This window comes from Tamandua tetradactyla, chromosome 4, assembly GCF_023851605.1.
Source record: "Tamandua tetradactyla isolate mTamTet1 chromosome 4, mTamTet1.pri, whole genome shotgun sequence".
Taxonomy (NCBI): domain Eukaryota; kingdom Metazoa; phylum Chordata; class Mammalia; order Pilosa; family Myrmecophagidae; genus Tamandua; species Tamandua tetradactyla.
Window position 1 is genome coordinate 71,192,258 of NC_135330.1, and position 112,963 is coordinate 71,305,220.

Genomic DNA, 112,963 nt, shown 5'->3' on the forward strand with positions numbered 1-112,963 from the left:
TTCTTTATTTCTGGTGTGTTTAAAAATAGGTCTGGAGATGACTCTTTGCAGCTGAATCCCACACATATGATATTTCTTTCCACGGCAGGAATTTAAGGGAAACAGATGACTGGAAATGCCTTACCTTGATTTCATTCATTGTCTTCCAGGGCCTGGAGTTGGCAAATGGTGCCCATGGGAGAAGGCAAGTCCAGTGACCCATGATCAGGACCTCAAATCCTGAGTGACAGGCACCAGGGTTTCTCTGAGCAAGGCCAGCCCTAGACAACACCATATGTGGCCCCTTCTGTTCTCTTCTCCTCCTCATTCCCTTGGCAACCTTGCTCAACCTGCCCTCTTCCTATTTCCCACTGCATGGCATAGCATAGTGCTTCCCAAATTTGGCTCATCTTCACTGGCACTTGGGGTGTGTGTGAAGAGCCACAATTGCTGCTCCCTGCCCCTGAAGAGTGATTCCGGGCCCAGAAATCTACTCTTACATTATGCCTTTGGTGATTCTGAAGAGCATCCTCAATTGACAAACTCTGATACAGTGCAATGAGCAAGGACCTCAGAGTCAGACAAAGCTGTGCTCAAGTTTGGCTTCTACCTCTGTAACCTGGGGTCTTTACTTAGCTTCTCTGAGTCTCGATTTCCCATTTGTAAAATATGAAAATTGAATAAAATAAGATCCTAGAGCCATAATTGACACATGATAAGGACTCATGAAATATTCCCATCAAGCCCTGTACCACAATAAGGTATCACTAATGAAAAGATGTTGTGCCAGAGAGATTATAGTTTTAAGGGGAAGGGACAGCATTAACTAAGGACTAATTCTCTAGCACAGAATCTCAATGGAGTTGTTTTGGCGGAGACTAGATAGGTTTTCCTAATCCTGCAAATTATACTTGCAGGATTTTCTATTTCAATAGAAATTTAAAAAAAAAACCTTTACCTCATCCTTCTCCCTTTCTTGCCAATAACCCTTTACCTCCCCTCCTTTTCAAAATCAGGTTGGGCTGATTCTATCACTCTAAAACTAATGGCAAATCTTAGCTTATATTTATGACAATGACAGCCTTTGGCAGAGAGGGTGGTTGGTTAAGTATGTTTCCTTACAGCATGATCACAGTGTGGGCTTTAGAGGATACTTACCCAGTTTTGTTGGCTTGCTGCAGATATGATCTGATGCAGTGGTGAACTACAAATCATTGATACTGGCTTTGGCAGGCTTGTCTTTTGACCTAACTGTGCTCCACATCCTTCAAATTCACAACGCTGCACCCATGGGTTGAAGCCTCAGGTAAAGGTGGTTCTTGGGTGAAGGAGAGGGTGGCCCTTTATTGGTGTAAATGCTAAAAAGGTTTTTCCAGACACTAAGTACCAATGAAAATAGTTCTATCTACCATGGTGCTCAGCAGGTAGTACGTAGTCAACAAAATTTGCCACTCCCTGATTTTATATTTTTGTGTACCCAATTTTTCTATGAGAGCCTTAGAAATCTAGTTCTTGGTTGAGGGAGAGGAATGGAGGAAAGGAGGCAAAATGATGGATTAAATACTATTTTGTAGATCAGCTTTTGTATTTCTGCTACATCGAGTGACAGTATGGCTTAATGAGAGAGAATGGTCTTTGGGGTTTGACGGACTTGGTTTCCAATCTTGCTTCCACCATGCTGTTAGTCATAATAAGCCAAACTTTCAGTGGCTTGACACAGTGAAGGTTTCTTTTACCCGAGTCATAGTCCAGTGCAGGTGGCAAAGTGCAGGGTGAAGGTTTCTCTGCTCCATGTCTTCATTTGGGGACCTGGGCTCCTCCCGTCCTCATCACATGCCTTCATGCTGCCTTGGGTCATCCAGATAGGGTTGGGAAAGAGGAGTGGAGGACACCTGCAGGAGGTTTTTATGGGCCTGAAGTGGCAAAAATCTCTTCTGCCCGCATTTCATTGCCCACATCTCCACATAGTCCCAACTAACTGCAAGAGTGCTAAGAACTATAGAAAGAAAAGGAGAGAATGAGTACTGATGGACAGGATCTGTAACAACTATTCATCAGCTGGATTGCACTTGGGCAACTGACTTTAACTCTTTTGGCCTTAGTTTCTTCATCTGTACAATGGGGAAAAATGTGAATTTAGTGGAACTGTTGTGAGACTTAAAGAAGATAATATACTTGACATAACCAGTGTTCCCTTCCGCTTTTAAATATGCAGATGAGCATCTTTTCCTTCCTCTAGACAGTCCCAAATATGAACCAGAAGTTGGCCCTCAGCAAACTTTCTATTTAGTTAGGGAAACTGGAATCAACATGCACAGCTCCCTGTCCTCTGGAGAGGTGGTGGACTCAATTTGAGTGATTCCCTCAAAGTGAAACTGCAAAAAGGTCTCTGACCTTGGGGGAGAGCCTTTCAGGTCTTTTCACAAAATGTGGCAAGGGTTTGTTGGAGTATCATCTTAATAGTAGGGTACATCTGTGTCTAGTTTGCTAGCTGCTGGAATGTAACACACCAGAGACAGATTGGCTTTTTTTTTGTGTGTGTGTGTGTGTGTTTATACAAAGATGTTTTAACAGGGGAACAGCTTACATTTTAAAAAGGGAAAAAGCAAAATTGTATAAACAATTTGCTCATACAGCTACATTAAAAAAACCCACATGCATATTTAAAAAGCCCTCATAGAATAAAAAAGACTGAATGGAAGTACGTTAAGATGTGAACAGCAATGGCGGTGTGAGACTGGGGAGTAGGCACTGGAGATCTTTCTAGTTTTCTGGGTTTATTCCAGACTGTGCTTAATGAACAGGAACTCCTTTATTGTATATTCAATTTTTAAAAATTTTGCTTCAAGAACCATCCACATTTTTTCATATGAATTTCATCTTCTCCCCCCTCCCATTTTTGGGAAAATATTATTTTTTTATGCAAGTGACAGACACCATGTTGTTTCACTCTTAAATACTTCCATAAACAGCTTTAAAAAAAAATGAAGAGTTATGTTTCCTTACATAACCACAATATAATTAACACTTCTTAACAAAATTAACAGCAATTCCTTAATATCATCTAATAACCAGTCCATATTCAGAGTTCCTCAACTGTCTCAAAAACATCTTTTTCCACTTTTGTTTGAAATGGGATCCAAAAAAAGTACATTCATTGTATATACTTTTGTTTCTGTTTTTTCGGTTTGTTTGTTTGCATGGGCAGGCACCAGGAATCACACTGGGTCTCCGGCATGGCAGGCGAGAACTCTGCCACTGAGTCCCTGTTGCCTGCCCTGTTTCCGTTTGTTTTTATTTTTATTTGCAAACAGTACAATTCGGGGCGGGGGCGGCATGCATGCGGGTGCAGTTCCAGGAGGTTTTTTTTTTTGTTTTTTTTTATAGCTCAGATGCAGCTTCATTCAGTGTTTTAAGATAATTACATTACAATTAGGTAGTATTGTGCTGTCCATTTTTGAGTTTTTGTATCTAGTCCTGTTGCACAGTCTGTATCCCTTCAGCTCCAATTATCCATTATCTTACCCTGTTTCTAACTCCTGCTGGTCTCTGTTACCAATGACATATTCCAAGTTTATTCTTGAATGTCGGTTCACATCAGTGGGATCATACAGTATTTGTCCTTTAGTTTTTGGCTAGACTCACTCAGCATAATGTTCTCTAGGTCCATCCATGTTATTACATGCTTCATAAGTTTATCCTGTCTTAAAGCTGCATAATATTCCATCGTATGTATATACCACAGTTTGTTTAGCCACTCGTCTATTGATGGACATTTTGGCTGTTTCCATCTCTTTGCAATTGTAAATAATGCTGCTATAAACATTGGTGTGCAAATGTCCGTTTGTGTCTTTGCCCTTAAGTCCTTTGAGTAGATACCTAGCAATGGTATTGCTGGGTCGTATGGCAATTCTATATTCAGTTTTTTGAGGAACCGGCAAACTGCCTTCCACAGTGGTTGCACCATTTGACATTCCCACCAACAGTGGATAAGTGTGCCTCTTTCTCCGCATCCTCTCCAGCACTTGTCATTTTCTGTTTTGTTGATAATGGCCATTCTGGTGGGTGTGAATGATATCTCATTGTGGTTTTGATTTGCATTTCTCTAATGGCCAGGAACGTTGAGCATCTCTTCATGTGCCTTTTGGTCATTTGTATTTCCTCTTCTGAGAGGTGTCTGTTCAAGTCTTTTTCCCATTTTGTAATTGGGTTGGCTGTCTTTTTGTTGTTGAGTTGAACAATCTCTTTATAAATTCTGGATACTAGACCTTTATCTGATATGTCATTTCCAAATATTGTCTCCCATTGTGTAGGCTGTCTTTCTACATTCTTGATGAAGTTCTTTGATGCACAAAAGTGTTTAATTTTGAGGAGCTCCCATTTATTTATTTCTTTCTTCAGTGCTCTTGCTTTAGGTTTAAGGTCCATAAAACCGCCTCCAATTGTAAGTTTCATAAGATATCTCCCTACATTTTCCTCTAACTGTTTTATGGTCTTAGACCTAATGTTTAGATCTTTGATCCATTTTGAGTTAACTTTTGTATAGGGTGTGAGATACGGGTCTTCTTTCAGACAGATTGGCTTTTAATAAAGAGGGATTTATTTCATTAGTTCTTCAGAGGAAAGGCAGAAAACTTTCAACTGAGGTTCTTTCTTACATGGAAAGGCACAGGGTGATCTCTGCTGGCCTTCTCTCCAGGCCCCTGGGTTCCAACAACTTTACCTGGGGTTTCTTTCTGCATCTCCGAAGGCCTGGGCTGAGCTGCGAGTGCTGAGATGAGGTATGCTGAGCCGCTTGGGCTGTGCTACAATGAGCTCTCTCATTTAAGCACCAGCCAATTAAATCAAACATCATTCATTACAGCAGGCATGCCTCTTAACCGACTGCAGATGTAATGAGCAACAGATGAGGTTCCGTACCATTGGTTCATGTCCACAGCAACAGAACTAGGTGCCTTCACCTGGCCAAGTTGACAACCGAATCTAACTACCACATGTCCACCCCTTATCAACTTGGAAACTACATGCATCACCTTAAACAATATTAAGGTGCAAAAAATTCTGTTCTGGCTGTGGACCTATGAATCTCAAAACAAGTTATCTGGAATCTCAAAACAAGTTGTATGCAAAGAAGGGACAGTTACAGGATCCATAGGGAGAAATTGAAAGGAAAACCTGTAGAGCAAACACCATTGGATTTCAAAGTCTGAAAGTCATTCATACTTCAGCTTTAGAAAGTGGCTGTACCACCCTTTCCAAGGGCCTATGCAGTGGCCTGCCTCTTTCCAACTAGGCTCCCTTCTCTCCAGGCATCGGGGCCACCCCTGGGCTCTCTGCCATTTCCAGGGCACACACTCACCCCCTCCATGTGGTGGCAGCCAGGCTCTCCCCAGTCCCCAAGGAGCATGCTATACCTTTTCCAAGGCCTGAGGCTGCACAACTCTTCCACTGCAATGAGATGGGAGACTCATCATCTGCCCTCAGGGCAAACTCACCCTCTCCATGTATATGGGTGGATCCACTCTCCTGGCCGAAGTTTCTTGGCTTCAGACCTGAGCTTCCATGGTTCTTACTCTGCAAACTCCAATTTGTCCCTTTTATGTCCCCCTTTGTCCAGATCGGCAGTGGTTCCATTTACACCAACAGTCTCTTCAAGCACTCCAGGATTTCTCCATCATTCTCTTCACAGTTCCTCCAAAATCTTCCCTTAGCCATCAAAAAAAACTGTTCCAATATATCTGGTATTTGCAACCACAGCAGCACCCTACTCCTGGTACCAAGTCTGTTCTAGTTTGCTAACTGCCAGAATGCAACACACCAAAGATGGGTTGGCTTTTAATAAAAGGGGATTTATTTTGTTAGTTCTTCAGAGGAAAGGCAAGTAACTTTCAACTGAGGTTCTTTCTTACATGGGAAGGCACAAGGTAATCTCTGCTGGCCTTCTCTCCAGGCTTCTGTGTACCAACAACTTTCCCCAGGGTGATTTCTTTCTGTATCTCCAAAGGCCTGGGCTGGGCTGCGAGTGCTGAGATGAGGTATGCTGAGCTACTTGGGCTGTGCTATGTTGAGCTCTCTCATTTAAGCACCAGCCAATTAAATCAAACATCATTCATTACAGCAGGCACGCCTCTTAGCCGACTACAGAAAGTAATGAGCAACAGATGAGGTTCACATACCGTTGGCTCATGTCCACAGCAACAGAACTAGGTGCCTTCACCTGGCCAAGATGACAACTGAATCTAACTACCACAATCTGTTTTCTAGTTACCTGGAAGAAAGTATTAGAAGAAAGTGACTTCTAATGGCAGCCACCAGCATTTATACTAAAATAAGGAAAAACTTTCTGATGAATCTAGTAGATTGATGGACAGATGTTGAAAGAATCTTTCCTTGTCTTGAAATAGTTAAGAAAAGGTGAGTTTCTAACTTTGGGTCAGAAGAATGGGCTTTTGGGGCCACTTTTCTCTTTCCTATCCTTTCTTGGGCTGGCTCTTTTCTCCCTCCTTTAGGAAATGAGATGCCTAAGGCTCTATGCCACATTTGACTTCCCCTAGAGCTATCTTCTGAGGCCTTCTTTTTAGGGCCATCCAGACCTCCTAGATTCCCTGGCCAGGCTCCAGAACTCTGCTTACTTGAACAATCAAGTCCAATAAGAGATTAGTAGAGAAGGTTCAGTATAGGAGATGCAAGAGAGAGAAGAATAGTGGAGTGCTGACACAGGCAGTGAAATGTAAATAAAATGCCTCTGTGAAGATGTGTAATGCCCTGGGTCCCCTGATCTCCAGCATGAACACTGTAGGGTGGTTTGGATGCTTGGAGCTGAGTCAGGGCCCAGAGACAGTAGAGGAGTAAAAGGGGAAGGCTTCATGGCCAGATGCTTTTTCTCTTTCTGACTTCTGTACAGACAGGGACACAAAACCAGACTGTGCTTCCTCTGAAAGACTTCCAGCTGTGTTCCTCCCCAAACCCCAACTAGAGGCCACTCTACTTTTAAATTTCTCTTGGGAAGTAGATGCCAAAATTTCCCTAAGTCTTCCCATTAGGGAAGGCTCTGATTTTCAGTAAATTCAGGTTCACATATTTTTCCATATTCATTTGTATTTGGCTTACATAAATTAGCACCCCACCAAGGCCTTGACTCTGAATCAAACCAAGCCAGGGAATAAATGCAAATATGTTCAAGCTTTTGTGCCCCTGGAAAATAAGGAAGGGAAGGCAGCTTCAGCCTCAGAGAGGACAGCAGTCCTGACTACTAGCAAAGAGATCCCGTCTTCCTACAGTTCCTCCTCACCCAGGGCAGCCTGAGAAGTCTATCGTGGGTTCTTTGTTTCCTGGACCGGGGAGTTTCACCCTCTAAGTCTATGTATTGGGGTTCCAGGGAGGAGATTAGATTCACATCATGAGTGTGTTTGGTGGGACATGAGCTGGAGTGAGGAAGAGACCCTCAGGTCTGAGAATAATGATGAGAAAAGAGTAAGGGAATTGGAGGAAAGAGTGTGGGAAAGAATATGGGAGAAAGGAAATGATGCTGGGGGCAGGAGTGGGATCAGCCATGGAAGGAGGGAGAGAGAGTATGACTGGAGAATGAGGCAGCCATGGGGAGGGGCAATTGGTGGGTGCGCCATTACATGCTGGAGTGAAGAATGGAGAGTGGGTATGGTTATCTAGGATGTTAATGATCAGAGTTCTTCAAGAGTGTGTGGCCAAAAGGCACATGAAAAGATGCTCACTTCCCTGGCTATTAGGGAAATGCAAATCAAAACCACAATGAGATACCATCTCACACCCATCAGAATGGCCATTATCAATAAAACAGAAAATGACAAGAGCTGGAGAGGATGTGGAGAAAGAGGCACACTTATCTACTGTTGGTGGGAATGTCAGATGATACAACTGCTGTGGAAGGCAGTTTGGTGGTTCCTCCGGAAGCTAAGTATAGAATTGCCATATGATCTTGCAATACCATTGCTAGGTATCTACTCAGAGGACATAAGGGCAAGGCCACAAATGGACATTTGCACACCAATGTTTATAGCAGCATTATTTATAATTGTGAAGAGATGGAAACAGCCCAAATGTCCATCAACAGATGAGTGTCTAAACAAGCTGTGGTATATACATACGATGGAATATTATGCAGCTGTAAGACAGAATAAAGTTATGAAGTATGTAACAACATGGATGAACCTTAAGGACATTATGCTGAGTGAGATTAGCCACAAACAAAAGGACAAATACTGTATGGTGTCACTGATATGAACTAACATTAATGAATGAACTTGGATAATTTCAGTTAAGAACAGAGGTCATCAGGAGATTGAAATAGGGTAGAGATTGGGTAATTGGAACTGAAGGGATACAGATTGTACAATGGGATTGATGGTAAAAATTCTGAAATGGATAGCACAATACTGCCTAACTGGAATACAATAATGTTAGACCACTGAATGAAGCTGAATGTGAGAATGATAGAGGGAGGAGGCCTGGGGGCACAAATGAAATCAGAAGGAAAGACAGACAATAAAGACTGAGATGGTATATGAGCATTCAGGTTCAGAACCCTTCCCTTTTATCCCTCCTTCACAAACCCTGGGGGCTATAACGCTCAAAATTTCAAAAGATAGTCTTTCCTAGGAATTTTAACACAAAATGCACAAGTTATATTAGTTTACTAACTATATATTTTTGTCCTACACTGGCAATCTTTTTAACATCTGGAAGATGAGATATAAATAGGCCATGTTCATCCATTATATACACAGCAAATTAAAACCAAATGCACAAACATAGGGACAATGGTTAATCTTGTCTCATTATAAACACACTGGCATAGAACTCTTTGCATTTCCTTCTGCCTCCTCCCCCAGGTCAGTACATAAAATGTGTGCTATTCTGAGAAGTGGTTTGACCATTCCAAAGAACCCCATAATATTTCATAAGAATTTTAACAAAAAGATAATTACAAAATGTGTCATTTTACTATCTCTATTTTAAACATATGTTAGGCACTTTCAGCAAATCTGGGAAGATGAGATATTTCAAAAAGCACTTAGCATTGTCTACTATAAAGAAAGTAGTGAGGAATAAAATGCAAACACAGAACAACAGTTATAATACAAAAATGTCTTCTAACTATGACCAGTCTGGCATAGAACCTTCTTCTCTTCCCCTTCTCAGCCTTTTGCTCCTTGTCCTCTAGCCCACAGAGCAAGCCTGCATGTGTGTCCCTTCCCGTGTCGCTTCCGGGGGCAGTCTAGATTCCATTTCAAAGTCATTTCCAGAACACATTTCTATGATTTTTTCCCTAAAAAATGGGCGTTATAAGGCGTGATTTTCTATCTCTACTTTATGATACATCAGCAACCTCTTTACATCTAGAAAGCCTAATAAATGTGGCAAAAGTTTTAAAAGGTTGGGGAGAAAGTTGAGAGAAGCTTCTACATATGATATACACAGACCTTCTAAAACAGCCATTGATCTCCCAAAGGGCAAGGATAAGGGGCAGGCAAGGGCTCCGGCCGCTGAGAGGCTCGGGAAATTACACTCGCAGGGGGATGTACACTCTAGGCTGAGGATTTTTCTTGTGGTTTGGTGATTTTTTTTCTTTATTTTCTTCTTTTTTTCCTCAGAAGGGGATAGGAAAGGAAAAAAATCGCCCCTTATTTGCTTGGCAGAAAGAAACACCTGGGTGCCAGAAAGGGACACCAGCAGGAACAAGAGCCCAGGGCTGTCCAGAGAGGAGAGCCCCTGGGGAAGGTCAGCTAGTCTGTCTATGGGCAAGGAGGGACTGAAAACCATTAGCAGAGGCTCTCCATGTCCTAAACCTCCCACCAGTGAGACGAGCGGTGCTGGAAGGAGTGTGGGAGGAGGGGACCCATGGACGGCCGGAATCCTTGGCCAGAATTGTGCCTGGATGCAGGGGGATGACTAGGGACAACCGCTGGCCATGAGAACAAGCATTCATGGAGCTCCTTATGTGTGCCATCATGCCCCACACCTGTGCTAGGCCTGGGGACCAGAACCCAATGAGGCATGGCCTTTCCCCTAAAGGAGTGACAGGCTATATCAATGCAAATAGTTACTTTGGTCCTTTCTTATCAACATCGTCCTCACAGATACCCTTTCTGCCCCTGCCCAGTCACACAGATGTCCTTAGGGACTCTCACTGTTGTCCCAAAGTGACTGTTCTGACAGTCAACCTAAGTAGTCTTGGAGTACAAAGCTGGTGGATTAAAAATATTCTGACATGCTTCTTGGCAGGTTATTCCCATATCGCTGATTATTCAGATCCCATAATCTGATTGTACCGATGCCCTGTGTCTTCTCCAGCCCATGTTCTTCCCCTCAAATCTAGCCCTGATGCTATGGGATGTCTGGTGGCTGAACCTGGGATCCTCTCTGGGTCCTGGCTTCCTCCTCTTTGGAGTCCATATCAGAAGAAACAGACTTTAACATAAGAGAGTTGTTGTCTCTTGGGCCTGGCTATAAAGCTGTGTCTTCTCAGCCTATGACAACTCAGATTTATCCCCAGCCCGACTTCAGTTGTCAACAGCCTGAGTTAAATTCTCCATCCCCAGATGCTTGGGAATTTTCAGAATTGGTCTGCAGGCTGCTAGTTGATAGTAGAGCTCATAGATTCCTTGGACTTCAGGATCCAACGTAAAGGTGCTATTTGCTTTGTCATTGCAGAGGGGTAAATGGAGGGGGCAGGCCTCATTGATCCTGATTTGCTCCACCCACAGTCCCCCATCCATCTCTGAAGTTTTGGCCTGAGTGAGGTCTGAGACTGGCTTCTCTGGGTACAGAAACCTGAAATCGCTGGTCTCACCCTTGGACCCAGCAGGTCAAAAGAAACTTGTTATGGTGAGGCAATGACTGTAGAACAGAAACAAGTGGCATTAGTCTCAAGTAGTCAGAGACGGAAAGGAAGCTGTGGACATCTTTGAGACCCCACAGCTGCCTATGTTTTGTGCTGTGCTCCAGTACGCTGGTACTCACTGAAGTAGGACCTTGGGAAATTCCCTTCTCCTCTCTGGGCTTCAACTTCCTCATGTGTAAAGTGTGTCTAGAAATATTCACATCCCTTCCAGTCTAATAGGCTATGGTTCTAAGTGTCTAAGTAACCTCTCACCCAGAAGTTGAAGAGTTTGAAGATGTGGGGAAAGGGTGGGGGAGGAAGGGACTAACTAATGTCCAGTGGGAGTCCTTGTGAGATTAGTTTGCTGAAAGGGGAGGAGAGGGGAGAGTGCGAAAATAAGGAAGAGTATGGAAAGGGAGATAAGAAGAGGGAAAGTGTGAAAGATAGATCTGTGGTGGCCACCACAATTACCTCAGCCCAAATGAGGCTGCTACAGTGTGGTCTTGGCCACTTCTTATCAAGAGGTGGATTCTAATTTCTCTGCCTTTAAATCTGGGCTGGACTCAATGCTCAAAAGTATCTCCATCTTGATAGCTTTTGTGGTCACCCACTGCGGTAGTTAGATTCAGTTGTCAACTTGGCCAGGTGAAGGCACCTAGTCTGTTGCTGTGGACATGAGCCAATGTGAACCTCATCTGTTTGGCTGATCACATCTGCAGTCGGCTAGGAGGCATGCCTGCTGCAATGAAGGACATTTGACTTAATTGGCTGGTGCTTAAATGAGAGAGCACAACGTAGCACAGCCTAAGCAGCTCAGCATTCCTCATCTCAGCACTCACAGCTTAGCCCAGGCCTTTGGAGATGCAGAAAGGAATCACCCCGACGAAAGTTGTTGGAACCCAGGGGCCTGGAGCGAAGACCAGCAGAGATTACCCTGAGCCTTCCCACATAAGAAAGAACCTCAGATGAAAGTTAGCTTCTTTTCCTCTGAAGAACTAATGAAAAGTTCTCTTTTATTAAAAGCCAATCTGTTTCTGGTGTGTTGCATTCCAGCAGCTAGCAAACTACAACACCCACCCAGTGCCCAGCAGAGCTCCCAGTACATGGCAAACGCACAGCCACCATTTGTTGAACAAAATAATTTATTCACAAAGTGTCCATTAAAATGTGCATAGTTTTGAATTTCTTAGAATAAGCCTTCCATTAAGATGCAGGTAATGTTTTTGAATTGCCTTTGTGTCCTGCTTTTGGATCTTTGATGTGTTACTGCTTTTTAATTTTTTTTTTAAAGAAGGAGCACAAACTAAAAAATTAAAATTTTTCTGCTTGTGTCATCTTCTGAGACAGTGTTACTTGAAAGCTTCTTTTTCAATTCTGAAATATACAGAAAAGAGCTCTCATAAAACTGCCTTACTGAAATATAAATTACATCAACATTACTTAAAAAAAAATACAGAAACAAAACCAAAGAGACTACCTATTCCCACTTATGTACACAAAAACTTTGTTTTTATGGATATTTCTGTATGTGATACATCATATAGACTTCTGAAAATATTGTTTCTAGCACAATTCTATACTTGTAAATTAATTCATAATGTGAACTGGGGCAAAGTTCTTTTTTTTTTTTTAAAGTACACTGTATACTGCAAATCATGTGAAATAAATGTTTTAAGTGGTGCAACTTCTTGCCATTTTTAATCATTACTGTGGTGAGCTTCTTTCTCCTAAAAGGATAGATCAGTGGCAGGGCACTGAAGCCACTCCAGGGGCTTCCTCATTGTATATGTGAGAGAGAGAGATTGGTTTGTCATTTGATTTATCCCACCTATCTACCTTTGAAAGGGGCTGGAATAAACTACTCTTTGGGGTTAAAAAAAAAAATCTGGACTGGTCTTATGACTTGTTTGTACCCAATAAAATGTGATAAAAGGCTGGTAGCTTTTGAAGTTTGGTAAAAAATTGGTCATTTGGAGACACTAAATATGAGGCCAGTGTACACCAGCATGTCGGAGAAACCACGCCTAGGTATTTAATATAGACAATTCCAGCCATTGCCCGTGCTGGCACCGGATGGGTGAATGAAGCTGCCTCGGTCTGTCCAGACCAGCCCGAACCCCAGCCAAGCGTGACACATCCACATCTGTGTCTCAGTTGAGACTACGAAGCACAGAAGGACCCAGCTGAACTCTGCCCCAATTCCTAATGAATTTCTGAGATGGTCAAAATGGTTTTTGTTTTAGTCACAAAGATTTGAGGTAGTTTGTTATGATGCATTAGATTCTGGTATACGGTAGTCGGAGAGTTTTAAGAAAATAAGCTCCCTAACCTGAAATAGTAATGAAAACCCTATAAAGATGTATGAACAAGATTTCAGAGTCCTGGGAACTTTCAGGGTTGATTTAGGAGCGAACTTTTAATTTTTCCCATTGAGAGACTTTACAAAAACCCTTCCATCTACTATAGGTCACCATATTATATTTTTCAAATATGCTTTACTATTTAAAAAAAATGGCTAGAATGGCTAAAATGAAAAGAAGGAAATATATTAATTGTTCATACCTGTGGTGACCCTCAGCTGCTGGGGCTGGGCTGCTGTCCCCCACGCCCCCACTTTCTTTAGTTCCACCTCCTTTAGTGCTTGGCCCAACCCACGAGCTCCCTGTCTTCCGGATGTGGGATGGACTGTTGTCCTGTTTCATCTCAGATCTCCCCACCTGTCCTTCCCTTGTCCCCGCCACCGCTGCCCCCGTTCAGAGCTCAGCGTCTCTGACTGGGATTTGTACTTCCTGGAGGATTCCTTGCCCATCTCCTCTGCCCTCTGGAGGCAGAGAGATCCCACTGCCATCGGGCCCTGGCCTTCAGGGGTTCCCAGAGCCCCAGCCATCCGCACAGCACCCCAGATTCCCCAAGATCCAGCTGCCTGATTGTCAGCCCCGTGTCCCTCCTCTCCTCTTGTCCTCTGACCAGCAATACCAAAATAACTGTCATTGCCCTGAACGCACCGTGGTGTTTCAAGGCTTTGCACAAGTTCTTTTTTGTGGCCTGGTACTCTCTCCCATACTTTCTTCCCTGGAAATAGCCCTATTCATCCTTCAAAACAGTGTTCCTTTCTGAAGCATTTTCTGACCCACAACTCCTTTCCCATGCCCCAGAATCTCTCTTCTGAATGGACCCTGTTCCCTAAACATGCACCTCTCGTTGTGTCTGTCACTCGAGGTGGTAATCGTTACTCACACACCTGTCCTGTCCTTGTCACTGGCTCTGTCTCCCAATGGCACCCAGGGCTGGCACCCAGTAGGTGCTACATGAAAGGTGTCATACTGGAGTTGCCCCTTCTCCCATACCTTGTCCAGAGGCTCCACCTGAGGACTTGCTTACCAGGCCATTTCTCTCTTTCTCAGTGCCTGGGGCCGTTGTTTCCGCGTCTGTTTCATCTGGCGAAGTTCTCTCCCCAGGAAGACTATGGAAGGGTGGGAGTGTGGGATGGGAAAAGGAGCACTGACTATTTTACCAGCACATTTGCACCATCACCTCCCACGTTTGGTAAGGCCTTTAAATGTTCTGAACTTCAGTTTGCTAATCTGCAAAATGGAGAGCTGTGAGAATCAGTAGAAAGCAAATGCATTAAAAAATTTTATGAATAGCCAAGAATATACAAATGTTTTCATTGCATTTTCTTCTTCAAGACTAATATTTACTTATAGTTCCCTCTGTGGAAATTATAATATCAAAGGAATGCGATGTCATCTTTATTCCCCACCTTGAGTTCATGGGAAAACTGCTCAAGTGTAAACCAATATTCTTTTCATATAGATTATGGTGGCAAAGGCAGGTTTATTTACTTTGGTTGGATTGTAGGATGTGTGGATAAAGCTGTTTAAAAATGAGCAGAGAAAATGTGGAGAAAGAGATATACCTATTCCCTGTTGGGAGAGAAGCTGAGAGGGGCAGCCCCTCTGGAGGGCAGTGTGGTGGCTCCACAGGAGGCTAGGGGTGGGGTTGCCATATGATCCTGAGACCCCATTGCTAAGTATATACCTGGAGGAACTGAGAGCGGGGACACAAATGGTCATTTGCACACTGATGTTTATGGAGGTGGTATTTGTGATTTGCAGTGGATGGAGGTGACCTAAGGGTACAATGGCTGAGGGAAGGCAGAGGGAGCTATGGTATAAACGTATAATGAACTACTGAGTGGCTGCAAGAAGGAATGAAGCTGCGAGGCATGCAACTAGGTGAATGAACCTTAAGAACTATATATTGAATGAAATGGCAGAAACAAAAAGGTAAATATTATCATGCTTCAATCATATGGACTAACTATTATGCACAAACTCGGAAGTTGAGTGCATGGGTTATCAGGTTGGGGCCTATTGTAAAGGGTCTTAGATTGTAATCTCTTATAGCAGTCACATATAATCAGGAGTTGTAACTGTTATTTCTAAAATTTGAGATACTGAGCTATTTGTGTATAACCTGGTCATTCCCTGAAACTTCAGGTCTGTATATGGCACCTGAGATGCTTAGTGAGAGCACTGAAGCCACAAAAGTCAGCATTATCCCATACAGCAACAGTTTAAAAAGTTGAAAAAGTGATCAGACTTCAACTAGAAATGTGAATGAAGCTGATTTGGATAGGACTACGGTAGAGCAGAATCCAGGGTAAAAGATGATATGGTCCATATTTAAAAATTTCACTTCTGTGTGAGGTCAAAGGAAAGGATGTATATTTGGTGCAAAATTTCTATTTTGGGTAGCATATTATCTAATTTTACTTATATGATCAGATTATTTGAACACCATAATTACACAGAATCTTGAATAGGGTGTGAGATCCTGTGGGGGTGTATAGGTTAGTGTGATGCCATAATATATCCCAGAATAATTTGGGCAGAGAATAAAAAAGTATTTGCACAGTCTCCTTGGGGGCCTGGGGAGAAAGGGGGAAATATTCAACTTCCCTATCTGGGGAATACTTGATATTATTGTAAGCAGTGGGGACGACCAATTCCATAGGCCGAGCCCTTGATCTTGGAGTCCACCCTTATGAAACCCTCCTACAAAGGAAGAGCTAAGCCTACTTATAATTATGTCTAAGAGTCACCCCCAGAGCACCCCTTTTGTTGCAGATGGGGTCCTTTTCACTAAGCTAACGTGGCAGGTGAATTCACTGCCCTCCCGCCTACGTGGGACATGACTCCCAGAGGTATAAATCTCCCTGGCAAAGTGGGACAGGACTCCCCAGATGAGCAGGGATCTGAGATCATGGGCTTGAGAAAGACTTTCTGACCAAAATGGGGAAGAAAAATGGGGCAAAATAAAGTTTCAGTGGCTGAGAGATTTCAAACAGGGTCAAGAGATTGTCCTGGAGGTTATTCTTATGCATTATACAGATCCCTTTTTAATTCATGGTGTATTGGAGTGGCTGGGGGGAAGAACCAGACCCTATTGAGCGGTGTCCAGTTGCCTTGATTTTTGAAGACAATTACAACTATGTAGCTTTTACAAAGTGACCATATGATTGTGAAAACCTTGTGTCTGATGCTCCTTTTATCCAGGATATGGCAGATGAGTAAAAAGAACAATAAGGATAAAAGGGGGGATAAAAAAAATTGTGTAGATTGAAATACTAGTGGTCAATGAGAGGGAGGGGTAGTGGGTATGGGACGTAAGGTTTTTTTCTTTTTCTGAAGAAATGTTCTAAATGTTCTAAAAATGGTCATGTTGAGGAAGACACAACTGTGTGATGGTATTGTGAGCCATTAGCTGTATACCAGGTATGGACTATATACGTGTACAGATTTCTTGACAAAAAATATAGATATACAAGAAAGAGTAAACCAATAATTTTGTCTCCCAGCAGGCCCCCCTATCTTCTCAAAAGCCCTGGGCTAATGATTCTAAGGTTGTTTTTCCTCCCAGAGCCAATTCGTATCTAACCTTTGGCATGTTCCTGCCTTTTCTATTCTAATAACTTGTCTCACTACAATAATTCTCTTAGGAGCAGGAGCCATGGCAGAAGAGATGGTGGGTACATGTGGGTCCCTCTTCCTTTTCAGCTGAGACCCCTCCTAATGCCCCATTTCTACCACTAACAGGGGAGCCGCCACCTAACACCCTCGAATTAGTCTGTGGCATTCCCCGAAAGTGGCTATAGGATTTAACAGTGGATGTCCCCAAAAGAAGCATGCTGCATTCTAGCTCAGAATCTTCTTCCTGACATGGGAATTATGAATTTGTTGGATCCACCAAAAAAAGAAATTTCCTGGCAATTTGGTGTGGAGAAACCATACTGATTATGGCTTTCAAAGGATTAATTAGTGGCTGAGGGAGGCCTGGACTCTGTCAGGAGTGTCCATGGTGGGAACAGGGAGGTCTGTTTGTAACTGCAGCGTGGATCACCCACCAGAGCCTGCAGACAGAAGCCTGGGAGCCAGACCCAGCTTAAGGGTGGTTGGAAGCTCTTTAGATAAGGCAGCTGAGGACTTTGAGCTCACTCAAGTTCAAAAACCAAGAGAAATGGCTCTTTACCAGGAGCCTCCCCATCTCCCCACATCTTCCTTTGCTCTGTCCAGTAAATAGCTGGTATTTTGGGGCTCATCTCTGTAGATTCCTGGGTCATGGTGGTGAACACAGATGTCTTGGGTTCCTGTGGTGTCCCTGTCTCCTTGGGTGGTCCACATTGACGACCCCCATGCCTGATGCAGGGCTTTACCCACAGAGGTGGGCTGGAGGCTCGCTCTTCTGCCAAGGTCCCACTGTGTGACTCATGCAAGTTACTTTCTCTGAGCCTCAGTGTCCTCATTTATGAACTGGGGATATCACAATCAACCAGAGTTTCTTCTGATAGTTTATCTAAAATGTTTGTCATTTACAATTCGACTTTTCTTCTTAGATGTCACTCTTGTCCATACATAATCATTCTTGTTTGAACTTAAAAGTGGAAAGATAAGGAAAAGATATGTCTGAACATAAAAGTGAAAGCACAGGGAAAGGATATATCCACGATAATAGGCTCAATTCAGAGATGTTAAAATGTGAACAAAATACATCGACACCATGGACCTATCAGCTTGCTGAAGAAATGGAACTGTTCCCCACTCTTGAAGTCCTTGTGCCTTCATCCTTGACCCCCTCCCCCTCCTTTCCTTCCTAGACAGAACTGCTGCCCTAATTTTGTGTTTACCATTGTGCAGCCTATTTGATATGGGCTTTGAACTGTTCTATAAGTGACATTGTCGTGTATTCCGTGACTTTTTTTAAAATTTTTATTTTATAATATACATACAAAACAAAGAAAGAATAAAGCAGTAATTTTCAAAGCACTCTTCAACAAGTAGTTACAGCAGAGATCCCAGAGTTTGTTATGGGCTACCATACCATCATCTCAGAATTTTCATTCTAGCTGCTCCAGAACATTGGAGGCCAGAAAGAATTAATATTTTTTATCATCACATTTAACTTTTTTGTGTGTGTGTGAAAATATATATACAAAAAAAGCAATAAATTTCAAAGCATATCACCACATTAGTCATAGAACAGATTTCAGAGTTTGGTATGGGTTACAATTCCAGAATTTTAGGTTTTTATTTGTAGCTGCTCTAAGATATGGAGACTAAAAGAAATATCAATATAATGATTCAACAATCATACTCGTTTATTAAACCCTGCCTTCTCTGTATAACTCCACCATCACCTTTGATCTTTCTATCCCACACTTTAGGGTGTTTGGACTATGCCTATTCTAAGTTCTTCATGTTGGATGGGGCTGTCTATAATACGGGGTAGGGAGATGGGTCTGATATTCTGGACAGGTTGGGCCCTCTAAGTGTCAGGACTTATCTTGTCTAGGGACCTGTCTGGAAGTTGTAGGTTTCTGGAAAGTTACCCTAGTGCACGGAACCTTTGTAGAATCTTACATATTGCCCTAGATATCCTTTAGGGTTGGCTGGAATGGTTTGGGTTGGGTTTGGCAGGTTATGCTAGGCAGCAATGTCTAATTAAAGCTTGTAACCTCCAGAGTAGCCTCTTGACTCTATTTGAACTCTCTCAACCACTGATACATTCTTTGTTACACTTCTTTTCCCCCTTTGGTCAGGATGGCATTGTTGATCCCAGGGCACCAGGGCCAGACGCATCCCTGGGAGTCATCTCCCATGCTGCCAGGGAGACATTCACCCCTGGATGTCAAGTCCCAAGTAGTGGGGAGGGCAATGATTTCACTTGCATAGTTGGGCTTGGAGAGAGAAAGGCCACATCTGAACAACAAAAGCCGTCCTCCAGAAGTAACTCTTAGGCATACCTATTGGTAGGTTAAGCTTCTCTGCTACATACACAAGCTTCCCAAGAGCAAGCTGTGACTTGTTTTTTTGTAACAACGTAGGGGATTCACTTTTTCAAAGCAACATTATTGTATTCATCTATGTTAAAGCTGCTATTCATTTCTTACTGTGTATAATCTCACTTTCACATCCTGTTGCATCAATTCTATTGGAGATTTGGGTTGTTTTCCACTATTTTGCTATATAACATTTTGCTACGATAAACATTCTTGTAGTTGTTTCCTACATGTGTGAGTGACAGTTTCTTCAGAATAGATACATAGGAGTGGAATTTCTAGTGTTCCCTGTTCTAATTGTAACAAATTCCACTGCGCCCTCTGTCTCCTTGGATGCAACAAGCTCTGTTACATCCCCTTTCTCATTGGATGCATACCATCCCCCCCCCCCATCTTGCTGTTGCTTTGTTATTGACCTTTATGGACTTCAGATGGAACAGAAGTTTGTAAAAAGGTGGGAGCTAGTGTGGTGGTGAAGCTTCCTAGCCCACAGTCTAATTTTCAGCCACAGTCTTGTGAGATCAAACCAGAAATAAGTTGGCAACATGGAGTCTTCTGGAGTGATCCATACAGCTCTTCCAAGCATGGGTGAGGTGGGCTTCCCCTTCCCTGGACATAGCTGCAGTATAGTTGACATCACAATCCACTGTGAGATTGCAGGACACAGCAAATCAGAACACAACATGCCATGCTGAGATCATCTAATTCTTTATTTAAATTGCATTAACGAAAACTGGATAGGCTCTCTGGTGATACTCCCCTGAACCCTTGTCCTCTTTGAAACTATTTAATGGGTTTCAAAAGCCACTGACTCTATTGTCTCAGACATATGCCACCAGTAACCACCCCATGGTCACACTCTGCTATCTCCAGGATGACCCTGTGCTGCTCCTCTCCACTGTCTTGGACACAGTGTCCTCATCTCTACTGCAGGCCGAGGCTGGTGATTTAGTAGAAAGGCTGACTTGGACACATCTCAGAAGAGCTGATCTTATGTAGTCTCTTGCTCATGGAGCCTGAACTAGCTGTGGATATGCCCCTCCTGGATTTTTGAGAAGACTTGGACTCCTTTCCCGTGGGTTGCACCTGATGCCCTTGTGAGTGGCAGAGTGCCTGCTGCCCCCACGACCTTTCTCCTTTTTATTTTCCCTGGTGGATCTGCGTCTGGACAAGGACCGGCACGATGATTTTGGGCCAATGCTGTGTTCCCTTGTCTTGCAATGACTTTCACTGCCCTCAGGGGCTCTGTCCTTTTCCCTTCATTCCCTTCTTTCCTTCCAGTCTTCAGCATTGGTCTGGGAGACTCACTGGCTTGCCTCCTGCCCAATCCTGTGGCCTTCACTCACCAAGATGGAGACAGGCGGTTCCGCTGCTGAGTGTGGAGCTGTTTCTCCAACAGCCTTGCTGGGAGATGATTGTTCTGGTCATCTCCACACTCATGCTGCTCACTGGAGAGAGCGTGGCCCACACCACTCTGCTGGAAGTAAACGCTGAGGTCTTGCTTCCAGCTCCTACCACGGCCCCCTAAGTGCTCTTCAAGGACACGCTGACAACACCTCAATGGCCACGTTGCTCTTGCTTCCTCTTGTGCCCTCGGAGGCTGCTCCCGCTGTTGCTGCGTTGATGTGTTCAACGTCAACCTGCTGACGTTGATGCTGTCATACCCCACACGCCTACTGCGCTGCCCTTCCCTGCCGCGTCTTCCCCTTTGGCAGGCAGCGCGGCTTTGGGGGTGGACATGTCAGGCCTGGTAGATTCATTCTATTTGATCCCTTCCACCCTGGCAAAAGCAGCAGAGGCCCCAGACACCTCACAGACTGTGTGGAGGCTCCTGATGCTGACTTGGTCTTCATTCCTTTCTCCGTGAAAATCTTCAGATGCTGTGCCCACCCTGTCATCTTCCTTACACACAGGCTTGCAGATCAGGTCTCCAGTGGGAATGGCATGGCCACTGCTGTCACTGTCCACTAGTGGCTGCAGGAGGCAGGTTTTGCTTTTCTGGGGTACACAACTGTTCCAAACTGGCACATTCCTCTCATTCTTTTGTCTATTGCTACCCAGTTTTCCCATGCCCATTTATTGAAAAGACTATTCTGTCCCAGTTGAGTAGATTTAAGGGCCTTGGTGAAGGTTAATTGACCATAGATTAGATGGCTTCTCTCTGAACTGTCTATTTGGTTCTGTTGGTCAATATTTCGATCTTTGTGCCAGTACCATGCTGAAGTCATTATAAGCTTCAAAGTCAGAAAGCATTAATCCTCCCACTTTGATTTTTTTAATGTATATTTTTAGCAATTCAAGGTCTCTTTCCCTCCAAATAAATTTGATAACTAGCTTTTCCAAGTCTTCAAAGTAGGCGGTTGGAATTTTGATTGGTTTGCATTGAATCTGTAATCAATTTGGGTAGAATTGTCATCTTAATGTCCTTCCTGTCCATGAGAACAGACTCTCTTTCCACCTGTTTAGATCTTTGATTTAGCAATGTTTCGTAGTTTCCAGTGCACATGTTAAGCTTATTCCTAAGCTTTTTCCTTGTCTCCTCAGGCCGTTACTTGTATATAGAAACAATAATGATTTTTTGTACGCCACTATCATGCCACTTTGTTGAAATTGGTCATTAGTCAAGCAGTTTAGTCTTAGATTTGTCAGGATTTTCCAAATATAGTATAATATCATCTATAAATAATGAAAGTTACACTACTTTCTTTCCAATTAGGATGATTTTTATTCTTTTTTCCTGCCTGATCACTCTAGCTACAACTTCCAGTAATATTTTGAATAATAGTGTTGACAATGGGACATTCTTGAAGTTCTTAGGCCCACCCCCTTGACCCTCTCCCCCACCTTTCTTTTCTAGAGAGAACCATTGTCCTGAATTTTGTGTTTACTGTTCCCACATTTTTGCCTACAGTTTTGCCAAAGAGGTGCCTTGTAGGTCTATTTGATATACTGAACTGTTCTGTTGAATTGTTCCATACATAGTCTATTCTATGACTTGTTTTTTATAATATTATAGGATTCATTTTGGGATTTCATCTTTGCTATTCATCTGTGATAAATATGTATAACTATTTATTTTTCACTATTACACAATAATCTCACTATTCAGATTCCATATCCCATTGTATCAGTTTGGTTGGTGGAAATTTGGACTGTTTAATTGTTTTGCTGTTGTTCCACTTTTTTGCTATTAAACACTCCTCTTTTTTTTATTTTTACCAGTATTGAAATACATTGCATTTAATTTCATCTGAAATCAACCTGAAATATATTGGACAAATCAATTTTTTAAACTTTTTTATTGTATAATATAACATATATACAAAGCAAAGAAAGAAAAAAGCAATAGTTTTCAAAGCACTCTTCAACAAGTAGTTACAAGACTGATGCCAAAGTTTGTCATGCTACCATACATTCCTTTGCTTTCTAGCTGCTCCAGAATATAGGAAGCTAGAAGCAATAAATGTTTTTTTATTATCTCAGTCAACTTTTTTTTTCTTTTTTGTGAAAATTGAAAATAACACATATATAAATAAATTTCAAAGCACAACACAACAATTAGTTGTAGAACAGATTTCAGAGTTTGGTATGGGTTACAAATCCAGAATTTTAGGTTTTTATTTGTAGCTGCTCTAAGATACTGGAGACTAAAAGAAGTATCAGTATAATGATTCAACAATCATACTTGTTTATTAAACTCTGCCTTCTCTGTATAACTCCACCATCACCTTTGATCTTTCTATCCCACACTTTAGGGTGTTTGGACTATGCCTATTCTAAGTTCTTCATGTTGGATGGGGCTGTCTATAATACGGGGTAGGGAGATGGGTCTGATATTCTGGACAGGTTGGGCCCTCTAAGTGTCAGGACTTATCTTGTCCAGGTACCTGTCTGGAAGTTGTAGGTTTCTGGAAAGTTACCCTAGTGCACGGAACCTTTGTAGAATCTTACATATTGCCCTAGATATCCTTTAGGGTTGGCTGGAATGGTTTGGGTTGGGTTTGGCAGGTTATGCTAGGCAGCAATGTCTAATTAAAGCTTGTAACCTCCAGAGTAGCCTCTTGACTCTATTTGAACTCTCTCAACCACTGATACATTCTTTGTTACACTTCTTTTCCCCCTTTGGTCAGGATGGCATTGTTGATCCCAGGGCACCAGGGCCAGACGCATCCCTGGGAGTCATCTCCCATGCTGCCAGGGAGACATTCACCCCTGGATGTCAAGTCCCAAGTAGTGGGGAGGGCAATGATTTCACTTGCATAGTTGGGCTTGGAGAGAGAAAGGCCACATCTGAACAACAAAAGCCGTCCTCCAGAAGTAACTCTTAGGCATACCTATAGGTAGGCTAAGCTTCTCTGCTACATACACAAGCTTCCCAAGAGCAAACTGTGACTTGTTTTTTTGTAACAACATACAGGATTCACTTTTTCAAAGCAACATTATTGTATTCATCTATGTTAAATACGTGTAGCTGCTATTCATTTCTCACTGTGTATAATCTCACTTTCACATCCTGTTGCATCAATTCTATGGGAGATTTGGGTTGTTTTCCACTATTTTGTTATATAACATTTTGCTACAATAAACATTCTTGTAGTTGTTTCCTACAACATGTGGGAGTGAGTTTCTTCAGAATAGATACATAGGAGTGGAATTTCTAGTGTTCCCTGTTCTAATTGTAACAAATTCCACTGCACCCTCTGTCTCTTTGGATGCAACAAACTCTACTTCAGGAGCCTTGAGGAGCAAAACCCAGAACTGGGTTGGCAACCTGCCCTCTGGAGTGCTCCCTGCAGCTCTGCAGAGCACAGGTGAGGTGGCCTCCCCTTGCCTGGACACAGCTGCAGCACAGTGCTATCACAATCCACAGTGAGGTGGCTGCTAGGCTGCAGGACATGGAAAATCAGACACAGCATACCATTCTGAGATTCTATAACTTTTAATTTATTTTTAATTAAATGATGAAAAACTGGAAAAGGCTCTCCAGGGATACTCCCCTGGAGTATTGTTTCACGTGTCACAGCCCCAGATACCTCAGAGGCCATGTGGAGGCTCCTGATGCTGCCCTGCTCCTGCCCCCCTTGTTGTGGTCAGGCGTAGATGGGGTGCCCACCTTGTCCTCATGCGTACCCCGGGGCTTGTGTAGCACATCTCCCGTGGGTCTAACGTGGCGACTGTTACTATCCACTGGTCATTTCAGGAGAGAAATTAAGTTCTTTCCAGTAGCCAAGAAGGTCTTCCTGGGCATCTAGAGGGGGCACAGCTGCAGGTAGCAGGAACGGCCAGGGGCAAACTTCAGGTGCAGCTGCTGTTTCTCCCAATTATATATGGATGTTCTCATAACTTTCAAGGACTGGAGTCTGGTGAGTTCTAAGGTGTTAGCCTTGTGGCCTTTCCCCCTGGTGGTCTGGCCGTCGCAGCTGGTGACAGGTCGGGCCAGCAGCATGACGTCGGGGAGGAAGCTGGCGGAGGTGATGCCCAGGATCACCACTTTGGCACTCTTGTGCACATCAGTCACCTCTTGGTGATCTGAGTGAAGTCACTCTCAAAGTTGGGGGCATACTTAAAAATGTCACACTCCCCTTGTTCAATGCTGGTATTGAACACGCAGACTGCAGGGCCACTCTGCGTGGTGTAGTTGGTAGGCACGTGGTCACGGCTCATGGCCGGCTAGTGTAGCAAAGCAGCACCGGCAAGGCAGGTCGCCGGGTCTCCCTTTCCCCCGTTGGCTGAGGGGGGATCAGCAGCGCACCTGTCACGGAGGTGGCTCCCCAGCAGGTCTCTCAACACTCTCCACCTCACAGCGCCCGCTCTATACCTCAGAGCCTCCCAAAGGGCAGGGTGGGGTGTGGGCACAGAGGTGGGGGAGTGGGCGCAGAGGTGGGGTGTGGGCACAGAGTATTACCGGGGCACAGGATGCTGTAGGGACTCTGAACCTAGAAGCAAAATCTCTTCGTGGTTGTAGAGGTGGAGACTGGGCTCCCAACAGGTCCACTGCAGTCCTGGCGAGAGAAGTAACCACTCAGCCTGCAGCCCCTGCGCAGCCCCATTTATACTCTGTTGCCCTTTGGAGCTGTCACTGTCACACAGCCTTTTTCCTTGTATGCCCAGCTGTCCCCTCAGGGCAGGAACACTGTCCTCCCCACCCCCCCAAATAGCCCATTGATTCCACAGAGGGTTGGCTCACCCTGCTAGGGATGATTGCAAGGTGATGTCCAAATGGAAAGTTTTGTGCAGGTGATTTTTTATTGTCCCCCAAATGTAAAAGATTTCAGCAATTAAACAAGGCTACAGGAATGCAAGATGATAGGACAAATTCAAACCATTGAAGCTCATGGTTTAATTTTCTTTCTTTCTTTTTTTTTTGTAGGCTGTATGGCAGGGTCACATTTCATTATTTTTCCATGTGAGTATCCCAGTATTGCAGCACCATTTGTTGAATTTTCATTTATTTGTTTATTGTTTGTTTTGCTTGTTTATTTTTGGGGAAGTGCATGGATAGGGAATCAAGCCCAGGTCTCCCACATGGCAGGCGAGAATTCTACCAGTGAACTACCTTTGCACCCCACATGGTTTAATTTTATTAAATAATCCAGAATTGGCAGGCTTGACCTTTAGCCTGGCCTTCCATATAATCTTAATGATGATCTCTAATAATAATAAAAGTTGTATCTCCGAGGCACCATGCTATATCCTTTCCTATCATCAGATAATAATGAAGCTGGCACCGTTGTCACTGTCCAGGTTGTGCCACTCGCCTCCCCTGGAGAACTACCAGGTGGTGGGGGCAGCATTTGAACCCAGGCCCAGCTGACACTACAGCCCCTGTTCTAAACTGCACGGTACTTGGCCTCACAAAGACAACTTGGGCCATGCAAATGCTTTCAAACTAAACTGATTAAAAGCCTTCAAGAAAGCCAGCAAGACTTATTATGGGAAGTCACATAATTAACGCGGTGTGTGCATGTTATGGAGAACCCAGGACATCCCCTTCAAACACACTCCGCAGTGGCCGGGCTGAATCCGGGATTAGATTTTACATGTGGCCAGCTGCTTTCCTCATTCTATTACATTTGCACAATTTGTGTGTGCTGGGGGCTAGTTATTCTCTCTTCACATTCCAGTTTTCAGTGAAATGGGGGGACACTGGCAATGTATGCTTAAATTCCAGTCACTACCAAAGACCCTCTTATGCTAACTTCCCGCCAAGCCGTAGTGGCTTGGGAACCATTTACATCTGTGGGCACCATATGCCCATTCCCCCCTGCACTGTTATAACTCCCACAGGGTAAACGATTTTGGAACAGTTACTTGAAAGTTCTGAGAATTAACTGCTCCCAAGTCTCATTCCCATCAGCTTGATGTTATGCCTAGAATTCCACTTTAGAGATTCATTTTTTGAGGATAAATACTATTTCTCAAAATACACATACCTGTTCATGAGCAGATGAATGAATAAACAAAATGTGGAATATCCATAGAATGGAATATTATTCAACCATGAAAAGGAATGAAGTAATAATGCATACTGCAAAGTGGATGACCCTTGAAACCATAATGCTAAGTGAGAGAAGACAGCCACAGAAGACCACATATCTTATGGTCAATTTATATGAAATAGGCAGAATAGACAACTCTGTAAAGACAGAAGACTAGTCATTGCTGGCGGCTGCAGGGAGGGTGATAAAACGTGTGACCGCTCATGGTTATGGGGTTTTCATTTGGAGGGTCATGAAAATATTCTGGAACTAAAGTGTGGTGATGGTTGCACCAGGTTGTAAATTTATTTCATGCACTGAGTGGTACAATTTAAAATTATTTAAATGATAAATTCAATGTTATGTGTATGTGTCACACACACACACACACACAAAATGCACATACCTGCTCAGAAACATTACAGTTGAAAACCATGGTTCTGTAAGGTGGGGACAGTAACAGCTGCCGTGAGGAGTCAATGACGCATGTAAGGTACTTACAGTGCCTGACTTGATAAATATTAGCTGTATTAGCATTAATCACCAACACTCCTTTTAAATCTGTGTGACTTTGCTCCTGAGAGTATTTTAAATTACTCCTCCTTTAACCTTTTTACCAGTTTTGTTCACACACCATACAATCCATCCTAAGTGTACAACCAATGGCCCTTGGTATAATCACATAGTTATGCATTCACCACCACAGTGAATAATGTAAACATTCTCGTTTCTTCCAAAAAAAAATCCCCTACTTCTTTACCACCCTCTTGTTGAGGTTGGGCTTTGTAATAGTTCCTTTATTACGATTTTTGAAACCTCACTATATAGTTCAAATGGATTTTAATAAAAATTTGATTACAAATATGTTCTTTACCTCTACTTTTAGCATGTATCAAGAACATCAGAACATCTAGGAAGGAGATATTTCAGAAACGCACTGAGCATTGTCAACTATACAGAAAATAGGAATAAAATGCAGACATAGGACTACAGTTATAATATGAAGTATCTTCTAAATATGACCAGTCTGGCATAGAACCTTCTTCTCTTCCCCTTCTCAGCCTTTTGCTTCTTGTCCTCTAGCCCACAGAGCAAGCCTGCATGTGTGTCCCTTCCCGTGTCGCTTCCGGGGGCGGTCTAGATTCCATTTCAAAGTCATTCCCAGAACACATTTCTATGATTTTTTTTTCCCCTAACAAATGGGCATTACAAGACATGTTATGTGATTTTTCTATCTTTACTTTATCATACATTGGCAACTAATAAACGTGGCAGAAGTTTCAAAAAGCTGAGAAGAAAGTCAAGAGAAGTTTTTCCATATGCTTTACACAGGCCTTCTATAAACGGCCAGTAAATCTTCCAAAGAGCAGGTGGCACCTTCTACCATTCCTCTCCGCCACCGCCACGCAGGCTCTGGGGAAGGCGGAGGGCCCGCCTGCTGGCCGCCCCCCGCCCCCCGCCCCCCGCGCCCCCAGGGCTGCGCCGGCCCCGGGCCGCCCAGGCTGTGTTGGTCCCGCCCAGGCTGTGTCGGGCGGGCCCGCAGGTGGCGGCTGTGCGCAGGTCTGGCCTGAGCAGGGGCCGAGCTCGAGCCCGCAGCCCCGCCTGCCGGGCCCCGCGTCCCTCCCGCCCCGCCGCGCCGCCCCCGCCCCGGGCTGGACCGCCCCGGCTCGGAGAGGCCGCCGCCGCCGGCAGGACCCCACACGGGGAGGGGCAGGGTGCCCCCGGCCTCCGCCCTGCACCCGCCTGGGCCGCCACGGGGAGGGACCCCCCGGTGCCTCCCGGTCCCCAGCTCCCCCGCCGGCCCGGGCGGGGCAGGAGGCCTCGCTGGGCTTCCCCCGGCCCGCCCCGTAGTGGCTCCCGGAGAGGAAGCAGCCAATAGCTATTAGCAGAGGCAGCTTCAACCGAGAAGTGATGGAAACATTGGCGCTTGGAGAGAAAGATGGGGCGGGCTCCTGATTTTTTGGCTGTGCGCGCAGAGGCAGCTGCGCTTTAGTTCCCACTCAAGTTGCTGCAGCCACAGCAGCAGGCCACAGGGAAAAGGGACAGGCAAGGGCTCCGGCCACCTAGAGGCTGGGAAATTACACCCTCAGGGGAAATTACACTCTCAGGTGATGATCTTCCTTCTGATTTAGTGATTTTTATTCCTTTCATCATTTTCCTTTACTTCTTTTCCTCAGAAGGGGATAGGAAAGGAAAGAAATCGCCCTGTATGTGTTTAGCAGACACACCGAGGCTGCTGGGAGGGACACCAGCAGGAACAAGAGCCCAGGGCCATCCAGAGAGGCGAGCCCCTGGGGAAGGTCAGCTAGTCTGTCTGTGGGCAAGGAGGGACTGAAAACCATTAGCAGAGGCTCTCCATGTCCTAAACCTCCCACCAGTGAGACGAGCGCTGCTGGAAGGAGTGTGGGAGGAGGGGACCCATGGACTGCGGGAATCCTTGGCCAGAATTGTGCCTGGATGCAGGGGGTTGACTAATGACCACCACAGGCCATGAGAACAAGCATTCATGGAGCTCCTTATGTGTGCCATCATGCCCCACACCTGTGCTAGGCCTGGGGACCAGAACAGAATGAGACATGGCCTTTCCCCTAAAGGAGTGACAGGCTGTATCAATGCAAATAGTTACTTTGGTCCTTTCTTATCAACATCGTCCTCACAGATACCCTTTCTGCCCCTGCCCAGTCACACAGATGTCCTTAGAGACTCTCACTGTTGTCCCAAAGTGACTGTTCTGACAGTCAACCTAAGTAGTCTTGGAGTACAAAGCTGGTGGATTAAAAATATTCTGACATGCTTCTTGGCAGGTTATTCCCATATCGCTGACTATTCAGATCCCAGATCTGTTGTGCCAATGCCCTGTGTCTCCTGCAGCCCGTGTTCTTCCCCTCAAATCTAGCCCTTGATGCTATGGGATGTCTGGTGACCGAGCCTGGGATGCCCTCTGGGTCTTTGCTCCCTCGTCTTCATGAGTTTGGCTATAAAGCTGTGTCTTCTTAGCCTCTGACAATTCAGATATCCTCAGCAGGACTTCAGTTACCAACATCCTGAGTTAAATCCTCCATCTCCTGATACTCAGGAATTTTCAAAATTGATCTAGAGCTGCTTATTGGTAGTAGAGCTCACAGAACCCTCGGGCTTCAGGATCAGAAACCAGTTACTTGCTTTGGGGTTGCAGAGGGGTAAATGGAGGGGGCAGGCCTCATTGATCCTGATTTGCTACACCCGCAGTCCCCCATCCATCTCTGAAGGGACAGGGCTCAGACAGGCCTCTATGGGTGCAGAAACCTGACATCACTGGTTTCACCACTTGACCAATCAGGTCAAAAGGAAATTGTAATGGTGAGGCAATGACTGTAGAACAGAAACTAGTGGTCAGAAATGGAAAGGAATCTGTTGGCATCTTTGAGACCCTAAGCAGATTACGTTTTGTGCTGTACTCACCAGAACTCTGGTACTTACTTCAATAGGACCTTGGGAAATTCCCTTTTCTTCTCTGGGCCTCAATTTCCTCATATGTAAAGAGCATCTAGAATTAGCCACACCTTCTAGTCTACCATGCTATGGTTTTAGGTGTTCTGATAACCTCTCACCGAGGAGTTGAAGAGTTTGAAGATGTGTGGGGAAGCATAGGGTAGGAAGGGACTTAGTAATGCCCAATGGGAGCCCTTGTGAATTTAGTTTCCTGAAAGGGGAGGAGAGAGGAGAGTAAGAAAATAAGGAAGAGTATGAGAGAGGGAAATAAAGAGAGAGAAAGTACAAAAGATAGATATGTGGTGGCCACTACAATTTCCTCAGCCCAAAGAAGGCTGCAACAATGAGGTCTTGGCCACTTCCTTATCAAGAGGTGGATTCTAATTTCTCTCCCTTTATATCTGAGCTGGTCTCATGACTTGCTTTAACCAATAAAATGTGATAGAAGTTACACTGGGTGTTTTCTGAAACTTGGTAAGAAGTGGCTTCTATTTGGTTATCTTGGGACACTAACTATGAGGCCAGTATACACCTTCATGTCAGAGAAACCACGCCTAGGTATTTAATTTGACAATTCCAGCCATTTCCTGGGCTGACACAGATGGGTGAATGAAGCTGCCTTCGTCCCTCCAGACCAGCCCGAGCCCCAGCCAAGCATGGCAGATGAACCTCAGTTGATTCTACGAGGCATACGAGGACTAGCTGAGCCCTGCCCAAATTCCTAATGTAGAATTTATGCGTTATAAGAAAATGGTAGTTGTTTTAAAGTTTGAGGTATTTGGCCATGAAGCAAATATTTCTGGCCTGTGATAATAGGAGAGGTTTAGAGAAATAAGCTCCTTTACCTCAAATAGTAGTAATGAAAAACCGTAAAGATGTATGAACAAGATTCCAGAGTCCTATGAACTTTCAAAGTTGATTTAGGAGGCAATTTTTAATCTTCCCCATTACGGACATTACCAAAAAACTATCGTCTTCTATAAATCACCTTATTATATTTTTAAAGTATATTTTACCATTTTAAAAAAAGAACCACCAGAATGGTTAAAATGAAAGAAAGAAACAATATCAATTGATCACACCTGTGGAGACCTTCAGCTGCCGGGGCTGGGCTGACCGCCAGTGAATCAGCGTCAGGCTAATTGTGGGAAAGGGTGACTGACAGCCTGAGGCTTGGCCCCTGTATTTCCAGCGCCAACCTGCAGGAACAGCTTGCGGCCACAAGGGGCTCTACCGGGCACCTCGGAAAAGTCGATGTCGGGGCGCCTGAGCAGGTAGATGAGGAGCTAAGAAGCACCCGGTCGGTGGTCTTTCTTCTCAAAGTGATCTCCAGACGCGGAAGCCCCCAGTGCCCCGTGGCTGCTTTACCCCGGTGTTTTACGCCTTAGGAGTCTACAACCTCTTGTTTTATAGCTCACTTGTTCCTCCTTGCCTCCACGTGAGCCTCTCTTTTTGCTTACAGAGCCCCCGTCCCCATAGCGGGGAAACGCCCCCACTTTTAGTTCCACCTCCTTTAGTGCTTGGCCCAACCCACGAGCTCCCCGTCTTCCGGATGTGGGATGGACTGTTGTCCTGTTTCATCTCAGATCTCCCCACCTGTCCTTCCCTTGTCCCCGCCACCGCTGCCCCCGTTCAGGGCTCAGCGTCTCTGTCTGGGATTTGTACTTCCTGGAGGATTCCTTGCCCATCTCCTCTGCCCTCTGGAGGCAGAGAGATCCCACTGCCATCGGGCCCTGGCCTTCAGGGGTTCCCAGAGCCCCAGCCATCCGCACAGCACCCCAGATCCAGCTGCCTGTCAGCTTCGTGTCCCACCTCTCCTCTTGCCCTCTGACCAGCAATACCAAAATAACTGTCATTGCCCTGAACACAAGTGACGTTTCCAGCCTTTGTGCTTTGTACAAGTTCTTTTCCCTGCCCTGGTACCCTCTCCCATACTTTCTTCCCTGGGAATAGCCCTATTCATCCTTGAAAACTGTGTATTCCTCTATGAAGCATTTTCTGACCCACAACTCTTTTCCCACGCCACAGAATCTCCCTTCTGAATGGACGCTGTTACCTGAACATGCCCCTCTCATTGTATCTGTCGCTTGAAGTTGTAATCATTACTGACACACCTGTCCTGTCCCTGCCACTGGCTCTGTCTCCCTATGGCGCCCAGGGCCGGCACCCAGTAGGTGCTACATGAAATGTGTTGTACTGGAACTGCTGTCTTTCCCGTACCTTGGCCCAGAGATTGTTCCTGAAGTCTTACTCACTAGGCCATTCCTCTTTCCCTGTGCCTTGGGGCCATTGTTCCTGCTTCTGCTTCATCTGGTGAAGTTTTCTTCCCAGGAAGAGTATGGGGTGGAGGGTCAGGGATAGGTGGTGGGGGCGGGGCATCTGGGGGTTGGCAGGAGCACTCAACTCCAACATCAGCAAATTCTGCGCTTGGATAATTCCTTTAAATGCTTTGGACTTCAGTTTGGTAATGTGCAAAATGTAAAGCTGTGAGAATCAGAAGAAAGCACATACATTTAAAAACTTTATAAATGGCCAAGAGCTATACAAATCTTTCTAATGCATTTTCTTCTTCCAGTTTAATGTTTACTTATGGTTGCCTCTGTGGAAATCATACAATCAAAGGAATGGGATGTAATCTTATTGAAATTTCCCCACTTTTAGTCGAGGGAAAAACTGGTCAAGAGTAAACCATTAATTTTGTCTCCCAGTAGGCCCCCCTATTTTCTCAGAAGCACTGGATTAATGATTCTAAGACTGTTTTCCTCCCAGAGCCAATTCACATCTGATCTTTGGCATGTCCCCTCCTTCTTAAATACCTTGTCTCACTCTAATAATTCTCCATCTTAGGAACAGAGCCTTGGCAGAGGAGATGGTGGGTGCATGTAGGTCTCAGGCCCTCTTCTCTTTTCAACTGAGGCCCCTCCTGGATGCCTTTGATTTCTTCCGCCAACAGGACAGCCTCCACCTAACTCCCTTGAATTGGTCTGTGGCTTTCCTCAAATGTGGCTATAGGAGTTAACTTTGAATAGTCAAGCAAAAGCTGTGTTCTAGCTCAATATCTTTTCCCTGATGAGGGACCTTAGGATTTGATGGAACCACCAAAGAAAAAAGTTCCTGAAGATTTGGTGTGGAGAAACCATACTGATCATGGCTTTCAAAGGATTAATTAGTGGCTGAGGGAGGACCAGAGTCCTTCTGTCAGGAGTGTCCATGGTGGGAACAGGGAGGTCTGTTTGTAACTGCAGTGTGGATCACCCACCAGAGCCTGCAGACAGAAGCCTGGGAGCCAGACCCAGCTTAAGGGTGGTTGGAAGCTCTTTAGATAAGGCAGCTGAGGACTTTGAGCTCACTCAAGTTCAAAAACCTAGAGAAATGGCTCTCTCCCAGGAGCCTCCCTACCTCCCCGCATCTTCCTCTGCTCCGTCCAGTAAACAGCTGGCATGTTGGTGCTCATCTCTGTAGATTTGTGGGTCATGGTGGTGAACACAGATGTCTTGGGTTCCTGTGGTGTCTCTGTCTCCTTGGATGGTCCACATTGACGACCCCCATGCCTGATGCAGGGCTTTACCCACAGAGGTGGGCTGGGGGCTCACTTTTCTGCCAAGGTCCCACTGTGTGACTCATGCAAGTTACCTTCTCTGAGCCTCAGTGTCCTCATTTATGAACTGGGGATATCATAATCAACCAGAGTTTCTTGTGATAATTTATCTAATTTACCTAAATGTTTGTCATTCAAAACTTTTCATAGCTTTGTTTTTTGTCATATGTTACACCTGTGCATATATAATTATACCTGTGCATATATAAAAATGAAAACATAGGGAAAGGAAATATGAAATAATAGCGATGTTAAAATGCATTAACACCTTATACCCATCAGTTTGTGCAAAAAATGGAACATTTCGACACTTCTGAAGTCCTTGTGTCCACCTCTTCGACCCTATCTTCCACCTTTCCTTCCTAGAGAGAACCACTATCCTGAATTTTTATTTACCACTCCCTCGTTTTGCCAAAGAAGGCGTAATTTCACTTCTCTATAAGTGAAATTACGTATTCTGTGACCTCTCTTTTCAACTTTTTAAATTGTGAAATGTAATGAATATAAAAAACAGCCATGAATTTCCAAGTACATTTTAAAACTTTTTTTATTGTATTATATAACATATATACAAAGCAAAGAAGGAAAAATCAATAGTGTTCAAAGAACTCTTCAACAAGTAGTTACAGGACGGATCCCTCAGTTTGCCATGGGCTAATATACCATCATCTCAGATTTTTCCTTCCAGCTAGAAGGAGGCTAGAAAGAATAAATATTTTTTGTATCATCACAATCAATTTTTTTTTCTATTTTGTGAAAAATAAACAAAACATAAACAAAAAAGCAATAAATTTCAAAGCACAGCAGAACAGATTTCAGAGTTTGGTACGGGTTATAATTCCAAATTTAGGTTTTGACTTCTAGCTGCTCTAAGACACTGGAGACTAAAAGAAATATCAATTTAATGATTAGCAATTATGTTTGTTTGTTAAACCCTACCTTCTCTGTGTAACTCCACCATCACCTTTGATCTTTCTATTGTACTCTCCAAAGGTATTTGGGCTATGGCCATTCTAACTTCTTCATATTGGAAGGGGCTGTCAATAATATGCAGTAGGGAGTTGGAACTAGCAGATGTTCTGGACAGGCTGGGCCCTCTAGGTTTCAGGATTTATCTGGTCCAGGGACCCATCTGGAACCTTTGTAGAATCTTATATATTGCCCTAGGTATTCTTTAGGATTGGCAGAAATGGTTTTGACATTAATAGGTAGCAATGTCTAACTGAAGCTTGCATAAGAGTGACCTCCAGAGTAGCCTCTTAACTCTATTTGAACTCTCTTAGCCATTGTACCTTATTTGTTATACTTCTTTTCCCCCTTTTGGTCAGGGAGGTACTGTTGATCCCATGGTGCCAGGGCCAGGCTCATCCCTGGGGGTCATCTCCCACACCACCAGGGAGACTTTCATCCTGGATGTCGTGTCTCATGTAGGGGAGAGAGCAATGGTTTCACTTGCAGAGTTGGACTTAGAGAGAGGCCACATCTGAGTAACAAAAGAGGTCCTCCAGAGGTGACTCTTAGGCATATCTATAGGTAGGCTAAGCTTCTCCAGTACATACGTAAGCTTCACAAGAGTCAACTTCAAGATCAAGGCCTTGGTCTATTGATTTGGGTGTCCCTAGTGTTTGGCACAGTATCTGGCCCTGGTGGTAAGGTTTAACAGTTCCATAATTTTTCTCCCATCCCTCAAGGGACTTAGCCAATACTTTTTTTTTTTTTCAGAACATAGAAACACAAACATTCTTAACATATGAACATTCCATACTTGGTGTACAATCAATGGCTCATGATATCATCACATAGTTGTATATTCATCACCATGATCATTTCTTAGAACATTTGTATCACTCCAGAAAAATACAAAGAAAAAAGAAAAAACTCATACATACCACACCCCTTACCCCTCCCTCTCATTGACCACTAGTATTTCCATATACCAAATATATTTTAACCTTTGTTCCCTTTATTTTTTTCCTATACCCCTTACCATTCCCTTTCATTGATCACTAGTATTTCAATCTAATCGATTTATTTTAACATTTGTTCCCCCTATTATTTATTTTTTTATCCATATTTTTTACTCATCTGTCCATACTGTAGATAAAAGGAGCATCAGACACAAGGTTTTCACAATCACACAGTCACACTGTGAAAGCTATGTCATTATACAATCATCTTCAAGAAACATAGCCAATACTTTTTGATGATCTGCTTAATATACTCTGGGATGTTTCCAGGCAATACATTAAGCTACACAGGACTTAAGGCTTTCAAAGGCTTTCACTCTTATTCTGGGATCCCTGTGTTTGGATTGTTTAAATGATCTGTGACTTCTTTTAACTCAACATTATAGGATTTATCTATAATGTATGTAGCTTCTATTCATTTTTCATTATTGTATAATCTCATTATTGTATAACCTCACCATCCATATCCCACTATTCTTATCCTTTGTATCAGTTGTTTGTGGGAATTTGGGCTGTGCAGACCAGAACACAGAAAAGTTTCTTCAGGATATAGACCTAGGAGTGGGACTGCTGGTCTTCAGTACTGATTGCAACAAATACTGCTGCACCCTCTCTCCCCTGGTATGAGTCCTGCCGTTGCTTTGTTATGGACCTTATGGACCTTCAGAAACTTCCCAGCCCAGTGGTGGATTTCAGCCACAGCCCTGAGTGAAAACTGGAACTGGGCTGGCACACAGAGCCCTCTGGAGTGCTCCCTGCAGCTCTGCGGAGCCTGGGTGAGGTGGGCTCCCCTTGCCTGGATGTAGCAGCAGCGCAGTGCTATCACAATCCACTGTGAGTTGCTGCTAGGCTGCAGGGCATGCAACATCAGCTCTCGCGTCTTGCCTTCATCCACTTGATAGTATACCTAAAATTCCACCTTAGAGATTCATACCTTGAGGATGAACACTCTCAATTAAAATATACACACCTGTTCATGAAGAGATGAATGAATAAACGAAATATGGAATATCCACACAATGGAATATTATTCAACCATGAAAAGGAATTAATAGTGATACATAATACAACATGGATGAACCTTGAAACCATTATGCTAAGTGAGAGAAGACAGCCACAGAAGACTACAGATCTTTTGTTTTTTTTTGCATGGGCAGGCACCGGGAATCGAACCCGGGTCTCGGCATGGCAGGCGAGAAGGTCACATATCTTATGGTTCAATTTATGTGAAATATGCAGAATAGGCAGCTCCGTAAAGGCAGAAGACCAGTATGTCTTCATTTCTGCTAAGACATACTGCTTACGGGTATGTAGTTTTTTTCATTTAGGGTCATGAAAATGTTCTGGAACTAGAGTCTGGTGATGGTTGCACAACACTGAATGTATTTAATGCATTGAATGGTATACTTTAAAATTGCTGAAATGATAAATTTAATGTTATATGTATTTGCCACACACACACACAAAATACACATACTGCTTGGAAATATTATGGTTGAATACCACGGGTCTCAAGCAAGTTGCCCGACGTCCCCATTTCATGTGAAAGGTGGGGACAGAACAGCTGCCGTGAGGGGTCAAGGAGATAACCCACGTGAGGAATTCACAGTGCCTGACTCAGTGAATGTTAGCTGCTCTTGGCATTAATCACCAACACTCATTTTTAACGTCAGTGTGAGTTTGCTCCTGAGTGGTTTTTTTAAATTACTGCCTTTTAAATCTTTTTTTACAAGTTTTATTCACACACCATACAATCCATCCTAAATGCACACCCAATGGCTCTTAGTAAAATCACATAGTTATGCATTCACCACCACAACGAATAACATGAGCATTCTCATTTCTTCCCCCCAAAATTCCATACCCTTTATACCACCCTATTATTGATTTTTAGCTTTGGTATAGTGGCTTTGTTACAATTAATGAAAGAGTATTACAATGTTACTAACTAAAGACCTTGGTTTGCCTTAATTGCACTTTTCCTCTTTACCACCCATTATTAACACTTTTTAATAAGGATGTACATTTGTTCTAGTTCATGTAGGAACTTTCTTATATTTGTACAATTAACCAAGTCATCAACCACTATAGGTTTGGCTAAGCTATACAGTCCCAGGCTGTATCCTTTGGCTGTCCTGGTGGCGTACATGACCCAGCCTTCACCTTTCAACCATACACACTCAGCTTTGATAGTTACACTTTAAAGTATTGTGCTGCCATCACACAGTACTGTGATTTCTGAAGATTTACAATTGAGCTTATTAAATATTCTGGACTCCTTAAGCATCATTTGCCCAATCTCTACCCACTTTCTATCTCCTGATAATCTATCTCTCAAATTTAACTCCCACAGTTTACCCATCATAATTAGCTCATATTAGTGAGACCATCCAGTATTTGTCCTTTTGTTTGTAGCTTATTTCCTGAGAGTAGATTTTTATAAGAGAAGTAGGGAAGCTTTGGGGGTCAGAGCCGCTATGAGAGTACAGAAGATTGCTCAATGGGTAAAGTTGGCCTCCTCTGAGGTCTTAGCTCAGGCGGGCCTTGACTGGAAAGCACTGTCCGCTCCACAGAGAAACAGCACCAGAAAAACAGGGCTTGATATGGGTTTGGGTTTCAAGGCCCATGAAGAGAAATTAAGACATCTATGGAGGGTGGGTCACGGTGGCTCAGCCAGCAAGAATGCTCGCCTGCCATGCCAGAGGACCCGGGTTCGATTCCCGGTGCCTGCCCATGTGAAAAAAAAAAGGCATCTATGGAAACTATTCAGCATTTTACTTCTTGATTGAAAGTGAAAGGATTCGATTCCAGAACCCCTGTCCTGGGCCAGAAACCTTTAAAGCTCTTTCTGTGGAATACGTGTCAGGATAGATCTCAGGGAACAGCAAGGGGGCAGCTCAAGGGCAGGAGAGGGTGCGGTCTCTAGCCTCAGCCCGTGTGAAATCACCACCACTCAGGAAGCTGCACAATGGAAAGACATGTCACACTGGATGGAAAGACATGTCACATTGGATGCTTAGTTCTGTGGGAAGGAAACCCCTGCAAAGTTCATTCTCTCAGACCCCTCTCAACCTCCCCACTCCATCAAAGGTGAAGCAAGAAGACGTAAACAACTTGATGGCAAATATGTATTTATCTTTTTCGTATTTTATTAAAATATCCAGACATTAACGAACTTGGCTAAAACAGAAAACAATTTTTGATGTATTTTTAGAAGAACTTATACTAACCAAATACAGTGCATTACTCAGATCCAAATATTCTTACCATCTGCCCCCCACCCCTTCCTTCTTTTCTAATCTACCATTGTCCGTGGCAACTTAAAGTTTTTGCGTTTCATAATGGTACTTGGTGGCACCTGAACCCACAGCCAGAGGGTAAATGCAAGGGATATTTTTCCTTTCCACCGTGACGAGGGAAATAGCTTATCTCCTGAAAGATGATGTGGTTGATGGTTCCAACACCAGATGGGCTCTCCACAGATGAGGAAGAATCCCTGATGTGTAATTAAAGCAGCAAAATTATGACACCTGTGTCTCAGGTGATAACGTTTAAAGTAACAACACCCAAGTTCAAAAGGGCTGGCTTCCAAGCATTGGCCTGGAAGACTCTAACCTTCAGTGAAACCTGTATCTCTGAAGAGCAGCACGGAGAAAGCAGTCCACTTTGACTTCTGGTCTGTGTTATAGACATGCACAGGCAAAGAGCAAGGAAGACTGGTCCCATTCCAGACCTAAGAAATCATATGCCCTGGAAATTCCAGAAAAGTTGGTGGAATATCTTTTAATTACCACACCCCTCCTGTGTAAAATCTCTTCCACCCTGCCCCCTGATTCTTTTCTGGTATGTGAAATGCATATTTACGACAATGAGATGCATAGCCGGCCACGAGAACAGATGTAAATTGAGTGAATAATACTTCCAGAGGAGCTCTGTGGCAGTATGTCAGGTGTCAAAGGCTTGAGTTGAGCAGGTGGACATTTTAGGTGCTTGAACAGTCACAGAAAGTAATAGTTGAGGTGTTTAGCAATTCAGAGTTTATGTCAAAATTCCATCCTGACACTTGACAGGTGGCCTACAAGGTATGCTTGGCGCTGTGTTTCAGGGTTGATAATGAGAGGGCCAGAGACTGAGGAACAGGTTTCAAGGTCAACGAGCCCATCTAATGGTACCCCAAAGGACAAAGAATGACACCTCGAGGATAAACACCCCCCGACATGGAGGGGGAGGATTGGGGGGTGACTAGATCTCTCAACCAACAGATTTAAAAGAACTGAAGCCAGCACAACACTTAGGTTTACCATATCTTGGTTCCAATATTTATTATATTGATAGGTAAAGGATATAAGGATAAATAATACTTTCTCTTACAGAAAATTGTAATGATAATATTGATTAGGCTTAAACACTCTGAGGATTTCATAGAAACATCAGAATTTAAACAGACAGTGGCCAGAGTCCTTGTGACCAGTGCATCTTCTCACCACTGCAAATGCTCTGGGTCAGACTTTTAAAAAAATATCTAAGTGACAAAAACAAGGCCGTTCATATCCAATAATATGAAAGCCTGGGCATGACCCCGCTTTAAATGTGTGCCGCCACTGACTGAGGTTTTTGACCACAAGAAAAGGAAAATGGAATTCTTTTGGCTCTTCCAGCCTTGAAATAACTCCTGACCTATGTCACTAAGCAGAGAGTCCGAACCCCTTGGAAGCTGGATTTTTTTCTTTCTGCTTTCTTCTTGCAATATTATCACTGAGTTTGCAACAGAGGACCTGCAGTCATACTCATGGGTTCTGAATTAACACCTGGGTGCCAAGGGAAAGGAGGCCTTCTCTGTCAGCCCGAAGCTGCACGGCTGGCCAGCAGGATTCTGCCCCACGGGCCATCTGAACATTTTGTAAGATACTGCACATGGTGACAGCCCCACAGACACTCAGAAACCAGATCTGAGAACAGTCATAGAAACATCACACCAGAGCTGTATGAAACATCAAGAGAGCACAATGCCTAGTTTTAAAATGAAGGCCTCGCACGCATAATTCCAGTACATAATAGCATCTTTGCTAGAAAGCCAACACACAACTTTGCTAAATGCCATTCTCACTCCATCTCCCCTTTGAGCGGCAGTGGCAGCAGCAATGGAGGAAGTGGCCCCACCCCACCCACCCAAGGTACAGACACTTCTGCATGAATCCTAGTGGTAGGAGTCCTGGTGTTTGTAGAATCCAGACGAAAGGTGGGCGAGAACCTAACCAGGGGCCAGTGGAGCATCTAAGCATGGCCAGTACGGTAAGGCCTAAAACCTGGAGTTGAGGCAAAAGATGCACTGGTCCAGGTCCAAAGTCCCCCCTGGGGCAGAGCGGAAAGGCCCAGCTGAGTCACCATGGGCCCTCCCGCCTCAACGGTTCTAGATCCTAGAGGTACACAGGAAGATCTCCAATGGCTTCAGGGTTTGGGGTGTAGAAGAAGGATTCAATGAGGACTCTCCAGTTGCCCCCATACTACAGGTGCTTAGCTCTGCAATGTTCCTTCTTTTATCTGTTGGATAAAGAGGTTTCTCTCATCTTCCGGAGTCCGCCCATTCTGAGCCCGGACAATACACGTGGGCCGATGGAGGTTGAGCATGTATATCAAATGCTGCTTCTCATTCTTTAGTTCCTCAATCTGGGCCTTCAGCTCAGCATTCACACTCTCCAGCTTCTCCGACTCCTGGGGGACACGCAACAGAGGCATCAGGAAAGGAGCCAACGGCCAGAACAGAGGGGGTGGCCAGAGGGGGCACCTGGGGCACCAGAATGGTTTGCAGAGGGGATGCTGCTGGCTCCCTGATACAACGCCCCACAAGGGTGGGAGAGCAGCCCTAGGTTGGAACGACCCAGAAAAGCCTTTGAATTTGGGGGTTTCTTCAGAGATGCCCTTGAGTATCCATCACAGAAGCAGGTTGTGACTCTCCTAGTAATGTAGCTGTGGTACAGCCAAAGGCTCAGAGATCCCTGCATGGAGCCGACAGCCTGCATGCAGAACTTCTGGACCTGCAAGGGGCCTTAGGGTCTGGGGAGGAACTCACGGTCCTTAATCTTTTATGAGTCTCTGATCTTGTTGAGAAGCTCTCCAAAAAAATGGTTCATGTGACACACAAAGTTTTTATCATTTTCACCGACTCCTGAAGCAATGGGCAGGACCCTTGGAGGATCTGTGGAATCTGGGTTAAGACTCTGCCCTGGCCTGCCCACACTCGGAGGGGGGGGTACAGCTGTTAGAAAGAGTGCCTGGCAGCTGCATCATGGCCTGCCTGCCCGGATGCTGTCCCCCCTGCTGCATCCCCCTTCAGGAAGGGGAGTTGGCCGAGCTTAGTGGGAATCTAAGACTGTTGGATGAGCAGGGAGAAGGTCCAAGGAGCTGTAAGAACTACACAGGAGCATGAAGAAAACATACCACTGCTTGTGGATTAAGGAAATACCTTGTTTGAGGAGATTAATGAAAGGCTTTTCATAGCGAGCCAAATGAGAGCTGGCAGCTTCCTTTTCTCAGGAAAATGGGTGAGCGAAGCCTCTCTAACTGGGTTGACATATCTCACAGTGTGGAAGCTGCTGGACATGTATGGACGAGCCAAGGCTGCTGGGGATGTGGGCATCAGACACGGCTGTGGTTTTTAATTCCCACACCTGCCTTGTGCATATTCAGAGTTGCTAACACTCATTGCGCTAACGGCTTTGTGACCTCCTTATTCTGCAAATGACATTCCTGCACCAACTGTAAAGTCCTTCTTGGGAAAAGACTTTTGGGTTGGGGGCGCTTTAGCTGCCTTTCTGATAGGGACATGAGGGTGTGTGGTGGGTACAACCATGAGCAAGCTGGAGGAGCCAGGCCAGAAGGCAACTCACTTTCTGCAGGCACTCTGTCTTCTCCTTCTTCTTGTTTCGGCACTTGGCAGCTGCTATCTTATTCCTTTCCCGCCGCCTCTTTTTCCTTTCATCTTCTTCAGGGGCTACCTATAAAATCCAAAAGGGGCACACTTAATGAGAGGCAAGGAATGCCACCCATCCAATGCCACCTCAAACTGCCTTTTATTACCAGTAAAAAAGTGACAAGTCAGAGCAACCCTAAAAGGGACTGGAAAACAAACAAACAAAAAGCCCTAGGCTTTTGTGTGAAACCATTACACACACACGTGCACTCTTGAGAATGAGTAAGGAAACTATCAAAGGACTGTTAGCTAAAATTACATTGGCAATGGTGGAGTTATACAGAGAAGATAGGATTTAACAAATGAATATGAATGTGGAATCATTAAATTGATATCTTAGTCCCCAGTATTTTAGAGCAGCTAGAAGTAAAAACCTAACATTGTGGAATTTTAACCCATGCCAAACTCTGAAATCTGTTCTACAACTAATTGTGGTATGGTGCTTTGAAATTTATAGTTTGCATGTACGTTATTTTTCATAAAAAAAAAGAAGGGAAAAAAGCCGATTGTGATGATAAAAAATTATTTAAGCCCTCTAGCCTCCTATATTCCAGAGCAACCAGTAGAAAAATATGAGAGGATAGTACAGTAGCCATGACAAACTCTGGGATCTGTCCTGTAACTACTTGTTGAGTGCTTTGAAAACTATTGCTTTTCTATTTCTTTGCGTTGTATACGTTATACTATATAATAAAAAAAGTTAAAGGGTGGGCCACGGTGGCTCAGCAGGCAAGGACACTTGCCTGCCATACCAGAGGACCCGGGTTCGAGTCCCGGTACCTGCACATGTTTAAAAAAAAAAAAAAGAATTAAATTACATTGGCAATATTAGTTAATCTAAATTCAGCTTATTTTAAAAACATTTAATTTTGAAATGAATTTGATAATTCAAATTGATGACACGGGCTTCCCCAGTATGACACTGTAATCACTTAGAGCAGGAAACAGAATCCCTCTGTAAATATGTCCTTACCCCTGGAGCCAGCAATGACCTCAGGAGCGTCCCCTAGCCACCCTCTCTCTCACTGCCTCTACTCTGATTCAGGTTTCCGCTCATGACCCGAGGACAACCATGTCATCTCTATCTGTACCTGGAGTGTCACAGCACCTCCTCCCCCAGTTCTGGGGAGGCCCGTGGAGCTCCTGAGGAAGAGAAACCCAAGCCCATTCCCACCCAAAGTGGCATCAGCAGCCCTTGGCCTGGGTGCCACCTGCGGTGATAAAGCACAGCCATCCACTGACCATCTAAGAAATCAATACTGATCCCTTCTCCACTGTCCCACCCTGAGCAGGGCCCGGGGGGTCCTGAGGGAACAAAACCTGCCTGCTTTAGGATCTGGTCCTCCTTGGGAGTGTACTGGGGTCCTGACCTCCCTTGAGGACTGATGGGGAATTACACACCGCAGTCGCCTCCTGTCTGACTTTCTACTGTTCTTTTGAATTAGGTGAAACTGTCTTTGCTTGGACTGAGATGGGAGGCCTTGAGAAATTTAGAGAAAGAAAGCCCTGGGGGAAAACGTGGTAAGAGGTTTTCCTACTCTTTACGCTTGTTTCCAGAACCATACAAGGCATACATGTGGGATTTAGACTAGATTAGCTCTGACTCCCAGCTTCACCACTTATTACCCATGTGACCTTGGGCAAGTCACCATATACTTCTGAGTCTCAGTTTCCTCATCTGTAAAACAGGATCAATACTATTACCTACCTGTGCTGGTTTGAAGCTATTATGTACCCCAGAAAAGCCATGCTTTTCTGTTTTGCTTTGTTTTGTTTTTTACATGGGCAGGCTCCAGGAATCGAACCCGGGTCTCCGGCACAACAGGCAAGAATTCTGCCACTGAGCCACCAGTGCACTGCCCAAAAGGCCATGTTTTAATTGTCATCCAATCTTGTGGGGCAGCCACTTCTTTTAATCCTAATTCAATATTGTAGGGCAGAAACTTTTGATTAGATTATCTCCGAGGAGATCTGACATGCCCAATTATGAATGTGGCCTTTTGACTAGATGGAGATATGACTCCACCCATTCACTGTGGGTCCTCATTAGTCTACTAGAGTCTTAAAAGGGGAAACATTTTAGAGAAACCTCAGAGCTGATGGAGAGTCGATGTAGACGTTTGGAGACCAAGACAGAAATAGCCCAGGTGCTAAGCAAGGACTCACAAAAATAACCGGAACCCGAAAAGAAGAAATCTCTAGTCCTGGCAGATGCTAAGAGATGAAACTCAGAGTGTTGTCCCAGAGCAGCTACGCGAATGCCCACAGAAACACAGAGAAGAACCCACTAGCATCAGAAGCTGGAAGCAAAGGAACAAGGACCAGCAGATGCCAGCCACATGCCTTCCTAGATCACCCTTCTTGAGCCAAGGTACCTTTCTCTGGATGCCTTAGTTTGGACATCTTCTCAGCACTAGAACTGTAAACTTGTAACTTAATAAATTCCCTTTTTAAAAGCCATTCCTGTTTCTGGTATATTGCATTCCAGCAGCTTTAGCAAACTAATACACTATCTCATACAACTCATGTGAAGATCAAATTTGTAAATAAGCTTTGAACTGTGTCTAGCTTATAGTGAATGCTATATAAACTTCAGTTACTATTACTGACATCCCCAACAACATCTTCATCAAGAGATCAGCGACTCTACCGTTTCCTTTGCAACCCTATAGATATTTAGGATAGGAGGGAGAGGATACAGTGTTTTCTAAAATAAGAAAGTGCTTGAGGAATGGGAGAAAAAATATAAAATTATTAAACTTTACCACCAAGGAAATTCCAGATACTGTGTCAAACATTAGAGACACCCAAATCAATAGGCCAAGCCCTTGATCTTGAGGCTTGCTCCGGTGAAGTTTATACACGTAGAGGAGAAGCTGAACCTACCTATAGGTATGCCTAAGAGTCACATCCAGGGGACCTCTTCTGTTGCTCAAATGTGGCCTTTCTCTCTCTAAGTCCAACTCTGCAAGTGAAACTAATTGCCCTCCCCTCTATGTGGGACATGACATCCAGGGATAAAGGTGTTCCTGGAGGCATGGGAAATGAGCCTCAGGGATGAGCCTGGCCCTGGCACCATGAGATCAACAATGCCATCCTGACCAAAAGGGGGAAAAGAAGTGTATCAAATAAGGTATCAGTGGCGGAGAGAGTTCAAATAAGAGTCAAGAGGCTACTCTTACTCAAGCTTCAGTTAGACATTTCTACCTATCATAACTTGCCAACCCCCACCAAAACCATTCCAGTCAATCCTAAAGAATATCTAGGGCACTATGTAAGATTCTACAAAGGTTCCATGCACTAGGGTAACTTTCCAGAAACTACAACCTTCAGATGGGTTCCTGGACCAGATAAAGTCCCAAAATGCAGAGGGTCCAGCCTCTCCAGAATATCAACTAGTTCCATCCCCCTGTCCCACATTATCGACAGCCTCTTACAACATGAAAAAGTTAGAATGGGCATAGTCCAAAGACCTCCTAAAGAGTGGGAGAAAGATAAAAGGTGATGGTGGAGTTATGCAGAGAAGGTAAGGTTTAACAAATGAGTATGACTGCTGGATCATTATATTCATATTTCCTTTTTTTTTTTTTTTTTTTTAACATGGGCAGGCACTGGGAATCAAACCCAGGTCCTCTGGCATGGCAGGCAAGCATTCTTGCCTGCTGAGCCACTGTGGCCCGCCCATATTCATATTTCTTTTATCTCCAGTACTTTAGAGCAACTAGAAGTAAAAACATAAAATAGTGGAATTGTAATCCATACTAAACTCTGAAATCTGTTCTACAACTAATTGTTTGATGTATTTTTAAATGTATTGCTTTTTGGTATATATGTTACTTTTCAAAAAAAATAGAGGAGGAATTGTAACAGAGAAGATAACATTTAACACATGAGCATGACTGCTGAATCATTATATTGATATTTCTTTTGGTCTGCAGTGTCTTGGAGCAGCTAGAAGAAAAAATGAAAAATCACGGAACTAACTGACAGCAAATTTAAAAATCTGTTCTATAACTACTTATTAAAATGTACTTGGAAATGTATGCTTTTTAATGTATATATTGCACAATTTTAAAAAGTTTAAAAAAAAGGAAAAAAGAAAGTGCTTGAAAGTGGAGCAAATCTCAGAGTCAAGGACTGTCAGGTTTGGAAAAGGCTACCTGAAGACCCTCTAGTTCAGCTCCCTCATTTTATGGATGAGGGAACTGAAGCCCAGAATGGATAGTAGTAAAGTGCCCAGGGAAGCCCCAGGAATCACCAGCCTAAGGTCTCCAGGCCGGTAGGCTACAAAACCAGGATGGAAAGACAGGCCTTTGTCTCCTAGTCCTGGACCGGCTCCACTTGCCACCACCCTCCCCCGTCTCCCATCCCCCAACGCCCAAGCTCAGCTGTCTCCCTCTACCCAGTCAGCTCCCTAGAGGGGCTGGAAGAATCTGGGAAACTGGCCCCTGCAGCCCAAACGCACAGACTGCGAATGGGTTTTCACGGCTCAGTGTCTTACTTAAAAATGAGAATTACAACAACTAAGGCAACGAGAATATTCAGTAGAATCAGCTAGTGTGTCCTCTTCCCAATAGGAAAATCTACTTATTAAACTCACTTAAGATCAGAAGGTCACTTGGTAAACACAGGAAAATCAGAACAGATGCGTTGCATGGCTTTCAGGAGTGTGTCCACGAAGCAGGCTGCCTGCTTCTTCCTCTGGAGAACTCTCCAATTATCCTTCCAAAATGCTTTCCTTCCTTCTATGGGAATCCCACTATTTTCAATGTGTCCTGTTACCTCAAGATACTTAATTAGGAAATTAAAAAATAAAACAAAGGAAAACACCTCTTTGAGTGTCCCATGGTACATCATGCATTGCCCATCCTGGGTATTTTGTGGGGAGTTCTGCCTCCCTCCATGACCTCCTCTAAGGTTAGGTGGGATGCAATTAATGCCCATAATGACGCCTTATGGATACAGCATCACGGAGGCCACCCCAGCCATCATTCACTGAGTGCTAACTACCAGCCAGGCCCTCCATTAGGCCTTTAACAAAGGCCATCTCATTCAACCCTCAGATCAATCCTATGCAGGAGTCCTTATTACCTTCCCCCACCTTTTATAGGACCATAAAGATTCTTAACCAATCTCCCATTAGACTCAGTTTTTTTAGACCATCCCACTACCTCTTGCCCAAAATGCCTCTTTGAACCATCTTGTATGGGTCCTCAACTTGAAACCACGAGGGAAAATCCAACAAAACGACCGGGAGACATCAGCTTCTGCCATCCTTGAGCCATCACAACATCACCGGCGACTGCTTCCCTGACATGTCACTCTCTCTGTTACTCCCAGAATTTATGATAAAAGATCCCCAATGAGGGATCAGTGCATGTGCTGGGCACAAAACAGAAAGTGGAGCAGACAGCCGGTGCCAAGACTGTGAGCATTGCTACAGGACAAAGTGGGGGTGGCTGGCTGCTCACTGCTCCACTGTGGGCACCTGCATCCTTGCGGTGACAAAAATCATCACCACACTCTGTGCTTCTTCAGAACTAGACACAGAAGGTGATCTCATCCAGTCTCCCGGCTTTAAATACACCCTGATGACTTCCAACTTTAAATCTCTACCCTGACTCTCCTTTGAATTCCAAACCCACACCTCCACTGCCTCCTGGACACCTCTACTAAGGTGTCAAACAGATGTCATAGGATGGAATTCCAACTCCTGCCCCCATCCAGCCTCCAACAGTCCCCCCCACCCCCAATCTCAATCACAAATGAGCACTCTATCCCTACAGTTGCTCAAGTCAAAAACTTTGGCGTCCTTTCTTTCTCTCATACTCCACATCCAATCTATCAGTAAATCAGCTAGAAAGAGATCAGAATCCAGCCCCTTCCAGCGACTTCACTGCTCCCATCTGATTCAAAGCCCTCTTGTCTCTCGCCTGGGCCCCTGCAATGGTCTCTCTGTACAATTTTACCATCTACTCTTAACACACCACTAGGGCAATCCATCAGAAATATAAAGTGGATCACATTCTGCTCCAGCACCCTCCAGTGACTTCCTACCTCACCCTAAGTGCAAGGTTGCATCTTTACAATAGGCAATGACTACAGTCAATAGTCATGATCTGCCCCTCACCCACCCACGACCTCACTCCTACTTGGGTGCCCACCCCATCCTCCACCCTGGCAACACAGCCCACCCACTGCCTTCATGTGCACCAGCCAGACCCCCACCTCGGTGCCTTTATTTTTTGCTCTTCTGCCAGATACCCACCTGGCTCCTTCCCTCTCTCTGCTCAGATCAAGGGTCACACTCCTGGTGGAGCCTTCTCTGATCTCCTGATTTAAAACAGCAGTCCCACTCATAACCCACTCTCCCTGTCCACCCTTTCCTGCTTTATTTTTCTCCTGTGCACTGGTCTCTCATGTCATACATTTAATTACCTTAGGTATTGTCTCTCTCCTCCCAGTAGAAGGTAAGTTCACTGCAGGCCATGATACAGTTTGTTTTATTCTCGAGTCCCCCCTACCTACCACATGCCTGGCACCTGGCAGGTGTGTAGTCAACACGTGCTGGAAGAACGGACACCAGTGGTGGAACCTACCTCGGCTTTCGTGACTGCCATCTCGAGTGGCCTGTCGCTGACAGTGACCGACTCCAGCACAGAGGACATCCGTTGGCAAAGGTGCTTGTTCTGGATGGCAAACCTCAGCTCTTCCTTCACAAAGGGTGTCAGGTTTGCAAAATCTTCAAACACCAGTGACCCAGGAGGGGACAGGCAGGGGACGATGGCAGAGGCACTGACTTCTGAGGCAGAGACCTGGCCTGGGTGTTGAAGCATCATTTTGCTGAAAGACACATCAAAACTCAAACTGTTTCAGGGGTTCTGGGGCAAGAGACCAGGTCCCCTGGCAATCTCCAACATCAGAGCTCCCACCCAGCCCTCGAGGCTGTTTTGTTTTCTCATTTCATGGCATCCTCATGTTGAGTGAAACAGGTTCTTAAAATGCTCAGCTCAATGACATGGATAAAATGCCTAATTGAAGTTGATGAGAGTTGACATTTGAAGCTATTCTGAACTCACAAGGCTGTTAGTTTTGGCTGGTGAGCATATACGCAAACGTAGCCTCACACTCAACTAAAAGAGGAAGAGACTCTCTACACCCCACGGCCAATCAGTGAGTCCATTAGGTAACCCCATTTTCAGTCTCTTTTCTCAAGAAGAAACTTGGAAGGTATTTGAAATCAAGTTGAATCTATCAGTCAGTGGAAATAAAAACAAGGAGCCGAAGGTCCTTGAATTTAGCGAATATATCTCTGAAGCTTCTAGCTTATGAAGTTGGAGCCAAGTAAATGAGAATGAGGCAGGCACTGTGGCAGAGCGCTCCCTCCTCCGATGGCCCGTGGGAAGAGGTTGGGGGACATAAGGGGACTAAGAGCTGCTTTTTAAGGTTTTTTGGTGACACAAAGACTTCAGAGTAGGGAAAAATGAGGACCCAAGCATTGACATCCTTTGGGGTATTGTTCAGCCTTGGATGGGAGGGAGAGGCTCGGGCTGGGGGAAGAAGGGAGACCCAGGCCTGGTTCTGTCACTAAGGGGTGGCATGACTTAGACCAGGTACCTCAGCTCCCTGAGACCCAGTGGACATCCAAGATGGGCGTTGGCCATCGCTCTATCCCAGACACTGGCCTGCCACCTGGCAACCTCTACTCACAATGCCTACTGACCCGAGAGTCTACCTGACTGAATTAAGTGGGAAGGGGCTGGCCAAATGGGTTCCTAGTGCTCTTCCACCTCTATCATTCTATAGCTTAAGGAACCCAAAGAGACAACAAAAGGAAAATAAGGTTAGAAATAGTAGCAGTTCCACGATGCCGATCTGGAAGAGACACCAGTAAATGTCCTCCTGCCATGAACATCTTCAAAACGAAGAACTGTCCTTTAAAAGTGAGGTGAGCAGGGACCATTCTCCCTCATTCCTGCCGTTCTGGGGAGGCAGGCAGCCACTCGAACGACCTCCTTAACCTGGGGACCTGCGTTCATAGCTAAATTTAGCCAGACAGGAAGCCCTCTGGCAAGCCGCTGACATTTAACAAGTGCCTCCTTCATACCAGAAACTTTATGTGCATTATCTCATTTAATCCTTACAAAAACCCAGTGAGTTAGGCCCTAGCCCCATTTTACAGATGAAGTAGCAGGTTTAAACAAGCTAAATATTTGCCCAAAGTCACAGAGCCAACATGAAGCCATGCCAGGATTTGGAATTAGGTCTGTTTCACTCTAAACTTCACGCCCTTAATTTATAAAATAGAGAATATTATTCTATATTGCACAAACAAAACAACAGAAAATTTTTTAGGGGTCTGGGGAGGTAAGGAGCCTGGAACTGAATCCATGGAGGGGAGAGGGAAGACTAAGTAAAATCCCTGGGAAAAACGTGAATTCTATGTAATGAATCGCTGATCCCTCAGGGTGCACGCTCAGGGTGCTGCCTGCGTTTTGGGAGTATGCTGAAATGGGTTTTTTACCCACAGAGTTCCTAGACTGGGGTTAGAAGATCCAGATTTGTGGCCCACTTCCTCATCACGGGTCCTTGGACCCATAATCTTACCCTTTACTGGCTTCTCTTATTCTTCTGTTAAAGAAAGCTAACAACAACACATCCAATTTTCCCATAGAGTCGAATGAGGAGTTGAGGGAGTAATACATGAATGTGCTCTGGAAAGCACTATGCAAATGGAGGGAGGTTATGACTGGCCCTCCCGGGGATTTTTCTAACCCAAGGCTGGCTTTGAGAGGCTGCCGGTCCAGGTGGGAAGGTGGCTGGTCACCCTCTTCGCTCTCCAGTGCTTCCAAAGAGAACGCCTGACCTATAACTCCCCTTAAGATCTGAGATACATTGATGGACGCAAGATTTTCAGGCCAACGAATGCTGTTGGCTATTCAAGTGACCCAGAAAATATATGTAATTCTTTTCTCAAAGCCCTGCATTGAATCAGAACTAAAGTTCTTCTATCAATTTAACCCTATAATCTTAGGACGCTGGGAGAATACTCCTCCCTGCTCAGTGATAAACTCCTCTAGGAAACCAGCCTTCTCAAGCCAGTCTTAGGACTCTTCTATGCATCCATGTTTTCCTCTGCATTCTGACTTTATTCAAAACCAAATAGTTGCGTAATGGAATTCAGAGCTACCACGGGGCTGGCCTTGGTTTGGAGAACTGGATGGCCCCCTTCTACATGGGTAGTTTGAATTCCACTGCAGTTGGGTATAGTTACATTTCTCCCAACTAAGTGTACTAAAGTGCTCTCTGGGCTTGGGGTCTGCTGAATGGAATTTTTTTTTCCCCTTCTTGGTGTAAAGTCTGTAGTTCTGCTGAAAGACACCGAAGAATGTTAGTGGTATGCAATGTTTTTATGAAAAGCATTGGGTGGGCTTATTTGGGGATGAAATGTTACAAAGCCTTTCCAAAAATAAAGCAGTTGTATATAAGATTTGGGCTTTCTCTGCACTAGTCCAAAGCCTAGCCTCTTCGGATAATTTCTAGTTACTTCTTTTCTCTTAAAGTATGATTCAACTCAAACCCAGGCTATATGGCTACCGAGAAAATAAAGTTAAATCTTCAGACAGTTTTTCAGAAAATTGAGGCCGTCTAACATTCTCCTCATTGAAGAAAAAAAGAAATGTTTGGGAATCTTGAATTTTCTGAATTGATTTTTTTAAAGGAATTACAGGGAATGAAAAGAAAATCAGCTAATATATCAAAATACTATCCCACTTCACATTTTTAAATTAGCGTTTTAAGAATGTCTCTTCGGCTGACTTTCTACCTTGATCTTAACATTGCCCAGACCTGCTACAAAAAGCCTGCATTTTGCTTCCACTTCGTTATCTCCAATCAGAAAGGTGCCATATCATTGTCAGTTTCATCATTTTCAAGAAAGTGAAACTTTACTCACATATTTCTTCAACTGGAAATTCAGCTCCCAAATTTTATTTCCTAGTGGCTACAACCACACTGAATTTTCACTTTTAATTTTCATTCCTTTCTGCTAAGAATTACTCACACAACATCTTAACAGTTCTGGGAAACCAGTGTTAGGTCTTTCACTAACCTTTTCTAACTTGGTCTTTCTGGGAGACACTTGAAGGTTCTAGGGGGAGGCTTTAGGATCAGAGACAATATTTGCATGCCTACCACCACCACTCACCCAACCCACAAACTACTTACACTTTCTGGGTCTCAGTCTCCTCAAGTATAAAACAGATTAATGCTGCCTGACCCAGTTCCTTCCCAGGGCTGTCATGAAGATCATCTGAGCTTTTCGAAGATGGATTTACACACACCCCAGGTAGCCATTCCCCATTTCAGGGTCACTCATTATTTTGGTATCAATGCAATTTAGTCCCATTAGTCAAGAATTAACTGGAACCCTCAAGAAATTCAGGTCGGTTTACAGCCTCTTTTGCTCTTTGATTATCCTCTGGGTTCCTGACACACCAGGTTAATTCCACCCCACTCTCTGCTGGCCACAGCATGTCTCCACTGGTGTTATGTGCTTTCTCACACAGGAGAGCATTCCTCCCTTGAGAAGTCTCCATAGTGTCCTGGCTAAGTCCGTCCCCCTCCTCTGGCTGGGCAACACTGGAAACCAATGACTTTGTTCCATGCTCAGCTCGCTGTGAAATGAAGAAATCACGGTATCTATCAATGGGAATCACGGAATACCCAATATTAAAGTCCTGTAGGCCAGATGCCCAGTATGTAATTGAGTAAACTGAGGCCCAGTCAGGTAAAAATGACTTGTCCCAGGCTGTGAAGCTGGTGAGTGGCCCAGTCTAGGCCAAACTGCTGACCAGCTAACTACCCGCCCCTCTTTTCACTCCACTAATAGGGACCCAACAACACAACGGATCCACCAACAAGGCAACCAGAGAACAACTTCAATGGTCAGGTAGATGAGGGTCAACAGCGGCAGTCACCTGGTGCCCACCAGAAGAGACTGGGGCAGGATTAAGATGCTGGAGGGGCATGGATAGAAGAAAGGAACCACAGAAAGGGAGGGAATTAAATAGTGGCTAATAGGGAGGGAGAAATGTGGGGTTATCATAGGAAGGGTCCTAAAGTCCCACAGCTGCCACAAGTAGTGGGTGTTGCATCTTATGTGGGCCTGGGGTACTGCCTTCCATGCTATCTTTGAAACCATCCAGCTAACAACTGTAAGCCTCCCTGATATGGCCCCCACCCTCTTCCTTGCCTTTGCCCAGGATAGTATCAAATTAAGGGCCTATATGTTGCCCCATCATTCTACAACAAATAGTAAGTGCAAGGCAAGGGAGACAGTAATACCAATTTCACCTTCACTTTAAGTTGGGGGGAGAGAGGCTCCAGATAGATGATGTGCCTTTCACCCACACTGGAATAAGGTACATTATTCCATTGGGAGAATACCTAGATTTTCTAGCTCCCAGTTTTGTTTTGTTTTGTTTCCTGGCTCCTGATTCCTGATTTACTACATCTTTATTTGTAAGGAAGCATATGTGATTTAGTCAACGAAATTAGGGAAAAGAAAACGATTAAGAGGAAAGGAACTAAGCAGATGAGAGATGGAAATGGAGGGGATGGGAAGGAGAGAAAGATGGGTGGAGAACGAATCCAATGGAAAGAAAGTTGAGAGGGGAAGAGATGCCCTACAGAGAAGTCCTCTTTTCCCCACGGCCTCAGAGGCTACTTAGTGACAACAGACAGAGACCACCTAATTCTACTTCCCTTACCGGCCCCTTTTCTTTCCGTTGCAGCACTCTAGAATCTGAAAATCTTCACCAAGAAAGGACCTGAGTACTTGTCGGGTCCAACGTCACAACGCGCTCGCCGACAGACAGAAGGGGCGGGCAATCTCTGTGTACCCACATTTCCCAGCCGCTGGATATGCTAACGTTCGAGGACATCAAATGCTGTATAAATTCTCAGGGTCCTCACCCGCCAGATCATATAGCCATTCCCTCAGTTACCTGAACTGGCTCCGCACCATCGCTTCCGACTACGGTGGGTCTCCACGGGCACAAAGCAGAGAAATACGCGGACCCGCCGGTGGGAAAGCCAGAGCGAGAGTCACAGGTACGAGAGGAAAGCATGCGAGAGGCTTGGGACGGGAAGTCCCGCGCCCAGGAGCCCGACGCGAGCCTGTACTGGGAGCCCTCTGGGTCTCCCTTCCCCGGACGGCTACCCGCGCGCTCGCCACCTCAAAAACTTCTTCTAACTTTCCTTCCAGGCTCGCGGCGTGGTCCTGCCGCCCGGCGCTCCCGAGTGCGCGCGGCGACCCCCAGCGGCCCGGGCTGGTTCGCCCCTTCCCCATTCATTTCGTTCGGCGCCTGGGGCAGCCTTCCGTGAGCCTCCGGCCTCCGCGCCCCTCTCCGCGCCCGGAAAGGATCAGTTTCAGAGCGGCGGCGCCCGGGCACGAAGCGAGGGATGGGGCCGGACAGTGACCGGAGGACTCTCGGCTACACCCACGCACCCACCTCCCCACGCCAGCCGCCAGCCGGTTAAGTGAACGCCGAGGGCAGAAAGAAGAGGCGCTCCGAGATCGGCTGCCGAGCGGGCACCCGCCCTCCCCGTCGCCAGGAATCTTTCGCACCTCAAGTCAAAAGAGAAAGTTAGTTCTTTCACTTTTCGAGAAACTTTCTGAAGCCCTGAGAAACAGTGGTGGCTGGGAGAAAGAAGTTCAGCCACAGTTAGACCGAAACCGGAGACTGGAGGCGTGGGCCAGCGGTGGGCGCAGGGGTAGGGGACTGCTCACTAGAGGGGCGCAAAAGGTACGAAAGCGGGCCGCCCTCGCCGCGCTCACCCACTCGGCTTCCAGCTCTCACTTCCTTTCTCCGCTCCCGGCGGCCAGGGTCCGCAAGGCGGGCGGGGTTGGGGCGGGGTCGGACGGGCTCTCTGTCCAGCAGGCGGGCGAAAGCCTAGGACGCGCTGCCGGCGCACCGGCTGGTGGGTCCGCTCCGGCGGCCGCGCGGGAAGAGCGCTGTGTTGTGCGCGCCTCGCTGTGTGCGAGTGTGGGTCAGAGCGCGTTGCATCACCCCTTTTATAGCCGGCGGCCTGGCAGAACGCCCATTTACTCAGGGTTACGAGTCCCAGGCTGACGTAATGCTATTAATAGTTTCCCCCCAGAGAACCAGCCTAACTGGGCTGAGCAAAAAAAAAAAAAAAAAAAAAGGAGGGAGGAGGGGCCAAGGCGGGGCGAGGGTGGAGAGAGAGGGCTGATGATGCAAGCCCTGGGAGGGGCCAAGCGAGGCGCGTTCTCCCGGCCTAGCACGCTCGGACACACCCGCCCGCCCTCTCTCTCCTTATCAGGACCGGAGCCGCCCGGGCCGGCCGCCAGATGTGCTTACTCGCTGCTGCGTGTTCCAGGCATGAGCCAATGGTGCCCAAGCCAGAGGCATGACTCCACCGCGCTGGCATCTCTCCCTCCGCTAGGATCCCCCGGGCGGGAGACGAGGGGTCGGGGGGTAGGGTGAGGGTATGTCCCGGCAGCGGCCCAGACTAGGTGAGGCCCGGAAGGGGGCGCGGCCTTTCTCTAAAATGTGTGGTTCTTTTCTGGAGCTTCAGGAAAATACCCCCTCACCCTCCAGCCCTCTCCTTCTCAAGTAGGGCGCAGGGTGGGGTGGGGACAGGAGCGTTGGTCTGCGGTGTGGGTGGGATAGGTGCCCAAAGTCACCGCACACCGTGACCCTACACCGTTACCCTCCTAGTGTGAGCTCCGCGGCGGGGACCGCGAGAAACCAGCGGGTTGACACAGGCCTGTGAGCGCCCGCAGCCCCCGCACAGCCCACACGATTTCACAAGCAGAAACGCCTCGGGGCTCATTGGGAACCCGACCGGGAGGGGATGGCGAGTGGTAGGATGGTGTCAGTTCGGGTTTCTTAACCACAAAACGGCTGAAATTGACAAGGAGAGTCTCAGTGGATTGAACAAGAGCGTAGGAAGATTAAGAAACCTGGAGAAAAAGAGGCAACCTGGGGTACGGCTGAAGCCCATCGGCCGGGGAGAGGAGGGACAGAAAAGGTGCTTCGGGTCTCTGCGGGCCGGCCGGGCCGGGTCGGGCGCGGATGGGGGTTGCCCGTGCGCGGTCAGTGTTGAGGGAAAACTCATTCTCACCTTTCTAGGGCTTTTCTGCGCCCAGAGCGGACTGGGCAGGCACCGGACTGGGGCGCACTGACCGCAGTGAGAACGGGCCGCGGGATCCGCTAGCCTGACGCTGGAGCCGAGGCCTCTGCAGAACTGTATATTTGAACCTTAAAACCATTTCCCGGTTTCGATTTCCCGACCCCAGGCTGGTTGACTCCGGGAGCGGAACAACCAGGGACCTTCTCAACGGCTCGCGGACGACCAGATGTGGACGCGGGTGTGGCCCGGGGCTTTTCGAACGCACCCGGGAGGGGAGCTCGAGCCAGTCCCACGCTGTGGGTATGGCTAAGGACAGAGACACCTGCTTCCACCTGTCTCTTGGGAGAGAGGCGATCAAAGGCCACAGTTTGGTCGTTTGGGTTAAGTTCTCAAGACGTCAGAGAGTCCGGGTCTTGCCTGCAGCCCCGCGCCATCCCACCCCACCTGCGGATCTCGGCTTTTTACTGCGGTGGTGTAGCTGGGAGTCCCGCGCCGAGTGGGTCGAGGGTCCCGCGTGTCGCACACGCCCCCGCACCCCTGGGAATCACAGTTCTTCGCCCCCAGCCCCGCTGATTGCCGAGCAGTCTAGGGGGCAGTCACTTCTAGAGCTGCAGATAAAATCGAATCCCCAGCACCGGGACACCTCTTCCCCAAACACTAGCCTCACCCCAAACACCCCCCAGCCCCTTTCCCAGAGCGCGGGTGAGCCGCAGACAACTCGCAGGGCGGCCTCGGAAGTCTCCCGCGTCCCGCAGCCCTGGAGTTGCAGGCGGGAACCTCGGGGATTCTGCCCTGGAGCTGCCCCGGTTTCCAGGCGTGTCGCACGGGAAGCACAAGGCGGGTGTATTTGCTTGAATTTTCGTCCGGGTAACGGCTCTCCCGGCCCCACCCCCCGCGCCCGCACCGCTTCGCACCCTCTCCTCCCACGCGCGGGCAGGTAAACCCGGGGCGTGTCTGCTCAGCCCCTAGAACGGCGCGCGACATCAAATGGAAGGGCGTTTCCTCGTTTCAGTGAAAGTTACTCAGGATTCTCCGCCTGGTAGACCAACCGACCCTGGAATAAACAGCACCATTATAAAGTGAAACAAGGAGGTGGGGAGTACACGTGAGAGCTTACTTTTTTTTTTTTAATCGCTGTGAAACACCTACAGAAATCTTTAACCAGATTGCATTTTGAGCTCTGATTCCATTAGTACCCCCAAGCCAGATTTGTTGGAAGTTTGGTCCTTTTCTAAAGGGGATTCAATTTAGGAGGCAGAGAACACAAACAGCTAGACCAGTGTTCACAAAACAATGCAAAACCAGGGTAATTAAGACCGGAGAAGTTCGCCACACGCTATCGGTTTCTTTTTGTTACCGTCGTGCCCCCGTTTCCTGGTATTAGTCTTGTTTCATTCTAATAATTCTTGATTTTGAATCTCCAAGTCACACCTGGGCAGAAATGCTGTCAGCGTCCACAGAAGTCTGAGCCTGGCCTTGTTTGTTTCGCTCTTCCTACTGAAACCCTAAAAGCGATAAGAATCTCGACAGAGAAGTCCACCCCCACGTGAATGAAACTCTTGTCCAAGGAAAACAACAACAGCAAAAAACTACTCTTGGCTGCCTCCTTCCCCAGGAGATCTGCGAATTGTAGAGAAACTGGGAAAGAGCAAAAGAAAGGGAGACTCCCTCCTCCCTCCAACGCGGTCTGTGCTACCGGGAGGGATGATTGATATCTGAATCCCGTCCTTATGTCACATTGACTTTAATGTCACCAGTGTCCGGTGTGCACACTCTTATCTCACACACACACACACACACACACACACACACACACACACACACACACACAGGCAGTGCCATCCCCTAGAGAAGGGGCTATAAAGGCTTCCCAGACCAAAAGGCTTCTACACACAAAAGCCAAGAATGCCTGCCCCACTTTAGAAGGAAGCCCGGCCAGAGTTACTGCAGGGGTTAATCCTGAGTGAAAAGAGGGTTAAGCAGAGACTTGAATATTGCTGAGGTTTTACTGGGGAGAACCGCCTGGGGAATCCACATTCAGAGCAGCCTTGGTATGCTTTGCTGAATGAGATAAGAATTGGAGACTTCATGCTGGGGCATGTGCAAAAGGAAGGGGAAAAAAATTAAAAGGGGATGGGAAGGAACTAGGCAGCTAAAAACAGCCCACTCGTGGCAACCACATCTAAACACCAAAACATTGCAGGGAGCCAAAAGCAAATTAAAAAAAAAAATAGTTCAAGAGGTATTTAAAGGTTTTAGCAGTTTCTTAGCCCAGCACACAGTCCCTTCCCACTCCCTCCCCCACTGCCATTACTTTGTTCTCCAAACCCGGAAGATTGTATTTGTTCACGGTGTTCTAGAAATGCAAGTTAAACACAAGTTAAAATCAGCCCGGGAAGCAGCAGGGAGCTAGCAGCCCTCTCTGCCTGATTCAACCCACTTCTTCTCAGAACTGGAGTGAAGTGGATTGTCTTCTCTATTCTGCTCTCCAAAGCCCATGCTCCCTATAAAAGTTGGTGTGAAGGTGGGGATTACTCATTTAAAGGGTCTCCAAACTGGGGTCTTCTAGGAAACGCAGGGCAGTTTTACAAAATGGGCTCTGAAAGTGCTAATTCAGCCCCTGGTGGTTGGTCACTTGGGTAAGTTATTTCGCTTTCTTGGCTTAAGTATTCTTATCTTAAAAGTGACATTAATAGCAAATGTTCTAAAAAATGATCAAGGTGATAAATGTACTACCATGTGATGATATTGTGAGCCATTGATTGTGCACCATACACAGAATGTTTGTATGTTAAGAATGTTCATGTTTGTTTGTTGCTTTGGTTGGATGATACAAAATAAATTAAAAAAGAAAAAAAAATGACATTAGTAACAGCACCTGACTAGGAAGGCTGTTGTAAAGGTTCGTTGAGAATGGGGTTCTTTCTCTGGTATCCTTGAGAAAGACATCCCCACCCCCACCCCCTCTAGGGACCTCCACCATTCTCTGGGCTGAGCTCTGAGGGTCTTGAGAACCTCTGCTGAAGCTGCCCTGTGGGCTCCTGGAAAGAGAGCTGGGGAACAGCATCTGAGGGAAGCCATTGAACAGCGCATGGACAGGCTCATTTGCATAATCTTCCTTCCCTTCCAAACACTAGAGTTGAGAAATGTTGCCCAACTCACTTCTCAGTCATAGCACGTGGTCAGGACAACCTTTCTTCTTTCTCTTTGAACGTTTCCAACCATTTTTACCCCACGGGCTTGGTGCCTTGTTAGAGGGCAGCAGAGAACCCTGCCTCCCTCTGCAGCTGTGGGGGCCTTCTCATGTGAGTCCATTATAAAAAGTCATGGGCATCCAGCTTGGATTACAGAACTAGGGCCCAGGGAGCAGCTTTTCCCTTTTAAGTGAGGGGCTTCAGGAGCCCTGGGTATCCAAGATGAAATCCCAGCAGGCAGGGGACTAGCAAGGATCAGGGAACCTAAGACCCACCTGCAGCTTTCTCTCCTACCAACCAAGTGATTTAATGCAAGTCATGAACACTTTTGTCTCGATTTTCCAGTCTATAAAATGGAGCCAATGAAGGCTGACTTCCCCCACAGGGTACTTGTAAGAATCAAATGAGGTAACAGATTTGACAGTGATTTAAAAATGGTTAAAAGAACCATACTTGGGGAACTTTTCTTAGCATAATCATTTTACCATTATGGAAATTTGGAAAATAGGCAACAGGAAAAAATTACCCATAATTTCTACACTATTAGCATTTTGGTATGTTTCCTTCCAGTCTTTTTTCACATGCATATGATTAATACACACAGAGTTGTGATTTTAGATTGCATGCAATTTTAAAATTGGTTCTTGTGCTTATCACTTTTAATCATATATGGTTTTTATTATATTTTTTCTTCCTAAAAATTCACTGTTCATTTTATTGTGAAATGTAGCATACATACAGATTGTTATATAGAACATACATATATGAATAAATATATATATATTCAGTTTAATAATAAAGCAAGCACCAAGTACCCACCACCCATGTTAAGAGGTAGCCACCACCTCTGGAACTTAGGTGCCCCCATGAACCCCTTCCTGATCACATCTGCACCCTCCTCCTTCCAGAGGCCACCACTATTCTGACTGTCGTTACTATAATTTTTAGTGGGCAATGGCTGGCGTTTGATTTACTCAATCATTTCCTTATTTTAGCATTTAGGGTGTTGCTAATATTTGCTGGAGTGCTATGCAAATTTAAATCTTTATTATGGAGGAGTATGAGATGCTGTCACTGCCCAGGTTACTTCTGTGGGGTCAGTGGAGGGACCTTCATTTCTGTCTTCAAGCACTACACAGGGTATAGTGGAGGACGGAAGGACCCCCAAAGACTGTGATTACCTGGCCATTTTCCTTGTTTCGAAACATCCCAAGCAAAAAATCCTTCAGGGGCTTTTCCACTTGGACATCTCCTTTAAATTCCTTCCTCACCTTACTTTCCCATCCCTCTTGATTTTCTACCTTGGAACAGAAGATCAAGTCTGGGGCATGGGTGACTGGTACGAGGGCAGAACCGCTCAAGCATTGTGAATGCCTGCACTTTCATGCAAGACGTTCACCGTGGCTCAGGCAGCGCCTCAACCGTGGCACCTGTACGCCGGCTCTGCAGCATGCATGGCATGGGTTGTACAGCATGGGTTGTACCTCATAGGCTGTCTACTCAGTCTGCAGCAGAGAAGGTTCCTGGAGCCCGCTGGTGGTGATTTCCAGAACCATAAGACATCAGAGCCGAAAAGACCCTGGAAGTCATCTACTTCCATCTCTTCCAGTCTGGGCACGAATATTCCAAAAGGTACACCTGCACACAGAGCCGCGGGGTCTTGCCGGAGTGACTGCTTTAATTAGTAAGTGCTTAACCTTATTGTTTCATATTGAGCACATATGGATCTATTGAATGAGAATGTAAAAGTCAGAAAAATGTTCAAGGAATGAAAAGATTTCAAATGCATTTTTGGACTCGAGAGGAAAGTCCTATTCCTGGCACCCTGGGGGAATAGTTCTCTCTCTTCTGCCTGTAGGTGTAAAAATAATAACAGAAATGCTTATGCAGTGCTCAGGGTTCCCCTCTATGTACCGAGCCCTTTACCTGTAGTTAATGCCTTGAATCCTCATAACATCCCTATGATGTAAGGACTATGAACATCACCTTAGATGAGAGAACTGAGGCACAGAAAGGGTAAATAACTTGCCAGAAGCTACAGAGCTAATGAGGGGCAGGGCAGGGTTCAAGCCCGGCAATCTGGCTCCCGAGGCTGGGTACTTAACCCTGACACATACACCTCTCAGCAAGGGCTTGCAGGAAAACCTGTGAAACTTCATGCAGTCTAGGACCCTTGTTTGCTGGATGGGGAAACTGAGCTCAGAGAAGAAAAGCAGCTCCCCACAATCTCAGAATAGTAAATTCTCACACTGAGAATTTCACTTTGAATGAAAAAAAAATTTCATCCAAAATAACGACCAAAAGATACAGGCATCTAGGAATAAACTTAACCAGGGGTGTAAAGGAACTATACACTGAGACTTACAAAACATTGCTAAAGGAAATCAAAGAAGATCTAAATAGGTTGAAAGCTATTCCCTGCTCGTGGATAGGAACCTTTGCAGTCATCTGCACTACTAAGCCTCCTTTTTCCCCTGCTAGGGAGATGCTCCATTTGCCAAGATTGCGAACAAAGTGACAATAAGCTGATTGCAATAATAGGGTCTGCTAGCATTTCAGGAACCTTCACTGGTGGCTGGTCATGCATGGCATCTTTGGGGTTGGAAAGTGGGGACAGTAGAGGGTGGAGGGGAAGGAGCCAGGAATGGCAGAAAGAACCTGGGACCTGCACTCAGATAGAGCTGAGCTCAAATCCCACATTGTCACCTCCTATTTTGCTTTGTGCACGTTCTTAAATCTCTTACAAAATGGTATTAAGGATTAAAGAATGGTGGACTCTCAAGTCTCCCACATGGCAGGCACTTGATAAAAGTTACTTTTTTTCCTCTTTGTGCCTTAGCCATGAAGCTAACAGGCCACCAAGAACCCTGAGATATCGGAAATGTCTAGAGCCCAATGGAGAGTTTTATCTCTCAGGCTGACTTACCAAATAGATTAATTATTTAAAAAAAAAGAAAGAAAACTAGAGTAGTTGTAGAAAAATCATGCAGAAAGTTCAGAGTTCCAATATAACACCCTCACACACACCCACACACAATTTTCCCTACTATTAACATTTTGCATTATTATGGTACCTTTGTTAGAAATGATGAAACAATATAATTATATGGTTATCTATAGTCCATAGTTTACATTATAACTTACTGATTTTAAAAACACATTAAAAAAAAGTAATGTGTGTTGGCGGGCCGCGGTGGCTCAGCGGGCAAAGTGCTTGCCTGCTATGCCGGAGGACCTCGGTTCGATTCCCGGCCCCAGCCCATGTAACAAAATACAATAAAACAAGAAAATGTTTAAAGATGTTTCCCTTTCTTCCTTCCTTCCTTCCTTCTATCCTTCCTTCCTTCTCTCTGTCTTTCCTTTAAAAAAAAAAAAAAAAAAAGTAATGTGTGGTCAGGTCATATTTAGCAAGTACTATTTACTGAGCACATACTACATGCCAGATATAGTGGTAAGCACTTTAAAAACACTCAGTATCTTATTTTGTCTTTGTAATAACCCTGTGAGATAGGTATGATTATTCAATTTTATAGGTAATGAAACCAAGGCTCAGAAAAGTTAAGAAAATTGCTCCTAGGCACTTGAGTCAAACACAGGTCTGATGTACTTCAAAGTTTTATTAAGCTATACTGCCCCCCAAACTTAAGAGAGCTTTATATGTGTTCGTTTTTCTTTACTCTTGCCTCCCTTGTTGAAAACAGACACCCCCACCTTACCAAAGTCTTGTTGAGTGCTTAGACCCTTCTAGGGTTGACCTTACCAGAAAATCCATACTCCTGAAGTCCCAGAAGATTCTGGCTTGCCAAATTCCAGATCCTCATGCCCTCTGGGATACTGTCCCCTCTGCCAAATTTGCAATTATTCCATAATTTGCTTTAACCACAAACAAAAACCCTGCTATTGACTAAGTAAACCGAGTAGGGCTATTTGGACTTTTATTCTGTTTCCCAAAATATGATGGACTGAAATCATCTGATGATGAACTTGTGCTTGAAACTGGAGTGTCTGATGGTAGAGTGAGTCACTCCGGTGAGTTCATACCTATCAAGTCAATTCACCAAAATGTGTCCTGCAGCCAGATGTGCTCTCAGCGGTGGGGTGACCAGGACAATATAAGAGAATCCTTGCCTTCGAGGATTTTAAAAGCCATGTTTAGGTGGCAAATCAACATACATGAAATAGCATCTAGCACGCAGCAGATGTTCAATATATGTGCCTGTTGGGCAAACATTTAAAGAGAACCTCCTATGTGCTGGTTCCGTGTCAGGGCTTAGGCAGTGAATCATCTCTGGCTCCAGGTGCTCCCAGCTTGTGGAGAGACATGTTCAGCAAGAGATAATTACAGCTCAGTGTAATAAGAGCTAAAGTGGGGCAGGAAGGACTCTGCCATGAGAGCTGGCAAAGGCTGATGGATGAGGTGGCTTTTGAGCTGGATGTTGAAGGCTGAGGGTTATCCAGGCAAAGGAGGAGGGAAGGTATTCCAGTCACAGAGAAAGGCAGAGGCAGAGGCTGTGGGTGCCAGGAAGCCAGGGTTGTGCTTTGCTCAGCTCTTTGCTTAGTCCCGGCTCCTGGCACAGATGCAGACACATGGTAGGGCCTCAGTAAATGTGCATTGATTGGATGACAGTGTGGAATTGCGAACACCCATCCAGTGTTTGGAGGGTGAGGAGGTGGTTGCTGAGCTGGAGTGTGTAGGGGAGAGGGAGACCAGCAGACTGTAATAATCAGTTTGGATTATGCCCCGAGGACAAAGGCAGGTCACAGAGTCTTTCAGCTTTTAATAGACACGAGCAGATGTTTTTCAGGAACATTGCTGGTGCAGGGATGAGGGTGGACTGGTTGGGAAAGGAGATGCACAATATTGTACTAGAAGTTCTAGCTAGGGCAATCAGGCAGGAAAAAGAAATAAAAGGCATCCAAATCAGAAAAGAAGTAAAGCTTTCATTATTTGCAGATGACATGTACTATACTTGGAAAATTCTGAGAAATCTATGACAAAGTGTGCCGGTTTGAAAGGATTAATGTACCCTAGAAAAGCCGTGATCTAATCCTAAACAATCTTGTGGGAGTAACCATTTCTCTTAATCCCTATTCAGTACTATAGGTTGGAAACTTGGTTGGGTTATCTCCATGGAAATGTGACTCAATCAATGTGGGTATTAAACTTGATTAGATAGAGATGTGTCTCCACCCATTTGGGTGGGTTTTGATTAGTTTACTGGAAACCTATAAAAGAAGAAACATTTCAGAGAAAAGGAGAGATTCTGAGAGAGCAGAGAATGACATAGCAGAGAGTCCACCAGCCAGCGACCTTTGGAGATAAAAAAGGAAAACGCCTCCTGGGGAGCTTCATGAAACAGGAAGCCAGGAGAGAAAGCTCGCAGATGATGCTGTGTTTGCCATGTGCCTTTCCAGATGAGAAAGAAACCTTGACTGTGTTTGCCATGTGCCTTCTCACTTGAGAGAGAAACCCTAAAATTCGTTGGCCTTCTTGAGCTAAGATTATCTTTCCCTGGATGCCTTAGTTTGGACATGTCTATAGACTTGTTTTAATTTGGACATTTTCTTGGCCTTAGAATGTAAACTAGCAACTTATTAAATTCTTTTTAAAAACCATTCCATTTCTGGTATATTGCATTCTGACAGCTATCAAAAGCTAGAACATAAAGTTACTTGATTAATAAACAAATTCAGCAAAGTGGTGGAATACAAGATTAATGTGCAAAAACCAGTAATGTTTCTATATAGAAGCAATGACCTGAGGAGGCAATTAAGGAAAAAATTCCATTCAAAATAGTAACCCAACGAATCAGGTATCTAGGAATAAACTTAAGCAGGAACTATACACTAAAAATTATAAAACTAGCTAAAAGAAATCAAAGACGATCTAAATAGGTTGAAAGACATTCCCTGCTCATGGATAAGAAGGTTAAACATAGTTAAGATGTCAGATCTACCCAAACTGGTCGAAAAATTCAGTGCAATATCAATCAAAATTCCAGTAACCTACTTTGAAGAAAGTAGTTACCGAATTCATTTGGAATGGAAAGGGACCTTGAATAGCTACAAATATCCTAAAAAAAGAAGAAAGAAGTGGGAGGACTAACACTTCCTGATTTTAAAGCTTATGATAAAGCCACAGTGGTCAAAACAGCAAGGTACTTGCACAAAGATAGAAGTATTGACCAATGGAATTAAATTGAGAGTGAGGAAATAGACCACCAAATCTATGGTCAGCTGATCTTCGACAAGGCCCCCAAATCCACTGAACTGGGACAAAATAGTCTTTTCAATAAATGGGCATGGGAGAACTGGATATCAAAAGCCAGAAGAATGAAAGAGGACCCCTATCTAATACCCTATACAAAAACTAACTCATTGCCTCCCATGCGGGAGACCTGGGTAGGATTCCTGGCTGAGGAGGATTCCTCCTCCCCGCCCCCAAAAAATTTCAACAAATGATGCTGCAATAACAGGACACTCATATGGAAAAAGAATGAAATGTGACCCCCAACATATAGCGTATGAGAAAACCTAACTCAAAGTGGATCAAAGACCTAAATATAAGAGACAGTACCATAAAACTCCTAGAAGAAAATATAGGAAAACATCTTCAAGGCCTATTATAGAAGATAGCGTCTTAAACTTTACACCCAAAACACAAGCAATGAAAGAAAAGAAATAGATCATTAAAATCAAATGCTTCTTTGCCTCAAAAGTTTTTTGTGAAAAAAGTGAATAGGCAGCCCAATTTAATGGGAGAAAATATTTGGAGATCACATACTGGATAAAGGTTTGAATACCTGTATCCATAAAGAAATCATACAACTCAACAACAAAAGAACAAACAACCCGATTATAAAATGGGCTAAGGATGTGAGCAGACATTTTTCCAAAGGGCAAATACAGATGGCTCAACAGCACATGAAGAGAGGCTCATCTTCATTAGCTATAAGGGAAATGCAAATCAAGACTACAATGAGATACCACCTCACGCCTATAAGAATGGTTGCGACTAAACATCTGTAGGAAACTACAGATGTTGGCCAGGATGTGGAGAAACTGGAGCACTTATTCGCTGGTGGTGGGAATGTATAATGGTACACCTGCTGTGGAAGACAGCCTGGCGTTTCCTCAGAAAACTAAATATCGAGTTGCCCTATGACCCAGCAATAGTACTACTCGTATATACCCAGAAGAGCTTAAAGCAGTGACACAAACAAACATTTGCACATCAATGTCCATAGCAGCATTATTCACAATTGCCAAAAGATGGAAACAAACCAAGTGCCCATCAACGGATGAGTGGATTAACAAAATGTGAATATATATATATGATGGAATATTATGCAGCAATAAGATGAAATGAGGTGCTGAAGCATATGACAACATGGCTGAACCTTGAGGACATAATGCTGAGAGAAACAAATCAGACACAAAAGGACAGATACTATATATTTTGCCATTATAACTTTAGTAAAGGGAAATACAGAAGCTTATAATGTAGACTATAGGGGACCTAGAAATATACAGAAGCTAGAGATGGTGAAAGATTAGCTAATGAGGTTGAACTTAAATGTAAGGGAATGGATAGAAGTGAAGGCAGTTCATTAATGGGTCTGTAAGTAACATTGCCATACTGAAGGTGAACATGATTGAAAGGGGTTGTATAGTGCCATGTATCCCACCAATTAACACTGCAAATATAAATAAGTTCTTGCATGGACTACTTGAAAGGTATCAATCTTGTACAAAGAGTTATTAATATCAGGATGTAGAAGGAAAACTATGTTTGCCTGCTATGGGCTATGGGAACAGGAAGACATCAACAGTACCACAGCCATATCGGGAGTAAAGATTTGGGAGAGAAGGACAAGAGTTAAGGGGAGGTTGGCTTTTCTCTTCAGTGAGGGTGTGTTTATTGGTTATTTTTCTCTTTGAAAGGAAATGCAGGTGAAAGCATCAGGAAGGCAGCACTGGGCAGGTGAGGTAATGGAACTCAAGGCCAGATGAACTGAGAAGGTGGCGGGATCCCCAACCCTACGTCGTTGATTCAAAATTAAACATTTTCCACAAACACAATATTCGTATGTATGCTGACATAAAATAGCTTTTTACCCCTAGATCTTTTCATTGTAAAATTCAGGTTCCCTTCACTGAAGCTGAGCTTCTCTCACTTTGGGCGGAGAGTGGTGCTCTCCCCTCCTCCTTTTTGGGGCAAAGCAGGCACCTAGTCTGCCTCGGGAGTGAAGCAGCAGTGCCTGAATTGCAGTCAGGGCAGCAGGAGGAAGAGGAGAGGATGATTTGGGGGAAATTTCAAGGCAGAGGCCTTAGGATTTGGGTACTGCTTGGTCACAGGACACCCTTAAGTGTTCTAGGGTATAGAGCTGGGAGGCAGGTTACGGAGGCTGATTGATTTTGTAGGACAAGGGGTGGGGGTAAACTAATGGGCTCCTTTTGGGATATACGAGTGCTTAGCAACAGGATGTCAAAAAAGGGGGCGGCCCCTGGGCATCCGCATGTCAGGTAGATCACAGAAGCTGGAAGGCTCAAAGGAGGGAGGGGAGAGAGGGTGGAACGGTGGCCGAGTGGGCCCTTGGGTGCAATGTAGCCGGCTCTGGACTATTGGACGTGTTCTGTTAATTACCAAGTGTGGTAGTTAGGTTCAGGGGTCAACTTGGCCAGGTGAAGGCACCTAGTTCTATTGCTGTGGACACGAGCCAATGGCATGTGACCCTCATGTATTGCTGATTATATCTGCAGTTGGCTAAGAGGCGTGCCTGCTGCAGTGAATGACATTTGACTTAATTGGCTGGTGCTTAAATGAGAGAGCTCAACGTAGCACAGCCCAAGCAGCCCAGCATACCTCGTCTCAGCACTCGCTGCTCAGTCCAGGCCTTTGGAGATGCAGAAAGAAATCACCCTGGGGAAAGTTGTTGAAACCCAGAGGCCTGGAGAGAAGGCCAGCAGAGATCTCCTTGTACCTTCCCATGTAAGCAAGAACCTCAGTTGAAAGTTAGCTGCCTTTCCTCTGAAGAACTAATGAAATAAATCCCCTTTTATTAAAAGCCAATCCGTCTCTGGTGTGATGCATTCCAGCAGCTAGCAAACACCAAGTACCACATTAATCTGTCCCCACTGGTTCTTGGCTGGATGTGTGCTTCCTCTCAGGCTTTAGAAACAACATCGACCCCAATTAGCTTTCTGATAAAGGGGGCAAGGAATGGTTACCCAGGTACAGGAGAAGTTAATGATCCTAAGCCTGGGATAACTGAGATTTGGCATAGACACTCATTTAAATGAGATGTTATTATTATTATTATTTTTTAATGCTATACCACTTTTTAAAAGTTGTTTACAATGAGCTTATAAGCTAGAGAAGGCTTTAGTCATAATGTAAGCTTTAAAAAAGTAGGATGCATGTATTGTAAACAGAACAATCACAATTATAGATAAGGAGGAAAAATACATGAATAGAGGAGAAAGACATTTCCATAATATATTAGAAGTGTTATACTTTGGACAGTGGAAATTTGGGTGACTTTTTTCTCCACTAAATATGTTTCTGAATGTTCCAATTTTTCCAAGTACAAGAGCATGTTAATCCTTAAAAGAGAAAAGTATAAACTTTGTATTATTATGATGGTAAAAATTAATATTACCCTGTGTCTTTCAAAGGCTGTAGCTGCCTACTCTCGTCCAGTCCTGCCATCAAAGGATACTAAGAACTGAGAGTCCATTGAAATCAAATCCTGGCTTAATTTAAATGTATCAAGCATTTACTGAATGCCTACTGTATGCCAGGCACTGAGCTACAAGAAAGAATAAAATAGTCCCCGCCCTTAAGAAACTCAGGGAAACCCTCATGGATGGAGGTGTGAGTTAAAGTGGAGCCTGAGAATCGCTAATTGATCCTTATCAGTTAGTTTTTGTGCTGCTAAACCTGACATTGATTGGCATAAACAAAAGAAAAAGAAAGCCAAAGTGTGTTCACTTGGAATTGAGAATGCTGCAGTCAAGTGGAAATAACATAGGACTTGGGTTCAAATCCTGGCTCTGGACTAACTGAATCACCTCAGTACCTCTCTGGGGTTCAGATTTCTCCTGTGTTAATCAAGGAGTTTGAGCAGGAGGCAGTGAGAGTCACAACTCTGCCACTTGCTGGCCTGGGACATTGGACAATTTACTTACCTCTTCCCTTTTGCCCCTAGGTTCAATTGCTTCATCTGTAAAATGGAGCTAGTATGACCTACAGTGCAGGGTGCATGGGAGAACAATAGCGAGAGATATAGTGTAATTTAGTGCCTGGCATATAACAAATTATCAGTAAATGAGACTGCTACTTAGACTCAAAGAACTGCTCAAATAGTTCTTTGAGTTTTTGGTTCTCAGTTCTGTGTCTACAAGCAGTGAGGATGATGAAGGTGATGACCAGGATGGTGTCGTCACTCTTTAAGAGCCCCTTTGCTCCTGCCTTTATTCCCTATATGCTCCTGTAGAGGAGACATGTCCCTAGTCACACAGATGTCAGTCACTAGGAGGCCCAGATGGCTTTGTGCCTGGCTGGCCAGACCCCCTCTTCCCCTCAAGTCCCAACATTTAGCGTCTGCTTCCTGATTGAAAAAGTGACTTGCCTTTTCATTTCTTCATCACACATTTATTTTGGGCCTGCTTCATGCCAGGCATTGTTCAAGGTGCCTGGAAGCACAAAAATGAGCAATGCACACAACGGCTCAGCTCTTACCACCTAGCAGATACCCTAACATTAATTTCCTCTCTTATGTTTCAGTTGAAATAAGATTGCGGTGGAAACTGAAAGAGATTCTCAAATCAGAAAAACCATGGTTGTCTCTTCAGAACTCCTTTAGAGCCTTCAGCAACAAGACATTGGCCGTTACTAGCTCATAGCACTTGTGCCAGAGGAAAACCACCTTCTTTTTTCCCCCCTGCATGTTAGCCAATGGCAAAGAGAGAGGCTGGGTGAGATGGGACTGTGTGCTTTCTTTCCCACATACAAAGCCTTCGTTTTAACTTTCTCCTTCCCCACAGCACACCTCTGCCCTGGCGCTGTTACATGTCCCAACATGTAGAACTGGCGGAAACACAAAGTGAAAATGAAACAGATGTTCCACCTGAGTCACTGTCTGTTTCTCCTTTATCACCAAAGCAATGAACGCCCACACAATTGAGGCTTGTTCTATTTAGGTTTTAAAACGTCATCTCTGTAATTAAAGCACACTATTATTGTTGGAAAGTAAACAATCGGAAAACACGTTCTTAGAAACATCTCTGTGATTCATAAATATTTGGATGTTGGAGTCACAGAGGTGGAATGCTGACCTTGCCAACCAGCCTGAGAAAGATCAGTAGGCACCAAAATTACACGGTAGAGAGTTAGCCTTACTTTGTAGTGGGAAAAGGAGGCGGGGAATTCAACAGCTATCTTGTAATGGTCTCTTTTGAGTCAGCAAGATATTGGAAAATCCTCTCTTCCCAAAGTTGTACTTCATTTGAATTTATTAATTAATTCAAGAAATAGTTATTGAGTGCCAGCCTTCTGTCTCTGCTCAAAGGTCCCTCCCAGTCCACCCTGGCTGTTCCAGCCTCGGCAGGGGCCACTTCTTACAGGCACCAGGAGCTCCAACGAGGCCAAACATGGTGGTTTCAGCGTCTCATTGAAGCCTTGCACAACTCTCCATTTTGGCCCATGCTGACCCTTCTGTCAAGAACTTCCTCTTCCCCCCCATTCTCACACCCTCTTTCTACACTTAAAACATTGCTTTTTTTTTTTTTTTGTAATTCAGCACCAAAGTCACGTTCAGGATTAGCTACTTAATTTGTGGGGCCCAGAGCAAAGCGAAAATGTGGGCCCCTTGTTAAAAAAATTATAAAGAATTTCAAAATGGTGACCACAGGGCATCAAACCTGGTGGGGTGGCCTTCTAAGGTGGGGGGCCCTGGGTGACTACACAGGTTGCCCACCATGATGCCAGCACATCTTTTCTATGTTCCCATAATCCTTCGTGCGTATCATTGCTTCTTGGCCATCCAGCATCTCTCTACCCCAATTTGGGTAACAGTTTCTTCATTTTCCTCTGGGGACTCATTCTCCTCACATTCCTGGTCCATGTGTGTTGGGCAGTCAGTCAGGGCAGACCATCCCAGGGGCCACAGGGATGGGTCCAGAGACAGGCTTGGGACCCAGTCAGAGTCAGTGAGCCACTGGAAACAGGCACACTCACTCCCTCTCCTGCTGGACTTGAATCTTGGGGGCCGTGAGCCTGGGGCAGCTGAGGTTCTCCACAGAGCCAGACTGATAGAGCAGAGCCGAGAGATGAGGAGCTCTGCAGCCCACTGGGCTGGCAGCCACGTCTACCAGAAAGGCTTTAGTTATGTAAGCAATAAATCCCCCCCTTTTTGCTTAAGCCATTCCAGCACTTACAAATACAAGGGTCCTAGTAATACTCGTCTATACCTTTATATACCTTTTTTCCTTTATGTGTTCTCCCACTGTTGTATGAACTCTCTGGGGACAAGAAGCCTGTTTTTCTCATCTTACCATGCTTGAGATTAAAGTATTCTTTCATTTGAAAAAAAAAAAAAGGATCATTGTGATAGTAGATGGCAAAACAACAGTTAACCACTTCCTCTCCATTACCCTATATATTTTTTTCATGGGCAGGCACTGGGAATCGAACCCAAGTCTTTGGCAATGACAGGTGAGAATTCTACCACTGAGTCACCGTCACACCTCCTTACTCCAATTTTTGTCGTCAAATTTACCTGGTCTGTAAAACTGAGATGTCTGTGAGCTGCAGCCACTTCCCCATTGAGTTCAATATATGGTAATTCTAGGTGCATGGGCAAGCGACTGATCCACTAATTCTGCTCGTATGTGCTGGCAATGCTGTCTTCCATCCCCCAAGTTAAGGGTCTGTGAGGGACCCAGTATCTTGAGCTGACAAAGCACATTCACTCCTGAGCAGGTTTGAATCAGTTGTATACCCCAGAAAAGCCAAGTTCTTTAATCCTCACGCAATATTGCTGAGTGGGGGCTTTTGTATTATTTCCATGGAGATGTGACCCACTGAACTGTGGGTGGTAACTTTTGATTAAATGGTTTCCATGGAGATGTGTCTCCACCCATTCAAAAGTGGGGTTGCTTACTGGTGCCCTTTAAGAAGGAACTATTTTGGAAAATCTTCAGAGCCACCAGAACGGACAGACCCCCCAGGAAGCCGTTGAAGATTCCTGGAGAAAAAGCTCGCAGATCTTGCCATGTACCTTTCCAACTGATAGAGAAACCCTGAACACCATCGGCCTTCTTGAACCAAGATATCTTTCCCTGGATGCCTTAGATTGGAATTTCTATAGACTTGCTTTAATTTGGACATTTTCATGACCTTAGAACTATAAACTTACAACTTACTAAGTTCCCGTTTTTTAAGACTGTTCCAATTCTGGAATATTGTTTTCCCACAGCTTGCAAACTAGGACACCCCTGATTAGCTGCTATGCATCTCATACAACCCTCTGAAGGGATCAGGGCAGAGAGAAGGGTTTCTGTTTTATAGACTGGAAACTATAACAGTCTGGAAACAAAGAGGCTGAGCAGACTGGGCAAGATCTAAAGTGCCAATCCAAAACGGTGGTCTCTCACCACATGTGGTCATTGGGCGCTTGAAATGTGGCTAGTCTGAACTGAAATTTCTTTGAAGACTTAGCATGGAAAAAAACAACGTAAAATGGCACATTAATAATTTTCCTATTAATTGCATGTTGAAATGTTGATATTATGAATATACTGATTAAATAAAATATCATTTAAATGAATCATTGGTTCCTTTTTACTTTTATTAATTTGGCTACTAGAAAATTAAAAATTACCTATGTGGCTCACATTTGCAGCTTGTTTTGTATTTCCATCGGTTAGCCCTGATCTACAGTCTGGAAGCCTGGTTCATGCTCTGCTTCGATCCACAAACTCAAGCACTCCTCTCCTCTCCTGCCATCCTTGTCTGAGTTTCTTTTGTTCCACTGTCCCTGCTCCTTCTTCTCTCTCCTTGCTGCTCCATCTTTCCTCTCTGTTATGGTAAAATGTACAAAGGCTGATTGACTTTTAAAGTCTATAGGTCTCTGCTAATATATCAAGGGCACAAATAAGTACAACACTAACTATGAGCTTTGACAAATTACCAGGTTATTTTTTGTTCATCTTCTCTGGACATTTACAGTACAAAAAAGCACAAATATTTTTCCATATTTAATTTTTTAAACATTTTTTTGGTTAAATATGGCATATATAAAAAGAGAATAAGGAAAAAGCAATGATTTTAAAGTACACTTCAGCAAGTAGTAGATTAAATCTACAGAGTAGATTTAAGAGTTTGTTATGGGTTACCATTCCACTATTTTAGAATTTTCCTTTTAGTTGCTCCAAAACACTGGAGGCTAGAAGATTTTTTTTTCATGAAAAATAACATGTATACAAAAAGCAAGAAATTTCAAAGCACATTGCAACAATTAGTTGTAGAATAGATTTCAGACTTTGATATGGGTTACAATTCCACATTTTTAGGTTTCTACTACTAGCTGCTCCCAAACAGCAGGGATTAAAAGAAATATCAATAAAATGACTCAGCAATCATACTCATTTGTTAAACCCGACCTTCTCTGTATAACTCCACCATCACCTTTGATCTTTCTTGCACTCTTTAGGGGTATTTGGGCTATGGCCATTCTAACTTTTTCATGTCAGAAGGGACTGTCGATAATATGGAATAAGGGGATGGAACTAGCTGATGCTCTGGAGACACCAGGTCCTCTGCACCTCAAGACTTATCTGGCCCAAGGGCCCATCTGGAGGCTGTAAGTTTCTGGAAAGTTACCCAGTGCATGGAACCTTTGTAGAATCTTATATAACACCCTAGGTATACTTTGGTGTATTTAATTTTAAAAGAAAAATAAGAATCCTAGCTGAGACGTTGCAATAAAACATATGCTAGTCCTTGCCAACTTTCCATAAACTACCGAAGCCTGTACACTACCTAGCTTTGTGTTAGCCTCCTGTTATTTACTGAATCCCTGTCTGCAGGGTCTGCTGGCCAGCTGTTCTTCAGCCCTACTGAGCCTCAAACTAGAGGAGAAGGAACTCAACTTCAGGAAGGGGGCAAAAGGAAGGTCTTACCACTCTGTGTGACAGCTTAACCATTAGAATGGGCTACCAAGGCAGGACTCCTATTAGATAGCTCTGTGACTCTGAGTGTAGACAACTCAAAAACTAACTGGAGATAGGGAGCCGTCAGGTGTGAAATCTGAGAGCTCAAGAATTCCAGGAGTGGGCGGGCCACGGTGGCTCAGCGGGCAAGAATGCTCGCCTGTGATGCCAGAGGACCCGGGTTCATTTCCTGGTGCCTGCCCATGTAAAAAAAGAAAAGGAATTCCAGGAGTGGCTATTCAGCATCATAGATTGAGCAGGAAATTCTGAGAAAGTGCAGAATAAATAGAGGAAACTCTTAGAGCTAAGACTGGTGATGATATAAATACACACCCAGGGAGGCAGTGACACATACATACGCTAAGATCATTTACAAAGGCTTTAGGGACACTTAAAACCATATCATCAGTGAATGGATCAGGCTGACAACACTGGAACCCAGATCCGTCTTCGGTCACTACACTTGGGACCACCAGATACACAGGTGTCTTCTTGCCTACAGTAATAGAAAAGCACGCAGCCCCACCAAGGGAATTGAATTTGAATCTAATCAAACCTCTAAATCTATCATTTTTCAGGAAATTCAGGGGCTAGAGGAGTTGGTTAAACAACACCATGAAGATAAAACCAGCCAAATTCAGAATGGAAGAAATTATTAGGACAAATTACAACTCTCAAAGATTAAAAAAGACAAGAAACATAAGCAAGTTCAACATGCAGAACTTGTTTGGATCCTGATTAGATCAGGCTAATTGTAAAATGACATTTAAAGAGATAATTTTGGAAATCTGAACACAGACTAGCTAGTTAGGAGGCATTAGGAAATCTTGCTAACTTTGTAGGGTATATTGTGATTATTATTTTAGAAGCACTTACCTGTAAGAGACATACCCTGAGAGGTAGCTAACATTACATGATGCCTGTGATTGGCTTTAACAGTGTTTCCACAGAATAAGAAGAAGGTGGTGGAGGAAGGAGATGATGGCAGGAGGAGGAGGAGGTGTGTGGAAGGATGGATGATATAAGACTGGCAGATGTTGACCCTTATTAAGCTTAGTTATGGGTACACAAGGGTTTATTATACTATTTTCATTTCTTTTATGTATGCTTGAAAATTTCCATAGTAAAACATTTAAAAGTGACTATAAAATGTTATAATATCATATACATAATATAATGCTATAATATCAAAAATAAATGAACACAGTACAAATCTGTTCATAGCTGAGCCTAGCTAATTGGAACAGTGCACACGACGGACCATGGAAGGGCTTTGGCAGTCCTCTCTTAAGCAGTCCTCATGACTAACCCACAGGCCACTGGCATCTAAAGAGCACTTACGTCTCAAAGCTGCACCCTCAGTGGCGATGTTTTCCTGACCTTTGCCCTTGCTGGCACATCAAATGTCCTTCTCAATCAGTTTAACAAGCTCCTGGATTATATGTTCGCCACAAGCATAAAGTAAAATATCACTTTAGCTTTTTCCTTGCAATAGGTGCCTGGAGGCAATTGCTGGAGATAGTCAAGGAGCCTCCACTGAGTGACAGGATGATGGAGGTTGCTGCGAATACACAGGAGGGGATCCCCTCGGCCTGAAGGAGCCTGGGGAGGCAGAAGTGGGGGGTGGGGGAGGGCTTCTTTAAAGAAGAAGGTTCTAGAAGATATCCCCTTGGGAAGGTGGGGAAATGCATTCTAAGTGGAGGCTCCAGGATATGCAAAGGTCTGAAGCACAGAATGTGCTTCCCTCCAGAAATGGAGAGTGGCCACATGTCCCTGGTATAGGGACACATAAGGGAAGATAAGGCTGGAAAAGTTGGTCGAGCTCAGATTGTGGATGGTCTTAGAGGTCTTGCCATAATTTTCATTCCTTCAACAAATTGAAAGCCTACTCAGGGCCATATTCTTTGCAAAGATGGACAATGTCCCTTTCCCTCCTGACCAAGAAATTTGACTGAGAGTAAGGGATGATGAAGGAAATGTATTAACGACACAACATGGAACACCTGTCTGTGCAGCCCAAAGCTGTTTGTTACAGTTTGAATCTCTAATTGTACACTAAACCCAGTTTTCCAGATGTGGGAAGGACCAGGACAAGAAAGAGAGACCTGGTTAAGTTAATAAAAAAGACTAAAAGTAGGACTTGGTACAAGAAACCAGGTACATCATTAGGAGCATTTCTCACTTCTGTGCAGTCTCTTTTCTTAATCTTTAAGTGGTTGGCACACTTACCTTGTAGCAAGAGTAAGTGCAATGAAAATACATTATCCCATTATCCTGCTCCTCTTACATTGCCCACATCAATGCTAACTTTGTAAGTCTCGCAACAAAGGACTTATGAAGGCTATATTACCATTAAAAGAAGTGCCTGAAAAAATGTGCAATTCTTGAAGGAATAATAACGCAAATTGCCATTGCAAAATGAACATTTGTAGTTATGGCTCTTGTGTTACGCTGAATGCAACTTTTAAGAACGGTGCTGTTTAAATGCATTTCCACTCTTTACATTTTTTACATTTTAACAATTGAAATAATATATGCACAAGGTGAAAAAACACCAAAGAATAATAGAGAAGTATTTGTAATGAAAACCAACAATGCTCAGCCGCAATCATCTCACTTTGCAGAGGCCACTAATTTCAACTATCTCTTCAAAAATCATTCAGGTAGTGAACTTCTGAACTCTAAATCTCATGCTTATGTGAGTTTTTATTTTTTTTTAATTTCTTGGTCAGTTTAAGATATTCTCTGTTGATTCACTTCCGTAAAATATACACGGGTTTAGCTTCCTCCTTTCCTCCACCCCACCCATTTTTTGACTGATAATTTAGCTCTTCTATTGGTTGCCTCTGTGTATCTATCTCATATATGAATTTTTTTCTTCCATCTATACAGTACCTTTTGACTCCCCGATTGAGTCACTGGAGGATATTAGCACACCACCCTTCCTTCCATCTCCTCCTCCCTCATCTCTCATTATCTGTTATTTCACTTTTCCATAACGAAATAAAAATGTTAGCATCCGTGGTCAGTTCTGTCACCATAGTCAAGTCAAGTACTCTTTGCCTCAGAGGTGGGGAGGGCTGGGGTGTGATTTGAAGAGTGGAAAACTAATAGAGTTTGCATTATTATGATTATGTAAATCTGGAATACTAAAATGCCAACGAGTGTTATTACTTCCTTCTTTACAGGGCCAGCCTGTGCCATTGAAGAAAAACATGTCTATCAAAACCAGCTAATGGACTGTCTCTTATTACACTCCTCCAATGATTGAAGTGATGCCATTTAAAAATATAGGTATGTGTTTGCATGTTCCAGGAAAAAAATCATATACAATATATTATCTTTATGTTAAAAATATGAAGACAACTAAAATATGGCATCATTGTGGGCATTTGAAGGAGGCATTATGTGAATGGTGGAAGAAAATGGCTAAGTCCAAAATATCCAAAGTTAAATGTCAATAGTTAGTGTCCAAAGTGGAAAAATTGGGAATTACCTGCATAAGCACAGTATTTATAAACATGGAGAAGAAACAGCTGAAAGGATGGAAAGTCATTGCTTCCAGGGAGTGGGAATCAGACCCGGGCGGCAAGGCTGGGGGACTGCTGTGTTTTCATTATAAGCCTGGTAATATTGTTTGACATTTTAAGCTTTGTACATGTTTTATGCTGAAATAAACTAAAATTAACTTCAAAAAGAGAGTGTCATTCTCTTCCAACTGAAGAGTAGCACTGTTGACCAATTCCGATGTGAGTGGGGAACTGAACGAGGGCTGGAGGTTGCCTCTGTGTGGGTGAGTCTGGTTGTCCAGTGGCGATTCCCGAGCACGGTAAGATGTGCAGCTGATACAGGTAGGGACTGTATGTGTGTGAAGATTTGTCAATAAGACAAGCAAACAAACGAACAAAAAACACCTTGGCACTTAATGCCAAAGTGTTAAGAAATAGTTCTTTAAAACGATTTTTAAGCATTTCCTCTATTTATATATTAAGCTACTTATCTAGAAATACCTTTCACTTATTGAATATCCTCAACACTGCTAAGATTTAGGAAGGAGAACTTCTTAAAGATGCAATTTAAGAATTAAATTACTGCGACCAGGGCTTGTGATTTTTTTGTTGTTGTTTTTTCCTCCTCAAATGACGTGCTTGTTCTCTAATTTCGAAAAAAGAGACACAAGCTTACTTTTAAAGTCTGTATTGGTGAATTAGCAGTTTGCTGAAGTGACTCCAAGTAAAATGAAGAGAAAAATACATCACATTAAAAAAAAAAAACAAAAGCTGGCCAGCGGGACCGTTCGTGGCGGCAGCCCCAGGCCTGCCCTCGCGGGCCGCTGGCCGCTCCGGGTCCCGCGCGGGGCGGAGCCCGTGGTAACGCGCCGGGTTAGGGCCGACTGGGGCGGGCTGGGAAGGCTGGGCCGGGCCGCCCGAAGTTCAGAACGTGCGCGCTCACTTAGCCTCCGGGCCTTCGGCTCTGCCCTCACCCTACTGGGGTCCTCTAGGCTGAAGCTGCTCCAGTTTCAAATTCTCGTGCAAATAGGGCTTTCGGACCACGGTGGCTCAGCGGCAGAGTTCTCGCCTGCCACGCTGGTGACCTGGGTTCGATGCCCGGTGCTGTCCGTGTTAAAACAGAAGAAGAAGAAAACTCTCAAGGTAGGAAGGGTAGTCACGTGGCTAAAGGTGATGGAGGGAGCAGCTTAGGGGGTCATCTTCTTTATTTAGACTTATAAGAGGTGCCCCCAGGTATGGTACGTCCCGCCTGGATTGCAGACTCCCTTCCCGGCTGCATCCACTGCCGCCCCTGCCGCCCCCAACAGGCACATCTCTTGGACTCCGGTTGTGCTCAATTAATGACACTCTTCTACCACCACTTTTTACCTCCTACAAAACTGTTGACACATTTTGTTTGCTGTTATGACACACCTACCCTCTTCCCATATAAGTTAATACATTTTATTTCATCCCTTTAGTATTGTTTTTGAGGAGTTTGGGGACAGAGAGAGAGAGAGGAGATAACACATATGTGTTTGAATGAGCAAATGATTGAATAAATGAAGGGCTGATGCTCAATTTTAAACAGAAAGGCTGGTTTTTGACTTACCCTTTTCTGATCTGTGTTAGTGAGCTCACACTCCAGCGACACTTTATTCCTTAGCCAATGTCCGCTTTCCTGAGCCCAGCCTATGTGCTTCTAAATGTGTGGATTGGCCACAAAAGACTTAGACCAGAGATGTGGTTTGCGTCATATAATCCACACCCACGGCACAGCTTCTGCAGCCCATTTGTAAGTCAGTTGTTTGGGATGCAAAACATATTTTCTCATAGAAACAATATAATAAAGGAATAAATATTTCAGTTCCCAGGCGAACTTTCAAAAGGCTGTATAACTCAGATAAAGCTATTCTTTATTAATGTATTCATCCCCAAATATTTATTGAATGCCAATTATGTATCACTTGAGTATTGTGCTATCATAAGATCCTATCAAAAATGATCTTTCATATACATCACTTTCCTCAATTTTTAGCTTCCATCATTTTTATATTCCAAGTATTCGTCTCTTTTCCAAAATGTCATCTTGTTCTTCTCCCCTTCCCATTACCTCACCCACCCCACCTTAAGAGGAAAAGAGGAAAAGGCAAAGTGAAAATGCTCATTTGTAAGAGGCATAAAACTCCTGACATGCCTCTTTGCACCCAGAGGGCTCCACCCCAGAAGCTGCTCTTTCTACTTTCCCCAGGGCACTGAGGTGACCTGAGCAAATCTGGGAATTACTCTTTATCAATTTTACTTGAAATTCCTGAGCTTTAGCACTGACATGAGCAAAAAGCTACTTTTTAAGGCTTAAAATTGATAACTGTTGGTTATTTTTTGCCTTCCCATAAAATTCAAAGGTGATTGGAGCTTGTCTCAAGGTCAGCATTTCATGTGTTCATTTTCTTCTACATTGATTTGTGCCTGGCTTGCAGAGAGGATACTTTTGCTCCTGAAAAGAGGGCAACTATTCTGTGGTGGAAAATTTTAACTCTCATGAAATTAGGTCCTTTGGCACTTTCCCTAAGGTTAGTCTGGACAGGCGTATCAACCAAGATGGCAAATTCACACTAACATGCTCATTCATTCACTCACAAATACTTATTGAATGCTTTCTATGTACCAGGCACTGCTTGGTGCTAAAGATGCTCTCTTGGAGTTACCATCAGTGCTGCACTTTAAGCAGTAGAGAGGGAGAATGCAGATGTCATAGGAAAAGTATTCTCTTCTACTGACCCCACCACCAACAACAACTAGAGTTCTAACAGCTTGAGAGAGAAGGGAGAAGGAGGGGAAAGTCAGGGATTCCCAGATCAGAGGAGGCTTGCATCCCTTTTCCACAGATAATATCCCAGAGAAGCCTAAGGATGAGGAGAGAGGGGCATGGCTGAGTGAGGAATCCAGGTGAAATAGCCTTGGGCAACCTCACAGCCTGGTGCAGAAAGAGCAGCCCAGACCTCCCCTGCCCAGAGGCAGGACACAGGACAGTCAAGAGGCTGGAGGATCCAACAAGTTTAGGAGAAGGAGAATATAGAGGGCATTCGAGGCCATGGCAGGACCTGGGTTATCCAGGAGAAAGTCAGGGGGAATGGATGCCAATGGACAGAGGTTGAGGGGATGCTCCACCCACATCTCAGTGAAGCCATGTTGGACAAATACCAACAGCCAGGAAAAATGTAAACTGCACCAGGAAAAATGCAACCTCTTTCCATTGCACCGCTAGGACTGAGGGCCTTTCCAGGGAGGAAAGGAGACCCAAGGTCAGAATGCTGAGTTGGTCTAAGCTGATAACCTGAAATGACTCTATAATCATTAATTTGGCTGTATTTATCTGGGCAAGACATGATTGTATTCCCTGTGGTAGAGAGAGGGTTTGAAAATTAAGAATCACAAAATCTAATCCACTACATTTTGCACATATGAGTATGTACCCTGTGAAATTTGCTCCTGTTTCACACACACACACACACACACACAAATAATTTAAAGCAGCGCACATCCTCGTAAATTTTCAGTGAAAACAAACAGGTGGTGAAACAGAGGATGAAAAGGAGGACCTTCCGCCAATGCCTAAAGGATGACAGGAACCAGTCACGCAACGTTGTATGAAGAGTTTAGGCAGAGGATGAAGCATAAGCCAAGGCCCTGAGGCAGGAAAGAGCCCAGCTGGTTGAGGAAGTAAGGGAAGTTCAGGTAGACCGAGCACAGTGAGGAATGGAGAAAGAGCACAGATGAGTTTGGAGAGGTGGATAGGCAGGCAGATCCAGGAGAGCCCTGAACCTGGTTCATTGGGGCTCCTGCTGCTTCTTCCATCTCTGGCTTTGTTAAGAAACCTTCCTGTCTTCTCAACTGTGCTTGTGGTTCTGGCTCACAGTGGAGGTCCTTTGGAGGCTTCACTGGTCTCCAAAACAGATCCTTCTTGTAAAGCTTCTCTTTACTTCCTCCTATTGGTATCTGGCAGGGTGGGGAGAGGTACCATAAGACGATCAAAGGACCTGAAAATGGGCAACCCTCGGGCCATGTTCATCAAGCTGGTGCCTGGGTCCCATTCCCAGGCACTGGTGAATAGACCTGGGTGGGGCCTGCAGGCTACCTGGCAAACAAGCTCCTGCAGGATTTTGATGCAGATAACCTGGGAACCACACTCACGGAAACTCCAGATTAAAGGGAGAGATCCTATTGAAACAGAATGGGCACAGAGAGGAGCAATGAAGAGCTTTAACTCTAGGATAGTAGCAGCTGTTTCATCTCCGGGGAGCTCAGAAGTTTTGAAGTATCATGGGGAAAACTATCCTGATAGTTAAAGTTGTTAATAAATATTGATATAAGAAATCAAGAAGTCCTGTGACATGGGTCTCTTGGGGAAACTTAAAAAAAGAAAAGCTACTATTTATGAACACCATCTGGGTGAGAGATGATATTTTTTCCTCATCTTCCTAAAAAATACTTATGTAACATCTGGCTTTCTTGCAAATATAACCTCCATGAGTGCAGAAATACTGTCTGTTTGGGTGGCCACTTTCTGTGTGGCACATACAAATGTGACACAAGGCAGGTGCTTGATAACTACTTGTTGAGTGAGTCAGTCAGTTTACTTCTAATCTTCCTATAGGCACGATAATTCCCATTAAAAAAAAACAAAACTCTCTCTTGGCTCCCAGTTTAATTTGGGACAACATGCAGAAACGCACCAAGATGGTGGGAAATGTGGGTAAAAACGGGACCGTTAGGGCGCTTCCCTCAGGAAAATAAAGGAAATCGAAATCGTCCAGCACCCTAGGGACGCTTGCTCCCTCCGTGGCAAAACCACAATGAAGAGAGACAGCTGTGCGGGCCGGGCACTGGGGTTCCTGCGTGAAACCAGTAGCTGGTGGTGCCTGGACGCCCGCTCTGCAGTCACAGTCAAGTCGCCAGCTGAGGCTGAAGCAATTTAAGGACCAGTCATAGCACCGCAATTTGAAACGTCTCCAGCCTATAATCGATAGGTCACTTTATGTTAAGAAAAAAAAAAGCAAACCGGAAGCGGGACTGGAGGGTTGTTATTCCCGGTTTTCCGTGTCGCCCACCCCCCTCCCCCGGCCCTCCCACCCATTCTCCTGGCCCTGCGCCCTGCGAGGCCTCGCCCGCGCTCCCGGGCCGAGAGGAGAGAGGTCAGGGTGAGGACCTCCGTGCCAGGACGTGGCTCTGACCGTGCTGTGTTCCTCCGTCCGAGGCCACGGCTCCCCCATGGGAGGCTCCGCTGCTGTGCTCCACTCCCATGCTCCAGCAGGATCCAATAAAATATCCCCTCCTCTTGCATTTCAGGTTTAGGGTGGTGACGGCTTCCTGCTATTACTAGTCCCTTCGTGCCTCACCAACCCTTGTTGGTTCCCTAAACCCTGCCAGCCCTCATTTAATAGTCCCTGTATTAAGCTCTCATTGGTTAACCTCTTGTGCCAGCTGGAACTTTGACTGATAAAGAAACTGACACAGTCACACAGCCGAAAGGTGGTGGAGACAGGACTCAAACCCAGGTGTGTCTAGCTTTAAAGCCCATTTCATTTTGTTACACCTCAGGGGACCTCTTCTCTTAGAAGCTGATTAGAAGTGAGCCGACCCCACGACAGCCTCCGAGCTCTTTTAGAACATTCTACGGCTCTGGCATTCGTTGGCACTACCTCCCAGAGACAAAGAGTGGTAGTACGGAAACAAGGTTCAGTCTTCTGTGGCCGGAAGGACATGGATTTAAATCCCCGCTCTGCCATAAGCTGTGTGACTCTGAGCAAGGGGCTTGATTTCTCTGAGCCATGGGTTCCTGGTTTGGAAAATGGGGGTCATACTACAGCAGGCGGTGGTGAGGATTAAATAAGCCAATGTATTTACAGTAAGAGATCATGGACATTAGTGTTCCATCCCTTTTTTCCCAAGAAATACCTGCCTGAAATCATTCTCTTTTCTTTAAAAAAATAAATAAAAACCCTGCTCTATCTTTGTGCAAGGAGACATGTCAGAGAATTCTGTTGCTTTAAAAAAAAAAAAAAAGGAAGCATGTTTCAGAAGGAGGCTTCCAAGGTCCTCAGAGGGCAGATCTTTTCCTCCAAGCTTTTCTCAGGCATTCAGTTTTACCAACTCTCTTGTGACATGGCAAAAGGTGAGTCTCATGACCAGCGTGGTTTTGATCCAGCGCTAATGACTGTGACTAAAATAGGGCTTTCTGGGGGAGGGCACACACAGCCCTCTACTTGGAGAAGTTCTGAAGGTAACGTTATAATGGTGCAATGAGCTGGAGAGCCATTGATTGGTGAACCTAGTCTCTATAATTTATATGACTCACAATATGTAAGTAAAAACTCATTAATGCAAACTTACTAATGCGGCCTCTATAGGGTTTGGAACAGGAGCTGGAACATTCCTTCTGAAGGAAGGTGCAAAATGAGAGTTAACATATTTACTGGGTGGGGGTGGGGGGCCAGATAAAGCACAGCATGCCCAACTAAATTTGAATTTCTGAGAGCAACAAATAACTTTTTTTTTTCATGGGCAGGCTCTGGGAATTGAACTCAGGTCTCCAGCATGGCAGGTGAGAATTCTGCCACTGAGCCACCATTGCACCACCCCAGCAAATAATTTTCTTAGGATAAGTATATCCCATGCAATATTTAGAATGTACTTAGAATAAAAATTATTTTTTTTATCTGAAATTTACTTTTTTTTCCCCTCTAAATCTAGCAACCCTATAGGCAGGATAAAGGGAAATGTTTCACTGGCTAAGGGCATCCCTTATACATTTTAGAAGCTCCCTGTTAAAGAAACGAATGAGTTTTAATAAACTGCCTTTTCATATTCATTAAAAGAGGGCTCTAAATGCATTTTTTTAGCTGAGTTCTAATGTCTATGCTCTAGAAAATAATAAAACCATATTTCCTTAAGAATATTCAACTACATCGCTTATGTATTCAGCAACTTCAAATATCAAAACACAGCCAAGTTTTTATTTTATATGAGTGTAAAATATTTAATTTGTATATATTAAGTATGCCTCTGAGTACTGAGTAATTGATTTATGAATTTTGATTTCTGTGGGTTGCATTTTCATAGTATAGGCCATATATTACTGATGTTCTTTATTTCTTATCAAACCATTAATAATTATACCATAAAGTATAATTTTTTTTTTAGGGAGGAAGGGAAGGAAAGACAGAGAAGGAAGGAAGGGAGGAAGAAAGGGAAACATCTTTAAACATTTTCTTGTTTTATTATATTTTGTTTGTTTGTTTGTTTTTTACATGGGCTGGGGCCGGGAATCGAACCGGGGTCCTCCGGCATGGCAGGCAAGCACTCTTGCCCGCTGAGCCACCGCGGCCCGCCCCAAAGTATAATTTTTATAGCAGTCCAAATGTCTAAGGAACCGCAAATATTATCTGCTTTCTAAATGCAATATCGCATGTTCCCATTAGCAAAAAAACAAAAAACAAAAAACACCTCCTATGAACCCCTACGTGATTCCACGGGGTCCATGCACTTACCTCGGGGCAGTGCTGTACCTTTCTTAGAAATCTGTTCAAAACCGATTTTTCGAACCCTAACTTCACTGAGCCCTTGATTTTCAAGTTTTCCACTGCAAGGAGTAGGGGAGGAGCAAACTAGGAAGGTGACTGGGCTTCTACTAGAGACAAACACAGCAAGAGCAGAGAGCTGTGTGAGTAAAAGAGCAGAAGACCACAAAAACACAGGGCTGTGCATTCAGAGAGTGTCACGAGCAGGGTCATTTTCAGGGGGGCAGTAGATTTATAGGCCCTCCCAGTCCCTGTTAGCATTATTGAGGAATATACTTCTGTCATTTTGCAAAAATTAAATTATGCTCAGATCAAAGGTTTTGTCTCCCCATTCCCCTCCAGAAAGGACACGACTGAAACTTTCTTTTTTTATTAAAGAAATTATAGGTTTATAGAAAAATCATGCAGAAAATACTGTGTCCCCATATGCCATTCATCCCCCGCCACACACACACACACACACACACACACACACAGTTTCCCTATTATTAACACTTTCTATTACTGTAGTTCCTGTTACAATTGATGAAACAAAATTATGATAATCATATACTATTAATTATAGACCATAGCTTACATAAGGATTCACTGTTGTTGCATGGTCCTGTTTTTAGAAAAAAAATGTTACTCTTGTAACATATGTATAAGCTAAAATGTCCGATTTTAACCACATTCAGATAGATAATCCAATGCTGTTAATTATGTTCACACTGTTGTACTAAAATCACCACCATCCATTACTAAAACTTTTCCATCACCTCAACCAGAAACTCCATACCATAGGCATTAATTAACCATTTCCTACCGCACCCCATCCCCTGGTAATCTGTATTCTAGTTTCTGACTCCATGAATTTGCATATTCTGATTACTCATATCAGTGATATCATGCAGTATTTTTGTTCTTTTGTGTCTGGTTTATTTCATTCAACACGATGAAGGTTCACCCACGTTGTCTCATGTAGCAGAATTTAATGCATTTTATGGCTGAAAAATATTCCATTGTATTCATGTGCCACATTTTGTTTATCTATTCATTGGTTGGTGGGCACTTAGGCTGCTTCCATTTTTTGGTAACTGTGAATGTGCCAGTTTAAAACTGTTGTATACCCCAGAAAAGTCATGCTCTTTAATCCTGATTTAATATTGTAAGGTAGGATCTTTTTGATTAAGTTGTTTCCATGGAGATGTGACATAACTCAGTTGTGGGTGGGAACTTTTGATTAGGTGGTTTCCATGGAGATGCATCTCCACCCATTCAAGGTGGGGTTGCTTACTGGAGTCCTTTAAGAGGCAACCATTTTGGAAAGAGCTTCAGAGCTGACAGATACAGAGAAGTTTGGAGATGCAGACAGAAAATGCACCCAGGGAAGCCATTTGAAACAAGAAGGCAGGAGAGAGACAAGCAGATGTTGCCATATGCCTTCCCAGCTGACAGAGAAATCCCAAATGTCATCGGCCTTTTCTTGTGTCAAGGTGTCTTTCTCTGAATGCCTTAGTTTGGTCATTTTTATAGCCTTAGAACTATAAACTTGTAACTTAATAAATTCCCTTTATAAAAGCCAATCCATTTCTGGTATATTGTCTTCTGGCAGTTGTGCACAAACTAAACGAAGCAATAATGCTGTTATGAACACTGGTGGGCAAATATCTGTTAAGTCCTTGCTTTCAATTGTTTGGGGTATATACCTAGAAGGGGGATTGCCAGGTCATAATGGTAATTCTATACTTAATTTTCTGAGGAACTGCTGAACTGTCTCCCACAGCAGCTGTACCATTTTACATTTTTATCAACAATGAATGAATGCTCCTACTTCTCCACATCCTCTCCAATTTTTAGAACTTTCCATTTTTAATAGTACCAATCCAGGAGGTGTGCAGTGGTATCTCATACCCTAATGACTAATAATATTGTGCATCTTTTAATGTGCTTTTTGACTATTTGCATATCTTCTTGATAGCATTTTGCCCATTTAAAATTTTTGGTTGTTTTTTGTTGTTAAGTTGAAGGATTTCTTTTATATACTCTGTATCTTATACCCTTAACAGATAAATGGCTTCCAAATATTTTCTCCCATCCTATAGGTTGTTTTTTTATTTTCATGATGAAGTCCTTTAATGTATAAAAGGTTTTAATTTTTTATGAAATCCCACTTATCTCTTTTGCTGCTCATGATTTTAGTGTGAAGTTCAAGAAACTATTGCCTAACATGAGGTCCTGAAGATGCTTCCCCATGTTTTCTTCTAAGAGTTTTATAGTTTGGGTTCTTATATTTAGGTATTTGATTTATTTTGAATTCATTTTGTTTATGGTGTGAGGAAGATGCCCATCTTCATTCTTTTGCATATGCACCTCCTGTTTTCCCAGCACCATTTGCTGAAGAGACTATTCTTTCCCTGTTGAGTGGACTTGGCATTGTGTCAAAAATCAGTTGGCCATAAATATGAGGGTTTATTTCTGAACTCTCAATCTCATTTCATTGGTCTTTATATCTGCCCTTGTGCCAGTACCATGCTGTTTTGATTACCGTAGCATTGCAGTAAATTTAAAAAATGGGACGTGTGAGTCCTCCAACTTCATTCTGTTTTTTCAAGAAGGTTTTGACTATTTAGGACCCTTGCCATACCATATAAATTTGATGATTGTTTTTTTTTCCATTTCTACAAAGAATGCTCTTGGAATTTTGACTGGGATTGTAATGAATCTGTAATATGCTTTTGGTAAAATTGACATCTTAACAACATTCCAATCCATGGACATCCTTCCATTTGCTTCGATCTTTGATTTTTGTTAGCAATGTTTTTGCAGTTTTCTGTGTACAATCTCTTACATCTTCGGTCAAATTTATTCCTAGATATTTGATCCTTTGAATTGATGTTGTAAGTGGAATTTTTTTTCTCAATTTCCTCTTCAGTTTGGCAGTTACTATTGTATAGAAAAATGACTGATGACTCTTTTAAACAATTGATTTTTTTATGTTGATCTTGTACCCTGCCACTTTGCTGAATTCCTTTATTACCTCTAGTAGCTTTGTTGTGGATTTTTCAGAATTTTCTGTATATAAAACCATGTAATCTGAAAATAGGGAACTTTGATTTCTTCCTTCCTAATTTGGATACCTTTTGTTATTCTTACTTGCTTAACAGCTTGTGCTGGTTTGAAATTATGTACCCCAGAAAAGCCATGTTCTTTAATCATGATTCAGTATGTTGGGGTGGGATCTTTTTGATTAAGTTGCTTCCATGAAGATGTGACCCACTCAATTGTGGATGGGACCTTTGGAGTAGGTGGTTTCCATGGAGATGTGTCTCTACCCATTCAAGGTGGGTCACCTATTGGAGTTCTTTAAAGAGGGAACCAGTTTTGGAAAAAGTGTGAGAGCTGACAGAGAGCCCCCATACAGCCAGAGATCTTTGGAGATGCAGAAAGGAAATGCCTGGGGAAAGCTGTTTGGAGAGGCTGGGAGAGAAAGCTGGCAGATTTCACCATGTGCTTTCCCAGCTGACAGAGGAATCCCAAACATCGTTGTCCCTTTCTTGAATCAAGGTATCTGTGCTGGTTTGAAAATATTATGTACCTCAGAAAAGCCGTGTTTTAATCCTGATTCAATCTTGTGGGGGCAGCCATTTCTTTTAATCCCGATTCAATACTGTAGAGAGGAATCTTTTAGGTTATCTCCATGGAGATGTGACATCCAATTGTGGGTGTTAACTTTTGATTAGAAGGTGTTCTAGTTTGCTTGCTGCTGGAATGCAATGTACCAGGAATGGAACAGCCTTTCAAAAGGGGATTTTAATAAGTTGCAAGTTAACAGTTTTTAGGCCACAGAAATGTCACAATTAAAGCAAGTCCATAAAAGTGTCCAATCTAAGGCATCCAGGGAAAGATACTTTGATTCAAGAAGGCCTATGAAGTTCAGGGTTTCTCTCTTAGGTGGAAAGGCACATGGAGAACATGGTGTCATCTGCTAGCTTCCTCTCCAGCTCCTTAGGAGGCATTTTCCTTCTTCATCTCCAAAGGTCCCTGGCCAATGGACTCTCTGCTTCAATGTTCTGCAGTGTGCTGTTCTCCTTCTCTGCTCTCTCTGAATCTCTCCAGCTTTCCCCAAAATGTTTCCTCTTTTATAGGATTCCAGTAAACTAATGAAGACCCACATAGAATGGGTAGAGGCATGTCTCTATCTAATCAAATTTAATACCCACAATTCACTGAGTTACATCTCCTTGGAGATAACTTAATCAAGTTTCCAACCTACAGTGCTGAATAGGGATTAGAAGAAACCAATGCTCCCACATGGGATTAGGATTAAAGTATGGCTTTCCTAGAGTACATAAACCTTTTCAAACAGGCATAGATGGAGATGTGACTCCACCCATTCCAGGTGGGTCTTGATTAGTTTACTGGAATCCTTTAAAAGAAGAAACATTTTGGAGGAACCTCAGAAACAACAGAGCCTAGAGAAACAGCAGAAGCCTCAGAGCCAACAGAGACTTCACAGCAGAGCTGACACAGATGCAGACATGTGGAGAACAGACATCATGGATGTTTAGAGATGCTTGGAGCCCAGCAGACATTGCCATGAGATGTTAAGAAGCCAGCACCTGGAGAGAGCCCACGGAAGCCAAGAGATGAGAGCCAGCCCTGGAGAAGCAAAGTGAGGAGCCCCACAGGAACACAGGCTGAAAGCAACAGAGCCCAGTAGCGAGGGACCTTGTCAGTGCCTTAATTTGGGCACTCACTTCCTTAGAACTGTAAACTTATTACTTATTAAATACCCCCTTTTAAAAGCCATTCCAGTTCTGGGATATCACATTCTGGCAGCCCGCAAACTAACAGTGTGTCCCTGGGTGCCTTAGTTTGGTCATTTTTCTAGCCTTAGAACTGTAAACTTGCAATTTAATAAATTTCCTTTATAAAAACCATTCCACTTCTGGTATATTGCATTCTAGCAGCATTAGCAAACCAAAACCTGCTCTGTCTAGCATTTCCCACACAATGTTAAATAGCAAAGGTGATAGTGGGCATCCTGGGTTGTTCCAGATCTTAGGAGAAAAGCTTTCAGTCTTTTACAATTATGATGTTAGTTGTGGGTTTTTAGTATATGCTCTTTATCAGGGTGAGGAAGTTTACTCCTATTCCTAGTTTTCTAGGTGTTCTTATCAAGAAAAGGTACTGGATTTTGCCAAATGCCTTTCCTGTGTCACTTACTTCAGATGAACATGTGGGCTTTTTCCTTCATTCTGTTAATGTGGTGTAGGACAATTTTTTTATGCTGAACAATCCCTGCATTCCAGAGGCAAATCTCTCTTGATCATGGTATATAATTCTTTTAATATATTATTAGAATCAGTTAACTGTTTTTTTAAACTTTTTTTATTAATTAAAAAAAATAACAAACAAAACATTTAGAAATCATTCCATTCTACATATATAATCAGTAATTCTTAATATCATCACATAGTTGCATATTCATCATTTCTTAGTACATTTGCATCGATTTAGAAAAAGAAATAAAAAGACAACAGAAAAAGAAATAAAATGATAATAGAGAAAAAAAAGACTATACATACCATACCCCTTACCCCTCGCTTTCATTTACCACTATTTCAAACTGAATTTATTTTAACGTTTGTTCCCCCTATTATTTATTTTTATTCCATATGTTCTACTCTTCTGTTGATATAGTAGCTAAAAGGAGCATCAGACATAAGGTTTTCACATTCACAGAGTCTCATTGTGAAGGCTATATCATTGTTCAATCATCATCATCATGGCTACTGGAACACAGCTCTAGATTTTCAGACAAGTTAACTGGTATTTTGTTGAGGATTTTTGCATTCATATCATAAGGGATATTGGTCTGTAATTTTTTTCTTCTGATATCGTTATTTGGCTTTTGTATTTAGGTAATGCTGATCCCATAGAATGAGTTAGAAAATTGCTGATTATTCAATGTTTTGGAAGAGTTTGAGCAGGATTAGTGCTAATTCCTTTTGAAATGTTTGGTAAAATTCTCCAGTGAAGCCATCTGGTCCTGGGCTTTTCATTGTTTGGAGGGTTTTCATTGCCAATTAAATCTCTTTACTTGTTATTGTTCTGTTAATAACTTATTTTTCTTCTTGATTCAGGGTAGGTAATTTTGTGTGTTTCTATGAATTTGTTCATTTCATCTAGGTTATCTAATTTGTTGGCATACAATTGGTCATAGTACACTCTTATGATCCTTTATATTTCTGTGGGGTCACCGGTATATTCTTCATTTCATTTCTCATTTTAGCTATTTGTTTACTCTCTCTTTTTCTCTTTGTCAGTCTAGCTAAAGATTTTTTTTATTTTATTGATCTTTTCAAAGAACCAATGTTTGGTGTCATTGATTTCCCCTATTGTTTTTCATTCACTATGTCATTTGTCTGTGCTGTAAGCATTGTTATTGCCTTCCTTCTACTTGCTTTGGGCTTAGTTGCAGTTCTTTTTCTAGATCTTCCAGTGGTGAGGTTAGGTTTATGAATTGAGATCTTTCTTCTTTTACAATATAAACATTTAGGGCTATAAATTTCCCTCTCAACACTGCCTTTGCTGCATCCCATAAGTTTTGGTATGTTATGTTTTCATTTTCCTCAAGATATTTCATAATTTCCCTTTTGATTTCTTCTCTGAACTATTGGTTGCTTAAGAGTGCTTTGTTTAATGTCCACATATTGATTGCTAACTTCATTCCATTGTGGTTGGAGAAGATACATTGTAATGCATCAATATTTTAAATGTATTGAGACTTGTTTTGTGATCTAATATATGGTCTACCTTGGAGAAGGATCCGTGTGCACTTGAGAAGAATGCGTGTTCTGCTGCTGTGGGGTGAGGTGGTCTGTGTCTGTCTGTGAATCTACTTGGTTTACAGTATCATTTGAGTCTTCTATTTTCTTATTGATTTTCTGTCTAGATGTTCTATCCATTATTGAAGGTGATGTACTGAAATCTCCTACTATTAAAGTAGAACCATCCATTTCTCCATTCAAATCTGTCAATAATTGCTTCCTATATTTTGATGCTCTGCCATTAGGTGCATATGCATTTTTAGTTGTTATGTCTTCTTGTTGAACTGACTGCTTTATCAGTATATAGTGACCTTCTTTGTCCTTCCTAACAGTTTTTAGCTTAAAATCTATTTGTATCGTTACTTAAGGCCTCTTTTGTTTACTATTTGTATGGAATATTTTATCCATCCTTTCACTTTCAACTTATCTGTGTCTTTGAATTTAAGGTGATCATGTCCCTTGTAGACAGCATATATTGGATCACGCTGTTTTATCCGTTCTGCCAATCTCTGCTATTTGGAGAGGTTTTTTTTTTTTCCCGCTTACACTTAAAGTAACTACTGCTAATATAGGAGTTTCTTCTGCCATTTTGCTATTTGGTCTTTGTAGGTCTTATACCATTTTTGCTCCTCAGTTCTTCACTAATGCCTACTTTTATATTTACTTGATTTTTTGTATTATACCATATTGAGTCCTTCTCATTTCTTTCTGTTTATATATTTTAAAATTTTCTTTGTGGTAACCATGGTGCTTAAATTTAGCATTTTAAATCTTCAACAATCATGCTTGATTTGCAACAACTTAACTTCAGTGTCATTCCTCTGTACCCTCACCTTTTTCTTTTACTTGCCAGAAATTATATCTTTATTCATTATATTCCCAAACCATAGATTTATCACTACTTTTATGCATTTGTATTTTAGTGCATTTAAGAAGTAAAATATGGAGTTACATACCAAAAAATTCAATATAAAAGTACTAACGAACAGGACTGAATGTAAAAACTCAGAAATGGACAGTATAATACTACCTAACTGTAATACAATCATGTTAAAACACTGAATGAAGCTGAATGTGAGAATGATAGAGGGAGGAGGGCTGGGAACACAAATGAAATCAGAAAGAAAGATGGGCGATGAAGACTGAGATGGTATAATCTAAGAATGCCTAGAGTGTATAATGATAGTGACTAAATGTACAAATTTTAAAAATATTTTTGTATGAGGAAGAACAAAGGAATGTCATTACTGCTGAAAATAGATGGTAATTAATATTTAAAAATTTCAACTTATGTGTGAGACTAAAGCAAAAAATGTTTATTTGGGGCAAAATTTATATTTTGACTAGTGCATTTCCTAATTTAACTTATGTAGGCAGCTTAATTGAACACCATAAGTACATGGAACCTTGAATAGAACATGAGATTTTGTTGGTTTGTCTGGAGTGATGCTCCGACAAATCCCAGAGTGATTTGATCAGAGAGTGAAAAAGTATTTGCAAAGTCCCCTTCGGGGAATTCAACTTCCCCAAGTTGAATTGTTGATATTCTCACAAGCAGTGTGGACAACCAAAGCTATAGGCTGAGCCCCCAGTCTTGGGGTTTGTTCATATGAAACTTAACCCCACACAGGATAGGTTAAGCCTACTTAAAATTAGGCCTAAGAGTCACCCCCAAGAGAACCTCTTTTGTTGTTCAGATGTGGCCTCTTTCCAGTGAACACAACAAGCAAACTCACCACCCTCCCCCTCTCTACGTGGGACATGACTCCCAGGGGTGTGGACCTTCCTGGCAATGTGGGACAGAAATCCTAGAATGAGCTGAGACTCAGCATGAAGGGATTGAGAAAAACCCTAGAATGAGCTGAGAGCCAGCATCAAGGGATTGAGAAAACCTTCTCTACCAAAAGGGAGAAGGGTGAAATGGGACAAAGTGTCAATGGCTGAGAGATTCCAAACAGAGTCGAGAGGTTATCCTGGAGGTTATTCTTATGCATTAAATAGATATCACCTTGTTATCCAATATGTAATGGAGAGGCTCTGCCTGAAACTATAGAGCTGTGTTCCAGTAGCCATGTTTCTTGAAGATGATTGAATAATGATATGGCTTTCACAATGTGACTGTGTGATTGTGAAAACCTTGTGTCTGATGCTCCTTTTATCAGCCTTGTCAACAGATGAGTAAAACATATGGAATAAAAATAAATAATAGGGGGAACAAATGTTAAAATAAATTTAGTTTGAAATGCTAATGATCAATAAAAGGGAGGGATAAGGGGTCTGGTATGCATAAATTTTTTTATTTCTTTTTCTGAATAGCTGTAAATGTTCCAAGAAATGATCATGATGATGAATATGCAACTATGTGATGGGACTGTGAATTATTGATTATATATGTAGAATGGAATGATAAAAAAAAGTACTAATGTTTCTAATTATCCTTTAGAGGAGATATTTGATTGCCTTTAGAGGAGATATTTCTTTAGGTCACTTCAATCCACTGTATAGCGTCCTTTCCTTTTGGTCTGAAGAAATCTTCAAGTGTCGCTTATATGGCAGGCCTAGTTGTGACAACTCCCACAGCTTATGTTTATCTGGCAGTGTCTTAACTTTGCCCTCATTTTTGAAAGACATTCTTGTCAGATATAAAATTCTTGGTTGGCAATTGTTTTATCTCAATATCTTAAGTGTTTTGTCCCACTGGCTTCTTGTCTCTATGGTTTCTAATAAGAAATCAGCACTTAATCTTATTAGGACTCCATTGGACATAACATTTTGCCTTTCTCTTGTAACTTTTGAAACTCCTCATCCTTGGCATTTGACAGCTTGATTGGGTGTGGTTCTCTTTGAGCTTATCCTCTTTGGGGTTTATTGGGTTATTGAATGTGCATATGTATATATATATTTTTTTCTTATATTGGGAAGATTTTTGCCATTACGTCTATGAAAATTCCATCTGTTCTTTTCTCTCCTTTTTCTCCTTCTGGAACTCCTACAATGCCTAAATTGATGGTGTCCCACAGGTCTCTTAGGCTCTGTTCACTTTAATTCTTTTTCCTTGCTGTTCCTCAGCCTGAATCATTTAAATTGTCTTATCTTCATGATCACTGATTATTTCTTCTCCCAGCTCCAATCTGCTGTTGAAATCCTCTAGGGAAATTTTCATTTCAGTTGTTGTCATCTTCAACTCTAGTGTTTCTGTTGGTTTCTTTTTAAAATTTATATCTCTTTACTAGGATTCTCCTATTGTTCATTCATTGTTTTCCTGATATTGTTTAGTTCTTTTTTGTCTTTGTCTTGTTTGTCCAAAGTCTGATCTTCTTGTTGATGGTTTCTTGATTTTTATCTTGTTACTTTGGATGTGCCATCGTTTCCTGTGTCTTCATTTGTCTTGTTATCTTTTATTGCACAGTGTGCATTTTAATATTTTAAAGTGTTCCCTCTGAGATTTAGTCCCTGAGTTATCTGGTCTTGAAGTTTGTGCTAAGATTGAGGTTTCCTTGAGTGCCAGGAGCTAACAAAAGCAAACCAACACAAAAAACACCTTTCACAGTTTGCAAATAAGCTCTGCTTTGGCTGGTGGACTCCTCCAGAGTTTAGCCCTCCTATCAAGAAGATTGGGTTGATATACAATCCTGAAACCCCATTGCTCAGTGTATACCTGGAAGAACAGAGTGTGAGGACATGAATGGACATTTGCACACTGGTGTTTCTGGAATGGAAGTGGCCTAAGGATAGAACAACTGAGGAATGGAAAGGAGAGCTATGGTGTATACATAGAATGGACTGCTGAATAGTTGCAGGAAGGAATGAAGTTGTGAGGCAAGCAACAAGGTGAAGAAACTTTAAGAGTTGTATGCTGAATGAAATGTCAGGAACAAAAAGACAAATATTATCATGCCTCAATCATACGGACTAACTATAATATAACTCTTTGGTGAACTAAAGTCAAGAGCATGGGTTATTAGATTGGGGCTTATTGTAAAGGGTCCTAGATTATAAGCTCTTACAGCAGTCCCATATATTCAGGAGGTGTAACCATTAATTCTATTTTGTGTATTTGTTGTTGTTAATTCTAAATTCTGAGATACTGAAATGTTTGTATGCAACATGGTCATTCCCAGAAACTTTGGATATTTATGTGACACCTTAGATTAAGAGTTAGTGTTCTAAAGCTATGAAAGTCAGCACTACCTCATACAGGGACTGTTTAAAAAGTTGAGAAAGTGATCAGACATTGAAATAACAACATGAATGAAGCTGATCTGGATAGGACTAAGGTATATCAGAAGACTGGGTAAAGGATGATTTCATCCATGTTGTAAAACTTCTACTTCTGTGTGCGAGTAAAAGGAGAGATGTTTATTTGGTGCAAAATTTATATTTTGGGTAGTGCATTTCCTAATTTAACTTGTATGGTCAGTTTAGTTAACGCCATAAGTACATGGAATCTTAAATTCCATGAGAGCATGAGATTTTGTTGGTTTGTCCAGGTTAGTGTGATGCCTCAATAAATCCCAGAGGGATTTGGGCATTGAATAAAGAAGTATTTCCCCAAGTATTCCCTTGGGGAATGGGGAGACAGTGCAGACAACCAAATCAATAGGCCGAGCCCTCAGCTTTGGGGGTCACCCCTATGAAACTTATTCCTGCAAAAAATAGGCTAAGCCTACTTAAAATTAGGCCTAAGAGTCACCCCCCAGAGAACCTCTTTTGTTGCTCAGGTTTGGCATCTCTCTCTAAGCTGGCATGGCAAGTGAATTCACTGCCTTCTCCCTCTACATGGAACATGACTCCCAGGGGGGTAAACCTCCCTGGCAATGAAGACAGAAATCCCAGATGAAATGGGTCCTGGCATCAAGGGATTAAGAAAACCTTCTTGACCAAAACGGGAAAGAGAGAAATGAGACGAAGTAAAGTGTTAATGGCTGAGAGATTTCAAAGAGTTGAAAGGTTATTCTGAAGGTTATTCTTATGCATTATATAGATATCCCCTTGTTAGTTTGTGGTATATTGTAGTGGCTGGAGGTATCTGAACTGTAGGGCTGAGTTCCAATAGTCTTGTTTCTTGAAGATGTTTGTATAATGATACAGCTTTTACAATGTGACTGTGTGATTATGAAAACCTTGTATCTGATGCTCCTTTTACATAGAGTATGGACAGATGAATTAAAATATGACAAAAAATTAAAAAATAATAGGGGGAATAAAGGTTAAAATAAATTGAGCAGATGGAAATACTAGTGGTCAATGAGAGGGAGAGGTGAGGGATATGGTATTATGAGATTTTCTTTTTTTACTTCTTTTTCTGGAGTGATGCCAGTGTTCAAAAAAATGATCATGGCGACGAATACACAACTATATGATGATATTGTGAGCCATTGATTGTATACCATGTGTAGAATGTTTGTATGTTAAGAATGTGTGTTTGTATGTTATTTTATTAATAAAAATATATTTTTTTAAAAAAAGGAAAATTGGGCTGAGGCAAATGTGAAGTGCAGGGACCTCTGTGCCTTTTCTGAACCTGTCTCTTATCCTGTGCTTGTGCTTGCTCATGGCCTTAGGAATTCCCTCATTTACAAAATTCTAACAACCCCTTTACTCTCTATGAAATAGACTTTCTTCCCCTTCTGGATGCCCCGCTGTATGAATTAAAGCAGGTGAGCCTTTGATCCGGACCATTTAGACTGACTCTGCTGTAGCTATCTGCAAGCTGTTTCTTCCTGCAGGGAAATTCTGGGAGGGTGAGCCAAGCTACAGGTGAGTGTTCTGGCTCAGTCTTTCAGATGGCCACCGGGTACAGTGGCAGTGACATACCAGCATCTTAGTTTATGCATAGGGGTTACTCTGTTCTCTCTAGAACATGGCCAGGGATCCACAATGGAAGTGCAGGCTGGCTCCATACCACACAGGGTGGGGGGTGGGAGTAGCAAGGGCACCACAAGCTTCTACCATTTATTTTTTGGGACGGGGAGGAGTGCATGGACCGGGAATTGAACCTGGGTCTTCTGCGTGACAGGCGACCATTCTACCACTGGACCATCTGTGTACCCTTTTCCCCCATTTTTTCAAAGCTGTGTTTTCTTGATTCAGCACTTGCCAAGTCAGTGCAGCATTTTAACTCTTTTCTGGTGTCCTGAGGAAGATGGCTCTGCCAGTTTTCACTAGTTCTTTAAAGATTCTGTGGTGGAACAGCACTCTGGAGCATCTTATGCCACCATCTTGGTCAACCCTCTCTGTTATTATAGTTTTGAAAATTCTAGGCAATGTCACAATTTTCTCAGAAAATTGGAATAATGCAAATGGAGGGTAATTATTTCCTTTTAATATATTCATTCTTGATAGTGAAAATAGAATGAAGAATAATGATCATATGTTACATATTATACTGGAAACTGGGAAACAAAAGCTATCAAAAGACAATTCCTCCCCAAACTTAGATTATAATCTGGGGAGTGGGGAGAGGGAGGTGGGAGGAGGAGATACAAGTAAGTGAGTGTATCAGTTAGGACAACCTAGGATATGCTGTAGTAACAAAAACTCTCATGGCTTCAAACCATGAAGATTATTTCTCATTCGCTCCTCTCCATCATGGGTCGCCTAGGGATCTGCTTTGTTATTCTCACCCTGGAGCCACAGCTGAAGGAGCAGGTTCTATCTGGATAGGACATTGTCATCTCACCACGGGGTGCTCATTTTGTAGAGAGGAAATTCTGGGTTAGGGGTGATTAGGTGACTTAATTAGGTGAGGGGGCAGAGCCAAGCCTGAAACCAAGGCCTTTTAACATTTAGACCAGTGTTTCTTCTCTTCTATAGACACACATATATTATCTGATTGCCCACTCTCCAGGGTGACAAAGAATAAATAAGGCTCCAACTTAAACTCCACAGGTGTAGTCCTTCAGTTTTTGACCTATTAGCCATTCCATGCCTTGGGTAGACAACGATGATCAAAATATATACAGTCCCTCTCCTTTGGATGGCCTTGTGGTGGGGAAGGTACATGGAACTGGGTCTCCCGAGCTGGGGAATGGAGACTGAAAAAACTGCTCCGGAGAGCTGCCTGGGGCTCTCACTCCTAGAGGTTGCAGAGGTCAGGGCAGGGGAGGACAGACTCAGCCTGGTGACTGGGAACGAGCTGGTGACTGGATCTGCTGTGTCCCTCTCACTGCCATGCGGCAGCAACCCTGAACTGTTACCAGAAACTCAGGTTCTAAATTGGGGAGCTGGAGGGCTGGGTGGGGCAACTGCAACAGTGGGAGGGGGAGCGTCTGGAGTGAGGAAAAGAGAGAAAGAAAACAGAAACAGAAACAAAACCAGAATAAATTCATCTCACATGAGCCCGCTAAACCAAAATTCCAAAACGCCTGATAAAAATTAAATGCTGAGACAATCAATAAAATCAATAATCCGAACATGGTTTTACTCCAGATTAAAATCAATTTTATAAATGTTAAGATAAATTTAGTTTGAAATGCTAGTGATCAATGAAAGGGAGGGGTAAGAGGTATGGTATGCATCATCCCTTTTTTTTTCTGTTTTTGTTTTGTTTCTTTTTCTGTTGTCTTTTTATTTCTTTTTCTGAATTGATGCAAACGTTCTACAAAATGATCATGATGATGAATATGCAACTATGTGATGATGTGAATTACTGATAATATATGCAGAACGGAATGATCACATGTTAAGAGTGTTTTTGTTCATTTGTTGCTAATTTTTTTTAATTTGATAAATAAATAAATAAATTTTTTTAAAAAATCAATTTTATAGACCGACCTAACAAAGAATGTAGAATAAGCATATTTGAGGTGTATAAAAAGATTAATGAAAGAAAGTATATGAAATTTGTGAGAAATTATAAAGCAAAATAGGTAGAAACAACACCAGGTGGTATGAAAAAGAGTCAACTATAATTCTTATAAGTGAATATCATCAGTGATATTAGAAATGCAGTAGATGATAAAATTTCTAAACTGGATAAAGTTTAAGAAAGCATTATGAGTGTTCCATGCATTAGGGTAACTTTCCAGAAACCTACAACCTCCCGATGGGTCCCTAGAACAGGTAAGTCCTGAAACCTAGAGGGCCCAGCCTCTCCAGAACATCAGCTACTTCCATCCTCCATCCCATATCACTGACAGCCCCTTCCAACATGAAAAAGTTAGAATGGGCATAGCCCAAATACCTCTAAAGAGTGGGAGAAAGATCAAAGGTGATGGTGGAGTTATATAGAGGAGTTCGGGTTTAACAAATGAGTTTGACTGCTGAATCATTATACTGATACTTCTTTTGATCACCAGTATTTAGAGCAGCTAGAAGTAAAAACCTAAAATTATAGAATTGTAACCCATACCAAACTCTGAAATCTGTTCTATATCTAATTGGGGTGATGTGCTTTGAAATTTATTGCTTTTTTTGTACATATGTTATTTTTCACATGCACAAAGAAAAAAAAGAACTGTGTATTGTACAATGTTGGTTTGAAGATAGATTTCAAGATATTTTTTGGTAATTTAAATATGTAAAGTATGCAGTAAGTGCTTTTGTTAAGAAAGAGGACAGTACTTTTTCCTCTAAAGTAAAATAACTGACTGTTGCAGACTGAGAAACAGGAATGTCTAGGACAAAATGGATGGATATAGAAAGTTGTAGGCATCTTGTTGGAACTGAATTCTATTGGTTGTGGTGATGGTTGGCTAAGATTTTACAGTTTTATAAGATTTTTAATAGTTTTCCTATCAGATGTATCTTCACGCAAAATAAGAACTTGGTTTTCACTCTGTTAAAATGGCAATGTTTTCTTGGATCATCTGTTTGCTCTTAATGAGAAGCTATAAAAGGTTTTTAACAGTCTGAGTCATCTGCTTAGATAACAAAGATCCGATGTCTTATCAGACCAATATACTTATTGATATGTATGTTGACCATCTCCTTCCTTATTGCTTTAGACAGTGCCTCCTCACTTAAAAAAAAATTCTGTCTTTTTAAAAATCATATTAACTCTTCTATTTACTTTCAAACTTTTATATCACCTTGATTAAATAAAGAACCAAAAAAAAAAAAAAAAGAAAGCAAGCATTAATGCTATGAAGAAGGGTACTGAGGAACCTATTCAGCATATAGACGAAGGAGACAAAAGATAAAGTGCTAAAGGATACTGGAAGGCTGATTGAGAAATTCTAGTCATCTTCTACTAGGAATTCAAAAAGATGAAAAAGTAGTAAATGAGAGTGAAGCAATATTTAAAGAGGTAATCCTTGGGAATTTTCTAGAATTGAAGACTTGAAATCAGAAGTACATTTGAGTACCAAGCATGGAAATAAGAATAAGTTCATACTTAGACAAATTGTACAACAGATAAGAATAAAGATACATTCAAAAAGTTAACAGAAAAAAGACTGGCTGCCACGAAGGAAGGAGAATTTTTCAGCCAGTAGCCTTCTCACACATGGCAATGGATTCTAGAAGGCAATAGGAGGGATACCTCCAGTGCAGAGGGAGAATAGCTGTCAATCTAGAATTCTACACCCTGCTCAACAGAGACAGTCTAGGCAGACAAAGATCAAAAGAGTTTACCAAGCGTAGACTGTCACTAAAATTTAAAACTACTGAAGGATGTTATATTTTGGTAAATGTAACTAACTATTAATTTAACAATTACTATTTTTTTTATGTTTAAAAAAGGGTAAAACTACAACTCCAGATAAAAAATAATATAAGGAGCAGGGTTCAACAGTAACTAAAAAATACTGGGATTCTTGTGAGCAAGAGGATAATGAAAGTACTTAATTTCCTAAAAAATATATTCAGTGATAACAAAATGAAAAACCAACAAAAACAGGATAATAAGTAAATAAACATTTCCGCTTAAAAACTAGGAAAGAGCAACAGAGAAACCTAAACTAGAAATAAAAAAAAATTAATATGGGGGAAAAATAAAGAAATAGGGGAGAAAACAACAACCAGAAATAGTACTTAGGGAAGACAAATAAGACCACAGGTTGTGTTTTCAAAATAACTTATAGAAATAGATTCCAAGTCAAATTGAGCAAGAAAAAGAAGAAAAACAAAAAATAGGAATAAAAAGAAATAGAAATATAGCGGAGATTTAAAAATACATAAAAGACTACTGCAGCATTTACAATGTTATTCCAATATATGGAAACTTAGAAAAATAATTTTCAAGAAAAAATAAATTTTTGGTAATTTATACAGATAAAACCAGAAAAAGTCTTTAAATATAAAAGGAATTAAATTGTCAGTCAAAAGCTCTCAAAAGTCCGAAGACAGCAGGCCCAAATGAATTTACAAGAATTTTTGAAAAGCAGATGTCTTGTTTTGCTTTATTTTTTAACTGTTTCTGAAAATGCATGGAAAAGGAGGAATACCCAACTTATTTTTCTGAGAAGCTAAAGCTAAAGGGCAGGACAGGCAATGAAAATTATAACTTAATCTCACTTTCAATGTAGATGAAAAATCTTAAAGCTAATATCATGACCAAGCAGGATTTAATCTCAGAAATGAAAAGACAATTAAAGATCAGAGAACCTATTGAGGTTAAATACTAAAGGAGAAAAGCCATAACATCATCGTGATAAATGCAGAAAAGACATTTGACAGAATGCAGCATTCGTTTATGGTTTTTTAATTAGCAAACTAGGTATAGAAAGCAATTTTCATTACCTTACAAAGGCCATAGATCAAAACTCTATAAACATAGATTATACTTACTGATATCTTAAAACATTTCCATTAATGTTAGAAATATCATAAGGAGTTATAAGCCTCCATTCAACATTACACTGGAGGTTTTAGCCAATGTCATATAAAAGAAAGGAGAGTAAGAGAAATTGAGAGACAGAGAGAGAAGAAAGAGAAATAAAACTTCTTGTTTGCAGAAAATGCAATCGACTACACAAAGAACTCAAGAAAATTCACAGAGAAATCCTTAGAACTAAAAAATATTCAGAAGGATGTTGCATACAAAAATCAACAGCATCCTTAGCAGTAATAAGTAATTAAAAATATAATAGGAGAAAAAAAGAATTCTTTTCACGATAGAAACAAAGATTAGGTACCATTTAGGGATTAAATTGTTAAAGGATGTGAGACCTCTATGAAAAAAACCATGAAAATATTATTGGGCAACTTAAAGGAGGGCCTAAATGAATGGAGAGATATCCCATGTTCACTGATCAGAGCACTCACTAAAATAAAAGTATCAATTATCTCCATAATGATCTATGGACAATGCAATTCTAATTTTTAAAAAATCGCCAAAATGTGTGTGTGATTCTTGACAAACTAATTCTAAAATTCATGTGAAAAGGCCAGGAAAAGTCAAAGGGGTAGCAGAATTTGTCTTATTAGATATGTAGACTTATTTTAAAAGACCGCAGTCTTACTGGTACAAGGGATAGGGATACAAATGAATGGAACAGAACAAAAGTCCAGAAATAATCTATACACATGAGGAAATTCCATACATGACTGTGGTGGCATCACAGAGCAATGAGGAAAGGATGGGGGGACTGTGACAACTGGTTATCCACATGGGAAAAAAAAGAAATTAGATCACTACTAGCACCAACTAGCATAACTATTAGAGACCTTAATGTGAAAAACCAAACAATGCAACTTTTACAAGAAAATAGAGGAAATATACATATATGTACTATCATCAAGGAGAGAAAGATTTCTTATACAAGAAATTATGACAAAAAAGTTATGCACCAAAAAAAGACATTATAAACAAAATGGAAATACAAATTATAGAATGGGAGAAGCATTTGTAATGCATATCACCAAAAAATGGGAGATATTTTAAAAAGCAGAAATTATATGAGCTTCATTCCTTGATCACAGAACAACAAACCAGATAATAATAACAGAAATTAAAGCAATTAAATTATGACAGAACAAAACTTAAACATATTAAAGTATAAGAACAGAACAGTTAATTTTTTACTTTTAAAAAATTTAAAGTAATGAAATTTATTAAAGCTAAACTAAAAGGAAAAGTCACAGGCTTGATGTTTTCACGGAACAGAAAAATGAACATATAAAACCCAAGGATTTAAAAAATACAAGAAAATGTATTTAAAAATCAGAAGAAATAAAAGGATAAAGGTAACAAGAAAACAATGAATAATACTATAGAAAAGTTTATAGGATAAATTAATTCAAGAGCTATTTAAAAAATAAAAAAGACAAACCTTTAGAGAATCTGAATAAGAAGGAAAAACCCTTAAGCTAATAAAACTAAAATAAAAAGTATGTGTGTGTGTGTGTGGGGGGGGTTCAACATCAGAGAAGGAGGAGATATTTTACATATAAGAAATATTTTGTAAAATTGCATGTTATAAATTTGAAAGCCTAGATGAAATAAGATGATCTCCCAGAAATATACACATCACCAAAATGAGGAGTTTAAAACCTAAATATATCAATCATGACTGAAAAAGAAGAGGAAAAGAAATCCCCCCAGGAAAATGTTTCTAGGCCTAGAAAACTTCATTGAGAAAATCTTTCAACCCTTATGGAAGAAGTAATTACCATGCTTCAATAATTATTTCAAAAGATTGAAAAATATGGAAAGTATCTCCTTTTCTTTACAAAGCTTTGTAAAGAAAACCTTGATGTCAAAACTGGAAAAATATGGAAGGTAGGAAGGGAAGTAAACCTATGTTTTGAACACAGAAAAGAAAATCCTCACACAGAAAACTTAGTCTCAATTCCAAATAGAGTTTAATCTGGAATGGAAAGGTTTTATATTTTAATATTAGAAAAATCCACTAATATAATATATCCCATCCACAGTTTAAAAAAGAAAATCCAAATGATAGTTTCAACAGATGCAGAGATGACATTATAATTCAACAGCTAGTCCTTATTTTTTAAATGATCACAAATTTAAGAACTCCTTCTTAACATAATAAAAGTGTCTATTTTAAACAGTCAAAATCATCTCTAAAAATGAAATACTAAGGCAATGTTGTTAAAATCAGGAACAGAAAAAGATGAATCATTGTCATTCTTATTAACTTTGATTTGGAAGTTGTGACCAGTGAAATAAGACACAGGCAAAAACAGAATACATAAATACTGAAAGGGAGAGAACAGATTTATAATTTTTATAGTTGATATAATTATATATGTGAAAACTCAAAAGAACAATTCAACTAAAAATTATTAGAATTGATATGAGATTCAAAAAAACTGCTAAATACACAAAAATATACAAAAGCCATTTGCTTTCTTATACACCTATATTTTCCAGTTACTAAATGTGTTGGAAAAAGAGATCAGATTATAATAGCAAAACTCAGCCATGATTTAGACTGTTTAGAACACTGAACATTTCTAATATCTGCCTTGGAATAACTTTAATAAGGATGTGAAGGACTCACATGGTAAAAACTACAAAATGTTCCTGAAAAAATGTTAAAGACAAATATTAAACCCTATCACAGCCACGTTAGATCTTTTAAAATTAATTTGTATGCTTAATGTAATCTAATAAAGATCTCAATAAGATTCTTTTCAGAATTTGACAGAATCATTCTAAAGTTCACTAAAAGAATAATTAGGTATGAACAGTAAAGTAAACATTGAACATGAACATGAAAATAATGGAACCATGGTCCTGCCAGGTATAAAACCGTTTTCAAAAGGAAATATCAATAAAATACCCCAGAAATGACAAAAGAACATATGTACAAATTTGTGGCACAGAACAGATATTCTGAGGCCACATTAAGCATAAGAATTTAATCTGTAAAAATATCATAAATGAAAAAATTGTCACAGATCAGTAGGTAATAAAATTATTATTTAAAAAATTGTGCTGGGATAATTGATTATTTAGGAAAAACTAAACTGAGTGCTTTACCTCAAATCATACATCACAATGGCTCTTAGATGAACAAATATATGTAAAACACAAAACAACTAGAATAAAACTTAAAAACATAATAAAACTAGAAGCACATGAAAAAATGTTCAATAACTCAAGGGCATCAAAGAAACACAGATCTAAACCACACTAAGCTACCATTGCATTCTGTTGGTTAACAGAATGGCTAAATTAAAAAGGACTGACAACAACAAATGTTGGCATGGATAAGAACAACTGGAACTCTCATGCAGCACTGGGGAATGTAAAATAGTACAACTACTTTGTGAAACAGGCACTTTCTTATAAAACTAAGCATGTACCTACTTTATGAGCTAACAATTCTACTTCTAGGCATTTACCCAAGAGAAGTGAAAAGCATATGTCCACACAAAAGACAAAGAATATTTATAGCAGCTGCATTCACAATAGCTCTGAAGTGGAAGCAGCCCAGGTGTTTATCAATAGAGGAATGGGCGCACAATGGAACATTATTGTTAGCAACAAAAAGAAACAAACTCCAGAAGCACACCACACACAGAGAACTCTCATAAACATTATGCTGAGTGAAAGAATCCTTACACAGAAGAGTTCAGACTGCATGATTCCTTGAGTTTTTATAAACTTCTGAAACAGGCAAAACTAATCTATGATGAGAAAACCTAAAACAGTGATTGTTTTTGAGGGTGGAGAGTGGGAATAGACTGTAACGGGACAGTAGGGAACTTTCTGGAGTGATGTAAATTCTGTATCTTGGGGTTTAGGGTACGCAGGTTTATGTACTTGTCAAAACTCACAGAAAGATACACTTAAAACATTATGCTGAGTGAGTCTAGTCAAAGACTAAAGGACAAATACTGTATGGTCCCACTGATGTGAACCGACATTAGAGAATAAACTTGGAATATGTCATTGGTAACAGAAACCAGCAGGAGTTAGAAACAGGGTAAGATAATGGGTAATTGGAGCTGAAGGGATACAGACTGTGCAACAGGACTAGATACAAAAACTCAAAAATGGACAGCACAATAATACCTAATTGTAATGTAATTATGTTAAAACACTGAATGAAGCTGCATCTGAGCTATGGTTTTTTTTTGTTGTTTTTTGTTTGTTTGTTTGTTTGTGTCTTTTTTATTATTATTATTATTTTTATTTTTCTCTCTATATTAACATTCTATATCTTTTTCTGTTGTTTTGCTAGTTCTTTTCCTAAATCGATGCAAATGTACTAAGAAATGATGATCATGCATCTATGTGATGATGTTAAGAATTACTGATTGCATATGTAGAATGGAATGATTTCTAAATGTTGTGTTAATTTCTTTTTTTCTTTAATTAATAAAAAAATTTAAAAAAGATACACTTAAAATTTGTGCAGTTCACTGTATGTAAAATTTGTCTTTAATTTTTTTAATTAGAAGAAAATGTGGAATAATTTTCAGAGTTCTGTATGGAAAAGGTCATCTTTAAGAAAAGAAAAGATTGATGGATTTGGCTATTTTAAATCTCAAAACCTCTATGTCAAATAATATATAAAAATGCAAATATCAAGCCAAGGAAAGATTATTTGAAAAAAAATTTCAAATCATTGCAAATATCAAGATAACAACAGATATATGGACAAAGGCTCTGAACAGAAAATTCATAAACAAAAAATAAACTTTGTTAACAAACTCAGGGTGAAATTTCTTCATGCTTACAGAAATTCAGAGTAAAATTGCAGCAGGAGCCACATATATTAAAGGCTGGGATTTGTATACTCTTAGTTTAGCTGTTCTCTTTTGAGAAAAGATATTTAATGTGAACATGAATGGCTCTGCACAAAGATTTAGCTGCAAGAATGTTCACTGCAGTGTTGTTTGTAATGTTGACAGATCGGCTATTACCCAACTGTGTAACATAGAGTATTGGTTAAATAAGTTATAGGCTAAACATTTAACGGATTCCTATGAAGACATTAAAAATGATGTTGTAGAAGAATATTTAATGATATCAGAAGACATTTACATCTTGAGCAAATACGAAAATGTAAAGCATAATTCTTGCCTGCCATGCCAGAGACCCAGGTTTGGTTCCTGGAAACTGCCCATGCCAAAAAAAAAAAATCCTCTATCCTGTTAGACTAGTTCCTATGTATCTCCTCCGGACACCCAGGGCATTCATTCAGCTTCTGTCAGCTTTTGCCCTTCCCTTCTTCCCCATTTCCCTTTGGAAGCTGTTCCTTTCTTTCACTATTGATGAGGAAGAGATGGAATTGGAGGAAAAAATAAAGCATTTTTTAAAAATGAAGACAAGAAGGACACAAAACAGCATTTTGATAAATTTTTTTTTTTTTTTTTTGAAAAAAGGCCCAGGCCCCTTCATCCGATATACTTTTTTAGAAAAACTTCTATCAAAAGCAAACAAACAAAAAGCCCCAGAGAGGAGGGAAGGGGAAAAAGTAGTAAAGAAAGGAGGATTCACAGGAAAAAAAAATAGCATGACTTTATTCTATGAGAGTTCTAAACAAGCGAGGTTTATTTTAGAATACATGGTAAACACTTGGATCCTTCAGCAACCTGCCACTCACTTTACAATACCATTACATGATTATTAAATGATTTACTCTACAAATAAATAAATCAGTATCAAAAGTGAGCATTCCTTTTACTTGCCGCCTTAGAGAATAGTGACTGTCATCGAAACCCAAGATGAGGTTGCCTGGCCCGATAAGCAGTAACGCACCTCCAAAAGCAGGGCTGGCCTGGGCACGCAGGTTTGATATAAAGAGACTAGCGGAGATTAAGAACCTCAGAAATGCCCCCTTCCTCGGGAGTCAGCCCAGGACAGAAGCACCAATGACAGCCGACGGGGAGTGCACACTCCGTGTTCTTTCCTGACCACATCCTCAGGTAGGCCGGCTGGGACCCCAGACCCCGAGTCTCTTTCACAGCCATTCTGTATTGATTAGCCGTGAACGTACTGGTTTATATTTACTGCCTGATGACATTATTAACGGGTGGGGAGAAGAGATTCCGGCAGCCTACAAAGGTCAGACCTGGGCCTCCGAGTCAAGAGCAGGTCAGGTTTCTCGGTGAGTCCTTCTCTGGGGCCTTCCCTTCCCCATGATGCAAACATGGAACATTCAAAAGACGTCCACTCAAGGGGCATAACTATTAATCTAATAAAATTACTTTTTTGCTGCATGAACTGTAACATGTTTGTATGTGTGCTTAGGCTACTGACTTCACATGCAATTGTTTCTTGACTTTTTCTATTTCTCTATATTTATTGGCCACTCGCGATGTGAATGACACCTTATGAGATGCTGTAAGAAAGCTTACAAGATGAGAAGGAGTGCTTGGGGAGGAAAGCAGCACCTGGACAAGGGCAGAGGGAGGGAGTCAGTCTAGGGATGGAGAGGAGGGAAAAAAAGAGGAAAGGGAAATGAAAACAGAGAAGCCAAAGCAGAAATGGAAACAAGAGAACAGAGTCATTTGTTGCAGAGAGGAAGGATTTTATAAAAGGCTATAGGTATACGTGTGAGTCCATATTAACTTCAAAAATAGAGTCTTTACATATAAAATCAACTAGATATTTTTCCCATGAAAAAATGGCAGAATTAATTTTTCAAAATTGTTGTTCATAATTTTTTTCTTTTGTACCTGAAATGTGTATCTGATAGTGGAACTTATATTTTTCTAAAGGCTTATGTAGCCCAACTATTTATCCTTCACCGGCCATCACACGGCCCTGCCCTGACAAACAGATAATAAACCTGCATTGATGATTTAGTTCAAGAATCAGCAGGTGATGAAACTATTGAGCTGTGTTCCAGTAGCCTTGATTCTTGAAGACAATTGTGTAATGATATAACTTTTACAATGTGACTGTGTGATTCTGAAAACCTTGTGTCTGATGCTCCTTTTATCCAGGCAATGGACAAATGAATAAAAAACATATGGATAAATAAATAATAGGGGGGATAAGGGGTAAAATAAATTGGGTAGATGGAAATACTAGTGGTCAATGAGAGGGAGGGGCAAGGGGTATGGGATATATGAGTTTTTTCTTTTTATTTCTTTTTCTGGAGTGATGCAAATGTTCTAAAAATGATTATGGTGATGAATACACAACTGTGTGATGCTCTTGTGAGCCACCAATCGTACAACATGTGTGGACCCATGTATGGACTGTATGTGTGTAAAGATTTGTCAATTGAAAAAAAAAGCATCAGCAGGTAAAGTTAAGCCTGGCAATTTTCCTGATTTACTTCCAACATACAAATGAAAAGAGCTCTCGTGTTTTCAAGTAAGTCTTTTCCTAAGGAGTGTTTCTAAGTGAAGTGCTCTATTCTCATTTGATTTTCACATTTAGTTCTCAAGGACAGGAGCAGTTATTTTTACTTACAAACGCTAGTGCCTTCAGATGATGTATATCCAAGACAGCACCACTTGCCGAACCCCCAGGCCCTCGGTAAAGCAACAAAGCAAAGTAAAAGAAGAACCGAGCTCTGGTGATCATAGCTCTTATCTCATTCCTTAGTTCTGCAAATATTTACTGAGCACCTGCCATGAATGGGATCCCACTGAGACATGGGGGTTAAGGGGTGGGGCTTGGTGGGGGTAGGATAGAAGGCATTGCTGTCCGCCAGAGCTCACTCTGAGGCAGGCAGAGCAAGGAAATGGAGTGCAAGGAACAGACATTCAGCTCTGGAGCGGGACTGGAGCCCAGCTCTTCTCTCCTGCACACTGCTCTCAACCGCCCTTACACTTTTCTGTTACTAAGTAGGCAAAAGGGTGTTAAGAAGGCATTCACAAAAACAAAAAACAAAACAACAAAAAATTAAGATTAGTCAGATTAAGATTGTACACAGAAACTTGAAATGCCCTGATCTCATAGAAGATCATAAAAGAAATATAAGACTTCCCTAAAATTTACAATAGTACCAAAATTTATATTTGTATGATATTACTAGTAAGCTGGAAAAAAAAAATTTTTGCAAGCTATTAGTAATAGAAAACAAATGTCAATCAACCATGCTAGAGGAAAGATCCAATTTTCTTTCTGTTCTCTCTATGGAAATGATGTTACTAATTCTATCATATAAACAGCCAGGCAAATAATGCAGGTGTGTCACGCAGATGACTAATAAAAATATTAGGTTACTCTTGATTTTTGGTGTTTATATTTATTAGCTTTTTATGACTTGTAATTTTTGTTATGCTTTTATCCCTGATCTAAAAAAAAAGAAGGCATTCACCCTCAGTGGACTTCTGCTTCCCAACTTGAAAGTTAGGAGAAAAGACTTGGGTCCCCATTCCCACCTTAGAAGCAGCAGCACATTTCTTCACTCCATTTTAGACTGTTAGAATTACTGATACAGGCAATAAATCTGCTTTAAGAAATAATTTTCTGGAGTCTTTAAATCCATCTTTCCCTAGAGTTTAGTATTGTGAAAAATAAGACTCAAAATATATTTTTCATATGAAATGACCAGATACCAAGGAATTCAGATAAGGATGCTAGATCTAGACCTGTCCACAGGGAACTCTGAATCCACCTGCCTTATCATTACATCTGTGTCCTTTCCAAAAAAAAAACAGAGAGGAAGATTGCCTTTTGCAAAAGCATTTTTTCATTCCTTCATCCAGTTCAGCTGTTAGTAGCAGCTGCTTACTTCGTGTGCGAAATACGCACTGCCTCGTAAACATTCTCTCTAATATCGTGCATTACTCATAGTTTGAAAATCACTTTGACTCTTGAAACATAATTATGTTAATGTCAGATGAGTCAGCAGGAGGGCAACACGCTGCTCCTATGGCAGCCGCACCTCCTGCCAACCTCTACACGCCTCAGCGCCTGGGGAGTCAAAAATAAAAAATAAATAAATAAATAAAAAACAGAGAGAGAGAGAGCCCATTTTGCTGGGAAAGAAGAGAGATTATGCTTATGGCTCAAAGAAGAGTGCT

At 42.5% G+C, this 112,963-nt stretch overlaps 1 protein-coding gene and 1 long non-coding RNA gene across 4 annotated transcripts; one reads left to right on the plus strand and one right to left on the minus strand.

Annotated features, from left to right (window-relative positions):
- Positions 1–1,077: 1,077 nt before the first annotated feature.
- Positions 1,078–27,564, plus strand: LOC143679059 (uncharacterized). The gene is made up of 3 exons (XR_013173533.1): positions 1,078–1,285; positions 25,549–25,584; positions 27,543–27,564. It is a non-coding gene; the product is annotated as an uncharacterized LOC143679059 (long non-coding RNA).
- A 12,419-nt stretch (positions 27,565–39,983) lies between these two features.
- ATF3 (activating transcription factor 3) lies at positions 39,984–55,722 on the minus strand. Of its 3 annotated transcripts, none has more exons than XM_077157767.1 (4): positions 55,508–55,722; positions 49,258–49,505; positions 42,580–42,683; positions 39,984–41,404 (listed from the first exon to the last, which is right to left on the minus strand). In XM_077157767.1, exons 2-4 carry the CDS (start codon positions 49,499–49,501, stop codon positions 41,207–41,209), a joined length of 546 nt encoding a protein of 181 aa, XP_077013882.1. In that variant the 5' UTR covers positions 49,502–49,505; positions 55,508–55,722; the 3' UTR covers positions 39,984–41,206. The 3 variants fall into 3 exon arrangements, with proteins under 3 accessions (XP_077013882.1, XP_077013880.1, XP_077013881.1); XM_077157765.1 differs by having other exon boundaries at positions 55,504–55,722; XM_077157766.1 differs by having other exon boundaries at positions 54,434–55,722.
- Positions 55,723–112,963: the final 57,241 nt, after the last annotated feature.

What these genes read in the sequence shown, in the direction of transcription:
- ATF3 (XM_077157767.1), bottom strand. Translation starts at nt 49,501, where the DNA reads ATGATGCTTCAACACCCAGGCCAGGTCTCTGCCTCAGAAGTCAGTGCC. An exon ending in AGTCACGAAAGCCGAGGTAG is followed by an intron (nt 42,684 to 49,257) that starts GTTCCACCACTG and finishes TTTTATAGGTAG; the next exon opens with CCCCTGAAGAAGATGAAAGG. An exon ending in AGACAGAGTGCCTGCAGAAA is followed by an intron (nt 41,405 to 42,579) that starts GTGAGTTGCCTT and finishes CGTGTCCCCCAG; the next exon opens with GAGTCGGAGAAGCTGGAGAG.